Genomic DNA, 125,605 nt, shown 5'->3' with positions numbered 1-125,605 from the left:
AACCATACCAAGGAACCTACAACCAACCACCAGGATTCCAACAACACCAAGGTCCACAGAACCAGTCACAAGAAGCCGAGTTACAAGGTCTTATTCAGCAAATGATTTAGCAACAGGCTACAGCTTCTATGGACATCGCGAAACGATTCGCGGAAATGAGCAACAAGATCGACTCAGGATACAATGACCTCAATGCCAAGTACGAATCACTCAACACAAAAGTTCGATACTTGGAAGGCCACCACAACAACCAACCTGCACCAAAGATAAATCAACTGCCGGGTAAAGCTGTTCAAAACCCCAAAGATTATGCGACTGCTCAAGCCATTTTCGTGGATGATGACTACAAGGACTACCTCACTGGGGACAGTGATGATCAAGATGAGGAGGATGTGGATGACCCAATGAAGAATGAGGCGAAATACTCTATATCCGAGTATGAACCCGAGCCTTCACCCGAAGAGACTGATCGAGTTGATGATCGAGCACTGGTTCGAGAATCACAAACTGAAGAACAACCCGAAGTGGAACCCGATGACCTACACGATGGTGTTGATCGGATGATGCATCGAGTAGATGTTGAGAAAGGAGATCAGCCTCAACCACCTGCACTGGTAGGAGGGGAGTTAGAGGAAAGGTTCAGTGCTGCACTTGACATCTAGTTGGAGGCGCTTGCAGAGCGAATGGCTAAGCGCAAAGCTCCACCACCTAAGCTTTTGCTCCCACATGAGTTTCAGCAGGAAGCTGCAAAGGAAGCAGCTAGATTGGAGGATGAGGTTAAGGAGGCTGTCAAGGAGATCGGATTTGAAATTCTGAGAAGTGGAATTTGTTTGGATCCCGAGGTAAGAATTGAGGAAAAACTTGAAGATCCTGGCTCTTTCACATTGCCATGTTCAATAGGATTTCGGATTTTCAAGAGCTGCTTGTGTGATCTTGGAGCTTCAGTCAGCATTATGCCGCTTTCAGTTGCTAACAAGCTGGGATTCACCGACTTCAAACCAAGTAAGCAGTATCTGGTTCTAGCTGATAGAACGGTAAGACATCCGATAGGCATTTTGGAAAATATGCCCCTAAGGATTGGGAGACTGGAAGTGCCTACCGACTTCATGATCCTGGATATGGATAAGGAACCGGATGATCCACTGATTTTAGGAAGACCATTCTTGGCAACAGTTGGTGCGGTCATCGAAGTGAAACGAGGCAAGATCAGGATAGAACATGGTGAACACCTCAAGATGGAGTTTGAGGTAAAGAAAGGGTTTAAAAGGCCAACCATAAATGGTCAGGTTTTTTCCACCATGACCAAACAAAGAAAAATGCTACATCTTGAAGAGGTCAACACCACATTTGCCATGGAACCTGGACAAAATCTGGGAGATCTTTTGAACCAACCTACTGAAGTGGAGAGGATTCCAGAACCTCTTCCACATGGATCCCATGCTTAAGGAGCATGAAGAGTCAAGCTTAGTGACTTTAAACAAGCTCACTTGGGACGAAGTCCCAAAAGTATCTTTTAATTTTTTAGTCTACTAGCTTTATTTACTTTTATTTCATTTTCCTATTTTGCAATTTAAAAAAAAAAAAAAAAGAAGAAAAAAAAAATATAGAAAATTGGGAAGAGGGAATTGGTAAACCCGAGGGTCAACCCGATACCGTACTCGATGCGCCTGATCGTGTCTTCACTCGGGTAGAGAGTGGAGTCCGAATTTCGCAAGGAAGCCCACTCTCGGTGAAGCCCACCAACCGAAACCCTAGCCTATTTAAGGAGGTCGACCCCTTCTCCCTCTTCATCACCGATAAGTCTCCCTCATTCTCTTAAGCTTTTCAATTCACATAAGCTTCTATTCTTCTCTCTCGATTCCAAGCTCATTCGATTTTCTTTGGAGACTAACCCTATTAATCCCAAGAACTAGCTTTTCTTTTTCTTCTCAAGGAATCGACATGGAGCCAACCGCTAGAACCTACCAAAGGAAGGGAAGAAGATCTACCTCCGCCGCTGCTACAACCGGAGGAGACACCGCCAAAGTTCAACAACCCCAAGGAAGAGGAAACGTTCCACATTCCCGACCGTTAGGTGGGACGTTTAGCCTCCCCAACCCGATGCACAACTCGATCCACCACCCGACCTGATTCTCGAGTAACCGATTGAGTAAGCCCCCGAGTTCGCTCACCGTCCAATGGCGAGTGCTATCCGCCGTTCTCCTCGACGTAGGGACCTGTCTACGTCCGAAAAGACGCTTAGGCGACCCTATGGAGGTCGACTCTGATGCTGGAGGAGAAGAACAAGGTGAGATCCAAACCTCTCGATCAAGGAGTAGAGCCGAAATTGCAAGGGGTAAGAGACCGGCTTCGGAGAAGGCTGAGAAGGTGGTTGAGAGAGCAGTGGTTGAAGAAGATCAACACGCCGAGGAGGAGGAAAGAGAAAGAGAAGAGGAGCAGAGAGAGAGAACCCGCCAAGCCTCGCGGTGGCTGAAGCAAAAGGAAGTAGACACTCCGGCTAGATTATTCAAGGTCTTCCGGAAGATGAGCTTCGTTGGTACCTGATACCCTCACCGTGAGACAATGAAGCAATTGGGCATCGCTAGAAACGTTGAGTTTTTGTTCGATATGTGCCACCTGGGCAATATGATGCGATCCCATCTAGAAGCTTATGAAGAGGAGACGGTCCAATTCCTTTCAACCCTGAAGCTACACTATTTCGAGGATCACCCGACCCTACTACCCGATGGGGGGATCGGGTTCATCACCTTCTCCGTTCGGAATACGGAATACCGGCTGACTTTCAAGGAGATGGAGACGCTGTATGGCTTCAAGGCTGGTAGTGGGGATGGTATGGAGGTCAGCAAGGAATAGATGAGGTCCCTATGGCTGACAATAGGAGACAAGCACCCCTACAAGTCCACCAGCTCCAAATCTGCTCAAATAAGGAGCCCTGTTTTGAGGTATTTTCACAAGTCCCTCGCATGCACTCTTTTTGCTAGAAAAGAGACTGGGAATGTGAACGACCACGAGCTTCAGTTATTGGATGTCGCATTGTGTGGAGTTTTGGATAGTGCTAGGGATGGAACACCGCTAGTAGGAGACATAGCTGATACTAGTATGTTGTTCGTGCTACTCGATCAATTCCTGTACCTGAAATCGTGCGCTGTGAAAAGAAGAGAAGGAGGCAGAGAGATCTCTATTGGGGGACTAGTTACACCAATCTTAGTGGCATGCGATGTGCCCTTAAAAGGAATTGTCCACGAACCAAGGTGGCTGGATGCGGACTACCTCGTGCTGGCGAGATTCTTGGCCTATGAGAGGCCTAATGACATGGCATTGTTCAAGTTTGTCCATCCAACCGCCGGAGCTGCTCAAATGGTTTTACCCAATGTCGTGTACACCAAGGTTCGGTTAGGACACAACATTGACTTTGCACCACCGTTGGAAGAGCTGTACAACCCGGAGGAGGAGTCCGAGGCTGAGAAGAGAGAAGAGACCGGGCAGAGAAAAGGAGATAGCTCGGAGGAGTTTGATTTTGAGGAGTACGCATGCTCGGAGGAGTTTGATTTTGAGTGAGGGAAGCTCACAAGAGAATTGGCTGGCTGAAGAAGATGAACAAGTTCCTGGTGAAAAAGGTGAAGGATCTTGCCGGTTCAGTGAAGGTAATGGGAGGACAGATCAAGGAGTTGCAAGACAAGGCAAGCTGTGCCTCAGCTCCTACCTCGGCACAAGCACCTACATGGATGAGAAGAAGCGGACCACTAGGATGAACTCGAGGACTGCTACCTCCGAAACCTCAAAGAGCATCATCGTACGAGCCCTGAACTGAGAAAGACCTCACCCAACCAGAAGCATCGAGGAAAAGCCACTCTGACGCTTACCTGACACCCAATCCGATGGGGTACACGATGCACTATCCGATGCACCCATCGAGCACCCAATCGGGTGATTATGCTGGAATTTTTCCTCCTCCGTACCAAATGCCATATACGATGCCGTACTCGATGCACCCTGCGAGTGGATACACCGGTGATCATTCTAGGCCTCTTCCGCCATTTCCATCCTACTACCCGATGCCCTACCCGATGAGCTACGCGATCCCACCCTCGATCAACACCTATGCTGGTCCGAGCAAGTCGTCTGTACGCATATCTGAGCTCTCTGACGAGCAAACACCGGCACCTGCTGAAGCCGGAGACGACCCTGGCTATACGTTGGCAAGCATGGAGGCTGCTGCAACCTCCTTCTTCACCAACCCATGAGGTACCAATTTCATCCAACACTTGTATATAACATTGCATTTAGTTTCATCTTATTTTGTGTGCCTCTTGGATTCTTTTCCAACTTTTATTTACACAGGGACTGTGTAATTTAAGTTTGGGGGAGGGTCCTAGAATGTATTTAACATTGTGTTTTATTTTCTTATTTTTGTTATTTCAAATTTTTGCATGTTAGTTTTATTCATTTGAGTCTGCATCTATGTGCATTAAAAACCCCAAAAAATTTGAAAAATTTACAAAAAAAAAAAAAAAGAGTGTTCATGTAGTTGCATTTGCATATTAGGATTGAGTCTAGTGTGCTTCATATAGGATTGTTGCATATGCATCTTAGGGGACAATAATTAAAACCACCTTGTTTAAAATCAAACCTTAGGATTGAAGCTATAGCCCTTAGTCACAGTTCATTGTTGCTAGATCAATCTTTGGAAAAAAATGAAAAATCTTTGCTTAGACCCTTTGTGTCGATTGAATGCTTCCTCCACTTGCTTGAACATTAGAACATCTCTATATTATTGGATTTAATTTGAACTCTAATTGTCTTGCTTATGGAACTTGAATACTTGCTTATGGTAACTCTAAACTCGGGTTAGCACTCCACATTTTTACCAATCTTTTCGTTTAACCCAATTCATTTGTCCTACCCTTGAACCCAAACCTTTCTTTCAAACCTTGTTGTGAATTGTTGAGTGAGGCCTTTTTCATTGTGCTATAGGTTGTGAAACCTTGAGAGTATTGAGAACGACAAAGAACTGCCTCTTGATTTAGCTAAGTTAGATTTGAACTAGCTAATAGATTCGGTTTTGAAAGATAGGTGGTTAGAATGTTTATTTGGGGTTGGGTTGTGGAATAAAAAAAAGAGAAGAAAAGAAAGAAAAAAAAAAAAAGGTCCCTAAGGTTAGAATTAATTAGCTCTAAGTCTTTACGTATAAAAAAAAAGAGAAAAAGTTTTTTGCTATAGTCTCCTAGAAAGAAAGAAAATAATATATGAATATTAGGAGTTAGCAATGAAAAAAAAAAAAAAGAAAAAAGAAAAAAAAAAGAGTAAGAGCTAGAAGTTTAAAGTCTAAAAGTCTAAACCTTAGGGAGTAAAAAAAAAAAGAGTTAAAATCAAGGGTGTGGGTAGTTAAATTCTAGGAGGTTTAAATAAAAAAATATATGATGAATGTATGAGAAAAGGGTAGATCATCAAGAGTTAAGCTTTGTATGCCCAAATTGTTCTCAGTCTTAGATAGTTTTCACGACTGTCTAGCATTCCACTTTTTGAGAGAAAAACCATCTAAAGAATTTGTTTGAAACCACCTTACCAAAAAGCCTTACCCTTGAAACCGATTGAGCTTGATTCACCTTCCATTTGCAAGAATTCGCTAAACACTTAACTGAATGTGAAAGAGATGTTCTTTATCTTTAGTTGGAGGTTGAGCTAGATCGATGCATGGCAATAAGCATAGAAAAATATTTGTAAGTATGTTGATTGATCTTAGCACCATTAAACTATCTTTAAAGACTATAGCTTGCATCCTTCGGTTAGCATCTTAAGGTTATGAGTCTCCACTTTCAAACCGTACCTTCCTACTTACTTGCTAGAGGACTAGCAAGATTTAAGTTTGGGGGTCTGATAACACTCTAATTTACATGTTTTTAGCATCCTTTTTTGTCCATATTTTGCATTGTTCATACCTCTAACTTAGCATTTTTAGACCATTTACTGTAGGAATCAAGTTTTAGAGCATTTAGGGTATTGCATTTCTGCATTTGCATATATTGGATGAAAACAGGTGCTAAAGAGCCAAAAATGGGGAAAAACAAGGACAACTCGAGCATGTACCCGAAGGAGCCATCGAGCTACAAGAACAAGTCCGAACCCCAACACGATCGAAGAGGGTCCAAGAGCGCTCAGAGCAACCCGAAGATCCACCCGAGGAGTTACCCGACTCAAGCCTCGTGTACCCCATCGAGTAGACCATCGGGCAGGTCTGGGAAGCTAGGTCAAATGGGTTTCCATATATAAACCCCCTCTTTCCCTAGCTCGCAAACGAGCACGCCGCAGACCCTCAAACCAGAGAGCGAGAGCTTCTGTGAGAGAACTGAGCGACTCAACATTTTTTCTTGTTTTTGTACTTTTAATTTGTAGTTTTTAATAGATCTTTTATCCCTACTCTTTTCTACTGTACTCTATCTTTTTAATAATGTCATTTTCGTTTATTTCTATGGCTTTATCATTTGTTTCTATGTCCGAGTAGTGTAGCAAAGTTTCTAGGGATGGGATAGATGATTAGGTGTTCTTGATCGGTTAGGATGTTTTAGTTGATTGTTATGATAAATAAATTTCCTTCTAGGTTGATGTTCTTAATGCGGTCAACAGACCGACAGGTTGAGACTAGATCTAGGGCGTTTATAATGCTACAGGCCGAAAGGAGTAGATAAAATGCTTGATTAGGTCAATGCTAGAGTTATAGTTAACTTTGAGTGACAAAATCAGATAAGTCTAAGTATATTGACAAAAATGAATTGTTCTTAATGCCTGCTTGTTCATATTGCTAGTGCGACAGTGTGGTAGTATGTTCAAGGTTGATTGTTACTAGTGCGACAGTGTGGTGACAAGGTTTTAGAGGTTCATTGTCTAGGAAATAATTGCTTGAGGCATGTAAGGCATCCGTATTGGTCTAGAACACTTAGGATTCGATTACCCCCATCCTTAGGAACTTTCGTATTTCATTCTTTGCATTTTCCTTACTTACTCGACCACTTACCCGATCAGGTACACGATAACCTGCATCGAGTAATACCTCAAGCTGTTCATAGTTCATCTGCATACTCGATCACCCCACTCGATCCTGTACTCGATTGCTTGCATCGAGTGCTTAGGTCGTGTGGTTTACTTGTTTATATTCTTTTACTTTGTTTATATTAGGATTGTTAGAACCAAACCCCCTTATTGCTTGGCTTGACTTGCTTGATTCTGATTGTATCCTATCTGTTAGCATAACAACCATTTGGATTGATAATCCTTTGTACTACAACTGCATAGGGAATTGATACCCTAGGTGAAAACCAGTCTATCATAAACCCTGCTTCACTGGACTTAAAACTTCTTTCATTGGAGTAGTCCATCCAGGATCCTTATCATCCCCCTGTGTTGTTCCAAATGTGTCCTCTTCAGCCAAAGTAGCCACTATGGCATCCTTATTTGCTACAATCTCCAAAGTCGCTGGAGAATCAGACTCGAGTCCAACAGTTTCCTTTGTCTGTGTGGTTAGTATTGTTGTTGCAGTTTATGTGGTTCCAACGCTTGGAACGACCAGTGCGTTCTTCGTAATGTAGGCTGTGTGTAGATGACCCCACTTAGAGCAAAGAGTGCATTTCGCTGGTAGCCACGGGTAAACAAATTCCACGATTATGTCACCACCTCTTTCAGATTTAAAAGAAAATTTGCTTGGCAAACTCTTGGTTAAATCCACTTCTACTAGGACCTTTGCTTCATCAAACGATTTGCAGGACTCTGTGTCCAGATGTAACTTTTTTGGAGTACCTAGAGGACTCGTGATAGCACTCAGAACCTCCCAAGAAAAATATTTCGGCGGAACATTTTTAACTATGATCCAGAGAGGAATAGTTTTAAGCTCTTCCTGGTCCATCTCTGCAACAGGACTCCACTTAGATAAAACAACTGGAACACCGCAGAGATTCCACATACCTCTCCGCAAAACGCAAGATCTCGTACGCTCATCCGTGATTTGAAATCGCACCATCGTGTTATCTACCACAAAAACATCAATCTTCATCGCTTTGTCCCCAAGAGTCCAGATATTATTCACTAAAGCATGTATCCCCCCAACAACAGGAGCCTTAGCAAGGAATCTCCCTATAAGAAAATCTTCCCATAAAGGATGTGCCTCTTCAAAAACCTTATTTGCTAGTCGAATTGCCGGCATACCATCAATCTCCTCGATAGCCAGATCAACCTTAGACATTTCCCCAGGACTTTTAACCATGGAAACCCATGAACGCTTCGCCTCAGTGTGTGAAACAGCCTTCTCTATCCCAACTCCCGCTACAACCTCCCCTTCCTCAAGATCATTAACCCTCACCAGTCGATCCTCATTCAAACTACCAACCGCCCCCAGCGGAGAAACCCCCGGCGGAGAAACCCCCGGCGGCATCAGTACTTGCACAAGAAGCAAAAACCCTAAATCACCTTTTTGATCGCCACCAGAGTAAAACGCACTGTTTTAAAAGCCGTGATGTGGTGAGGTCATTCTCTCTACTGTGTGTTTTTTAAATCGGGTGCTGGCCGAAGTAATTGAACATATGCACATATGTTGAGCCAAACAATGTATTAGCTGTGCTGTATCCAGAAATATTTTTACCCGAAGCAAAATATAATGTAAAATTATTATTAAGGATTTTAGTGAGAAGAAAGTAAGGGCATCTCCATCCATGGATCTTGATATAAGTTTCTTAGAAATGAAAATCATAGAACTATTATTATTTAATTTGATGAGTTTCTTAAATAATGTACTAACTCTCTCCAAAATTTCTAAAACCTCTTATTTTTTTTTGGTATGGGAGAGGGGCAAGGCCCCTTTATTTATTCAACTTAAACTTCAAATACAAATTCGACGAGGAGCTGCAACCCCCCGGACATCGACCAAAAGAATTGAATCAACCCCACTTGGTACAGAATCAAACGAATGAAAACCCAACTGCAAAGAAAAGGCATAGTTTGCTAATCCATCAGCAAGACGATTAGCCTCCCTATACGTGTGAAAAACGCGGACAGTCCACTCCCGTGAGAGCAAGCCATGGCACAAGCGTACCAGGAATGACAGGGGATGAGCCTCGCTAATCCCTGTCACAAGAAAATCCACCACCGCTTTAGAATCCACTTCCAACTCCAGCCGTCTGATCTGCCTTGACCATGCAATCCACAAACCATAATACACGCCCCACAACTCCGCTAAGGTAGCTGAGCATATCCCAATGTTCAAAGCAAAACCACAAGTCCACCTACCATCCTCATCCCGCATAACTCCCCCAGCCGCAGCCAGTCCCGGGTTTCCCCGTGATGCACCGTCCGTGTTAAATTTCAACCAACCACCCCGTGGAGCAACCCAAGCAACCATACGTTCCACTCACTCAGTACCAACGCTTTGGTTCCTTGAAGTCGAGTTAGCCTCATCCACTTATTTATCTAGGTCCTTAAGAAATTGAACCCTATCTCGACACTTACCATTTGTACCAAACACATTACCACATCTCCATTTCCACCCCCACCAGACTGCTACTCCAAATAACGTCGACCAGGGCAGACCAAAAACACGAGACTCCCCATGTAAGTTCGCATATAACCACTCAAGCAGTGACTGCGTAAAGAACCTTGCATGATTCCTCGCAGGCACCAACCTACGCCAGACCCCCTCCATTGCCGGGCAATCCCTCAAGATATGGATAATATCCTCCATTCCTCCTTTGCACACCACACACATTGCTGAATCACAAAGATGGCTCCTAAAGCGTTCTACATTAGTCATGACAGCCTGATTACCCACTAACCACAAAAAGGTTCTGATTCTCTGCGGAACTACAACACTCCACACCCGCGACCAGAATGAACCCATGCTAACCCCCTCATACGCAGAACGGACGAGCATGTTATAGGCTGACGTAACAGTAAAACTCCCATCAGTCGTCTCTCCCCACGAGATTCTATCTCGAGCCCCCGTGACACCATCAAGAACCACTGAGCACAGTTTTAGGCACACGTCCTCCGAAACAAAGGGAGCAATACGATCTAGGCGCCATCCTCCACCATAAATCCACAAATCCTTAACACACTCATCTCTTCTTTCTTCCGGAAGCTCAGACACTAAATATTCCATCAGCGGCTTTTGTAGGAGCCACCTATCCCTCCAAAATCAAACTTCTCGCCCATCACCAACCACCCAACTCTGTCCCAACATGACAACCTCCCGCAGGCTTAGTCCCACACTTCTCCAAGTCGAAGACCAAGTACTCTTTGGGGTCAACCAGTTCAATTGTCGAAACCCTCCAACTTTATACTTGCTTCTCAACACTCGGGTCCAGAGATTCATCTCCCGTGTCCGTCGTATAGCAAGACCACCCTCAGACTTTGGTACACAGACACGATCCCAGGCGAGTAGGTGTTGTTTCTTCTTCTCCCGTGTGGTTCCCCAAAGAAACGATCTAGAAACCTTCTCCAACTCATTTAGTAACGACTTAGGCAAGGCAATGACACTCATCGTGTGAATCAGAATAGACGTTAATACTGCTTTCGTAAGTGTCATTCTGCCAGCAAAACTTAGACACTGACTTTTCCACCCAGCCAGCTTAGCGGAAACCCGTGCCAAAACCTCATTAAACGTATCCTTATTCATCCTCTTCTGCAAAATGGGCATTCCCAAGTACTTGCCTAAGTCTGTGGTCGAGCTGATACTACTTGCAGCACTAATGCTTCTACTCATTTGGCGGGATACATTTGCAGAGAAGAAGATTTTTAAGAAACTTTAAGAAACTTTAAGAAACTTTAAAACATATTTAAGAAACTCTAAAACCTCTTATTTAAGAAACTTTAAACATATTTAAGAAACTCAAACAATTTTTTATTAATAAATTTTCTCTTTATACTATAAAAAATTTATGTTAAAAAACCTCAATGGAAATGACCTAAAAGTGTATAAAAGTTTTCTTACTTAATTCATTCATGGGTACAGCCCTTATATACATACACGAGAATAAACCCTAAGTACTTTACATATATTGCACAAGGACATCTACACAATATAGAAATAACATACTAGATCCCTCAATATTTAGAAACAATAAATAAGAACAATTTTGTTTATAAAGAAAACAATAACGTAATTTCAGTATTTACGAGTCAAATACATAAAAGTCTGTAAAATCATGTAAGTAACGTAATGGAGTAATAACATAATGAAATTGAACAAAATTACGAAGTTTAAAAGCTTATAACAACACATGTTTGTAATTTTAGGAGGTCGAAAACAGACTATAACACAAATTTGGAATATTAGGCAGGTGAGCTGACCCCCCTCAGCTCTTACCGGGTCCGCCACAGTATGAGCACACAATAAACATGTGATCACTATTGGAGTCTCTTCTGGTTTTTATTACATAAGATACAAAGTTTGATTAACTCCCCATCCCACAATATAGTCACCAACTGGTTGATTTAAAAGCATTGCATGAAGAACTCATCCATTTTAACTATGAGAAGAAGAAAAAAATACAAATCTTTTTCCATATATTTAAAAAAAATACAAATCTTTTTCCATGTATGTTAAAAAAATACAAATCTTTTTCCATGTATGTTCGGGCCGACCGAAATATCTCAGCTTTCCCTGAATTGTTAAATTTGGTAGAAGTTTATTGTGATTTCTATTATTATCTCGCAGAGGAACTTAAATTATGAAAATATTAACTAAAAAATTCTTTTGTCAACAAGATTAGTTAAATAAATTAATAATATATTCAATTTTAAATTTGCTTTTAAAATAAAAACTATAACAGAATCTATGTTGCATGGAAACTCTTTTTAAGCTCCGTTTCTTGTTTTCGAAACGTTTTAAAAACAGAAGTTTGTGAAAACACGGAAACAAACCAGATAAACACGATTCCTATATCTGTTTGGAAACACGATGAAAATTTTTTTAATTTAGAAACTTAATAAATAAAATAATTTGAAAATATATATTCATAATACATATAAATATATAATATTATTAGTATTTTAATTCAACTTTTAATATTTCTATTTTGTATATGTGTTGTTTCAAATATTCTTTTTGATATAGTTTTGATATAGTTTTATGTTTGATGTTTTAGTATGTATATATATATATATAACGTTTCTAATTCTTAATTTATAAAAAAAATTATTTTCTATTTCCGAAACGTTTCGTTTTCGCTTATCCGTTTCTGTTTCCATGCAACCTAGGGTATAGATAAGGGAGCACACAAAAAGCGGTGCCAGCGAAGTGCATGTAAGCTACTTTAAGCAAGAAATTACAAGGGGTGATTGTGTGTTGGGAGATACGTTCAACATTCGTGGCTGGAATGATGGGTTTAACCATATCAGTCGCGGCTGGAATGATATGGTTATATTGTCTGATATTCTCATTCTACGTCGTCTTCTCCAGCCACTAAGCAACCTTGGTGATGCAAACAAAGTCTTAGACGTCATTAATTAAGTCCTTTAAATCTGCTAGGTGAGTTAATATCAGATATTAATTATTTAACATTAAAATTGAATAAATTTCTAAACTTGTTAACAACTTCAAGTAATTGTTTTTTTTTATGGTGAAAAGCCGTTGAACATATTCCGAAATGCATTTTCTCAAACGCTAATTGCATCAAGTGACGAAACAAAGAAGGCAATACATGATTTTTGGTCATTAGAATTGAGCTAAGCTGAGCTCATTTTGACAGCCATAGATAAACTAATGATACATCCAATTATGAACATCAATGAAATCTTACTGTAGCTGTACCAATAATTGATGAAGTAATTGTGGTCAGGTTTTTATGTTGGATATTCATGCATCTGTCTATAGAAAAAAAAACAAAGATAAGATGCAGCACTTAACGATGAAGACATTTTTCATTGGCCTTCAAATATCCTTGAAGTCGACCTGTGGGGTAATGCTGATAATGACCAATGCCCAGTAAATTAAAAATGTGATTAAGAAGTATGATGACTTTAGGCCATTTCCATTGGAAATTTCTTACCAAAGTTTTGAAAAAAAATAATTAAAAAGTGAAAAAATAGGAGAGATAAGAAATTGTGAGAAACGGTTTCTTAAAGAAGAGACCATGATAGCATGTTTATTGGTGATAGTATGAGTGTCTTAGTCATTTTTTTATAGTTAATTTTATTAATTCCTCTCTTTAATAAAGAATGTCACTTTAGAATTTTATTTTTGTTTCACAAAGAGTATTATTTTACATTTCCAATACATCATTTTATATTTCCAATGCATCTTTTACATTAAATTTCTTAGTTTTACCCTTAATTTATGACTAAATTAATCTATTAAACACTTCTTAAATAAGAACATATATGTATATTTTAGTGTTTTCTTAATTTGTGTGAAATATGTCTAAATGACATTATTTATGAAATAGAGAGAGTATTAGTTTATATGAGTGTCTTATAAAAACTATATGAGTGTTTTAAAACGATATTTGTTTTTCTAAACTTCCAACTCTCCAACAACTCACTAACGGAGGTGATCACAAAATCTCATCAGAGACCACAATGACACATGCATCATATTTTCAATGATCAGCTGAGTTTTTAAAAAATAAACTTTAAAAACATAACTATTAATACTGTCTTTTATTGATTAGATAAACATTCAAGTGATCTTCTTAATTAATTACAATTTTTACATTTTTCTAATACATATTTTTGTAGAGTGTGAACAAAAGATCACATTTTCAATATGTATTGGTTGATTGGTCGATAATGATGAAAACATTAGTGAGAGGTGTCATAGCAGCATCTTTCAAGAACTAAAAGCCCTCGCGATGTCACACCTTGGTGTCGATCGACACCGACCTCGCAGCCACGTTCTCCTTGAAGCTAAAGGTATGATCTCCACCTTCCACCGCATCCAATGCGGCCAAGGCCATCACAATCCATAAGAAGCACGAAATCACGCAAACATGCAAGGGTAATCAATCAAAAAACTCACAGAATCATAGAAACCTAGATCTTAGCTCATTTAACCCATGATCATGCACTCACCTTTGCAAATCAGATAGATTGACGAAACATACGACCAGAACCAACCCCTCAGAAAGCTTTCCACACGTCTCTAGACTTATATCTCCAAATACAGGGACATATATCTCAAGAACAGGCACAAATCCTCACTAGAAGTCACTGGAAAACTTTCTGGAAGTTTCTTCCTCTTTTGCACAAGGGAAAATGGCCAACCAAAACAAAGGAGGTCGAGTTTTATCCTAAAACTCAAGTCTTAGGGTTTCCCAACCCCAAACCACATTAAACCGACATTTTAAACCGAAAACGGTAAAACCAGAAATGTTGGTGTCAACCGACACCCCTATGGTGTCGATCGACATCCATCCAAAAGAACCCAACGGTTCGTGGATTTTACACTTTGGATTTTAAAGTCTTGGTTGAAACTACTACCAAATAAGATGCAATTCTTTTGGAGACCTGCAACTAACATATTTACTATTGAGAAAGCTGTCGGACAGATGATTGCAAGACATGCCTCTAAGTGTGTTCTCTTAGCCAAGAGACTCTAAATACAATACATTGCGCATAAAGTAAAATTCACTATCTAAAACATTAGCCTTATGACTTGGTCTTTAATAAGTACATGATGAATTATCTGACTCATTCTTTTGTGAATCTGTTTTGGTTGGACCTAAGAGGAAATTCTGTGAACAAATGAAAACTCCTTTATTTGTCTACATATAAAGTGATTGTTGCTGAAAGTCGTTGGCACAAGAACAATGTACATTGGTTAGTGAACAAGTATTTATGGATGTTGTGCTTCAACCATATACATTTATTCGGAGGCCTACCATAGATATATATGACATACCTTAAAGACTATTTGATGGATTTTGTATCATGGTTCGCCAATAAAGTTGTTTTTCAAAATTCTAGGGATATGAGTGATCACAAATCTCCTCTTAAGAATCATGCAGCAACTGACAAAGCATCAGGTTCTAAATCCGCAATAGGTATAGAAACAGATTTTGAATCTCCTATTAAGGATGCTATAGGTACAAGCTCTCCTATAAAGGAAACTCTACCATATATATTCACAACCTCCTCTTCAGAAATCTCAGGTATCTTTTTTTTTTTGAATATGTTATGCAGTTTCTTATGGTTAATATTTTGATTGTTGGTGGTGTAGTAATGTGTTTGGGAAGAAACGATTGTGTCGTGACAGGTTATGCTTTATAAAGATGGTGGTACTAGAGGTTGCTAAGGCACACTCAGGTTTGTTAGGAGGGTCGAACACGAGTGCAAGGGTGGAAAGACTTATTATGTGGTGTAAACCGACTGCGGGTTGGGTCACGATTAACATGGACGGAGCATCACACGAGAATCCAGGTGAAGCGACTGCGAGGGAACCATTAAAGATGTTGAGGGTATATGGCTAGTGGGTTTCGCCTTCAATATTGGTTCCTGTACCTCTCTAGTGGCCGAACTCTGGGGTGTTTACTATGTGTTGGTATTAGCTTGCGAAAGATGATGGAAAAGGGTGGTTTTGGGGGTTGATTCAAAGTTGGTTGTGAATTTTTCGAGGTCTGGGATTAATGACACTCATTCACTAGCTTTCCGAATACGATTTTTCTAAGGCTTTATTTCAAAGGACTGGTTAGTTCGGGTTACTCATGTATATAGGAAGTTTAATCGTCTTATAAACAAATTAGCTAACTATGCATTTTTCTTATCAATTGGTTTTCATTTATTAGAGGTATGACTGGATGGTTGTAATTCGGTGATGTTAGACGATGTAAGCGGGACCTCGTGTCCATGGAATGTCTGTATGTAAATTTTCTTAAGTTTTAATAAATAATAGGAGACTTTCTAGTATAAATAAAAAATCCTTTGACTCTTGGTTTATCTTGTAAACATGGCAGCATAACAATCAAACTGTTATCAAAAACAATAAGAGGTGCATGTTGTTGGAGGAGAGATGCTGGTTGTTGCATTAGGGCGATGAGATTCAAACGACCCAGAACAAAAGGTACATGCTACGAAATAGTATGAGCTCTTGCAACCCGGACTCCCTTGCGTGCAGTATGAGCTCTTGCAACCCGGACTCCCTTGAAATAGTATACCCCCTCTCGTTCTTCACCGGCGCCAATCAGGGTCCTCGTAAAACGGTCCTGTAAAACACATAGAGTGTTAGTAAATATGGCAATACAGCCCGTTTGTTTGAGAAGGCGTGCTACCGAGATGAACGTACAGTTGAAATTAGAAACATAGAGAACATTAGATAAAAAATAATCATCATTCAACTGCATTGTGCCAATCTTGGTAGCACGAGAGGCTGTGCCATAAGGAAAGGTCACCGCAGAGGGCATTATATCAAGAACATTCCGCAACAAGGACAAGTCGCTTGTCATATGATGAGAGGCACCAGTGTCTATAATAACATCAGTAAGTTTTGTTTTACTAGAGAGACGTTCAGTAGAAAGTTGACTCTGTTGGTTCTGAAGCAGGTTGATGAGTGCGGTAATCTGATCAGCAGGAACAGAGGGAGCGGAAGTGTTAGCAGAACCCGCATTCACGTTGACACGACCACGCCCACGGCCACCAGAAGAAAAAGTCTGACCACCACGACTCCGAGTGCTCTGCCCTGCAGAACGTTGTTGATCAAAGAACCAATCGGGATAGCCATGTAAGAGAAAGCACTTGGTAGCTTCATGTTCTTTTCGCTTGCAATGAGTAAACATGCGATTAGGATCACGAGTCCGAGCAGCAACAGCAGCAGCAGTGGCAGGAGTAGACATAGTAGAGGGAGAAAAATCGGTTTTGACTGCAAAACCAACAGCATCCTGTTTGGCTTCAGTGGAACGCATGTTGTTGAGATGTTGTTCAGCCCAAATGACACGCGAGTAGACAATATTCAAGTCAGGTAGTGGTTCCTCGTCAATAATCTGGGAACGTATGTGACTGAAGCGAGGCTCATCAAGACCGAAAAGAAATTTGTGAACCCTCCTATCTTCACGCTCTCTCTCAAGGTCAGCCGCAGCAGCACAAGTACATGTAGCAGTAGATCGAAAAGCCTGTAATTCTTCCCAAAGCTTAGAAAGACGGCCGTAGTACTCAAGAACAGATTGACCATTCTGTTTGCAGTTGGTAATTTCATCCACCAGGAGATGTTTGCGAACACCATTCGTGACGGAGAACCTCCGTTTGAGAGACTCCCAAAGCTTGAAGGCGTCCGGAACATGAGTGACGGTAGAACGAACTTGGGGATCGATAGCAGTGCGGATCCATCCCACAATCATAGAGTTAGTAGAAATCCATCGGGCAAGATCGGGATTAGCTTGTGGTTTGGGAATAGAACCATCAATAAATCCAATCTTTTGTTTCGCTTGGAGGGAGTTCCAAAGCTATGTAGCCCACTCTGAGTAGTTATCACCACGTAGCAAAACAGGGGTGATAAGAGAACCAGGGTTATCCGAAGGATGTAGAGTGTACAAAGTCTCCAAAGAGGTGGTCTCCGCCATAGTAGAGGTAGTAGTAGAGGAGGTAGAAGAGGAAGTAGCAGAAAAAGTAGACATAGTGATTTGAAAGAAAAAAACGAAAAATCAAAGCCACGAAAACAAAACAATGCTAGGTCAAAGATCGTTTGTTTAGGCCTGATACCATGCTACGAATAGAAGAATATGTGTGTTTGTATTGATAGAAGTAGAGAAGTATTTATACAGCAGAGATCCTAAATATACGAGATACGAACTAATCGTAAATATATAGATTACAACAATATAGTCTTAGCCTTATCTCTATAGTACACTTTGTTCGATTAGGATCTAATGCAATTAAAGTTTAGATAGACGTAGTGAGATGCATTAGTTTGAAGACCATCTGATAAAATTGAGCGTATGGAAGATGCCATTGATTCAACTATGCTTGGCCAGAAGATAAAGTTATCATGTGCTAAACTGATCAAGAGGTTTAGAATATATTGCGTCTAATTTGTCTGGATTATATATATATATATATATATATATATATATATCAAATTTATGTTAATGTAAGACTTGACACTTATGACTTATCTTATGTATTTTTTGTTTAGACTTGAGACTTGTATGTTGGATTGTGATCATTGATAACGCTATGGTTGAACTATTTATCGTAGCTTTGAGGATGAATAATTAAATAAATATTTCGAAAATAATAAAAACGTTATGACATATTATATTCCAACACAAGAGAACAGTTATAAGAAACTATATAAAAGCATTTATATGTAGTTATGGCAGTAGCACCTAGTGTAGCATTAATACAAAGTTACTAGATTAAGACTTGTACTAGAGCACAATTTGAAATTCATTTATTTATATTGTAATTTTTATATAAAATATAAGTTATGTGATTGCTTTTAAAAGCTTTTTTCGATAAAATATTATGCAATAAAATTATATGCTAAATATGATGGCTTGAAAAAAGACACATATTTTGTAAGATTTATATTGTTAATGATTCTAGATAAATACCCGTGCTATAACAAATCAATTTAGAGTGTTTATAGTTTCTAACTTTTATATCAAGTTTCAATATTTCAAAATAAATTATTTAAAGTTTATTATATTATATAAAATTAATAAATTCAACAAAAAGTATGAAATTGAATTTAAATTTCAAAGTTTGACCTGTTACTCAGTAAAATTTTTAATTCAATAGATATTATTTTTAAAGAATAATATTACTAAAACTTGAATATTTTATAGATTGAACCATTTAGATTTTTTTTAAAACTTTAACTTATGGTATATCCGGAAATAAAACAATTTTTAGTTAGAATAAATAATATAATAATTTATTTGTTTTACGAAATAGACTCATATATAAAAATGGGAGGTGAAATATAATGATAATTAACAAATTAATATGTTAAGTTAGATATCAAAATATTTTATTTGATGAATAATTTAATAAAGGAAGTTAATATGGTAAATTAGATGATATCAAATGATTCTTTATAATATTTTCATTAAGATTTTTGGAAACAACGTGCTCTAGTAACAAAATCATCCAAAAATAAATTAAGGTTGCACCCACTATTTAACTTATAACCTATTTGTAATCAACTTATTAAAATTATATAGTTTACAAAACAATATTGTGTACTTCCGTTTTATTAAATAAGGGATTACATCATTTAAAATAAATAAAAGTCTCAATATTAAAGCGATTTATTATTGGTGCGGTAGAAAACTCTATCATAACATACAAAAACAACGCTATCGTTTGTAGGAAGTTAATATGGTAAATTAGATGATATCAAATGATTCTTTATAATATTTTCATTAAGATTTTTGGAAACAACAAAATCATCCAAAAATAAATTAAGGTTGCACCCACTATTTAACTTATAACCTATTTGTAATCAACTTATTAAAATTATATAGTTTACAAAACAATATTGTGTACTTCCGTTTTATTAAATAAGGGATTACATCATTTAAAATAAAAAAAAGTCTCAATATTAAAGCGATTTATTATTGGTGCGGTAGAAAACTCTATCATAACATACAAAAACAACGCTATCGTTTGTAGGGATTTACTATAATTGGGATTTATATATCGTTTCTCTCGTTTGAATAATGTGGAATAATTGTAGTGGAAGTCGGATTGGACCACTTTGGATGTCGTTATAAAATCAGACCGAATGAACTCTTGGTAAAAGAGAAAAGCATCATCAGTTAATGAAAAATTGATTTGTGTCGCAGATAAATTGGTTGAACACGAAAATCTAAGTACTTTAGATAGTATATAAGAAACCAAATCAGTACGTTACTCCATAATCAAAATTAGTGGCCAGTTTAGCTTAACCCCTTGGCTAACTTAATTCATCATTTAAGAATTAAGAGCGTCAATAAATATTGTCAATAATTTGAGTGGTACCTTTTACTCTCTTGTTCTAAATAAAAATTCATCAACTAGGGTGGATAATATCTTCTGTATCTAACAAAAAATATCGTTCGTTTATGTCGCTTGTAATTAAATGATAACGAAATATGTGGACAACATACAAGATCAATTATATATTTATATTGCTTTCTAAATTACTAAAATAATTTAGCACGTGGTGATAACAAGTCCATTGACTATATCTTTGCACTATATATATGTTACTCATCTTTTCTTATTTTTCTCATGAACCACACACAGAGAACTAACTGATATGGATATGGCTTTTACACACGTTTGTGCATGGACGCTACTTGTCTTCGTGCTGACATGGACCGTATTCTACTTCACGAACAGGAAAAACAAAGGGAAGAAGTTGGTCGAGACGGTGGCGGACGAGCGTAAAGACGGTGCTACTGATGTTATCATCGTTGGGGCTGGAGTTGGCGGCTCGGCTCTCGCATATGCTCTTGCTAAGGTATTTAACTTGAGTATTGTTGTTTTGTATAAATTTGTGCATGGAATGATAAGATAAACGACTATATACAAAATATATGATTGTTATTGTTTTGCATCATATATTTCTATTGCAATATTTTGTGTTGGGACAAACAACAACGCTATGCTAACTAAATTTTGATAATATATAGGACGGACGTCGAGTACATGTGATAGAGAGGGACATGAGAGAACCTGAGAGAATGATGGGTGAGTTTATGCAGCCTGGTGGACGACTCATGCTTTCTAAGCTTGGCCTTCAAGGTCTGTCTCTGTTGCACTATATATAATTATTTATCTAATTGAACTTATTTGTTTTTAAAAGTCATATTTGTATACGTATAGATTGTTTAGAGGGAATAGATGCACAGATTGCTACGGGCATGACACTTTACAAGGATGGAAAACAAGCAGACGCATTTTTCCCGGTGGAAAACAACAACTTTCCTTATGAACCTTCTGGTCGATCATTTCACAATGGCCGATTTTGTCCAACGTCTGCGCCAAAAAGCTTCTTCTCTTCCCAAGTACGTATAACGTATCTTTATTTACTAGTTTTTAGTTACCAAGTATATATGTTATTTTTTACCAAAGAAAAAAAAAAGTATATATGTTATGAATTCTGCATCAAAGAGTGTAAAAGGATTTTATAGAACATCAAAGAGTGTATAAGGCAACTATTAACTTAATTCTATTAAATTTTTGCTGTTAATATATTCAAAAATAATTTTAAATTTTATATCCTATATACCGGAAAAAAATGAAATTTGTTAATGCTAGTTTATATAAAAAAAATTACTCCCTCCGTTTCAAAATATAAGATGTTTTGGAAAAGTTTTTTGTTTCGTAATATAAGATATTTTTAGGTTTCTATGTAACTTTTAGATTAGTTTAGTATTTTATATTATGCAGTATTGTTTCTGACTGGTTGAATTTTTTAAAAGTAAAAACTTCTTAATCTGCGTGCTTTTGTTAAAACATCCTATATTTTGAAACGGAGGGAGTAATATTCTTAGTAGAGCTTGACAGTGGCAATAATGTAATTCACGAAATCACGACGGATTACAATTAATTGATTATATTTTAATGCGTGTTGTAGTGTTTTTCAGTTTTCTAACTTAAATACGTCTATGGTGATTAAAACATTTAACATTATTTGAGTTTTTTAATAAATTTTAATAATAAATTAGTTTATTCAGATTATAAAAAAAAAGTAACTAACTCTACATACTTCAAAAAATAGAGAACATTTCCAGAAAAATAAATAATCTGTCCATTGGGTCATTATATAGTATATATATATTATGGAACAATCATCCGAAGAAAAAAAAAAATCCTTCAATTAACAACTGAAAAACTTTTGAACATTGAACAATAGCAATTAATGGTTAATCTATACACCAAAACATTAATTGGTAGTGTGCGGCTCGAAGAAGGAACGGTGAGGTCTTTGATAGAAGAAAAAGGAGTGATCAAAGGAGTAACATACAGAAATAGCGCAGGCGAAGAAACAACAGCCCTTGCACCTCTCACTGTGGTATGCGACGGTTGCTACTCAAACCTTCGTCGGTCTCTGAGCGACAACAATGTGAGTATGCTCTTTTAAACGTAAAAGTCATCAATCTTGTCCTATATATTCAGTATACACGTAGAAGTGATATTACTCACTTGAATGTAGTCAAATGTTAGTTAATAAGCATCAATGTATTAACTTGATGTAGGCGGAGGTTCTGTCATACCATGTTGGTTACATCTCGAAGAACTGTCAGCTTGAAGAACCCGGAAAGTTAAATTTGATAATGTCTAAACCATCCTTCACCATGTTGTTGCAAATCAGCAGCACCGACGTTCGTTGTGTTTTTGAGATTCTCCCCAACAATATTCCTTCTATTTCAAATGGGGAAATGGCTACCTTCGTGAAGAACACTATTGCTCCTCAGGTACACATTGGGCTGATTAATCTTTGATCAATAAAAAGCAAAACTCAATATATAAACCTATAACCAAGTTTGTGTACATAGATCAGTCATACATACATCAATTCTAACATTTGTAACAAGTCCATGCAGTTATGTATCTAACATCTTTTAACATTTATTTTCCAGGTACCTTCAAAACTCCACAAAATACTTTTTAAAGGAATTGATGAAGGAGCACCCATAAATGTGATGCCAACAAAGAGCATGTCCGCTACTTTGAGCGAGAAGAAAGGAGTGATTGTATTGGGAGATGCATTCAACATGCGTCATCCAGCAATCGCATCTGGAATGATGGTTGTACTGTCTGACATTCTCATTCTACGAGGTCTTCTCCAGCCATTAAGCAACCTCGGCGATGTGCACAAAGTCTCAGAATTTATCAAGTCATTTTATGATATCCGCAAGGTGAGTATATGTCAAATACTAATGTAAAAACTGAACATTTGAACAAAACATACTTACAACCTAAAAAGAAAATCATATTTACAACCTCAAACGTTAATACAAGAATTTTTTTTTATGGTGAAGCCAATGTCAGCGACGGTGAACACACTAGGAAATGCATTTTCTCATGTGCTAATTGGATCGACGGACGAAGCAAAAGAGGCAATGAGACAAGGTTGCTATGATTACCTCTCTAGTGGTGGGTCTCGCACGTCAGGGATGATGTCTCTGCTCGGCGGCATGAATCCTCGTCCGGTCTCTCTCATCTATCATTTTTGTGCTATCACTTTATCTTCTATTGGCCATCTGCTCTCTCCATTTCCCTCTCCCCTTCGCATTTGGCATAGCCTCAGGCTTTTTGGCGTAAGTCATTATATCCCTCTTGATTTCAAATTATTTATATTGATTTTATTTTTGTTTTACTAACACTCTTTCTGGTTTACCATTACTATTTGACATTGATATATATTTTTTGTTTATCTATGTTTTATGTGAATCACTAGTTGACTATGAAAATGTTGGTTCCCCATTTCAAGGCCGAAGGAGTTAGCCAAATGTTGTTTCCAGGAAATGCAGCCGCGTATCGCAAAAAATATATGGCCACAACTGCCCTCTAAACATTGATGCACCAATCTTTTTGATTGTGCAAATTGTTTCAAAAAAGTTAAGTAATAAAAAATGCAGGAGATATATATTTTAATATTTAATGCATGTTATCTCTCTTTCCACCATTATTGTGTTATTATGACATAAAAGAGTACTGTACTAGCTAAATAATCTCTCTACTGTGTGTGTTTTTTTCAATCTAGTGTCGGTCGAAATAATTGAAAATGTGCACATATGTTCAGCCAAACAGTATATTTAGACTAAATGGATGGTTTAGACTAAGAAGTTGAAATAGTTGAATAAACACGTTTTATAATTGTTTACCATTTGAGATAAATAAATCGGAAAAACGATTTAACTCATTCAATTTAAAGGTTAGAAAAATGAACAAATTATACAGGCAATCTGTTCAGCTCATTCATCTCCTATTTTGTAGAGAAATAAGTTGAATGTTATTCAACCTTTTTTTTTCAATTCAATTTGTTCTAATCATTCATTCACGCGCAACCTTATCCAGTTTAATTTCAACATAAGAATTAAGATACAAGTTTGTTCAACTCCCCAGCCCCTCGTATAGTCGTCCATTTTAATTATGAGAGAAAAGGTACAAAATTTGTTTCCATTTTTCCCTCAATATTGTTTTTGAAATAATGTATTTATAAATAGATATGCCATGATGAAATATGTTCGGGCCGACTGAAATATCTCAGATTTCCCTCAATTGTTGAATTCGGTATAATCTCACAGAAGAACTTAACTTATGAAAATATTAACTAAACAAACAAAGATTAGTTAAAAAATTAATAGTATATGGAAACTTAAATTTGTTCTTAGAGAAAAAACCATATCAAAGACGAAACTGAAAGATATGGCTTTGCCGTAAGAAAGCGGCAAACTTAGTGAATGCGGAGGTAAATGAAAGAGACGCGGCGATTCTGACGTCATTATCATCGGAGCTGGTGTTGACGGCTCGGCTTTCGCCTATGCACCTGCTAAATTTTGTTTTCGGACCTATATCTCGATCTGGTTTAGTATCTTTGAAGCATCACATTAATTGGTCCTTCCTAAAGATTCAACTTTCTTACATGGACGATGTTTTACCCCAAAGAAAGATATAAGATAACATGCAAGATGTAAAATATGCATGTTTGCATGGAAGACTATTGGAAGTATAGATAAGTATGTTACTTTATTTCCATTTATGTATGTTCGTGAATCGTGACATCGCGTACACAACACACATGCTATCATATCTCTCTCAACAGGTTAAAGAAACATTATCTGAAACAAAGATTGATTTGTGTCCGCCTATATAAACTGGAAGAAATATTGTGCAAAGTTATCTTAAAATTTATAAACTGTTATTTGTTTAAAAGTATGGACAAATTTTCTACTCTTTTATTTTGTTTAAAAATGATATTCATAAAAACTTACAACTTATTAAAAATTACTACGTTTAAACTTTAAAGGGTTTGTCTTTGGTTTTATATTTTGGTTTAACCACAACTCGAAAATCAAACAACACTACTATGTTTTTTTTTCAGAAAATCATACAACTAAACGCAACTTTGAAAACAACTCAGAATTTCAAAGTGGATTATCTTAAAGATTTCCCGGTCGAATTATATTGGTCTGAACATGGGATTTTTTTCTATTCCCAAAACACTCATCTTATATATGTTAATCAGGTCAATGACTTAATAACTTTTTAATTAAAAATTATATATATCGTACATATAATTCTATATAAACCTATATCATTTCAGTCAATTACCGAAGGCCGGTCCAATGTTTTCAGATTTTCAGCCTCAAATAAAAGATACTTCTTCAGTTTCATAGTACACAAGATGTTTAGAAAAGTATTTTTGTTTCATAATATGATATTTTAAGTTTTTATGCAATTTTTAGATTAATTTTATATTTTATATTATGCAATTTTGTTTATAACTGATTAAAAATTTAAAAATAAACTTTTTTAATATGCATTTTTTTATCTAAAACATTCTATATTTAAAAACAGAGGGAATAGAAGACAATTTCGGCGTGTATAAAAAAAATCTTTTGAAAAAAACTTTCTCAAAGCTCATTGACTTTTTTCGACGAGAGACAACTTTCAGATCCATTCTCTTTGCCTCTCCGGTTGCCCTTTCGGCGCCGGAGAGGGCTTCGTTTTTTTCAAATTTTCTCCTCTTTTGGTTCCCTTTTCTCTGTCATCTCTCGCTCCTCTGTGAAGCTGTCTTTTGCCGTCAGTTTGGGTGTCTCTCGATGGTGGTGGTTCCGGTGCTATTTCAGCGTGTGAAGCGAAGCTTCGTCGGGTGGTGGTTGCTGGTGAAGACTCTGGTGCAGACGTTTGACGATAACGTCGAATCCATGGCCCGATCTGGTGGATCTGGGTTGGCAACTTCGTTTGTCGTTTTTGTCTCCGGAGGGTTTGTTGGCTTCGGTGAGCAGTGAGGGTTCGGAGTTTCTCTTTGAAGAGCTTCAGTGGTCGAGTTTGGGTTTCTTCTTCAGATCTTACCTCTCTCATTCCAGCCACGGTGGTGCTTTGCAGTAAGGTGTGGTGTCGTTTGGTCTTAGTCCGGCTAAGAAGCGCGACAACAAGGCGGAAGCGATGTGGCCAATTTGGATTTGTACCGTGAGATGAAGATATGCTAATTTGTGCTCCAATCTCTTATCTTTAGGAGATTAACATTCTGGTTATTGTGTGGTTAGTTCGGAGAAGCCTCTATTCTTGCTGGTTTTGCTTCGCAATTCTTGGTCGGGTCAGTCGGATGTTTTGTCCGTTTTAGGTTTAGGACCGGAACAATGAAAGCTAGAGAAACCAGCTTTTCTGATGCTGCGCCTCTGGGTGTTGATGCTATTGGGACAAGTTCTACATGCCGATCATGAGGTTCTAATAGTTTGGAATTGCTATGTTCTTAAGTATAGGTTTGATCTTCTCTGAGTTAGTAGTTGTTTTCGTGTCATAGAGTCAATTTAGGTGGTTTAAGAGATGATTTTACACTGAGTCGTGGTGTGTTATCTATCTTGTTATGGTTAAAAAATGTAATATTTCTCGGTTAGATAGCGTTGGATCTGCCTAGTGATTCAGGTAATACTAGATCGGCCCATTGCATTTGGTCCAAGTCTATGGAGGTGAATGTTATATACTTTTGATAGGTTGTATTGTTTTGGATAACGAAAAGTTGATGTTGAGCAATATATATATATCTTTTAAACGATTGCTTTCTTTGCTTCGGTTGTGGACCGACAATATCTATTATCAAAAACATTAACTGCCACGTATAACGTTACTATTTTAATATTAATTCTTCAATTTCAAAAGATGTCAATAATATAGGTGGTTCCTTCAATTCGCTTACTCTACATACTGTACAAAATCATTAATTAGAGTGGTCAGGCCTTATGTTTGTATCTGAAACGTGAATATCTTTTGTTCATGTCGACGTCGACACAGCTCAGAAATAATTAAGAGAGTTACGTGGACAGGCAAAAAATTCAATTTATTGCTTTCGAAAAAAAAAAAAGATTTGATAATCTGCCATTTGTGTGATGCCACGTCCAAACTGACATATCTTTGCATTAGTATAATCTAAACCATATTGAGAACTAGCTCATAGATATGGATATGGCCTTTACGCACGTTTGTTTATGGACGCTACTCGCCTTCGCTCTGACGTGGACGGTGTTCTACGTTACCAACAGGAAGAACAAGGTGACGGAGTTGGCTGATGCGGCAGCAGAGGAGAGAAGAGACGGTGCTGCCGACGTCATTATCGTCGGGGCTGGTGTCGGCGGCTCGGCTCTCGCATATGTTCTTGCTAAGGTATCTCTAAAGTGGCTGTTCGAGTTCTGCGACCAAGTATTAAATTTATATCGCTCTTTTAGTAACTATTTTCATATACTACTGTTTGCGCAGGAATGATAGGATAAAAGTTTAGAACTATACACACTATAAAAGATTGCTTTTATATTTGCATAATAAAATTAAGTTGCACTATTTTTATTTTATTTGCATAATACAATCTTATGCTAATTTTTCCGTTACATAAAGGATGGGCGTCGGGTACATGTGATAGAGAGAGACATGAGAGAACCTGAGAGAATGATGGGTGAGTTTATGCAGCCTGGAGGACGTCTCATGCTTTCTAAGCTTGGGCTTCAAGGTCTGTCTCTATTTTACATTCATAAACACATTCACATATTTCTTTCTTGTTTTTTTTTTTAAATAGAGAATCTAAAACCAAATTCATACTAGTCTTCGAAACTTTTGAGAAACCATATATTATTGTTATTTAAGGTGTCCATGATTTTAATTGTAGTATAACTCGTACTATGGAGAATTCATTAACTACTGGATTTACATAAAGTGGTCTATATTATCGTTTATTAAAGAATATGAATCTAAAAGACATTTTGTATTTTAGTTTCATGACCAAACTTGTGTGCTTGTATATAGATTGTCTAGATGGTATAGATGCCCAAAAAGCCACGGGCCTGGCAGTTTATAAGGATGGAAAAGAAGCAATCGCATCTTTTCCGGTGGACAACAATTTTCCTTATGATCCTTCTGCTCGATCGTTTCACAATGGACGATTCGTCCAAAGACTGCGGCAAAAGGCTTCTTCTCTTCCTAAGTACGTATTTGTATCTCCCTGTTCACCAAATTGTATATATGTTAAAAGTCTTACATGAAAAAATGTTGAGATAATTCATAGAATATATATATAAGAAACATGAACCATAGTATTCCATGGAAAATCAGGACTGATATATACTATATATATAGTATTAGAATCAGGTTGAAATAAGATTTTTTGTGGAAGTGGCCTAATCTACTATACACAAGATATAACCTTCTAATTCATAGCTAATTAATTTGATACTAATGAACTTTTTTGATTACAGATCTTATAAGAATCGAACTGAGTTATAAGCGTTTTTATGTCAAGCGTTTTTATAAGGGGAAAAAACATTATACCTAATTAACGTTTTTATGTCAAGGTGGGTTAGACAAATGAAATGATTGATATATTTATACTGATTTTTAATTATAAATAAATAAATATGGAAAACTAAATATACTAAAAATATATCAACATCACTCTTATTATATATATTAACAAAAAAATAGAAAACGATAACACGAAACGAATTTCATATTAATGCTTATGTGATTTCCTGTCAATAATTAAGGGTAGATCCTCCAAACAGCGGGAACGGTGAGGTGTGATTTTGTTTACACCTACTAAACCTGACAATAGCAATGATTTTGTTTATAATTGGCAGTGTGAGGCTGGAAGAAGGAACGGTGAGGTCTTTAATAGAAGAAAAAGGAGTGATCAAAGGAGTTGCATACAAGAATAAAGCAGGCGAAGAAACAACAGCCTTGGCACCTCTCACTGTCGTATGTGACGGTTGCTATTCAAACCTTCGTCGGTCTCTTAACGATAACAATGTGAGTATATATAACTATATATGGTCATCAAAACTGAAACAACTTCAGTCTTTACGTATAAATGTTAATGACGTTTAACTGATGTTACTCAGGTTGATTTAGTTTAGTTAACAAGTCTCAATGTGTAATAACTTCATATAGGCGGCGGTTCTGTCTTACCAAGTTGGTTACATCTCAAAAATTGCCGGCTTGATGATCCCGAAAACCTTCACTTGATAATGTCTAAACCTTCCTCTACCATGTTGTACCAAATAAGCAGCACTGATGTCCGTTGTGGTTTTGAGCTATTCCCCGACAATTTTCCTTCTATTTCAAAAGGTGAAATGGCTACCTTTGCAAAGAACAATCTTGCTCCTCAGGTACGCATTGGAATGTTTAATAAAAAAAGGAACTAAACATATACTAGTAATTAAGTTGGTCTTACTGGTACACAAATAAGTCATACATATAAATATTCTAACATTTATAAATGGTCCATAGCTGTATGCACAATATATTAGTAACACCCCTATCTACTATATTTGTAAAGGTACCACCAAAACTTCGCAAAATATTTTTGAAAGGTTTAGATGAGGGAGAACATATAAAAGTGGTTCCAGCGAAGTGCATGTCAGCTACTTTAAGCAAGAAAAAAGGAGTGATTGTGTTGGGAGATGCATTCAACATGCGTCATCCATCAGTCGCGGCTGGAATGATGGTTTTATTGTCTGATATTCTCATTCTACGTGGTCTTCTCCAGCCACTAAGCAACCTTGCTGATGTAACCAAAGTCTCAAAAGTCATTAAGTCCTTTTATAGTATTCGCAAGGTGAGCCTACGTCACATACTAATTAATCATCGAAGGCTAAATACGAACGTTCACTTTTATTTTCTTAACAAGTTAACGGCTAGCTTTAAATAATTAAAAAACAAAAAACATGTTTTTGTATGGTGAAGCCAATGTCAGCGACGGTGAACATATTAGGAAATGCATTTTCTCAATCGCTTATTGCATCAACGGACGTAGCAAGAGAGGCAATGAGACAGGGTTGTTATGATTACCTCTGTAGTGGCGGTTTTCGGACGTCAGGCATGATGGCTCTACTTGGCGGCATGAACCCTCGTCCGCTCTCTCTCATCTATCATCTTTGCGCTATCACTCTACATTCCATTGGTCATCTTCTCTCTCCATTTCCTTATCCCCTTCGAATTTGGCATAGCCTCAGGCTTTTTGGTGTAAGTCATTATATCTATACTACGTATAAAATTATTTCAATAGAATTTTTAAACGTTTTTTGTGGTTTACTAATTATAATTTGACATTGATCTTTTTTTAATTGTATGTTTTATGTGAAACATTAGTTGTCTTTGAAAATGTTGGTTCCTCATCTCAAGGCTGAGGGAGTTAGCCCAATCTTATTTCCAGCAAACGCAGCCGCATATCGCAAAAGCTATATGGCAACCACCGCTCTTTAAATCTGATGCTCGAAAGTCTAAACCACAATCCGTAATATATATATGGAGCACGTTTGTGATTGTTAATTTGTTGAAATTTTATTGCAGTGTTTACAATTATTAGTTTTTTTTTTGTTTTTAACATCTAAAACACTTTATTGATATGAATCAGAGTATACAAGATTATCAATGAAATTACAAATACAACCAATGGTTTGTGTAACAAAAATGCGATAAAGAATATACTTAATCGTCATCGTCATTTTTGACAATCTAATGTGACTTTCTTGCTTAGCAATCATCTTTTTTATTTTGATAAAATACCGGTAATGTATTCGAAAATCATAGGTAGTGATCCATCTGTTAGGTTGTATAGCCTTCAGATTGATCGAAACTCTCTTGTACAAAGAGATATCATTGATCTTAGTTGTACTTAAAATCCATTTTTGTTGATATGGTATAAATCCCTGTTCTAAAAATCGGCCGATTTGCCCGATTACACGGCGTGGAATCGCTAGCCTGTGACCACCCACCGCGATTATACCCAAAACGGGAAAAAAAAAGTTTCGATTTTGAATTGATTTTCCAGATGATATTATGTGTAGAGATTTAGTATTTTTATGTCATTTCTAATTAAAATAATGATCAAATTGGTAGAAATTAAGTTAAAAAAACGTTGGCGGCTTAGCGATTAGGGTTTTACAGTGTTTAAGTTGTGTGTGGAGAAGATGACAGTTAAATTATCATTTTACCTTTTGTTAATAAAAATCACAAAAATGCACGAAACACACTAGTAGAGGATCGAGCCCGTAACAACACCACTTCTTAAGGCACCTGAAACCAGCTGAGCTATCATAGATTTTTGTAATATCACGGTAAAATATTTATATATCTATAATTATTTGATATTTTATTATTTGTTATATATATAATAATAATAAAAACCCTTAAACTAGTTCCAGATTAATTTCCGATTTAAATCCGATTTTCCGATTAATCGCTAGGCCTTCCTTCACCGCCCGACTTACGCCTAGTGATTTTTAAAACAGGGGCATAAACCATCTTCTGATTTTTCCTATAGTTGTGGCCTCCAAATCTTCCTTAACATATTGCTTGCATGGTGGTTTCCGCGTCGGTCGACGATTACCTATTTGTTTTAATTTCTCAGTACGCCAACGGTAAATTATATTGATGCCCGAGAACAATCACATAACTAACTTCAAATGTTAGTTTGAACAAATTCATGGCCATGGAGAAATCGTCGGGACATGGAGAAACAGCGGTTGATATGAAACCGCCGATAACCAGATTTGCATTCCAACAATAACAGGAACCAACATAAAAGGAGAGTGGTGGTTGACAACAGTGAAGCCAACGGCACAACATAACCGCATGGGAAGTGGTCTGACAGAGAAGCAGTGAGGGAAATCAATGACAGAGATGGTGGCCTGGGAAACATTGTGATGTAAACCGAATTGCCTCCGTCCTCCGTCTTCAATCTTCGTCTCTCTTGAAACAAAAACGACACAGATTGTGTCTGTCTATTTGGGGTAAAACTGAATAATTATCTAGATTAGTAAGTAGAAGAGTACAACCGACGTTGGAGCCGACGCCGGTCGATCGGAGAAGACACAGAAGAAACGGTTTTATTTGATCGCTAAAACAATCACCTCAGAGAGAAACGGTTTTTTGTGATTATTATTAGTTTATGAATGTCTTCCGGTTGTTTGAAAATAATTGGTATGAGTTAACTCATCTAACCCACACATTTTATGAGTTAGTTTAGTAATTAACCTCTTTATTTGGATCAATCTAGTTTTTTCCCTTTAAATTTTTATCCTATTTTAATTTGCATTTAATTTTTTTCTTGTCATCACAAATTTTATTAATATCCAAGAAATTCACGTATAAGAAACGTAAAAATCCACAAAAGAACAGGAAACCAAGACAAATCAAATTAAACTTTCCTCCCAAACTAGAGTATGAAGCCAAGAAGGCTCTCCAAGTGCTAAGTAGGAGTTAAAGTGTCCATCTCGATTAACACAACTCGCTTAGCTCTTGCAACCTTGTTTGTGGAACTAGGCACCACTTTAACATCATAAGATTCATACTTTCCCAGCAAACTTTAGGGATTAGTTTTTTTAATAAAAAATTAGTTCAATTTTGTGGTATTTTTTTTTAAAAAAAATATATTTTAGTGGTATTTTAAAAAAAGAAAAAAAAACTAAAAGTGGTATTTTTTGAAAAACTCATTTTAGTGATATTTATGAGAATTTTCTTATTCTTTAGATCGAGTAGACAGACCCTATTGTAATTCCAAATTATCTACGTATATATCTCATTGTTTATTTACATTTGTGTTCCCTTCATTTTTACATATAATATATGTTGTCTTAAGATTTTTTTTTTATACTTGAGATTACTTTTTATTTAATGAGATTGTATTTTTTTACTAATTCTATAAAAATAGATTAGCAACGGAAGGTATTGGTGTATGGGCTGACAGTTTATATTGAACTTTGTTTATGTCAGTTATTATAAATCATAATATTGTTGTAAATCCTAAGAGCTGGTGTTATATAAATCATTGTATCATCGATTAAGAAAGACAACACAATATACAATCTTATTCCACAATACTCCTCCTCGCGTTGGAGTGTGAAGATCCTGAGCGCGCAACTTGGATATTAGATAGAAAAACTGATCACGACCGTGAGCCCCTGTAAAAATATATGTGAGCTGCTCTGTCGTCCAAACATGTTGTGTAGAGATAATGCCATCACGAACCGCATAAAAATAATTTTCAATATGCTTAGTCCGCTCACGAAAAATAGGATTAGTGGCAATATAAATAGCAGCTTTACTATCACAATATAAGTGAGCTGGCGCAGCTTGCTCGATGCATAATTCTTGTAACAAATTACAAAGCCATTTGATTTCTTTAAGAGCATAAGACATTTCTCGATACTGAGAAGAGTGAGAAACAGTCTTTTGTTTCTTAATTTTCCATGAAATAGGCAAACCACCAAGCAATACAACGTAGGCACTAAGCAAACGACGAGTAACCGGACAAGAACTCTAGTCCGAATCATAACACACCTCAAGCGTCAACTCCAGAGACAAATTAACAAAATGCCCTGACCTGGCGAGCCTTTTAATTAAAGTACCACACGCAACGCTGCAACCATATGAACTTCCCGTGGAGTGTGCATAAACTGAACCAAAACATTGACCGAGTAACTCAGCTCTAGCCGTGTATGAAGCAAATATAACAAGCGACCAACAAGACGATGGTATGATTTGAGATCCTGAAGAAGAGGACCATCATCGGAAGCAAGATTATGATTTTGATCTGATGGAATGAAGGCAGGTCAAGCTCCAAGATTCCCACTATCAGCAATAAGATCAAAGAATACTTATGTTGCAAGAGAAAAATACCATCTTCGCACCAAGATGATGTTGTGTTTATCTTATGCTTGTAATAAGGACATGTAGTCCTATATTCGAAGCCATCTGTTCGTTTGCATGATTGTGTCCTTTATAATGATAATTACACACTACCGTCGTGACACGCTCTTCCCGACTCTGTCACAGTCATCAACACCGGTCCAAGGTACTTCTCTGTTTCCTTTAACAGATTATGTTTTTGATGAAAATTTTTCTCCTAGTCATCTTGTCTTTCTAGCGGCTATCACTGCTAATGTTGAACCTAAACATTTTAAAGAAGCTGTTAAGATAAAGGAGTGAAATAATGTGATGACTAAGGAGGTTGATGCTTTAGAAATTTATAAAACTGGAGAGTTGGTTGATTTGCCTCCTAATAAAGTGGCCATTTGGTTGCCAATGGATTTATAAGACGAAGTATAATGCTCATGGTATTGTGGAACTTTACAAAGCTCGACTTATTTCTCTTGGTAATAATCAGGTCGAGGGGGAGGATTACAAGGAGACGTTTTCTCCTGTTGTTTGGATGACTATTGTTTGTACGCTGCTTCGTCATGTTCGCTGCTTAGATGGATGTTCATAATGCTTTTGATGAGGGACACTATAACAAGAGAGATGGAGCGGTGTTTGGACGGAGAAGATGCAAGCTGAGCAAAGGTGGAGCGTTGCTCTGTTTTGGTGTGAGAAAAACAGAGTAACACGAGAGAGAAGACGACGGTGAAGATAAGACGCGGAGAAGAAAAGAGATAGAGTTGGGATCTCTTCCAGGAATTGATCTCAACAAGGGTGGTGCAAGTCCTCATTGCAGGGCTCTAAGACAAGCTCTTTTGGGTAATTAAGACTACCTCTTTTTGGTTTTTTTTTCTTTTATCAATATCAAAAGCAAGTTTTCCTACAATAGAGTCCACGATCTCTATTTATAGAGATGTAGATTAACATAAACGAAACCTAAGAGAATATTATTCTTCCATAAAGAAATAGAAAACTAACATAAAGCCTAATTGGAAAATAAGTAAACTCCAAAGCCGACACCACCATAACTTGTTGGGCAAGTAACTCAACACCGAAGCCCAACAAAAGTGTAAAATATGATGCATCAGGTCCCACTGGGTATGAGAATATTCGACTACGAATCTGAAGGCTCATTATCACCATGAAATGGAGAAAGATGTTTGACATTAAAAATGTCTGACGTCCGCATGTCCGGTGGAAGCTTCACCTTATAGGCATTAGCATTAATGCGTTGTAACACTTCAACAGGTCTGATCTTCCTAGACTTCAGCTTGTTATACTCCCGTGTTGGAAAAAGATCCTTAGTGAGGACAATCCAAACTAAATCACCTGGCTGAAACTCCAATGCTTGATGCTTAACATCCGCAGCCGCCTTATACATCAATGACACATGTTCCAAATTTTCTTTAGCTTTAAGGTGAACATCCTACAATTTCATCAACAAAATCAACAGCTTGGCCATGTAGACGAGAGCGATCTGGAAATGTTGTTAAATCCAATGAGCAACAAGGAACAATTCCATAAACCACACGAAATGGTGAATAGCCAAGACTTCTGTTTAATGCATGATTGCGAGCAAACTCAGCTTGGCACAACTTGGCACAACTTGGCATCCAAACTTTTGATATTATTACCCACTAAACAACGTAAAAGATCTCCAAGGGCTTGGTTAGTCACTTCGGTTTGACCGTCAGACTAAGGATGGTAAGCGGTGCTCATGTTTAAACTTGTTCGGAGTAGTTTTCACAAAGAGCGCCAAAAATGGCTCAAGAAACGAGTATCACAATCATAAACAATGGACAAAGGCAACCCGTGAAGGCGATAGATTTCCCAAAATAATAAAGTCGCCACACTAAGTGCATCAGTCTTCTTCTTGCAAGGAATAAAATGAGCCATTTTAGAAAAACGATCCACCACCACAAATATAGAATCGTTACCTTAGTGTGTTCACGGGAACCCCAAAACAAAATCCATACTATGATCAGTCCAAGGCTGTGTTGGAATGGGCAATGGAAGATATAACCCAACATTAGATGATTTACATTTTCCTTGTTGACATACACGACAACGTTCTACAAAACGTTCCACATCCCAACGTAAAGAAGGCCAAAAGTAAGAGGCTAACACTAAATGCAACGTACGATCCCGTCCAAAATGTCCCTCATTGTGTAAGGCTTGGATAATTTGAAGCTGTAAACTACAAACAGGAACACAAAGGCGCAAACCTTTGAAGAGGAACCCATCATGAACTACGTAGTCAGCGTATAGCCCCTGTTCTGTGGTGAGGAAAATCTTAGAAAAAAATGGATCTGTGGAATACAATTCCGCAAACGAAGCAAATCCTGGAACAGAAGTGTGAACAATCATGAGAAGGGAGTGTTGTCGGCTCAATGCGTCTGCTATACGATTTGTCGCACCGGATTGATGTCGAATCGAAAATGTAAATTGTTGGAGCAAAGCAATCCATGAAGCATGACGAGACGACACCATTGCTCTACTTTTTAAGTGGCGCAAGGCATCATGGTCAGTGAAGAGGAAAAAGTCAAGGTGGACTAAGTAATGACGCCAATGCTTGACAGCTTGCACAATGGCATAAAATTCAACATCATAAGTGATATAATGAACACGAACTCCAGATAACTTCTTACTATAATAAGCGATGGGCTTCCCTTGCTGGCTTAAAACTACGCTAATGCCTACTTTCGATGCATCACAATGAAGTTCAAAAGTCAATGAAAAATCCGGAATAACCAAAATCAGAGCAGAGGTGAGTTTAGTCTTGATCAGCTGGAACGCTTCGGTTGCTGCGGGAGTCCAGTCAAACTTGACTTTCTTCATACGATCAGTAATGGGAGCCATGATTGTACTGAAATTATGCACAAAACGTCGATAAAAAAATGCTAACCCGTGAAAGCTACGCACCTCCGTGATAGTGCGTGGAATAGGCCAGGAGCAGACCGCCTCTATTTTAGCCGGATCAACTGCTACCCCATGATTAGAGACCACATATCCCAAAAATAAGACCTCTGAAGTTCCAAACTCACACTTATGTTTAGCAGCAAATAATTTCTACTTGCGTAATACTTGAAGAACCTCACGAAGATGAACCACATGATCAGCAACGGAAGAGCTAAAAATGAGAATGTCGTCAAAGTAGACAACCACAAACTTGCCAATAAAAGGTCGAAGATCCTGATTCATCATACGCATAAATGTGCTTGGAGCCTTCACGTGTTTTAAGTGTCGTCTTCCATTCATCTCCCGGTTGAATACGAATTTTATGATACCCACTCTTCAAATCAATTTTGGTAAAAATCAAAGCTTTCCCAATTTGATCCAACAAACCATCCAAGCGTGGAATAGGAAACCGATACCGTATAGTGATCTTGTTGATAGCTCGACTATCAACACACATTCGCCATGTTCTACCTTTCTTTGGAATAAGTAAGGCGATAACAGCACACGAGCTAAGGCTCTCTCGGATATGACCTTTAGTGAGAAGGTCTTCCACTTGTCTTTGCAGTTCCTCATGTTCTTGTGGACTCATTCTGTAATGAGGTCTATTAGGCAGCTTTGCACCTAGAACAAGATCAATACGGTGCTGAATATCCCGTAACGGTGGCAGTCCAGTGGGGAGTTCACCCGGAAAAACGTCAACAAACTCAGCCAACAACGACTCAAAAATTAGAGAATGCAAAGAAGGCAACGATGCCAATGACGGGTTGGTAACAAATAAAGCCCATGCGGTGCAAAATTCTTCCTCAAAAGTAGCCAAAGAACAAAGTGAGGACTGTCTGTGCTTGATAGAAGTAGAAGACGTCTTACTCGAACTAGAGCAAGAGGGACCACTGGACCAGGTAGCGATGGAGTGAGTAACGGTTCTCAAAAAGGAAGCAATAAAATCTTATAGGCCTCCCAGATGAAGGCATATGTGTTATTAACACCATCATGCGTAATTTTGCGGTCGTATTCCCATGGTCTCCTAAGAATCAAGTGGCTAACATCAATTGGAGCAACATCAAAGTAAAATCGATCCTTATATAAAGGACCAATCGAGAACGGGACCAGTGCTCTTTCTGTTACTCGCATGTCTACGCCGTCTCACATCCATAACAAAGAGTACGGTGTTGGGTGAACCTCTACAGGCAGACAAAGCTTGGTAACTGCATATTCAGAAATAATATTGCGACAACAACCAAAATCAATGATGAAGGTGCAAATACGATCTTTAATCATACATGTAGAACGAAAAATATTCGTCTGTAGCCAATGCTCCTCACGCTGTTGTGGTGTAAGCCAAACATGGCGAGAAACCAATGCCATGCCATGATCGCCATGCGTTCGCTGAAAAAGATTGTCGGACTCCAAGTCGTCTCCGTCCGAAGAGGCATATTCTTCATCATTTTGAGCATCAACATCCTCTATGAGTCCACGTTTCTTCTGGTTGGGACAAGCGGTTTGACGAGGACCTCTTTCACCACAAGCATAGCACCTTAACACATTCAATCTAGGTGGAGGACACTTCAAGGTTGGATCGTCATCAAAATTTTTGCCATCTGAAGTAGCTCTAACGAGGTCAGTTTTTTCATGAGGAGAGGTGCTTATGGACGATGGTGTTGAGTCCATAAAATGGCTTTGCGACGATGTCGAGACAAAAGAAGAGGAACGAAGTTGCTGTTCAAAAGACGCAGCACGCCAATGTGCTTTAGAAACGGTAGTAGGGTCGAACTGAGCTATTGCATTCTTGATTTGAGGACGTAGCCCACCAATAAACCATGAGACAAGTTGGGTTGGAGTGTCGTATATGGACGTAGCCCACCAATAAACCGTGAGACAACTTTGTTGCAACGAGAGGCACTCTGCGGTCCTCAGGAACATCTTTGAACTCTAAGATTTCTTCAACAACAACAATCCAATCTAACAGAAAGTCACCACGAAGGCCACCATGGAATTCTTGGATGTCAACGCGAAAACTACCTTCCCAACGTGTGTCCTGGATTTGTTGGTCTTAACGGCAATAATGAACGAGGTCACCTTGTTGATGGTCTATGTTGACCAAAACATTACAAGCATCGTTGTCACCGGCTTGTTGTTGATGTGGTCGTGGAGTTGTTTGATTTGCTGTCAAAACATCACACAAGTTTTGAATGGAAGTAGCAATTAAAGTCTGGAAATTCTCCTGCATCGTGAGTAAGGCTTTGGATAATTCATCCCAGTTTTGAATCGAAGCTTGGTCCTCTGGTTTTGGAGCCATCGTGAAAGATGAAAAAATAACACCAGGATCGGTATATATCTGATACCAGATGATGAGGGGCGGAAGCTATAACAAGAGAGACAGAGCGGTGTTTTGGCGGAGAAAATGCAAGCTGAGCAAAGGTGGAGCGTTGCTCTGTTTTGGTGTGAGAAAAACAGAGTAACACGAGAGAGAAGACGACGGTGAAGATAAGACGTGGAGAAGAAAAGAGATAGAGTTGGGATCTCTTCCAGGAATTGATCTCAACAAAGGTGGTGCAAGTCCTCCTTGCAGGACTCTAAAACAAGAGCTTTTGGGTAGTTAAGACTACCTCTTTTTGGTTTTTTTTTTTTTATCAATATCAAAAGCAAGTTTTCCTACAATGGAGTCAACGATATCTATTTATAGAGATATAGATTAACATAAACAGAACCTAAAAGAATATTCTTCTCCCATAAAGAAATAGAAAACTAACATAAAGCCTAATTGGAAAATAAGTAAACACCAGAGCCGACACCACCGTAACTTGTTGGGCAAGTAACTCAACACCGAAGCCTAACAAGAGTGTAAAATATGCTGCATCAGCTTTTCTCCATGGTGGTCTTGATGAGGAGGTTTACATGAAGCTTCCTCCCGGGTTTCGTCATTGTCATCCATGCAAGGTTTGGCGTCTTTGCAAGTCATTGTATGGCTTGAAACAGGCTACTCGGTGTTGGTTTAAAAAGTTCTATCATTCTCTTTTTCATTTTGGTTTTTTCCAGTCCTATGATGATTATTCTCTTTTCTCCTATGTCCGGAACAACATTGAGCTGCATGTGTTTATCTCGGTTGATGATCTCATCATTTGTGGTAATGATGGGTATATGCTTAAGAAGTTTAAAGATTATTTAAGTCGATGTTTCTCTATGAGAGATTGGGGAAAGACTCGATTAAGCCCTTCGATGCTTGTTCTCTCTGCTTGAAGCCTTTTATCGATCTGATGTGTTGTCATCAGGATCATGTATTTTGTAGAGATACATCCTTGCTCATAAAAAATATATCCAAAGGAGGGTTGCTCCACATACAAAGCAAGACAAGGATGATGAAGAAGAGGCTAATGTTACAAAAGGCAAGAGAGCTCGACGATTTTGATCAGCAAAAGCATAGTGCAATGCCTCAAAATAGTGAAAAGAATCACAACCAAGACAAGAATGGTTTTCATGGGGCAAACAGTGTGAAGACAACTTTCTTTGAAGAACAAATTTGATATTTATGGTGTGGTTGGATACAGTAGTTTTGGTAGTATTGCTTGGTTTGTAATATTATAGTATATGAAATACCGGGGTTGATTTAATTAACTATTATCAAGTGGATAAAACAACTGAAAGCATTAATTACAGAGTGTACACGTAGGAATTATTATTATTTTGTAATTGGTTTGATGAGTAAACTTCGTATAGATATAACTTCACAAAGATACCGGTATTAAGCTCCTTGGCACTTGTTGTCGTTGCGCTGGTTGTTGTTGTTGACCTTATCCAGTGGCGTTAAGTAAAATAAGTATGAAGTTTATATAAATTAGTAAAATAAGTATGAAGTTTATATAGATATTTCTTTTAATTTTCAAATAATTATATTTATATTCAATAACTTTTATTGATAATATTTTTAAATAAAATTTAATGCAAACAGATATAATAAAGAAATATTATCTTTAACAATATATATATATATATTGTATATCACTTAGTAAACTAAATTTACTGTTTATATGATCTATACTCAAAAGTTGAAATGATTATATTTGAGCTTAACAATTTATATTGATAAAGAAAATTAAAATTAAAATCTTAAGCGTGTGCGGATGCAAATTATAGTGTTCTTATAAACAAAACCGAATATAAACTGTCGGTCTATACATCAATAGAAGGAAAAAAATATTTTACATATGATTTGTTTCTTTACATTGAAAAATTATGTTACAAACAAGTTAATATATATATATATATGTATATTTATATCATCTATATATATATATATATTTATATGTCAAAGTGAAATTTGTCTTTGAAAAAAAATATGTAACCACAAAAAGCAAATGCTGTGTTTGATGTCACATCTTCTTTATTTAATTTTCTTGCCAACCCAACCTAACCCAATCTTTTCTGTCTGATCACCACGTGGTTGTTTCGTGAATTAAGCGCTATAAATTTGACGATATAAATTTCTTCTATCCATATAATTTTTATAATTATATTATATACTTTTAAAAATAAAAAATATGAACAATTTTACTGCAGATACGAATATATTTAATTCGCAACAAAATTTATTGATAGCAATAGTATATAATTTTATTATTTTATTTGATATTGAGCATGTTTGCTAAGTTGCCGAAGCAACCACATCCTGTGACTAAAAAAGTAAAGGTTGCTGGAGTTTAAATTCTTTAAAGAGTCGCTGTTTCTGTTAAAACAAATCGCAACGACAGTTTTAACTATCGTCTGTTTCTTTATGGCGACACATGATACACTGACAATTTCTGTAAAAATAGCCGTATTGGCAGTTTTCACATTTATTTGGCTACATTGACATTTAAATTTTGGCTGCCAGAAGGAGACGCAACAGAAACGTAACGAACATGCTTATTATATAATTTAATTTTTTTGTTAAAATATAATTTATTTTATTTTATTTATTATATTTTCATTTGCATATTTTGTTTTTGTCTTCATTTTCGTTTACATATATATAACTAAATTTGTTGACAATTTTTTTTGGAGGAAACCGAAAATTTATTCAACCAAAACTTATGTATTACATTTTTATGTAAAATACATTTGAATTATAAGAATTGGAAGAAACTATGTTATGCTTTGTTAAACTACTATTATTATATTTTGTTAAAGGGCTTGATTTGTTTAACTTCATGTACCAAACCAGATGGGAAAGCCGTCTTCAAACTTTAACGAACCGGGCAGTTTGAGAGAGGAGATCCTATTACGAACTATATGATTTATAAATGTAATAAGATTTGGTGATTTTTTTCTGTCGAGTAGGACTTGTGTATTCTTATTTTTCTCTCTAAATTTTTGTTTCAAAGTGTATGACCCAAAAGTCATAACCATGTAAACCTTCGCATTTTAATTTGGTTAGCCTTTAACAAAAAAAAGAAAGAAAGAATGCAATAGTAAAACCCCCACGGTTTCCACGACCAAGACTTCCGCGTCCCCCAAATGTCATTTCATGGGCCTTTATTAAAAGTTTATCTAAGGCTATAGGAGCCCTGTTTTCTGTCAGACCTCTATTCAACCCTACTGTGAGCTACTCTTTCGATTTCAGAACTTTCAGTTCGTCACAAAGAAATCTCAGAATTGATGAGAGTCATCATATTCATCATGATAGACTCCAATTCTTAATCAGTGGAGGATGCATCCATTGCCGAGTATTCGAATGCAACAATACAACTATTACCAATACCATTCCAACCAAATTTGCAAATTTCATTAATTTACCAATATATATATATAATATTGTTTTTTTTTTACTGGTCACCTTTAATTGGTTGAATATATTGTGTAAAAGTAATATAAAATCTAAGTAGATTACATCGGTACGTTACTCCATTATCCAAATCAGTGGCCAGCATAGGTTAACGCCTTGACTAACTTATCTCATCATTTAAGAATTAAGAGTGTTAAAAAATGTTCCAGATCTGATTTGGCTTCCACATTCACGAACCGATGTGGACATCAAAACTGAAGATCCTCTACTTCATCAAGAGTCTCTTGAGCATGCTCCTAGCTACACCAACCCACACAAGATCATGCTAAGTCATTCAAGAGACGACTTTCCTTATTTGGACTCAATCGCATTAAAACGGTAACATCTTTTTACCAAACTTGTTGGGCACGAATTTGAGATTCTCTAAACCTTCAAGAGGCTTCCAAGAGTGCACAATTTCATGCCCAAGTTTTCTAGATACAAGGGACCTCCATACTTTCCTCATTTGGCCCTAATCGAGCATTTAAGACCATTTCAATCAAGAATTTGATTGATTTATCATAAGCTTGATTTATTTGTATTTATGTTGATTTAAATTCTTATTTATTTTCTTAGAATAGCTATACACGAGCCTATAAAAGCTCAGTTTATTCCATTGTAAAAATCACCCTTGAATTTGAAAAAAATAAGAAAAACCGAGAAGATTTCTCACATTAAAAGTTTAGGCTTTGTTTGCTTATCTTTTCTATTGTGTGTGATTCCTTTAGAAAACAAGTGGGATCTTTATCTTTGTGTGTGATTCACATAGATATAGATTCATGTTCTTATCACAAAGTAATTCCGCAACTTTGTGTGGCGAACTTCGATCCATTCAAGTTGTAGGCCTTGAAACCATGTGATCAATAAGTTTGGTGTGATTCCAATCTTATATCATTTGGTATCAGAGCTAAAAGCTCCTATCTAAGGTTGTGTTTATCCCACCTATTTCTATTTGTTCAATTCTGTTTTTCTTTTTCTATCATTCAAAAAAAAAAATCATTGTTTCTCTATTCTTCAATTCCTTTTGTTTCATAAAAAAAACAAACAAACCAGAAAACTTTTTGTTTCTTTTTTCTTTCTATTTCTAATTTTTCTGTTTATTACCACAAAAACAAAACCAATCCAAAATCCAAAAAAAAAAAAAAAAAAAAATCATAAAATGGAACCTTGGAGTCTTTTAAAACTAAAAGAATTCTATTTTGCAGGAACATCAGACTATGATGTGTACTACGAGTGGGAAAATAAGATGAACATATTTTTAATATATGCCATTGTCCAGAGTTTGAGAAGGTGTTAATTGCATCAGCCCAACTTATTGAGCAAGCTAATCATTGGTGGAGCCATGAAATGGATGAAGGAAGAAAACATTGTGGTTTTTTCCGATATCCAACTTGGGAGGAGATGAGAAATCTCATGCGGAAGCATTATGTCCCACGAGATCAATATCACGAAGTCCGAAAGCAGTTTCGATCACTTAACCAAGGTGATGGGGCAGTCATGGATTATCACATGCAATTCATGTTTTTTCGCATTCGTCTCAATCCAAGTGTAAAAGATGAGGACATCATGAACCAGTTTATAGATGGATTGAATGAAAAAATCAAGTTCCAGCTACAAAGGTACACATATAATGACTTGGACGAGCTGTTCCGACAAGCCATTCAAATTGAGAAGTTTGTCATATCAAAGAATATTCATGATGACAATAAACATTTGAGGACAAATCTTTTTCAAGAGGGAGAGTATGATGTGGACATCAAAACTGAAAATCCTCTACTTCATCAAGAGTCTCTTGAGCATGCCCCTGGCAACACCAACACACACAAGATCATGCTAAGTCATCCAAGAGACGACTTTCCTTATTTGGACTCAATCGCATTAAAACGGCAACATCTCTTTACCAAACTTGTTGGGCACGAATTTGAGATTCTCTAAACCTTCAAGAGGCTTCCAAGAGTGTACAATTTCATGCCCAAGTTTTCTAGATACAAGGGACCTCCATACTTTCCTCATTTGGCCCTAATCGAGCATTTAAGACCATTTCAATCAAGAATTTGATTGATTTATTATAAGCTTGATTTATTTGTATTTATGTTGATTTAAATTCTTATTTATTTTCTTAGAATAGCTATGCACGAGCCTATAAAAGCTCTGCTTATTCCATTGTAAAAATAACCCTTGAATTTGAAAGAAATAAGAAAAACCGAGAAGATTTCTCACATTAGAAGCTTAGGTTTTGTTTGCTTGTCTTTTCTATTGTGTGTGATTCCTTTAGAAAACAAGTGGGATCTTTATCTTTGTGTGTGATTCACATAGATATTGATTCATGTTCTTATCACAAAGTAATTCTGCAACTTTGTGTGGTGAACTTCGATCCATTCAAGTTGTAGGCCTTGAAACCGTGTGATCAATAAGTTTGGTGTGATTCCAATCTTATATCATTTGGTATCAAAGCTAAAAGCTCCTATCAAAGGTTGTGTTTATCCGACCTATTTCTATTTTTTCAATTCTGTTTTTCTTTTTCTATCATTCAAAAAAAAAAAAATCATTGTTTTTCTATTCTTCAATTCTTTTTGTTTCATTAAAAAAAAAAAAAAACCAGAAAACTTTTTGTTTCTTTTTTCTTTCTATTTCTAATTTTTCTGTTTATTACCACAAAAACAAAACAAAACAAAAATCCAAAAAAAAAAAAAACAATCATAAAATGGAACCTTGGAGTCTTTTAAAACTAAAAGAATTCTATTTTGCAGGAACATTAGACTATGATGTGTACTTCGAGTGGGAAAATAAGATGAATATATTTTTTAATATGTGCCATTGTCCAGAGTTTGAGAAGGTGTTCATTGCATCAGCCCAACTTATTGAGCAAGCTAATCATTGGTGGAGCCATGAAATGGATGAAGGAAGAAAACATTGTGGTTTTTTCCGATATGCAACTTGGGAGGAGATGAGAAATCTCATGCGGAAGCATTATGTCCCACGAGATCAATATCATGAAGTCCGAAAGCAGTTTCGATCACTTAACCAAGGTGATGGGGCAGTCATGGATTATCACATGCAATTCATGTTTCTTCACATTCGTCTCAATCCAAGTGTAAAAGATGAGGACATCATGAACCAGTTTATAGATAGATTGAATGAAAAAATCAAGTTCCAGCTACAAGGTACACATATAATGACTTGGACGAGCTGTTCTAACAAGCCATTCAAATTGAGAAGTTTGTCATATCAATAAGTGTTCATGATGACAATAAATATTTGAGGACAAATCCTTTTCAAGAGGGAGAGTATGATGTGGAAATCAAAACTGAAGATCCTCTACTTCATCAAGAGTCTCTTGAGCATGCCCCTAGCTACACCAACCCACACAAGATCATGCTAAGTCATCCAAGAGACGACTTTCCTTATTTGGACTCAATCGCATTAAAACGGCAACATCTCTTTACCAAACTGGTTGGGCACGAATTTGAGATTCTCTACACCTTCAAGAGGCTTCCAAGAGTGCACAATTTCATGCTCAAGTTGTCTACATACAAGGGACCTCCATACTTTCCTCATTTGGCCCTAATCGAGCATTTAAGACCATTTCAATCAAGAATTTGATTGATTTATCATAAGCTTGATTTATTTGTATTTATGTTGATTTAAATTCTTATTTATTTTCTTAGAATAGCTATGCACGAGCCTATAAAAGTTCAGTTTATTCCATTGTAAAAATCACCCTTGAATTTGAAAGAAATAAGAAAAACCGAGAAGATTTCTCACATTAGAAGCTTAGGCTTTGTTTGCTTATCTTTTCTATTGTGTGTGATTCCTTTAGAAAACAAGTGGGATCTTTATCTTTGTGTGTGATTCACATAGATATTGATTCATGTTCTTATCACAAAGTAATTCCGCAACTTTGTGTGGCGAACTTCGATCCATTCAAGTTGTAGGCCTTGAAATCGTGTGATCAATAAGTTTGGTGTGATTCCAATCTTATATCATTTGGTATCAGAGCTAAAAGCTCCTATCTAAGGTTGTGTTTATCCGACCTATTTCTATTTTTTCAATTCTGTTTTTCTTTTTCTATCATTCAAACTCTATTCTTCAATTCGTTTTGTTTCATAAAAAAAAAACAAACAAACCAGAAAACTTTTTGTTTCTTTTTTCTTTCTATTTCTAATTTTTCTGTTTATTACCACAAAAACAAAACCAATCCAAAATCCAAAAAAAAAAAAAAAAAAAAATCATAAAATGGAACCTTGGAGTCTTTTAAAACTAAAAGAATTCTATTTTGCAGGAACATCAGACTATGATGTGTACTACGAGTGGGAAAATAAGATGAACATATTTTTAATATATGCCATTGTCCAGAGTTTGAGAAGGTGTTAATTGCATCAGCCCAACTTATTGAGCAAGCTAATCATTGGTGGAGCCATGAAATGGATGAAGGAAGAAAACATTGTGGTTTTTTCCGATCTCCAACTTAGGAGGAGATGAGAAATCTCATGCGGAATCATTATGTACCACGAGATCAATATCACGAAGTCCGAAAGCAGTTTCGATCACTTAAAAAAGGTGATGGGGCAGTCATGGATTATCACATGCAATTCATGTTTCTTCGCATTCGTTGCAATCCAAGTGTAAAAGATGAGGACATCATGAGCCAGTTATAGGTGGATTGAATGAAAAAATCAAGTTCCAGCTACAAAGGTACACATATAATGACTTGGACGAGCTGTTCGAACAAGCCATTCAAATTGAGAAGTTTGTCATATCAAAGAGTGTTCATGATGACAATAAAGATTTGAGGACAAATCCTTTTCAAGAGGGAGAGTATGATGTGGACATCAAAACTGAAGATCCTCTACTTCATCAAGAGTCTCTTGAGCATGCCCCTAGCTACACCAACCCACACAAGATCATGCTACGTCATCCAAGAGACGACTTTCCTTATTTGGACTCAATCGCATTAAAACGGCAACATCTCTTTACCAAACTTGTTGGGCACGAATTTGAGATTCTTTACACCTACAAGAGGCTTCCAAGAGTGCACAATTTCATGCCCAAGTTGTCTAGATACAAGGGACCTCCATACTTTCCTCATTTGGCCCTAATCGAGCATTTAAGACCATTTCATCAAGAATTTGATTGATTTATCATAAGCTTGATTTATTTGTATTTATGTTGATTTAAATTCTTATTTAATTTCTTAGAATAGCTATGCACGAGCCTATAAAAGCTCAGCTTATTCCATTGTAAAAATCACCCTTGAATTTGAAAGAAATAAGAAAAACCGAGAAGATTTCTCACATTAGAAGCTTAGGCTTTGTTTTCTTGTCTTTTCTATTGTGTGTGATTCCTTTAGAAAACAAGTGGGGTCTTTATTTTTGTGTGTGATTCACATAGATATTGATTCATGTTCTTATCACAAAGTAATTCCGCAACTTTGTGTGGCGAACTTCGATCCATTCAAGGAGGGTTCGTGATATAAACCGTGTGATTCCAATCTTATATCACGAACCCTCCTTGAATGCTCTTGACTAATCTACCAATGGTCTTTATATGTCCGCCGTGAGTTCCCGAACCAGTATTGGAAGTCCATTATCACCAATCGCCAAGAGAAGCTCGGGTATGTTTTTTTTTTAGTGTCAAACCGACTAAATGCTTTGTGTGGAATTTCTTAACTTTTATTGCCAAGAGTTTCATGTGAGGGAGGATCCACCTGCTCTGTTACGGTTTTACATTCATCTTGTAGGATTCCCGATTATAGCTTGTTCTAGAGTCTTGAGATATGTTTTCGAAAAGATTGAAGAAATTGGTTCCAATGCTTTTGAACCTTCTCATGTTGGCAAAAAACCCAACCTATGTCTCTATCGTGGACACTCTTTCAAAAGCTAGCGTGCATTATTTAATCGAGCCATCTATGACCACCTGTTGGTCGAGGATATCCCCGTCTTTATGATCGTATCCGTTATGGTCTCAAAAGACTTTTCAAATATTGCAAATTTGTTAAAGTGGAGCATCTCTTTAGAAAACTCATGGAACCTTATCCCTATTGTACTATCTTTAGCTTTATGTTGTATGAACCTTGCTCTTTTGAGGGCTTAAATGAACGAAAATCCTTGTTTGTCAAAAAAAAAAAAAAAGTGATAAAACATGTCAATAATTTGAATGGTACCTTTTCTTCTCTTGTTCTAAATAGAAACATATTCACAATAACAAGGGTGGAAAATTTCTTCTGTCTGTATCTAATATAAAATATCGTGTGTTTATGATAACGAAATATGTGGACAACATAAAAGATCAAAATATTGCTTCGTACATTATTATAAATAAATTAACATGTGGGTGATACCATACCACGTCTAAACTAACACATCTTTGCACTACATATATGTGTTCTCTTCTTTTCTCAGTTTTCTCATAACTTACATCGAGAACTAAAAGATATGGATACGGCTTTTGCATACGTTTCTGTATGGACGCTACTCGCCTTCGTGCTAACATGGACAGTATTCTACTTCACAAACATGAAAAGCAAGGCGACGAAGTTGGCCGAGACGGTGGTGGAAGAACGTAAAGACGGTGCTACTGATGTTATCATCGTTGGGGCTGGAGTTGGCGGCTCGGCCCTCGCATATGCTCTTGCTAAGGTTCGTAAACTGGCGTTACAGATCTGCGTCCAAGTATTAACTTGATTGTTGTTGTTTTTGTAAAATTTTTGTTTTACCCCAGAAAAAGAAAGCAAAAAATAATATGTGCATTAATGATAGGGTAACAACCCGTAGACACAAATTCATGCTCCACAAGTTATCTCCAATATGTTGTTTTTGCATAATGATATAGCAATATTTTGGGTTGGGACGAACAACCCTATGCTAACTAAACCTTGATTATATATAATAGGACGGGCGTAGAGTACATGTGATAGAGAGGGACATGAGAGCACCAGAGAGAATGATGGGTGAGTTTATGCAGCCTGGTGGACGTCTCATGCTTTCTAAGCTTGGCCTTGAAGGTCGGTCTCTATTTCACATTCATTTATTTAATTGATTTTTTAAGTTATATTAATTATATTGTGTTTTAGTTTTATGATCAAATTAATTTGTGGGTTTTTATATGTATAGATTGTTTAGAGGGAATAGATGCACAGATTGCTACGGGCATGACAGTTTATAAGGATGGAAAAGAAGCAGACACACTTTTTCCGGTGGAGAACAACAACAACTTTCCTTATGAACCGTTTGGACGAACTTTTCACAATGGCCGATTCGTCCAACGTCTGCGCCAAAAAGGTTCTTCTCTTCCCAAGTACGTTTATCTTTATTTACTAATTTTTAATTACCACGTATATATATGATAAGAAATTTACATCAAAGAGTGTAAAAAGATTTTATATATAGAACATATATAACATGAACCACTCTATATTCATTGTTAACTATTAATTTGTTTGAGATGGGAGCTCGTAAATTTGATATAGGTGGAGATTAGATTCAGATTGCTAACTGATTATACAAAAGATAGTAACTTCTTGCTAATTAACTTCAAACGGAAGATTCAGGATAAAATACACATCTTTAAATAAATTTTTTGAAATTCAACTGAGTTGTTTAGGATTTAAAAAAAGAAATAATTTATCAAATATTTGCAAAGAAACGTCAACATTTGTGTCTAGCCCATCAATATCTTTATACAAAAAAACAAAATAAAATGGGAAATTTATTATTTAAACATATATTTACATCATAATTTTTATATGAAGCAATAATAAGAAGAGTATAAATATCCTTCAATTAACACCTAATAAATTTTTGAACATTGGACAATATATACTACTCCCTCCTTTTTTTATTACTTGTCATTCTAAAGTTTTTCACACAAATTAAGAAAATAGATAAATGTTCTATTATACTCTTTTTCGGTAAAAAAATGTTATATTATACCTTTGTTTGACTATTAGAATTTTAAAGAGTTTAGTTTTTTTTTTTAATAAAGAACAAATGAGATAATTTCTGCTAAAAATGTCCTTGGAAAACGAGAACGACAACTGAACTGAAACAAAAAAATTTAGGTCTATAATAACAACTATTTAAAAACGGAGAAAGTACGTACTAAGCTTTGCAATAACATTTAATGGGTTAATCTATACACCAAATATTAAATTGTAGCGTGCGGCTCGAAGAAGGAACGGTGAGGTCTTTGGTAGAAGAAAAAGGAGTGATCAAAGGAGTAACATACAAAAATAGCGCAGGCGAAGAAACAACAGCCCTTGCACCTCTCACTGTGGTATGCGATGGTTGCTACTCAAACCTTCGTCGGTCTCTTAGCGACAGCAATGTGAGTATGCTCTTTTAAATGGAAAAGTCATCAATCTTTTCCTATACACATAGAAGTGACGTCACTCACTTGGATGTATGTCAATTAGTAAATAAACACCAATGTACTAACTTGATATAGGCGGAGGTTTTATCATACCAAGTAGGTTATATCTCGAAGAACTGTCAGCTTGAAGAACCTGAAAAGTTAAAACTGATAATGGGTAAACCCTCCTATACCATGTTGTATCAAATCAGCAGCACCGACGTTCGTTGTGTTTTTGAGATTTTCCCCAACAATATTCCTTCTATTTCAAACGGGGAAATGGCAAATTTCTTGAAGAACACTATTGCTCCTCAGGTAAACATTAGGCTGATTAATCTTTGATTAATAAAAATAAAAACTCAATATACAAAATATATAACTAAGTTGTGTACATAGATAAGCCACACACATATAGATGTTAAAAAAAAAAGATAAGCCACAAAGACACCCGTTCTAACATTTGTAAGAAGTCCATGCAGATATGCATCTAAAGTCTTTCAACATTTATTTTCTAGGTACCTTTAAAACTCCGCAAAATATTTTTGAAAGGGATCGATGAAGGAGCACACATAAAAACGATGCCAGTGAAGAGCATGTCCGCTTCTTTGAGTGAGAGGAAAGGAGTGATTTTATTGGGAGATGCATTCAACATGCGTCATCCAGCAATCGCATCTGGAATGATGGTTGTACTGTCTGATATCCTCATTCTACGCCGGCTTCTCCAGCCATTAAGCAACCTCGGCGATGCGCACAGAGTCTCAGAAGTTATCAAGTCATTTTATGATATCCGCAAGGTGAGCATATGCCACATATATACTAGTCTAAAACAGGAACATTTGATCAAAACATATATACAACCACAAACGTTTTTTTAAATACATGATTTTTTTTTATGGTGAAGCCAATGTCAGCGACGGTTAACACACTAGGAAATGCATTTTCTCAAGTGCTTATCGCATCCACGGACGAAGCAAAAGAGGCAATGAGACAGGGTTGCTATGATTACCTTTGTAGTGGCGGGTTTCGCACGTCAGGGATGATGGCTCTGCTCGGCGGCATGAATCCTCGTCCGCTCTCTCTCATCTATCATCTTTGTGGTATAACCTTATCCTCCATTGGCCATCTTCTTTCTCCATTTCCTTCTCCCGTTCGCATTTGGCATAGTCTCCGACTTTTTGGTGTAAGTCATTTGTCTACATAACTGTTTTACATGTTTGTTAATCCTGATTTTGGTTTACCACTACTATTAGATTATTATTGACATTAATGTTTTTTTTGTTTATGGTTTTTCATGTGAATCTCTAGTTGTCTATGAAAATGTTGGTTCCCCATCTCAAGACCGAAGGAGTTGGCCAAATGTTGTTTCCTGTTAACGCAGCCGCATATCGCAAAAGCTATATGGCCGCAACCGCTCTCTAAGAGCACATATGTCTTAAACCGCAAAATATGAAGCACAACACTCTTTGTGCTTGTGCATTTATTGTCTTCTTACAATCATTAATATATATACATATGAATGGGAGTCATGCTACGCCAAAAAAAAATTTCCTATATAATAAAACGGAAGTACACAACTTTTTTTTAGACTATACTATATAATTTTTATTAGTTGGTTACAAAATAGATTATAGATTAAATATAGGTTGGTTACAAAAAAATATTATAGATTAATTAGTGAATTTGTGGGCTATATGAATACATTTAAGAATATCTCAAAGAATCCTCTTAAAAAGAATATTCCAATGATTTATACAGTTTCTAAAATAAAATTTTAGTATTCCATGTATGGTTACAAAATATATATTGTTAGGCATAAAAAGAAATAAAATCTTGACAATTTATCATATTTAATCGTGATTTCTGAGATCTTATTTTGCAGTTAAAAATTAAATTTTACATAAACACGGATTATATTAAAACATTTTCACCAAACATGTTCAAAAATTAAAATAAAAACAAACAACAAACATAATCATTTCTCATACATAAAATTACAAAATTAACAATATAAAACTTACAAAATAGGTGTTTTTTTAAGTCATCATATTTTGCATATGATTTTATTGCATAATATTTTATCCAAAAAGCATTTAAAAACAATCATATAAATTATATTTTATTCTAAAATTATCATATAAATAAAAAAAATTCAACTTGTGCTTTAGCACGAATCCTAATCTAGTTATGAAATAAAATTATATGCTAAATATAATGGCATGAAAAAGACACATATTTTGTAAGTTTTATATTGTTAATGATTCTAGATAAGTACCCGTGTTTTAACACTGGGTAAATTTTATTTATACAATTTTGTATATTTTATATTTTAAAATAAAATTTTAATATATTGTATTAGTTTATGTATGTGAATTTATTTCAACAATGTATATTCTACATCATGACTTGAATGTCATTATCTGACATAATTTTGTAAATTTGGTTTTTAAAAAGCGAGTTATTATATTATGAGTAATTTAATATATTTTTATACTATTTTTTTCAATTGGTTTCTTGAAATTGTTTAATATTATAGTGACATATTATTGACATTGCTATAACAAATCAATTTAGAGTGTTTATAGTTTCTAACTTTTATATCAAGTTTCAATATTTTAAAAATATTTCAAAATAAATTATTTAAAGTTTATTATATTATATAAAATTATAAAATTCAACAAAAAATATGAAATTGAATTTAAATATTCAAATTTTGACCCTATTTTTAATTCAATAGATATTATTTTTAAATAATAATATTACTAAAGCTTGAATATTTTATAGATTGAAAAATTTATATTTGTTTTTAAAAATTCATCTTATAGTATATGATAAATAATATGATAATTTATTTGTTGTTTCATAAAATAGATTCATATATAAAAATGAGAAGTGAAAATATGTTAAGTTAGATATAAAAAGATTTTAATATGAATGAATAATTTAATAAAAGAAATTAATATGGTAAGTTAGATGATATCAAATGATTCTTTGGAATATTTTTTATAAGATTTTTGGTAATAAATTAAAGTTGCACCCACTATTTTGTAACCAACTGATCTATCAATTAATCTATAATCTATTTGTAACGAACTTATTAAAATTATATAGTCTACAAAATAATGTTGTGTACTTCTATTTTATTATAATGGGGATAAATATCAAGTAAGACGAGACGACGGATCAAATTTTAACGAGAATTTTGGTTGAAATCAAATAGTGAAATAATCAAATATCAATCATTGGCTTCAAAACATCTTTGAAGTCGACCTTTAACGTTATGCATACTGCATACAAAAACAAATTTACCTTTGCTGGCATCGACGATGTGATTGATAAAGCCATTGTGCCCACGCCTTTAAATTTTAATTATGGCTTAATGCCACAATAGACATGAATAAAAGAAAGTTCCTCACACAAATTATCTCTTTCTCTAGTTTCTTTCTTTTGTTTTCTTTTTCTTCTTTTCTCCAAATCTTTTTTTTTTTTTTTCAATAAAAGATCAACTCAAGCCCAATGTCAATAGACATGAATAAAAGAAAGTTCCTCACACAAATTATCTCTTTCTCTAGTTTCTTTCTTTTGTTTTTTTTTTCTTCTTTTCTCCAAATCTTTTTTTTTTTTTTCAATAAAAGATCAACTCAAACCCAATGTCAAGGAAAATTGTTTACAAACAAAACATGATGTGGAGAGGTATACGCTTGGCGTGCCAAGGAATCCGCACTAACATTAGCTTTTCTTGAAATTAAAGATAAAGAAACAGATGAAAATTCTTCCCTATCAATCTTGATGTCTTCTAGGTACGTTGCGAAGACTGGCCAGTCAGAAGGAGAAGACACCAACTTCACCAAATCGGAGCAGTCCGTATAGAAAGCCACGTCTCGAAAATCATGACCAATCATACACTGCATCGCCCAAAGAAAAGCTTCAGCTTCGACATGTATTGGTGATAGACTTCGAAGAAAATTCCTAGCGCCCATCAGCGATGACACAGCCTGGTGCGAAGTACAACACCATCCAGCACCAGCAAATTGGTCTCCTGCTTTCCAGGAACCATCTATAAAGCAACGATAGCCCGAGAAAACGGATGGGAATGAAATAGTACCCACCAGACCCGATAAAACTACAGGGATAGGGTGAGAGATGTCTACATCATCCTCTAATCTTTTCTCCAAATCTTGAAAACATGATTTCTCGCAAATTTTTCATCAATATGATTTTAATTTTTAATCTAAAAAACAGTTTTGAGAATCTAACTAGATATATTTTGTTATTTTACAAATCTGTATCCTAATAGTTATCCTTTATTATTAATTATAATTAGGGTTGACATATGCGGCTAAGATGTTTGATTCGGTTATGAGGTTATCTCTGACATTTTCCCTTTTTTGCCAGCTAGATAGCCTAGATTTGATCATTTTCCTTATTTTGTACATGCTCATCACGCTTATCACTTATTTAATCAGTTTATGAATTTAAGATCTCAACCATTTTCTGCTTATCACTTAGTATTAATCAGTTTATCTGTTTATGAATTTAGGAACTCAACCATTTTCTGCTATTGATTAATTTAGTCAACGAGAGTAATCCAGATTTAGTTAAGCGTCATACGATAATTACTACTTATATCTTAAATACTACTAGTATTATACACAATCGAACAAACTGAAAACTGATGCAAGCTATTAATAACAACATGTCAGCAGATCTATGTAGTTACAGTTCTGATTGAAAAGCATTACAATACTTAATAGTATTTTGTTTTCAATTATTATATTATTCTTAGATATTTTATATATCTGTTTTATTATAATGGTGATATATCGACATTCCAACTAATTCATCTATATCATGATAAACAGTTTTGAGGAATCACTAGGTGAAGTTCAAACTTCTATTACGGAGGAGATGAATGTTTCTTTGACACGGGCTGTCACTGAAAAAGAGATTAAGGCGGCGCTGTTTATGATGTATCCGGATAAAGCTCCAGAGCTGGATAGCATGAAAGCTTTATTTTTCCAAAATGCATGGGATACTGTAAAAGCGGATTTGGTCCTTTTGGTGAATTCTTTTTTGGAACAGGGTGTTTTTGACAGACGGTTAAACATGAAAAATATCTGTCTTATTCCAAAGGAGGATAAACCGACTAAGATGACAGAATGGAGACCCATTAGCCTATGTAATGCTGGGTATAAAATTATTTCGAAAGTGTTATGTTAGCGATTACGGTCTTTTTTGCCATCCCTGGTATCGGAAATACAATCAGCTTTTGTGGAAGGCCGCTTGATCACCGACAACATCCTGATTGCACAGGAAATATTTCATGGTCTTCGAACCAACCCTTCTTGTAAGGGCAAGTTTATGGCGAGAAAAACGAATATGAGTAAAGCTTATGATCGGGTTGAGTGGTCTTTTGTGGAGCATTTGTTACGGAAATTTGGGTTCTGCGAAAAGTGGATTTCTTGGGTAATGTGGTGCGTGAAGTCAGTCCAATATAGAGTCTTGCTTAATGGTCAACCCCATGGATCCATAGTCCCTTCTAGAGGACTATGACAGGGAGATCCCTTGTCCCCTTATCTTTTTATTCTTTGTACGGAAGTGCTTATTGCAAATCTCCGAAAGGCAGAGCGGTCTAAACTTATTACGGGTAAGGTATCAACTGCGTGTCCTGCGATTTCCCAGTTGCTCTTCGCGGACGATAGTCTTTTTTTCTGTCGCGCCACGAAGGAATAATGTGGAGTTATTTTAGGAATTTTACAGCAGTATGGACGAGTGTCTGGTCAGTAAATTAATTTTCAAAAGTCTTCGGTTCAATTTGGAGATACAGTTAGTGTGGATTTACGGGCGGAATTACAAGGGGTGCTAGGGATCACCAACTTGGGTGGTATGAATTCTTATTTGGGCATACCAGAGAATCTGGGTGGGTCAAAAACAAAGATTTTTCTTACGTTCAGGATAGATTACAAAAACGGGCCATCGGATGGCCAGCGAGGCTGTTATCAAGGGGTGGAAAAGAAGTGATGATTAAGTCGGTGGCTACGGCTGTCCCTACTTTTGTCATGTCTTGCTTTCGACTCCCGAAGACGGTTACACAGAAGCTTCCTAGTGCGATATCTAATTTTTGGTGGAGCACGTCGGGGAATCAAGAGGTTTACATTGGGTCGCCTGGGATAAATTGTGTTCTAGTAAGATGGATGGGAAATTGGGCTTTCGATGTTTGGATGACTGTAATACTGCTTTGCTAGCTAAGCAACTCTGGCGGTTGATTACAGTTCCGGACTCACTTTTTGCTAAGGTTTTAAAAGGTTGTTATTATAAGCATTATGATCCTCTGGATCCAATTAAATCCTATTCACCATCTTACGGATGGTGGAGTATGGTTTTTGCTCGCTCTCTGGTAAACAAAAGACTCATTAAACGGGTAGGATCCGGTGATTTCATCTCGGTATGGTCTGATCCCTGGATTCCTGCTCAACTCCCGAGACCAGCACTACGCCCAGGGTCGGTTTTTGATCCTTCGCTTTGAGTTAATACCCTCATTTACAGGAGTTCAAACTCATGGAATATGGCTTTGCTTTTGGCTACTTTTGTACCGGAGGATGTTGTCATCATTTCGGCTATACCCTTCGGAAGTTATCCCTCACCGGATAGGTTGGGCTGACATCTTACAAAAAATGGAATTTATACGGTCATATCAGGGTATAATACTCTGCGGCAGCATAAGGTCAGTTCCACTGTTACGACAGTTTCAAGCCCCAATATTATTCCATTACAAGCCTTTGTTTGGCAGATTCGGTGTCCACCAAAAAATAGGCATTTTATGTGGCACTAGTTGTGTTGCTACATTAGCGAATCTTCGGAAACGTGGAATGGGTTGTGATATTGAGTGTGCTCTTTGTGGCTGTTCGGAAGAGACAATCAATTATGTTCTGTTTGAGTGTCCTCCGGCGAGACAGGTTTGGGCATTATCCTCGTTTCCGACAGGGCCGGGGTTTTTCCTTCATCGTCGATTTATGCAAATATGGATTTTTTTGTTTTGGAGATTTCAGCAGGTTCCCTCAAATTTATTTCCTTGGCTTTTATGGTATATTTGGAAGGCATGGAATGATAAAGTTTTTAGCAACTTGGACTCTAATCCACTTGCGATTTTGCGGCTAGTAGAGGATGAATTCAAGGTTTGGTCTTTGGTGCAGGCTGAAGTTTCGGGGGAATCCCAATATGGCGATATCCGGTCGAGTCCTGCGAGTGACAATATTTCAGGGGTGGATAGATATGTTACGAGTTATAGATGTTTTTTGGATGGGACCTAGAAAGATTCAGACCAATACGCTGGTCGCAGATGGTATTGTCTATCCCTTATAGGGGAGCCTCCAACTATGGGAGCAGCCAACCTCTGTCATAGTCTTTCACCCCTTCACGCTGAGGTTGAAGCCCTGGTATGGGCGATGAGGTGTATGATTGGCGCAGATAATCAGAATGTCGTCTTCCTAACGGATTGCGCTGACTTGGTGAAGATGATGTCTTCGCCTTCTGAGTGGCCTGCCTTCAAGATTTATCTGGATGAGATTGAAGCTGATAAAGATGAATTCACCACCTTTTCCTTGGTCTTGATCCCTCGTTTGCAGAATGGTAGAGCGGATAAGCTGGCGCGACATGCTCGTTCAATATCGCATTTGCACCTATGTAAACGATTTTCCTTCCAATTGGCTCGTTTGAGCTGATCTTGTACTATGTTGTCAAAAAAAAATATATATATACATTCACTTCTTTCTGCCATTTCTAATTGATAATTTTATGTGGACAAAAACATTAATTTCAAAGTAATATTATTTTTGTTCACTTATTTGTAGTCTTTTCAAATTTTAATATGGGACGAAAATAAAAACAATGATGTTCAGAAAAAAAAATTATGCCTCAAACATATTCGTTTTGACAAAAATATACATTTGGCGTGTTCGTTCTTAGTTGTTCAACTAGCGATAGCGATAAGTAAAATAGAAGGACAAGATACTTATGTACTCCACGTAATACTCAGAAACATGGAAAATATAAACGCAGTGACAGAAAATCTGGGGTTTCACAGTCGCTAAAAAATTCAGTGTCGACTTGATCGATAGTGCACAACATTATTCACCGATACGTTAGATGTTAAATGAGTCGCTGGAACTTTTATTTGTCGTCGTAATTGAAACGAGCCGACCCGTTTTTTTAATATAATAATAATAATAATAATAAAACTAGTGATTCATACTCACTAACCACCTAACCACATTCAAACCAAACAGCGAAAATAACCAAACATTAAACCAATAAATTAAATAACCAAAGAAATGATTTAATAACATCTAACCATCAATATCAATATCATAAACCAACGAACCAGCAATCCTAGACAACATTCTAAGGACTCAACTTTAGCAACTTAACAGAAGTCAGACAACAACCAATTGAACCACTAGAACATCCTCCTCTTCATTGCCTTGATTCCATGATCACACTTTGCCTTTACCTGCACCATAAATACAAATTGAGATGCATGAGTATCGTCATAAACATTCAGTAAGGCAATCCTCCCATCTACTGGGCTATACACACAAGTATTGAGAATCCAATGTCCAACAATCATCAAACTTACACTATCAAACCAGTAAAGCAAGTAACAATCGCCTGCTGAAGGTTGGTATCGACCGACACACACTCAGTGTCGATCGACACTGGCTCCTTTGAAGGTTGGTGTCGACCAACACAATACTAGTGTCGATCAACACTTACCACCTGGTGTCGACCGACACCCTCCTGGTATCGACTGACACCTGTTCGATATTTTCTGAAAACTCTAGTTGTGTCGACCGACACCTCCACATGGTGTCGATCGACACTCCTCAGTGCTGTCAAGCCGTTCTCGCACTGGTGTTGACCGACACACTTCTTGTGTCGATCGACACCGATGTCGAGCATTGTTTTCCTCGAAGCTCCATTACAGATCTCCGCCTCCAAACGTTTCCCAAGCATCCGAGACTCTCCCACCAGCCACATAGGGCCATAGAAACCACGATTTGACCACAAGCAAGAAAGAAATCGTTCACACAACTCAAAGAACACAAAAACATAGAATTCTCAAGCTTAGATCAGCCATGGTCATGCACTCACCTCTTTTGTAGGAAGTTTCTGACCCAAACTGATGAATCCAATACCTTATAAGACTTCTCATTTGTTCCTAGCACAAGATCTCCAACTCCACATCAACAGATCTCCCAAAAAAAGCCAAGAAACTCACAGAAACCTCTAAACTCACAAGCCCTCTCTTTTCTCCCTTTGTTTCTCTCTGAAATCGACAAAAAACGGCCTTCCCAAACCCTCAAGTCGATTTTTGCTTTATATACGTCAGTTAGGGATTTCCAATTGAACCAAACCAAACCAAATCTACAATTTAAATCAACCCGTTCAAACCGGAAAATGGTGGTTTTGACCGACATCCTCCTGAATGTCGATCGACACTCACTCCTAAAACATACATTTCGGTTCACGGATATTACAGTAATAGTGTATTTTTGTGTCGCCGTCGCTAGTCGCACGACTAGGAAAAGAAAACTCACATTATCAAAATCTTTACTCAATAGCCACTGCAAACAAACAAAAAATGTGATATTATTTATAGAAAAGTAAAACAAAACATTCCGAAAATAGAAGTTACAGTTACAAAGTTTGAAAATATACGGTGTATAATATACTTGTTATAAATAAAAAATAAATAAATAAAATTAAAAAATAATATACTTGTCAGTGTTTTCATGAACATAAATAAAACCAAAAAATATTCAAAGTATTGTAATAATTTTGGAAATGAGACAATATAGTTCTCAAACTGATCACCACGTCTGTATTTGAAACATAAAAATTTATAATATTATATTAATAATGAAACATACTATATCATATTATCATAATATAAAAGTTTATTATAGATGCAGACTCTCCAACAAAAAGTTTCCCTTTTTTGGGCTTAGTATACTCTTAGCATAATAGAGTCTTTTATCCATTCTGAAAAAATATCTTGTCGGAAAAACACCCTTATCCTGATCGATTTCCACCTGTTTACACCCTCGTTTGATTTATTCTAGGTTTCTAATTCTCATCCCCTCTGTTTCTCCAAGATCTTCCAAGATTTCTTTTTCTTCTAGATCTTTACTGTTATTAGCCTGTTTCCCCTGAAATCAACCAAAATTCCCAAGGTATGTCTGAATCGATTGATAGCATGATTAAGGCCATGTCACTAGAAGAAGCAGATGAACCCTTCTGTCTACCAGATCTGCCCCAGTTTTCTTCGAAGTCTACAAATTCGATGAGTCTTATGGGTAGAATTCTCAATCATGATTGCTAAAACGTCTCGAATATAGTTTTGGATATGCCAAGGAAGTGGTTAATCTACGACAGGGTTAGAGGAGTGGCTCTTTCAAAAGAAAATTTTCAATTCATCTTTAAGTACGAACATGATTTGGAAAAGATACTCAGCTTGGGCGTGCATACGTATAACTAGTGGACAATAGTCCTTGCTAAATGGGTTGAATCACCTACGCCTACTTACCTCCACTCTATTCCGATATGGGTACAAATTCGCAATATACCAGTTAACCATCACACGCGGGAAGCAATTAAGGTATTTGCAGAATTCGCAGGACCAGTTATTCAACTTGATTACGATCCATCAATTTCACAGAATCAGGATTTCGTTCGAGCGGAGATTATGTTTGATGTTTCAAAATCACTTCGAAGATCCAAAGTGATAATTCTTCCATCTGGGGAAGCTGTTACAATCTTATATGATTATGAAAGGATCCAGAAGAGATGCTATTTCTGTCAACGACTCACACATGAACGAGAGAAGTGCCCTTTGCATCTTCAAAAGCAAAAAGAATTTCAGGGCAAAGAGTTACAGCACTTAGTGCATGATAGAACCACGGTTTTGGATTCTTTTACTTCCCCGGATCCAACTTTTCAATTTGAGCAAGACTTAGCTCCTCCAATCCGGAAGATGAGCAACCCAGCTATACCTATGCTGTATGAAGATTCAACAGAAGCTCAAATTGGCACTCAAGAACAGACTTTGGAACCTAACAAGAACCTCCCTTCAATTTCTCCAAGGGATCCTGCAGACACAGCAAACCTTTATGATGTTCCGTTGAACTCTTCTTATGTTTATGATATTCTCAACTCGGATGCTAGCATTTCTGGGACAGCAAAAATAACTTCTTCACCCAGGAAGAATTCTCTTAAGCCAGCACGAAACAAAAAAGGTATTCCTTTACCCTGTTCTCCAATAAATTATGAATTATCCTTAGGTTCAGGATTAAATTTGCTGGGTAAAAGAAAAGGTTCAGTAGAAGCGAATAAGATTCACAAAGTAGCCAGAAACATAAATCAAAAGATGGTCCCAAAGGAGGGACCGTCTGCAATCTAATGAGCATTATGTGCTGGAATTGTCAAGGATTGGGACGGTTCCAAGACTTGACAATTCCTCGTCTCAAGGAAATAAGAAAAGAACATTTCCCTGAGATTTTGTTTTTGATGGAAACTATGAATAATAGTAATGTTTTGGTAGATATTCAGGAATGGTTAGGCTATGATAGAGTGTTTACTATTAACCCCATAGGAAAGAGAGGAGATTTAGCTTTATTTTGGAAAAACAGTGTGGATATCACCTTCCTTTATGTGGATAAGAATCTACTAGACCTTCATCTTAAGTTTGGTTCCTTAGATTTCTTTGTCTCGTGTGTATATGGGGATCCATCGTTTGCTTACCGACCATTAGTTTGGGATAAACTAATGCGTATTGGTTTAACAAGGAGAGATAGTTGGTGTATACTTGGAGACTTCAACGAAATTTTGAACAATGCTGAGAAAGTAGGAGGACCTAGAAGAAGCAAGGCTTCTTTCTTACCTTTTGCGGACATGCTCAGAACCTGCGAAATGACTGAACTTCCTTCTCATGGTAACAACTTCACTTGGGGAGGTAAAAGAAGTGACTTGTGGATTCAGAGCAAACTAGATAGATGTTTTGGGAATAAAAACTGGTTTAATTTATTTCCAGCCTCTAATCAGCAATTTTTAGACAAACGAGGATCTGATCATCGACCTGTTTTTGTCAAACTTTTATCCTCTAATAATCCTTGCAGAAGGAACTTTAGATTTGACAAACGGTTATTACATAAACCCATGGTTAAAGAAGCTATTTCCCTTGCTTGGTGTAATAATTCTCCTCTCTCCTCAGTCTCGGATAAGATACGAAGATGCAGGAAGGCTTTAAGTAATTGGAAAAAGGAAAATCAATCCAACTCCTTAGATAAAATTAATCACCTTCATAGTGCTTTAGAACAGGAACAATCTTCCTCCTTTCCTTCCTCCTCCCATGTTTATGTTCTTAAGAATCAATTGCTTCTATCCTATAGAGAAAAAGAGACCTATTGGAGTCAACAGAGTAGAGAAAAATGGCTACAGGAAGGAGACTGTAATACAAAAATTTTCCATGCCTCTGTGCAAGCAAATAGATCTAGAAATCGAATTCAAGCCTTAATGGATATCAATGGGAACATTCAAAAATCAGAGGCTTCAAAAGGAGAGGTTGCTATCACTTACTTCAACGACTTATTCCATTCATCTAATCCAAGCAGTTTCGATTGGTTATTCCATGATTTTCATCCTAGAGTTTCTGCCCAGATGAATGAAATTTTAATAAGCAAAGTCACTAGTGGAGAAATCAGAAAAGCGGTTTTTTCAATTAATCCTACTAAAGCCCCAAGAGCAGATGGAATGACAGGCCTGTTCTTTCAACAATACTGGGAAATCATAGGGCCTCAAGTTACAGAGGAAGTGCAGAGATTCTTTAGCACAGGAACCTTTCCATCTGAATGGAACTACTCACAGCTTTGTCTTATCCCTAAGATTAAGAATTCCAATCTAATGTCAGACCTTAGACCAATAAGCTTATGTTCAGTGCTTTATAAGATCATATCCAAGGTTATAGCCTCGAGACTACAACCCCTCTTACCCGAACTAGTGTCCCCAACTCAGTCGGCCTTTGTCTCCAAACGTCTAATATCTGACAATATTTCAATAGCTCATGAAATGGTACATGCGTTGAGAACTCAACCTTCCATTTCTTCAGAATATTTGGCCATAAAATCTGATATGTCCAAAGCCTTTGATCGATTGGAATGGAATTATCTCCGAAGTTTGTTATTGGCCCTAGGGTTTCATCATAAGTGGGTTCAATGGATCATGTTTTGTGTTACCACAGTCACATATTCTATTCTACTAAACGATCAGTCCTTTGGCATGTTCTCCCCCCCAAAGAGGCTTGAGGCAGGGAGATCCTATTTCTCCATTTCTCTTTGTTCTTTGCACTGAAGGTCTTACTCACATGTTGAACAGAGCTGAGACTGATGGGTCAATTCAAGGAATAAAGTTTTCTAATTCAGAGCCTTCTCTTCACCACCTCCTCTTTGCTGATGATAGTCTCTTTAGCTGTAAAGCTTCCCTCTACCAGGTTAACAACCTTCAAAGCATTTTGCGGTCTTATGGTGACATGTCGGGTCAACTGATTAATGTCAACAAATCTTCGATAACTTTTGGCTCAAAAGTAGATCAGCATACACGAAACTCTATAAAGACACTAACTGGATTCACAATGAAGGGGTGCAGGATCTTATTTAGGGCTTCCTGAATGCTTTAGTGGATCCAAAGTAGACATGCTTGATTATGTCTATGATAGACTGAAATCTAGACTCTCAGGTTGGTTTGATCGTACCCTATCATTAGGAGGGAAGGAAACCCTTCTGAAAGCAGTCGCTCTAGCTTTGCCTGTATATGCGATGACATGTTTTAAACTTCCTATCACAACTTGTCAAAAACTTACTTCCGCAATGTCTACTTTTTGGTGGAATTCAATGGAACATAAGAAGAAGATTCATTGGATAAGTTGGGATAAGCTCTGCTTAACGAAAGATCAAGGAGGATTAGATTTTAAGGATCTGCAGGCTTTCAATCAGGCATTATTAGCTAAGCAAGTTTGGAGAATTTTACAAAACCCAGACTGTTTGTACGCTAGGGTTATGAAGAGCAGATACTTTGATAACAATAATATACTAACAGCGGTAATGGGCTACCGACCTTCTTACATTTGGAGAAGTGTTCTTCATGGTTGCGAACTCCTGCTGAAAGGAATCAAAAGAATGATTGGCAATGGTCAAGCTACTTATGTGTGGACTGATCCGTGGCTCTTAGAAGATGAAAGAAAAAGAATTCCTTTAATGAAAAATATTTTCATTAATCTAGATTTGAAGGTGTCTACTTTAATTAACCTGTTCACGAGAACTTGGAATCAGAACTCACTAGAAGAATTATTTTATCCCAGAGATGTGTCTATTATTCTAGCGAATAAGCCAGTAATTTCAAAGTCAGACTTCTGGAGCTGGATACATACTAAGAATGGAGATTATTCAGTCAAAACAAGGTACACTTTAGCAAGCCATTTGAACAAACCGTATCAGATTCTTGAAGCAGAAATGAGACCCTCTCTTAACGATCTAAAGACCCAAGTGTGGTCTATGCATACATCTCCGAAAATTAAAAATTTCATTTGGAGGGCTTTAAGTGGAGCTCTTGCTGTTGCAGAAAGATTAGCAAGTAGAGGATTAAGCATAGATATGAGATGTCAATCTTGTGGACAGGAAAAAGAATCTATAAACCATGTTCTTTTTTCTTGTTCCATTGCCAGACAAGTATGGGCGCTGTCAGAGATTCCTACCCCTGAAGAAGGCTTTAATCAGATCTCTGAATATGATAACATCTCCTATTTGCTCTCTATAGATAAAAATCAGCAAATCCCCAATTATATTAGAAGAAGCATTCCATGGATACTTTGGTATCTATGGAAACACATAAATGCATTCTTCTTTGAAGGAAAAACAGAGGATATTCTAGTTTTGGTTCTAAAAATAAGAGAGGAAGCAACGCTATGGGTTAACGCTCAAGGGTTGGTAACTCGACAGGCCAGTTCCAAAGTTTATGATAGAGGGAAAGGATCAGTGGATTGGATTAGTCCTCCAATATCCTGGCTGAAATGTAATATCGGAATGGCATGGTGCAAAACTTCACAAACAGGGGGCTTCTCTTGGGTTTTAAGAGATTGGAATGGCAAAGTTAAGATGCATAGTCGACGTTCATTCTCTCACATTAACAGTTTGATGGAAGCCAAATTTCAAAGTATCATGTGGGCTATTGATAGTATGGTTAATCACCATATCCACCAGGTGATCTTTTCCTCGGAAGCCTATGAAATGAGAAATGCTATTAATTGTTCTCAAGAATGGCCTTCTTTCCAGTTTTATGCATCGGAAATTAAAAGAAGTTTCAGTTTCATAAAAGAGTGGAAAATGGAGAATGCACAATCACATTCCAACCAAGGAGCTTCTCTTATTGCCCGTAGTGCAATTCAAAAATCCTTCTTCCAATCGTATGTTGCTATGGGTCCTCCAAGTTGGCTTAACAACCTTTTTGATTTAGAAGAAATAAAAAATACATAAGTTCCTCTTGGTTGCTAAGTTTGACTTAGACATAAGACTAAAAAATTTTGAAGAGGTTTGATAGACGTTTTTTTCTCTTCCCAGTTTTTTCTTCTTTTAACGAGTTGACTTTATCTAATATACTTCACTTATCCTTCTTATCTCGCTCCTTTCGATTCTTTTGTTTCTACTGCAGTAGATATTTCCACCCTTGATCCTGCTGTTTGGATAATTTATGTAGTAAAATTATAATTTTATTACCTCTTCCTTTCCCTTCTCAACCCTTCTCTCACTTATATATAGCCTTTATTAGTGTTTTCAAACCTCATCGTTTTCCTTCTTCGAGAGACTAATGGAGAAAAATCTTTGGGATGAGATTCAAAATTTAGCACTAGGGAGAGAAGATCCAGAACTCCTAATCCCAAACTCAGACTATGAAGATGTCCTAGCAAGCAACAGGCTTAGCCTGATAGCCCGACCACTTAATCCGATTGATCAAAATCTGCTTGAAGTGGCGGCCAACCTCCCTACAGCCTGGGGTCTAGCATCTTCGGTTCATGGCAGAGTTCTCGATGACCGTTTCGTCCAGTTTCGATTCCAGTCTGAAAGAGATCTGATATCAGTACTACGAAGGGAACCATGGAGCTTTAATAGATGGTTTGTTGCCTTGCAAAGGTGGGATGACTTACCACGGTTGGATTTCTTAACCTCTTTAGATCTTTGGGTCCAAATTAGGGGTCTTCCTATCTCCTATGTTTCTGCTAAGTCTATCCGCAGGATAGCTAGATCCTTAGGGGAATTAGTGCAGGTGGACTTTGAAGATTCAGTCACCAATCAGATTTCATTCCTCCGAGTAAAAATCAGAGTCTCTATAACTGATCGCTTTAGGTTCTTTAGAAGGGTGAGATTTCAAACAGGTGACAGAGCTATGCTAGGATTTCAGTACGAGAGAATGGAAAAAATCTGTACTAATTGCTGTAGGATTATGCACCCTACCTCTCTATGTCCCTTTGAGCCTACCAATCCAAATCATTACAATAACCAAGAAAACCAAGCTCATCAAAGGAGAAATGATGGAATCAAGGACCCGGATTCAGCCCCTATCTCACAACAATCAAGCCCAGTCGCCCAAGTCCCTGTCTTCGCTCATGAAAACCAGCCTCCTCATCCTAAGAAACGAGCAGGTCCTTACTTTGCCTTAGCCTTTCCGCACTTTGAACTCTCGGGCAAAGACGAGTCTATCGGTTCAAACCTAGAAGGAAGCTCTCCTCCCAAGATACAGTCTAAGTATGAAGTAGAAGAATGCTCAAAACGAAGACTGAATGTTAACCCAAAGAAGGAACTCCCAATGAAGAAGAGAGCAAGTCTGCCGGACCATGATAGAGAAGACGATCACCAAACATCTTACCCTCCTTGATCACTCCTTTCAGTTCTGTCACGTTAACTTTTGATGTGAATATGTTCTCCCGTAAGTTAGGCATGATGGCCTATGGTTTAACGATACTAGTTATGCAGAGTGAAGCGAGATGGCACTTAAAGTTTTAGACTTTTGGATTCGAAGATAAAGTCATCCTAGCTCCTGTAATTTTGATGAAGCTGATTTTAATTGCTGGATATGGTAGTTAACTCGTAGTAGTATGGTTATGTTACTTAGTACTTTGTAATCTCTCTGTTGTACCTTGTAATCTCTCTGTTGTACCATGTAATCTCTCTGTAATACTATGTAATCAGTTTGGCTGTTGTAGACCTGAGAATCTTTGTCTTGGGCTTAATAAAAGTACTTCTTGTGTAAAAAAAAAAAGATGCAGACCCTCCATAACTTGAACAGCCAGCGAGTGTGTGGATTCATATCAATTTAGGGATATTCTAAATCGATAATGTTTGAAATTTTATTAAGAAAAATATACTTCTTATTAATACCGAATCAAAGATATATGTGATGCAAACGTGTAAGGAGTGAGTTCCCCCTTTAGATTGGATTTCGTGTGCTAATTAGATTTCTTGTTCGGTTGCTCAAATGTGTGCCTCTTTCTATAAACTGATGTGAAAAACACTATTTGAATCAAAATATGTCTCACATTGGTTAAGCTAAAAGATCTCTGAACAATATGTAACTGATGTGGCAAGCCTTGACTAATGAACTAGTTTTGGGGATGAGTTTGACCCCATTCCAAAAATGGTATCAAAGTCTATAGTTGATCCAACATACCATTTTTTATAAATATGGTTTTCCACCTATTTAACCTATAAGTGATATATCTTGTTGTGGTAGTTTCTAGATATTGGGTTTAGGCTGCTTTCATTAAACCGTTTTTCATCTATATCTCCAGAGGGATATAAAGTCCAAAAATGTTTCAAGCTGAATGGGATAAAGACTTTTGCACAATATATATATGGGATGTGACAAGCTTGAACTTAGGAGTTAGCTCTCGCAATGAGTTAGACCACATTCTAATAACAATCTCTTAACATTAATACATTTTCATTTTTTCAGGTGCTTTGGTGTCATTCAATTATCATGCGTCGAACTACTATGGATTGATTTTAAAGAACTAAAACCTATCTTCAACATTGTATAATTAATATTTTATTTTCTTCAAATTGAGAATTCATGTTTCAGTCCGTGACGTTCCTAACGGAAATCAAAATCTTATCCGTCATTGGAATGCATTTCCATGTAAAAATGAATTCAAGTACGGCCTGATTTTGTCCGGCCCTAATTATCATGAAAAGGACGGACTCACGGGACAGGACATGAATTTTGTCCGGCCTGATTCGCTGTTTTTTTTTTTTTCCTTTCTAAAGAAATATATATATTTTTTAAGTAACATTATTCGTTGTCAATTCTCTAAACAAAATTTTAGAATCGACAAATAATCATATATATATATATATATATATATATATATGTATTGTCAACGAAGGTAGGACAATTAATGAATTAGTAATTATTTTTTATTAAGACAGGTGGTTTACAAATACCATGTGAATGTGATGTGAATTCATGCCGGCCAATGACTAACTGTATATGAATTTTCCAAGCTGTGGAACTCTAGTTTATCGCAAATTGTTGTTTTTGTTTAAGGGTTTATTACATATTTTTATTTGTTTGACACTTTGGGTTTCTCCTATTTAAGGGTATCACTAATTAGGGACAAAGACAAAGATATCATTACTAAAAGTGGTATATAATGGCGACGACGTATGCGTGGTTATGGACGCTTTTCACTTTTGTTCTGACATGGATGGTTTTTCACCTCATCAAGACGAAGAAGGCGGCAATAGAGGAGGCAGAGGCAGAGGTAGAAGAGAGAAGAGATGGTGCCACTGATGTTATCATTGTTGGGGCGGGTATTGCAGGCGCTTCTCTTGCTTATGCTCTTGCCAAGGTATATATATTTTTGTAAGTGACGGTTTTGCATAAGTTGGTCGGTTTTCTTTTATAACTAAGATGTTTTAGAACCGCCGTGCATGTAATTGTGGCGATCATTATTGCTGCTTCTAGTTGTAAATATAACTCAATATTTTGAACCCCACATAAGCTATTATACTTTATGTTATTATTAGGTATAAGATTAAATATAGTAAATAATTTTCTGAGGGTTCAGTCAGTTTTAGTATATATTAGAAAAATGTCATTAATAATAACTTTTGAAAGATATATATATATATATATATATATATATATATATATAATCAGTCAGATTGTCAATTAATTAAGAAGGTTCTTTATGAAAACTAGTATTAACCCGAAAGCACAAAAATATGAAAATTAATGGACTTAAAGATAGGTATCCATGGTGAAAAGAAGAAAGATATATATACGGATGCAGAAATGTTATTTTGCAATTTCCATCGTAATTGTTGATTAATAATTTATTAATTTATGTTATTTGGTATTTTGTACCTAGTTATTAGCTACTCAGTATGTGTATTTAGTTATTTGAATGCGGACTCAGGATGGACGAAGAGTACATGTGATAGAGAGGGACTTGAAAGAGCCACAAAGATTCATGGGAGAGCTGATGCAAGCGGGAGGCCGCCTCATGTTAGCCCAGCTTGGCCTGGAAGGTCTCTCTAGCTATCTCTTCACTTCATCTTTACATTCATTACTACACATCGCTTGATCTAGTTGCCAAAAACGCATTATATGCATATACACATATGTAATGTGTGTCGTTTAATATGTGATTTTGGGGTTTTATATGTATTAGATTGTTTGGAGGAGATAGACGCTCAAGAAGCCAAGTCTTTGGCAATTTACAAGGATGGAGAACACGCGACATTGCCTTTCCCAAATGACAAGACGTTTCCTCTTGAACCAGTCGGTAGACTTTTACGTAATGGTCGTTTCGTACAACGTCTACGCCAAAAAGCAGCTTCTCTTACCAAGTACGTACTTCCATATTTTGTATCTAGGAGATTTCAAACCGAATCAAGACTACTTTTCATAACTTGTAGTCAATTCACCGCATGGAAATTGATCCCTAGTCTAGCCACCAGGCTTATGACTAGTGAACCACCATCATTTATGTACTAATATCATTTTCATCATACCAACGACTTCATTTATGTACTAGTGAACCACCATCATTTTATTTATTTTTTTGTTTTTTAAAGGAAAAAAAAAACTTCTTATCAGTACGTTACGTACGTAATATTTTGTAGGTCTAGCACATGCATGGCAATATATAGAATATGTTTAATGAAATTTGTTAATTAGCCATGGATGATGCAGACCATTAGTAGGAAAATATGTATATGCAAAAAATGTATAGTAGCAAAAAAAAAAAATGTATATGCTGGTTGTTACCCAGATATATAAAAAAAAAGGTTTCATGAGCTCTCATGTATTTCATTGATTTTTCAACTCAAAATTAATTAAAAATGAGTAAACTAATCTTGCAACTCTTATATATATATACAAGATTTCAGTGTCATCTTTTTAATGAAATGAAATTAATGAACTATGACAGTGTACAATTAGAAGAAGGAACGGTGAAGTCTTTGATAGAAGAAAAAGGAGTAGTAAAAGGAGTGACATACAAGAATAGCGCAGGCGAAGAAACAACGGCCTATGCACCTCTCACTGTGGTATGCGATGGTTGCTACTCAAACCTTCGTCGGTCACTCGTGGATAATACTGTGAGTACATACTTTTTTCAAGTATTGTACACTCTTATTTCCGCAATAAACTACAATGAAAGATTTGTCTCGTCGTTAACTGGAATTTGAGGATCATGATCATATATTTATGTATAGGAGGAAGTGCTCTCGTACATGGTGGGTTATGTCACGAAGAATAGCCGACTTGAAGATCCAAAAAGTCTACATTTGATATTTTCTAAACCTTTGGTCTGTGTTATATATCAAATAACCAGTGATGAAGTTCGCTGTGTTGCCGAAGTTCCCGCTGATAGTATTCCTTCTATTTCGAATGGCGAAATGTCTGCTTACCTCAAGAAAACTATGGCTCCTCAGGTATGAAACAAATTAAAGTATTGATAATAAAAGTAAAATTTTTAGAATATATAGCTAGGGATGTTTTAGTATTTGCAAGGTGTTCGTAAGGAATGTATTTGATTTCATTCAAGTATTGTAATTTAGTTTGTATAATTTATCACTTTCTTGTTGTAGATACCAGAACGTGGAAATCTCCGCGATATATTTTTGAAAGGGATAGAGGAGGGACTACCAGAGATCAAAACAACAGCGACTAAGAGTATGTCATCAAAATTGTGTGATAAGAGAGGAGTGATTGTGTTGGGAGATGCATTCAATATGCGTCATCCTATCATTGCGTCAGGGATGATGGTTGCACTCTCGGACATTTGCATTCTACGCAATCTTCTTAGGCCATTGCCTAACCTCGGCAATACTAAGAAGGTCTCAGATCTTGTCAAGTCCTTCTACATCATCCGTAAGGTGGGTTATGACATCCTTAGTTTTCACTAGAGAAGTACATATAAGTACATAACTTTGGTTTTGGTTTAATTAGTAAAAAGGTCAAAGATTTGTCTTTAAAAACAAATTGACTCGAATATTTCCTATAACAAAGTTGTGTTAGACTAGTGGTATGATACTTTAAGTTTATTTAATTGTGTTGATTTTTGATGGCAAAAGCCCATGTCAGCGACGGTGAACACGCTAGCGAGTATCTTTTCACAAGTGCTTGTTGCTACAACGGACGAAGCAAGAGAGGGAATGCGACAAGGCTGCTACAATTACCTATCTCGTGGTGATTTTAAAACAACCGGACTGATGACTATTCTCGGAGGCATGAACCCTCATCCTCTTACTCTAGTAATTCATCTTGTGGCCATCACCCTCACCTCCATGGGCCACTTGCTCTATCCCTTTCCTTCGCCTCGTCGCTTTTGGCATAGCCTCAGAATTTTGGCCGTATGACTCTCTATTTTCTTGTCTATTTTAACACACATATGTGTCTATACTTTTTATCGGATGTAAACTTTTTTTTTATAATGCGAGTCAACAGTGGGCGTTGCAAATGTTGGGTGCTCATTTGGTGGATGAAGGCTTCAAGGAGATGTTGATTCCAGCAAACGCAGCTGTATATCGAAGAACCTATATCGCCACAGGCCCACAGCCACTGTTTGACCGTTGATTGATTTACTCCCAGAAAAAAAAGAAATAAATACTTTTTAACTTTTTATTATTAAATAAGGGATTTGGTTTCTATCAAGTTTATGAAAATTTGTAACCAAACATGGAATGTTCCATGCTGATTTGTTATATTATATGTATTTGTTTATATCAAGTTTATGAAATCCTGTAACCAAACATGGAAATGTTCCATGCTGATTTGTGATATTTTTATGTATATATCTGTTAATTCTTGATTTATGCTATATATGAATTGTCTAATGCCTAAACTTGCTTCTCGACTGATTTTTAGGCACTGCATGCTTTGAGCAGGGCCTTTTGTTAAACTAATTTCAAACAGGTAACTGAACCAGTTTTCTCTGTTCCAGTTCAATGCATGGTATGTGCCTCTGCATCTCAACCTCTAGATTTAAAAGGCTTCATGTATTGTTAACCCATTTCAATATTCATAAAGGCGGAACCAAAAAAGGAAACTAATCGTAGCATTCGTTGAACGGTAAAATCTGTGGTCTCCGCAGATAAAAACGAATATGGAGTACAAAAACAACATTTAAACATGACTAATATTCCTCAGCTGTGTCGGACGAGAACATCCTTGTATGGTGTCGGAGAAGATGTCACTACGGTCTCAGCAGCTCCGGTTCCCTCTCCGACCTTGGAAATTAAATGGGTCCGTGGTTTAGCTCTATTAGCTTCGTCAGCTTCCATTTTCCTTATTCTTTCTTCTTCAGCAACAAGAGGGAGATATCCTTCTCTCTCTTCAAGAAGCCGGTCTTGTGCTCCGCCTCGTAGTTTCTCGAGGCGAAGGCCAGTGATCTGAACGAAGTTAAAAACCTTAACAACGTTCATCAATCCTCCCACAAAAAAACATATTGCCCCGGAAATCCCAAGCCAGATCCATCTTTCCCCCTGAAAATTTATTAATTACGGTAAGAAGCGGTTTTTCTAAAACCCATTTTAATGCGGTAAATTTTTTTTTTATGTGCTTACAAGAAGCTTCAAGCCACTATGTGATGAGCCGGATAGGTCGAGGCTATTCAGAACTGCGGAAACCAAGAATAGAAGGGATCCAACCAAGAAAGGGATGTGAACAGATTGCTGTAGAATTTGGACATGACTGTCTGCTCTCTCGTAGATCTGGCATGAGTTGTGAAGCGATCCTATCACCCAAAGCAACGGACCCGCTATAAGCATGTTTAACGTATGCTTCTCTTTTCCACTGTATCCAAGTTTTTTCTCAGCCTAAAATACTCCAGAGAAAAACAAATATATCACACGGGAACGTGACTAGTACTACGTGTTTTGTGACATGAACCACACAATGAGCAATTGAGCATAATTGAAAATGTCAGATTAATACGCCACAGGCACTCTTGAATATATACGTTTATGACCTATTCCATGCCTTTTGCAAATAGCAGCTATAATTGGCGCAAATGTGATCACCTATACTGGAATATAACCTATTCAGTTCTCTTCTCCCTAGTACTTCTTAAGATACGGAGGCACTCACGCACATATATGTGTAACTTTTCGTTAATAATCCAAACTTAATGTATCAAACGTAGGGGACAGACACATTAATTGTACACTGATATGATGAACCCTTAATTTTTTTTATGACAATGAAAGTGTTACCTGATGGAAAACGAACAGGATTCCCACGAAGAAGACTACGGAGCCTGCTATATTAACCAGAGGGACTGCAAATTCCACTAGACCCAATTGCAAATCATACTCCATTAACCTTAACCTGTTACGAAAAAAGAATATTGACTCATAACTAAAATGCTGTTCTTAATTCCCCACTATTTGTGAATACAAAAATATATATAAATCACAAATACACATGCATTGCAGCTTACAAATTCTGGTAAAAATTTAAATATTATAGGCGAGTTTATACCAATAATATAACAGTATTTTCCGGAAGCTATAATAGTCAAAAATAGCTAAATTAAGCAAGCTTTCATGCATTCAAATGGCATAAAACATACCGGTAATCAATTCCAGCTAGATGAGCCACAAGATCATGAACATTAACGGCGGCTATAAGAACGAGAGCCAAGAGGATAAGGACGAGGCCGGATCTTGGTTCCCATGAGAATCCTGTCGCCGTGAAACCACCTATGAGAACCACGGTGGCGAACAAGTATAAACCTGCGTTGATGTACTCGGCTCTGCTCCTTCCGAGCCTAGGGCCGTACGTTCTAATCTCACGCGCCGTCGCGAGTTTCACCATCTGGTTGGAGAATTTGCGTCTAGAGAGAGACTTGAGAGATAGAGAGATCTGTGAGAGAGAGAGGGAGGGAGGGAGAGAGAGAGAGAGAGAGAGAGAGCTTTACGTGGCTTTGTGCATGGAGTTCTGTTTCAGTGGAACGTGGCATATTGTGGAGAATGGTTGACTTTTACATGAACGGCGTCGTCCTTCTTCGAGATATACAAGTATAAATTTGGGGTTTTTTATTGGGCCAAGTTCGAAGGTAAACAAAATAAGGATATTATTGGTTTTTTTTTTTTTTTTCTCAATATCAGAATAACCAAATTAACTAAAAAACATTACAACCAAATCAGAAGAACATAAATTTCCCTCTATAGAATTGGATCAAATACAATGAGTCGATCTATTATCATTCTGAATCACTAGGCGGATCCACCGCTACCTAACCGAGAATCATTGCATTTTTTAACCACAACGAGATAGATAACATACCACGACTCGGTATGAAATCATCTCTTAAACCACCTAAATAAACCCTATGACACGAAAACAACTACCAACACAGAAAAAAATCCAAATCCTATACTGAAGAACAGATCATATCCAAGCTATTAGAACCTTATGATCTGCAAGTAGTACTTGTCCCAATAGCAGAAGAACTTGGTTTCTCCGGCTTTCATTGTTCCGGTCCAAAGCTAAAAACGGACAGAACGTCCCACTGACCCGACCAAGAGACGCGAAGCAAAACTAGCATGAACAGAGGCTTATCTGAACTAACCACACAACAACCATAATGCTAAACACCTAAAGATAAGAAATTGGAGCACAGATTAGCATAGCTTCACCTCACGATGCGTTTTCGGATTGACCGCATCGCTTCTGCCTTGTTGCTCCGCTTCTTGGCCGGACTGAAACCAGAAGGTTGAAGAAGCTCTCGAGTACCAACGCACAAGGAAAACTCGCCAACAACCGGTAAAATCTAAACCCCGACTCCACCATTAAACTCCGGTCAGCTAGGTCCTCCGGCAGAAGGTTAGAGAAGCAGGAGGACGCGACGCAAAACACCTAGATCTGACACCTTGAAACTGCAGAGAAGGCCGCTCGGAGCTGCTTCGAACCACCACCATTCTCCCGGAAAGGAAAGCGAGCCGAGATCTCACTCCGAATTGTCAGCCACTGCATCATCACGACGCAGCAGTCAGCAGTTGAACCCTCCTCAGCACGACCAGAGAGGTAGAGATCGAGTTTCCCATTACAAAAACTGGAAAGAAAATAAAAAGAAGAAAAACAGAGCCCTCTCACACTGCCGGCGAAGCCCCGGACGGCAGAGAGGCAAGCGAACCTCAGGCAGCGGCGACAGGCTTGTAGAACTAGGGTTTTGAGAGAAAAGGGAAACCTTTTTGGTATTTAAGGATATTATTGGTTTATGAGTTAAAAAAAAGGTATAACGAATATCACAAATAAAATTAAGAATATAGCATTATATTCAAAATAATTAGGATAATAGGATGATGATAGTGTAAAATTATCATTTTAGTGTGTTACAGTAGAGAAGGGTAGTGGTGGTTGATGGTCGGTGATAATAGCCGGTAGCGGTGGTCGGTGGCCAGAGGAGATGACCGGCGGTGATTGCCGGAAAAGATGACCAGCGGGTAGTAGCCAGAGAAAATGGCCAGCGGTGATGGCGGCAATGGTCGTTGGCCGGAAGAGATAGCCGGAGATGGTTGCCCGAAAAGATGACCGCCGGATAGTGGCCAAAGAATATGGCCGGCGGTGATGACTGGAGGAGATGGCCAGAGAAGATGGCCGGCGGTGATGACTGGCGGTGATGGTAGTAAAGGGGTAGGGTTGGTGATGGAAGGATAAAATGGTATATTGTATTTTATATAGGCTATATTATATTCTAATGGTTAGTGTAGTGAGTTTTTGAATTAATTTTTTTTTGTTGGTTATAAGGTGCAATTTCCCAAAAAAATCTAAACTTTTTTTTTAACATCTTAAAAACTTTATTGATATGAATCACAGTATACAATGTTATATTACAGATACAACCAATGAATTGTGTAACGAAGAAACGTAAAGCAAATTACGCTCCGCATTCCTAGTCAAAAACTTAATCGTATTCGTCTTTTCTGGCAATTTAGTGTGACTTTCTTGCTTGAGATTCATCTTCTTTTTACTGATAAAATACTGATAATGCATTCGAAAATCATATGTAGTGATCCATCTGTTACATCACAAAACCTTCTAATTTGTCGAAACTCTCATGTAAAAAGAGATGTCATTGATCTTGGTTGCACTTGAAACCCATTTTTGTTGATATAGTATAAACCATCTTCTAATGCTCCTTATATTGGCCTCCAACTCCTCTTCAACATATTGCTTCCATGGTGATTTACATGCCGGTCGGTGATTACATATCAAATCCGAAGAGATTTGTGTTAGTCTTTGGTACGCCCAGGGAAGAACATACTGACGCGCGGGAACAATCGTATAACTAACATATTGTGTTAGTATGAACAAACCCATGGCCAACAAGACCAGAAAACTCTCGGCGAAATCGCCGGACATGGAAACACAACGGTTGATTCGAATCCACCGGTGACAGAATATATATTTTGAGGACAGGAACCAATAAAGAAAAAGTGAACAACCGAAAGAAACTATCAGAGATCCACCGGTTAACAGTGAGATACCCCTCATGTTTGATGACAAAAATAATTTCATCATTATCGGTAGACGTTCTAGAATAAAAATCTAATCAACAATATTAGAAAAAAATAACAGGAAAGAAGGAAGAGAACCAACTGACGTCGGAGAGGCCAGCGTCGGCCGGAGATGCAGAACTGCAGGTGATTACTTTAAGAAAACGGTTATTGAGTATCGCCCCTTTTCATGAGAAAGAAAGAGTTTATGATTTTTTTTGGTAAATCTAAATTATTTTATTAGCTATGTGTTAAATAATTTTAAAGTTAGTACTATGCAATTAAGATATAAAATATTTTACAACCGAAGGAAATAAGAAATTTGAAAATTAAATTAAATATTTGGATGTCAAATGTTGACATATTGTTATCTAAAATACTAATGTAATTTAACATTTTTTTCAACAATTCACAAATCTTTGTTACTCCAACTCTTGCCTTACACCAAAAGCCGCAAATACATGATAAATACAAAAAAAAAAAAAAAAAAATTGTAGAAAGAGAATGGTATTGAATTAAACTAAAATTATTCAAACAATTGGAGTTTTTGGCCTAATATTGAATTATCATATTTGACTTTAAAAATTCAAAAAAAAAAATGGTAATCGGTTTATAATAAGCTACGTAAATGCTTCTCGAGCCACCACTTTTTAGTATGGGTCATACTGTTGCTGAGAAGACCATCCACGTGTGTATAACCAGAACCTGATACACAACCACAAAAGTTGACCCTTTAGGAAATATCTTCTACTCCACTATAAATTAGCCACGTCGTCTCTCTCTTGCCATCTCCGCTTGTGCATTCTCGCGACCGTTGGTTTTTTTTTAATTAAGCCTTATTGGCCGTTTGATCTTCCTGACATGCCATACTTTCAGTTTATTGCCATCTTTACTCTCTATCTTCGAGTTATTTGCACATATTGCTACATAGTTGTACATTTACATTTACGGAAACTATTTTAAAAATGAATTAATCCGCAGTTTCAATTGAAACTAACAAAGAGGCCATATTTTACAAAGATCAAACAGGAATATGTGAAACAAACAAAAATTAAATGGTTACAAAGCATTTTTCATCAATAATTATTACAGAAATGTTGATTAATTTTTTTAAAAAAATTACAAAATATTTCAAACATTAGAATTTCGTAAATATCATTCAGTATGATCTTAGATTTTTAGACTGAATGTTAGAACATATTCGATTCTCTATCAGTTAAATTTTTTTTTTATCATTTTAATAAGTTAACAAACAAGTTTTTTTAAAATGAAATATACAAAAAAAATTAAAATGAAATATACAAATAATTATTTTATTTAACTAAGTAATGATAACATATGAGTGGGAAAATTTAAATTTGTGAGCATAAACTCAAAAAAATTATGAATTTAATGACATTTGTAAACAACATTATTGTTTGATTAGGGCGTTGAATCTTTTAGGCTTGAATGATTCGCAAGTTTGCACATCATCGAATTGGCCGGATAAGTAACATTTTATTCGGAAACAAAAAATCTCTATAGCATAAGGGGGTTTAAATTGAATAAATAAACTATTTTGGGGTTTATTAATAAGAATATAGAAATATAAAGTACCATATTTGTCATTAATCTGTGGACACCGTAATTTACGTAGTTCATTTAGACAACACATACATTTTCGTGTTCCTCTCCAATTTTAATTTCTTTCTCCTCTTTTTATATAAAATTCGTGAACCAGAATCGAGAATCTAAAATCGAAACGAAGAATCTCTCGCTCGGCAAAAAAAAGTAGAAAATACAACATTTTTTCTCCGCGATATTGCAAAGGTATGATTAGAGCGATTTGCTTCGTCGATATCGAACACAACTTTTTTTTTTTTTAACAGTCGAAGAAGAGCTATTTTGTTGATCAGTGTTTGTGCCCACGCCAGATTTTGTCTTTTGCGTTTATTGAAAGAAACTGAATTTGGGTTTTTCCCGATCGCTCTTAAATTTTTCAGTTTCATGGTAGAATTTGAGATTTTTCCGAATCCTAGTTCATGGTAGAACAAGTTTTATTACATATCTGCATGTCCCAAATTAGATTCAGATCAGTAGTGTGTCCTGTAATCAAACTCTACGGTAGTTATTGTCAACATTATCTATAACTTATATGAGAGACATGTTTCTTCTGATGCAGAACAAGTGAGCTTTTCAGAAAAAAAAGATTTAAAGATTGTGATGGGAGTTGTGTTTATTTCAAGTTCAGCAGCAAGATCACCACTCGGTTTAAGCACCGATCTGTTGACAACACATCGGTCTTCCCTTAAAAAACCATCTATCGTCGCGTTCAAAGCCGATGATTCGACCAATTCAGCTTTGATCATTCCTCCTCGAGAACAAGTTTTAATCCCCGCTGAAAAGCTTAATGAGAAAAAGAGAGTAGTCACGAAGAGGAAACCCTGTAAAACCCCGAAAAAGCCGAGTTCTTTGGATGATCACAATGCAGCTCCTTCGTGTTCTTTAGGTGTTGATTATTACAACGAAGCTGCTGCTAGACTTGAGAACATATACAAGCTTAGTCCTGCAACAGTCGAGGATGATGTTGTTGATGGCGACTCCAAAGCGAAAGTTCCGCGGAGGAGAAAACGAAAACAGAGTGGTGAGGCAGAGAAGAAAGTAGTAGTGAGGAACAATGTGAAGAAAGATAAGCGTTTGAGTCTTGATAAACGGATCGCTTTGAAGAGAAACTGTGAAGAGAAACCATTTGTTGTTTCTTCTGCTGAGAAGAAAGTAACAAAGAGGCAGCAAGAAGAGGAGAAGATTGAGAGGCTTGTGCGGGACTATTCAGCTTCTAATGATATATTGAGCTTGGACTGGAAAAAAATGAAGATACCTCCTGTTCTTTCTTCTACTGAACATGCTTGGTTGTTTAAGTTGATGCAGCCTATGAAGGTATTCTTCATTTTCTTGAACATAACATGTAGTCTTATACATTGAAAGCTATGCTCAACAGTTTTGGGGGCTTATAACATTGCAGGCTCTACTTGAAGTGAAAGATGAATTGCAAAAGAGCTTGGGAAGAGAGCCGAGGGAAGCTGAAATAGCTAAAGAGATCAAAATGACCACTGGTGAAGTTAAAAAGAAAATTGAAATGGGTAGAGCTGCAAGAAACAAACTTATTAAGGTGAGTGTATTGGATACTAGCCCAAAAGAAGTATGGATATAACTATTTTAGCTTACTGTGTTTTGTTTCTATACATTGCAGCACAATCTCCGACTTGTCTTGTTTGTTATGAACAAATATTTTCAAGATTTCACCAATGGTCCGAAGTTTCAAGACCTTTGTCAAGCTGGTATGAAAGGGCTTATCACAGCAATTGACCGCTTTGAGCCGAAAAGGAAGTTTCGTCTATCGACTTATGGTTTGTTTTGGATAAGACATGCCATCATACGGTCTATGACAACCTCAAACTTTACTCGTGTTCCTTTTGGACTTGAATCGGTATATATGTTACCCTCTTTTTGGCTCTGTCTCAGAAACAGATTGTTCTGCAGGGATCTTTACATATATCCTCTTTGTTGAAACCAATTCAGGTTAGAGTTGAGATCTATAAAGCGAAGATGGAGCTATTGTTTGAGCTGGGGAGACTCCCTACAGAGGAAGAGGTAGTTGAGAAACTCAAGATAACACCTGAGAGATACCGTGAAGTATTGAGAGCCGCAAAACCGGTTTTCTCACTAAATTCAAAACATGCGGTTACTCAAGAAGAGTTCATCAACGGAATCACAGATGTTGATGGTGTTGGATCTGATAACCGGAGACAACCTGCTCTTCTCAGGCTTGCTCTCGATGACGTGGTAAGTTTCACTCTTTCATCTACTTACTTACACAATCATCAAGACTTATGTTAGTTTATTTGGCTCATCTTTCTTGGAAAACTGATTACATTTCGTTTTCAGCTCGATTCATTGAAGCCGAAAGAGAGTCTGGTTATTCGACAAAGGTACGGTCTTGATGGGAAAGGAGACAGGACTCTGGGAGAGATAGCTGGAAATCTCAACATCTCTAGAGAAATGGTGAGGAAACATGAAGTCAAGGCTTTGATGAAGCTCAAGCATCAGGCCCGAGTTGATTACCTTCGTCAATACATTGTCTGAAACCAAGCTGAACCACCCCCGCTCAACCATTTGTGTATACTTGGTATGACTTCCCGAGCTACCTCAAATCAAACCATCTTATCGCCGTTGTATAGTTGTGTATGTAATATCAGAGTTACTTATAGCTGCGTTAAGTGAATCACAATCGTTGTATTATATCATTAGTATACATACCCATACTGGAAAGTTATACATGTAAAGTTTCAAGTTTGAGACATGGTATGCATTATTTTCACAAAACTTAACCGGTTGTTTCCTAAGAAAGCAGAATCAATGGAACCAGTTTTGTATAGTAATTTTACTCAAAAAGTATTGCAGGAACACTGAACCGGTGAGAAATGATACAATTCTACTAGTTTTGACCCCGGTTTGATTGAACTTCGAATAGCTTAAACTTAAAACCGGTTAAGAATGGTGCTAAAGAGTCTTACAAGAGTTGACAATAGTGTTACACCGTTGATTCTCGCCTTCTTGAAGTCTATTTATTACACGGCAACGAACGAACCTTTTGGTCTTTGCTCTTGTCTAGTCATAATATTCCTGCCGTATATATAGACAATTCGAATTACAAAGTTAATTATCCGAGTCATGGTGAATGTGAAGTGAAACTTACATATTAAATGTGAAATTTACCTAAAAAATAAATTTAATATATATGTTTGTCCTTTTAACACGCAATTTTTGATACAAAGAATTTTCAGTAGCTAATTTTTTTTAGCAGAAGAGGGGAGACAATTGCCTCCCACTAATTTATTAAGAATTTTCAGTTGGTGACACTAGAGAATGGTCAAGCCATTATCATCGCAAAATCTTAGTCACACTTCCAATTAGCATTCTAATGATAATGATGTCATTGAATGGCCGTCATAACATGTAAATGTGACATCTATTTTTTAAGGTTAGCGTTTGTATTTTGATCAAAGGGTGTGATTGTGTTTGAAGATACTTTTTAAGTTAGTTTTTAGCTGTTGTGTCTAATGTTTTTGCTTAAAGTTAGCATTTGCATTTAGAGTAGAAACAGTTCAAAGAATAAGCTGTGTTCGGACCCAAGGCAAGGGCCATATATATCTAATTATTTTCATACTAAAAATTTGTATACCTAATTCTTTTTTTTAAAAACTAAGATTTATGTGCTTTTAGGTCTGGTTTATAGTTTGCGTTTGTATTTAGCATTATTTTAAATTTACTCTCTTCTCCCTTTTAAATTAGTTGTCGTTTTAATGTTTCTTCAAGCATATTAATAGAACATTTAATTTTTCTGTTTATCTGTAATTAATATATTGTTTTAGTTGGTATTATCAATTAATAAACTAAAAAAATAGGGATAAAAGTGACAAATTGTATTATACATAGAAAGACAACTAATTTGGAAAACAAAAATTCTTCTAAGACGACAATTAATTGGAAATGGAGGGAGTAGAAGATATGACTTTTCTTATTTATAAATTATTATATTTCATATGTTAGACTATATTTTATCTTATAAATTCTTAAACCATTCAAATTTATCTAGTTTTTTATTATGTGTTCTAGACACTAAGCTATGGATTATCATTCATATATAGTCTAGTGTTTTTTTTTTTTGACAAATAGTCTAGTGTTTTATTCTTCGGAAAATTGGATACAATATTCAATCTGTCCCTTTTTATTAGATTTTCTAGCTAAAAGCACATTGTTTAAGAAATCATAATGTTTTTTTACTTTTACATAAAAAATATTATTAAACATTCGTACAGAAAAATAACCAATAGAAAAAAAATATTGGAGAATACAAATGGTCATAACATACTAAATAAATATAAATGATGTAAAGAAATCGGAAAAAAAGATGTTGTAAAATGAAACAAGATAAAAAAGCTAAAAAAACCTATAATTTGGAACAGATGATTAAATTTAATTATATCATTGCCCTATTATTAATTCAGAAGTACATTTGGTAAAATAACATTTTCGTAAGATTTACATAATTAATCTCTTGCCATTTGAATAAAATATCAAAAATTGAAGTTATTATTTGTAATATTCAAAAACCATATTAAAAAAAATTCTAAAAGAAATTAGTATCAATAATTTAAATATCTACATACTTTTAACTTGCTAAAAAAAGTTTGTACGAATCATGTTATGAAATAGGTTAGAGTTTACATAAATATGTTCTTATAATTTGTATGAATTGGTCTACTAAAATACAAAAAATATTTTAGTCTGATATCAAATGAATTAACGAGAGGTATTACACCAATCCTAACCGGTACCAAACAAAAAAATATTATCCATCTAAAATTATATAATCTAAATTTTAATCGAAACATATGTTTTTCTTAATATTATTAGAAAATTATCTCGCGATTTACTGCAATTAAAATCTAATCTTATCTATATTACTAAGCTCAATCCAATTTAATTTAATAATCCAAGAAAATTAACCAACATATTAAATACGATTCTCATTCTGATTTTTTAAATTTCTAAACTCAATACTAATTTATAGCAAAACGTAAATCTACAATAGAAAACAATAGTATTTCCTAATTATAATGACAGCTATTAACAAAATAATTTTGCAAATATTGAATCTCTATATACTTATTTAACCAATGTTATTAAAATTTAACCCTACTATCATGTGGCATATTACAAAAAATATCATTATAATTTAATTAAATAACTAACAAAATAAAAACTTATATTGGTTTATAAAATAATAAAAAATATTTTCGAAATTATTTAATAAAATTATTTAATAGATTCGGTTTATTATTTCAGAAATTTTAGGAAATAATAACAAACTATTTAGAATAATTACAAAACTTAATTTTATTGATAAAACTAAGATTAAATGTTTAAATATCTAAATCGATTAATAATGACAGATATATTTTTTTTAAAACTAAGATACAACATTGCTTATATTTTTTTTAAAAATCTATATAATTATTTAAGCAATATTGTTAGAACTTTAACCAGATTTGATGTGTCGGTGCACCAAAAAAAAAAAAACCAGATTTGATGTGTCATATTATGAAAAATGCCATTGTATTTTAATTAATCTAATAACTAACAAAATAAAATTTTATATTTGTTTACAAAATAAGAAAACAATATTTTCAAAATTATTATAATAAAATTATTTAACAGATTTTATTTATTGTTTTAAAAATCTTAGGAAACAATAACAAATTATTTAATTGGCTAAAACTTATCTTTTTATACATAATATTCACTATATAAAAAATACTAAGTGTATAATGTTGAAAATATACATATACATAATCTATTTGTAATTTTCACATATAAAGTTAATATATACTAACATGTTATACCAATAATTGCAATCTGTAAATTTGGTATATTACATCAATTTGTAATACCAGATCACATGTTGTCTTGTTGGTTTTTTTTTTACTTGACCGGATGTATAATTAACGAATTTAATATTGTATCCAAACCAAAATAGTACTATCGACTAAGAGTCAAAATCAAAAATGAACTTAAGTAAATTCAAAATATAATTTTATAAAATATAGAATAAATAATTTTTTTGTTATTATTGTAAGAAGCATATCCAAATTTACTTCAATGATTATGAATGATTCCAAATCTTAAAAAAAAAAATCAGATCGTGTAAAACAAATTCCAAAAATATGAAAATTTAAAAACAGAGGATCGAGAAGCCAGGAAACCAGGAACTGGTCAACATGTTGGACTTTCCAAATTCATTGACCAAAGACCGGTCTCACTTCCCTCCACATCAGCTTTCTTCGTTTTTCAGTCAAAAAGTCAAACTCTCGCTCTCACACATAATCCTCTTTATATTCTCTTTCTTTCGCAGTTTCCAGAAGCCATGCAAAAAAAAAAAAAAAACAAAAACATAGTAACAACCAACAATACCTTAAACTACTTTAATAATCCATATTTTTTTTCTGTCTTTTTAGATCGTAATGGAGAAGAAGAGTAGTAATGGAGATTGGGAGAAGATGAAGAAAGAGATCAACGAGCTAATGACAGAAGGAAGAGACTATGCACACCAGTTCGGATCGGCTTCATCTCAAGAAACACGTGAACATTTAGCCAAGAAGATTCTTGAATCTTACCACAAGTCTCTCACCATTATGAACTACTCCGGCGAGCAAGATTCGCCGCATGCTCACGGTAATGGAGGAAGCCCCAAGAGCGATGATTCGGATCAAGAACCACTTGTCATTACCAAGAGGTACACACTGTTCCGTATCTATAAACTGTCACGTGACAACGTTTTTGTTTTTGTTTTGCATATAGACTCATATAATATTTAAAAATGTAAAATATAGTTCGAAGAAATCAATGCCAAAGTGGACTCGGAAAGTCATGATTACCCCTGGAGCTGGTATCGACAGAACACTTGACGATGGTTTTAGTTGGAGAAAGTACGGCCAGAAGGATATCCTCGGAGCCAAATTTCCAAGGTTATTCTCGTAATGTAAATTAATTAGGAAAATTAAATTACAATGTTCTCATTTCAGCCCTTCATTATGTATTTCTACTAAATATGTGTTTATTACTTAGTTTATTTTTATTATTTTGTATCTTAGATAGATTATTATTTTACCAATTTAATTTGCTTAACAAAAGGAAAAAAAATTATATGGAGATTTAATATAGATCTTATATGTAACTTTATATATATATATATATATATATATATATATATATGAAAAGTCATAAAATATACAATAAAAGAAAGTTAAACTAATGTTTTTTTGTTTTGTTGTTGTGTGGTATAGAGGATACTTTAGATGCACTTATAGAAAATCTCAAGGATGTGAAGCTACCAAATATGTCCAAAGATCTGATGAAAATCAGATGCTCTTTGAGATCAGTTACCGAGGAATACATTCTTGCTCTCAAGCTGCAAATGTCGGTTCAACCATCCCGGTGCAAAAGCCCGAACCGAACCAGACTCAAGAACACGAAAATCTTGACATTGTGAAGGACAGTCTAGACAACTATAATCATGAGGCACATTTGCATCACAATCTTCAATATCCTTTGTCCTCTGCTCCAAATTTTGAGAGTAACAACGCGTATATGCTTCAAATGAGAGATCAAAACATGGATTTTTTCGGATCTACGAGTTTCTCTAGTGATCTAGGAACTAATATCAACTACAATTTTCCGGCGTCTGGCTCGGCTTCTCACTCTACATCAAACTCTCCGTCCACCATCCCTTTGGAATCCCCGTTTGAAAGCTATGACCCTAATCATCCATACGGAGGAGGGTTTGGAGGATTCTATTAATTCTTAGTCATCCACTTAAAGGAGGGACTGGAGTTTTCATAATATCTAATCAACTTCCAATACAAATATCCTAATTACTTTTCTATTCACGTTTTTTTGGTTTTGCTTATTCAAGCCTTCTCTTCAGGTCTATGTTGAAATAAATGGATTTGTACTCCATATGATCCTTGTTATTTAGCTTATTTTTTTTACCATATGTTGTTGTAACACATTTTAATATTTTTATAGCAAATTTGAGTCTTCTTTTGGCTATTATATTTATCAGCCTATATTAGACATTGAATTTCAGCAAGTGGTGTTTTAACAGGCGTCGCAAATTTTACACTGGCATTGATAAAATACTTGGAGATATTATAGTTAAAAAAATTTTAACGTGGAAGAATATCATTTGATTAGTAGCATAGTGGTTTGTACTTTGTACTATTGTTATTGATATATCACACTCTGAATTTAAACTTGTACTATAATACATACAGTATGTTATTGATAAAAAAATATCATTTACGGTATTGAATCTTTGAATAAGAAAGATGTAATTAATCGATGAAATATATTTCCAACAATTGAATGCACATCGACTTTATACAAAAGAACTTCTTAACTGTATCCTCAAAAAATTAGAAAACCTCTTTGATGATCTCGACCACACATAAAAACTTTTCTGGTCTCTCTATTTAGTTATAATCAAAATGCAAAAATAAATAAATAATTAAACTAAATAGAGACCAAGATTAAATTGAAAAAGGATCATTAATGGATGAGATATGTGAGGACCAAAGCCACCAACATGAGGAAATATGCTATGCCTTGGTCTATCGTTGTTCCTGCAATATTTTGTTCGAAATTAAAATTAATCATCCGAAAGAAATTTTATAGTCACACATCTAACATTTAAGAAACCTTATTTAAATGTTAGTTTCACATTAGTCATGATCATCATATAAACCTCATTGGTCTGCATTAACATTGATTACGAAAGAATATGTTATAAACTACTCACCGTCGCTTGTTGGAGCCGGAGCAGGAGCCGCGGATTGAGCATGTGTCATTGGTAACAAAATGGTGAAAACTATCCATACGATTGTCGAAACGACGAAGAAAAGCCTAGAGACCGACATTTCAGTTTTTTTTCGTTTCCTCTCTCGATATATATCTTCAGTTCTTAACTTCTTTTGTTAAGGTTCTTCCCTCTCTTTAACTCCCTGATTTGTGGGAGAAGGATTTTAGAGAGGGAAGAACAAGGGAGAGAGGAAAATGCAAGAAAAAAAGAAAAAAACTAGGCAGAGCGATAGAAGAGGTAATGAGAATTATGAGAGTTTCTTTTGGGATTTTATTGAACAATTATTCTTTCCTTTGTCGACGACCCGCATCTCTAGGAACAACTCATGTTTGCCTCACAATTATTGATGCTTTTAGAAACGGGAAATGAAACTTGTGAATGTGATTGAATTCATCTCGTACTCACAAATTGTGGTTGGTCCACAAGAAAGATTAAGCTGTTTTCCAGCTTCTTATGTCCAGCTTGGTCACATGCAATAATATTCTCGCTATAATTGCCGTTAATCTATAATTTGTCGTTTCATATTTGTTTTTGTGGTAGTGTATACTTATTTTATCATTTATTACTGCCATTTAAAGCCGTAATGATATGATTCTGAAGTATGACTACTAAGTATTATATATGGTTGTTTTGATAAATGGATCATCTCAAGTAATTTCTTTTGTCAACACTAATATATAAAGATGAAAATCCAAATTGTAACAAAAAAACATTTTAAAATCCAAACATAACTTCATTATATTATGTTGAAGTTTAAATCTTCAAGATTATGAAAATTATGGAACTAAATTATTGATGGAGCAAGTCCTCCTAAGTTCCATCTAAATGTTAAACACCGTTTTAAATTTAAAATTATCTAAATGTAGAGAAGTGGAGCTAAATTTTTTTATATATCTGCCACTGATGATATATTATTATAAATCATAAATGCCAAAACCCCGTAAAATAAAAAAATTCTACAATTTCCTCTCAATCTCCTCCAAAGTCTCAACCACTTTCACCATCTCCGGTCTCTTTGCCGGAACCCTAGCGGTACAACTTGTCCCTAACTGCAACATCTGAAGCAACTTTGCTTCAACGTTAGGAGTCTTCACAAGCTCTAAATCAAACACTTCACCTGTCCATTGTTTTGCAATAACTTCATTCACCCATACCACCAGGTCTATCCCTTCCTTTACATCATCCATACTTGATCTTCCGGTTAGTGTTTCCAGCATCAAGATTCCAAAACCGTAAACGTCTGATTCAGCCGTCGACCTCCTCGTGTCGGTTGCTTCTGGGGCACGGTACCGTCTGGCTGATGCATTAGCCTTCGTAACCGGGTTGGTTAACACTGCTAAACCGGCTTCTGATATACATCCATATTCTTCCGAATTCATGAAGATGTTAGAAGATTTGATGTTGCCATGTGCGAGCTTGTGTGTGTGTATGTGAGCTAATCCTTTTGCTACTCCAATCATGAATCTTAGTCGTGTTTCCCAGTTCAAGGGAACATGTCCATCCTCGCCGTTCTTGCCTGCCGGAAAAAGAAAAAGAAAAAAAATCGTCCTTCATATGCAAGAAACTAACATTATCAAATAAAGTTTCAATTGTTTGTTTGCGTTCATATGTTATAAAAACTATTGTGTTTACCATTTTGCGTTTGAATATATCATAACAAACCAAATGAAAGTAGAACGTACCATGAAGAAGATGAGAGAGACTGCCTGCAGAGTAATAATCATAGACCATAAGCTTCTCTTCCTTGGAACACACGTAAGCCCTCAAAGGAGCAACGTTCTCATGCCTAATGTTTCCAACGATCTCCATTTGATGTTTGAAATCTTTCCGCGACACCACTACGTCCTTTAATCGCTTAACCGCGATGACCTTAGAGTCTTCTAAAACCGCTTTATACGTCATACCAAAAGTGCCCTTCCCTAGAAACTCTGCGGAAGCTATCAACAAGTCTTCCAAGTTAAAAGCTAGATTGCTTCCTTCAAAGAACACAACTCTGTTGATTTCGCTCTTATCCTCCATGTCTTCAATATTCTTCTCCTTTCCTAATTTAGAAACTTCCTTCTCACTTGGCATCTTCTGCGCTGGTTTCAACTTCTCTGGCGTTGTTTCTGTCTCTTGCCTCCTCTGCCTTTTCACATAGCAAACGATTATCACAACCGCGATTAGGAAGAATATGACGAAGCAAAGGCTTATCGCTATCGCGAGAATCGCAGGTTTCGAGATATAGATCCCCTTTTTCTCTTTCTCTTTCTCTATAGGAGGGATCACCGGAGGAGGAGAAGCATTTTCGTAAACCAAGTTGTTGCCGGAAAAAGCCGAGTTCCCGAATCTTCTCAGAGACTTTGGGATTGATCCAGTGAGATTGTTGTTGGAAAAGTTAAGTCTACGTAGACCGGGGAGATTAAGATCCGGAATCTCACCGGAAAACGAGTTTTGAGCTAAGTTAAGCGAGTCGAGTCCGGTCAGATTAGCAAATCCCGCGGGAACACTACCGTTAAACCGGTTACCGTAAAGATCAAGAACGGTGAGATTCGTCCACGTGGCGTAATCGGACGGTAATGGGCCGGAGAATCTGTTGTTGCTGAGACTAATTGCTTTGAGTTTCGTAAGCTGCAAGAAATCAACTGGGAACGGACCTCGTAGGCCGTTGGATCGGAGACTGAGGATCTGAAGCTCCGATAGACGGCTGATAGTTCCCGGAGGGATCACTCCTAGAAGACTCGCTCCGGGCAAGTGAAGGGCAGTGACACGTGTGCCGTCTTTGTCGCACGTGACGCCTGGCCATGTGGCACATACAGGGGTGCTTGCGTTCCACGTTAGAGACCGTGGGTGAGTGATGTTGTTGAGGAAGTCGAGAAGGGCTTGTCTGTCGCCGGCGAGGTCACCGGTGACCGGAGAAAACAGAGCCGATGATGCAAAGAAGAGCAATAAAACAAAATAGAAGATAGATAATCTTGTATTCATCTTCTTAATAATTTTCCTTAATTATTTGATTCAACCCTTGTGACGAAAATTTTCTCTGGTTTTATCTGCATTAAATAACTTCGAGAAGTTAAAGATGAAAAAATGTTAATTAATTATACTATTTAATGAGAAATGTAGATTTTAAACATTTTGCAAAAGAAACACAGATAAAAACATTTCTTAGTTTTCCCAATATTTTTTTCCCATCATTATGCTTATAACTAATTTCATGGCTAAAATGACATTTGAATAGAAACATTCCAAAAGTTCTACTTATCAAATATATGACCCAAGCAGACTTCAGACGTACGTAAAAAAAAACTTACCGGTCAAATGTGGAATCTCATTGACTAACTGAAACTTCCGGTTGTATTTAGTTTGAATTGAGAAAAGAGAATGTAAAAGATATATATGACTTATGACAATTTAGAAAGCAGAGAAGAGAGTAGAGAAGAAAAAAGAAGTTTGGTCTGCAAAACCATAGGCAATGGAAGCTATTGATTATTGAAGAAAGCCATAAAAGAGAACTATGGTTTAGAAAAGTCAAACTGGTTATCGAGACACAATAATTGGTTAATTACATACCGGGAATACACAAACGCTAATAGACGTTTGCTTTGGGAACATTTCTGGTTCAAGGAGCTTCGGTGTTTCAGATTAAAAGATTCGGAAGTTGGTTTATTGAAAACACAATTAGTTGGGGCGTGATGGTGACAAAATATTGGTAATGATAGAGGATTGTTACAACTTATAAATCATTAAAGGCAATATGAGCTGTTAATTCATTTTTCTGTAATTCACATAAAACCCCTCATATTTTTAAGTTTCTAAAACTTTTTACCCAAATCTAATATGAAGCCTAAACAATATTGTACATTGCGTAATTTGAGTTTCGTATGCATATTGCAATGCTTCACATTGTTTTTATGAAGATTTTAGAAGATAGAATTTTCGATTTGCATATATCATTTTTTTTTGGGGTCAAAATATCAAATTTTCTAAAATTGCAAAAAAAAAAATGAAAAAATGAAAAAAAATTACCGTAACAACATATATTTTGTGAGTTTGAATTCACTGTTCATCTTTTCAACTCAATATCATTTTTTTAATAAACCACTACGCTATGTCTTATTTAGTTTTAACCCTAGAACTGCAATGTTTTCCAAATTAAAATTAAGGGGAAACCAAAGTAGAAAACTTTCTAAGGTAAGGACCATTTCGCTATATGAGCCAATATAGATGAGTGTATTTAAAGTCTATACATGTACATGTACCGTACGCACATGCACCTGCATGAAACATTTGTATATCTAGTGATTAATATAACATATTGATAAATTAAATCATATCTTTAGCAATGTAACTTCACATGATCTGCGAGCATCTTATAATCATTGACGTAAAGTTTTTGCTTGATTAATAGTTGTTGATGTATATATTATTAAGATATGTTGTTTGTTTGTGCTTGTTTGTTGTGCATATATAATTATTAGTTACATGTGCGGCCAAGTAACGATGACGAACCATAATAAATGGAGAATTGTTTTTGCAGCTTTATTATTGTCTCCATTAGGAACTTTATAGTTTTTTTCGGTCCCCAATTGCTTAATACAGTCGTCGCACTATTTAAATAAGCAAAAACTTATCTCAAAATACAACATTAAACGTCGACGAGAAAGTGACAAGAGTTGCTACTAGTGTACGCGATTGAAGACCTATCTTTATTGGTAAGAGGCCACTTTGAACTCTTAATATTATTTTAACTATACATTTTGAAAAATTTGGAGATAAAAAGATTGTCAAGAGTTCTTAATTTTCCCCCCTCCAATGGTGGAATCCCAAATAGGTTCTTAACACAAAATTTGAAAGAAAATTTAGAGTTGCATAAACTTTGATATATCATGGTTTTTATGGTTTTTAACCATGATATAAGTGTGCTTTTTGAGTCTTTTGATTTGTTTTTTAGGATGTTTTTGAGTCTTTACAGGTTTTCTAGGATTTTGGCATGAAAGAAACAAAATTGAGCAATTATAGAGATTTTGGAGCAATTCATCAAGGAAGAGAAGTTGGATTCGATTCAGAGTGATGGTGTCATCGATCGACACCCCTGTTTTTTTACGAGAGAAGTCAGTTTTGGAAGTTTTACAAAAATTGCCCAAATTTTTCCATATTTGCAACACAAGTCCCTAACGTGTTTTAGGACATATAAATAGTATTTTTAGGTTTTGCAAACCATTAAGTTATTTTCTAGCAAGTTTTATTTTCTGCAACCCTGTGAGATTTTGAGACCTTTTGGGAGAGAGATCTGAACTGCTTTGTAGAGAAGAATTTCTAAACTCCCTTCATACTCTTTTAATATCTATTGCTTATTATTCAGAATTATGTCTTGTTCTTTATTGAATATGTCTGAGTAGTTTGCTTGTTAGATTCAGGATTTTTCATAGGGTTTTTATGAATTATTAGATCTGATTATTTAGGATTCAATATCTGTCTAGATCTTCATCTTAGGTTGTTCTTCACATTAATTCTTGATTGATCACCTAGAATTAATAACCTAGGAAAATAAATTTATGTGAGAATATAATTGATTTTCCTGATAGAACCTTTTGATGAGCAAAATTATTTCTTGCAAAGAGATTTGATTTAATAATTTTGTGAACAATCTAAACTTATTTTTAAAGCTGATTTTTAACCTTTAATTTTACAAAGAGATTTGGATTTTCTGGTTTTAAATTTATATATTATTTGCAGTGAGAACTGATTTAATTACAAAAGTGTTTAGAGTTCTAGCTCTGTTCTTAATTGCTTGAATCCTATTTATTTCCTGATTTAATAATTTGTAATTTCCTGAGAAATTCTCTAGGCCTAGCTTTTTGATTTATTGAATTTTTACAGCTTTTATTTAATATTTTGCATTGTTCTTTCAATTCTAATTAATTTGTTTAGCATAATTATAAAACTCTATAATTCATTGTGTAGACTTGAGTCCTTGTGGATATCGACCCCTAAGTACTGCAGTGATCTCTTAATTTGAGAGAGTAGCTCTAGAGATTAATTTGAGCATATCAAACTTCAAACCTCAATTAACGATTAAATGAAAGATTACAAAAACTCAATTTCTCTTAATAAAAACCATGAACTCTTTGATTACAAAAGAAGATGCAGAACAAAATGAAAGTTTAGATCAGGATCTTCATCATATCTTCAGATCCTTCTCTCACCATTAGTCTCAATACTCCCGCCCTCGAAATGAAGCTTGTCCCCAATTTCCATCAATTAAGCTTGGGGTTTGGACTCATGGAATGATCGGACAGCTCGTGATGTGAGCTCTTCATCCTCAAAATGTCTTGAATTTGGTTTATTTGAGTCTACATCACAAAAAGGATTCATGAGTGCGATTTTTATTTAATAGTGCATCTTTATGTTTCTCCTTTTTTCTGGTTCATATTGCCTCACAATCATAACCCAAACTATCGGTTTTTTTCTCATCTCATATATATATATACTAGGTTGGAGGCTGTGCCATCGAGTATGGAAAGCTACTGACTTTTGCAACAGTGAGAGGAGCGGCTCATATGGTGCCTTATGCGCAGCCCTCACGAGCTCTGCATTTGTTCAGTAGCTTTGTGAGTGGCCGGAGATTGCCCAACCAAACACATTCTTCTACAGTTGAATGAAAGACCAGAGATATCTTTTGTAAGACACTGTAGTTTGTATTTAATTCATCTTTCTCAGGCCTTAGATTGAGTAGATATATAGAAAACACACAAGGGCTTCTGTTGTGGTTTGGTTAGATCTTCAAGTGCATTTGTTTTAGTTATCTTAATTTTCATTTGATTATTAGGAACATAACTTAGTCTCTTGATAATGATATATGTGATGATTGATGACATTTCATAATGTATCACCCAAACGAAGAGTAGTAATATCAATAATTTTATCACCATATTATTTGTTTTACAAAATTATGTCAATATGTTTTAGCAGGAGTACTCGCATGTGCACATCCTATAACCAACATAGTCGACACAACCCCCACGTCCATTTTTGTACTTTATTGCGCATAGTCTATCACAGCAACTCAGAGGACAAGTGTCAGTGCACATATCAATCGCGCCGACGCACACTTTGTCTGGTAAAAGTGGCGCACATTCGTAGGTGCACATGCACATCCCATCCCCACCGTTACATTTGCTTACGCTCAATGGCCCGTGTTTGGCCTTGCATCTTTCGTCGCAATTTTTACAAGGGCCAAGGCTGTTGTCGTCGCATGTATGAGCTCTTATTTGATTCAGAACTGAAACATTATATGCTTTAGTAAACTTAACATTAAAAAAAAAGTATGTGTACCATATAGAAAGAACAAGTAAACAAAAACATAATAATGAAAATATATATTTAAATTGTGATGAAAGATGTGATTGTTTTCCGTAACTATGTTATTTTTATATGGACATCTAATTTATTAAATTTAGATTACAGTTTAGGATTTGAAAATTTTGTTTTGATATATAGAGCATCCATTTTGATAAACTAGTTGTACACATAACAAAATAGTTATAGAAAGAAAAAAAATACGCATTTCATTACATGAAAATTGAAATTCGGAAAATTTTAGAAAAAAAAAAAACTCTGAAAGATATATAATACCTGAGGCAAATATGATAAGTAAGCTAACAAGAAATACAAGTGAGGTTGTCCTCTCCATACTTTCACTTTTTCTAGTTTTCTTCTAAACTTTTGTTTCTATGAAAGTTGTATGTTCTTGGGGTAACTAGTTAATTTATATATAAGCAAGCTAAAGACACTCTACTAGATAAAAATAATAATTAAAAGTTGAACATGAGGATAATAAATAATATCTGCCCATTAATAAGTAATTCATGTACATAAAATTTTGCTTAATATATTGTTATGGCCAATAAAGTTCTTTGTGTTAATAATTTTCTTTTTATAACAATGTTCCTCAAAATTGGTTAATTTGTGTCAATCAATTAAAGTTGTTGAACAAAAAAAAAGTTCTTTCAGTTACAAAATCTATATACTATTTGTTACAAAAAAAAGTTATGAAAGAGAACTAGTCACCCATATGCTTATCTTTCCATGAAATCTAAATATCTCAAAATTAATTTTAGAAAAAGATCTCATACTATCTTTAGCAAGATTTTATCCAAGATTAACTAATCTTTTTTCCATTTACTTATTAGATATTGACCAAAAGAATATCTTTAAAGATGTATTTTCTAAATATTTAAAGATATACATTAAAGTCTGTTTTTGTTGATGTGTCACATGCATATTTTTCTTGTCCTTTTTTTCAACCTAAACATTAATTAAAATAGAACTCCTAAATTGGTTGCCCAAACTGGAGGAGAGTTGTTTACAAAAGTTGTTTACGACACTAGCAATCGAGAAGAACGAGCTAAACAATCAGTCTTCACATTTAACGTCCTTGAGATTTTGGAAAGGGTGAAAGGAGGCAATATTTTTCTTGTCCTTTCTTTTGTATTTTCTAAATATTTAAAGATATACATTGCATTTTTTTCTTGGTATTTAATGACACTATATTTTTGTCCGACATCAGTTAAATAACAAAAAAATGGATTCAAGCTCATATATATATACTGTATGCTTAGTCTTGCGCATTCCGTTTATTCAGGTTAAACATTTCGATTATGTTTGGTTTCCAATTTTTGAAAATTCCCAAACCCTACCAAATGAATCAAATAAAAATTTACTTTATAGTACATTTGTTATCCATTTATTTTGCAATATATGTATCCATATCCACATCCATTTTATTCGTAAATATTATTCGTATTCGTATCTAAAAATTCCAGCTATCCGTTAAAAATCTTTCTCTCATATCGTTTCATGTACACAAAATTTCCGGATTACTTACTTTTGCGGAAGGCTGAGATTAATGAGTAAGTAATCTTTGAAAATTTTTGCGGAAGGCTGAGATGAACGATTAACTTCTTTGTAAGCTCGCTGAACAAAAGAGGAACACGCTTACCCTTTATCGAATCTCAAAATTGGAGTTGCTTATCTCATATTTGAAGAACAATGAGCCTAGCTTAGCTGAGACCGTGGCGGAGTGGAGCTTTTCTAAGAGCTGGTACGTGAACTGAAGCCATAATATGTTCCCAATATGTAATTACAAAACCATCAAAAATTTGCGAACAGAAGACAATCCTAAAATTAGTCCTAAAATATATTTTACTTCTTATATCAAGAAACTCATAAATTATTACAGTTTGTATCGATAATTCCATTCGAATAAATCTTAAAAATTGTTTTTAATATATTCCAACATATTATGCAAAATTATATCATTAATAAGAAAAATATGATAGCCAAGAACTAAGTGACACATCTCAAGGTTGGTGTGTATGTATAAAAAAAGTTTCAAATACACCGAATGTAGATAATAAACACAATTACACAAGTACAGATATATAGTTTATAATAGTAAAAACGACAAATATACTACAGTAGTAATCTAAATTAGATATATATATAGTGAGAGTAATACACTAATAGAGAGAGAAGAACAAACCTGTGACTCTCATAATCAAAACACACACACCAAAAAAGAAAAAAAAAAAACAAGAACTTGAGATGGAAAACGGAAGCTCCTCCGGCGACAACAAGTCTTCACCAAAACCGATCCGATGCAAAGGTTAGTGGAGATGAAAGCTTTTCAAAATATGTTTTTAATTCGTTGACCGGTGGATGGTACTCACGACGTTGACTTCATGTTTTCTAATGGCAGCTGCGGTTTGTAGAAAGGCCGGAGAGCCGTTGGTGATGGAAGAGATAATGGTTGCGCCGCCGCAGGCTTACGAAGTTCGGATCCGAATCATCTGCACCGCGCTATGTCACAGTGACGTCACTTTCTGGAAACTCCAAGTAGTGTACTCTTCTCCTCTTCTTCTCTTCATCGCTTTAGGCATTTACAAATTAAACTGGTTTCAATATTTTACGTAAAAATCTATATTTTTCTTGTCGTATATGATATTTATTAGATAGATTCAATATTATTAATTTCTTTATCAAAGACAAAATATTGACTCAATACTAATCTGGGATTACCCAAAAACGTAACTTATGATTAATTGTTTATTTTCTACGTGGATTCAAAATGTTGAAAATATATTTACAATATAGTCCAATGTTCTTGGTAAAAGAAACGAAACAGCCTCCAATGTCCAATATTGCCAGGCATGTTTTGTTGTATTTTTGCCAATACGCTATGTCATATCGGAATTAGATATTTTTTATATTTGTGGTCGTTGATACTGAACACTCAGAGATTTATAAAAAAAGTTTGGTATAAGCATTTACACTTTACAAAACTGGTTTTAATAGCCGACGATTTTAGATAGATCCAACATTATTATATCTTAACGTGACACAACGATTGACCCAATTAGTTCACGGGTTGACCAAGAAAACAACTTAAACGAATGTTAACTTATGACTTGTTCTTTTTTCCTACACAAAGTTCTCGAATTCAAATATTTTATATAGCAAAAATGTATATATCAATGTTTTTAGTAAAAGAAACAAAAGACACCAAAAGGGTAGTGTCCCGTAGAGAGTTCTTTCTTTTGTGGCCAAGATTCAATATCTTCTTCGGTAGGAAAAAAATATCTTTAAAATCACAGTACATAAAATCTGATTTCTAGTATGGTGGAAAAAAAATCCAGTGTCCAATATTAATGCTAGTCATGTTTAGTTTTTTTCTTTTGGTTTTGAATTCTGACTGACATGGTTCAAGAACCAAGATAGATATTTTAGTTATATGACACCTCATTTACATATTTAGTAATTTGTGGTCGTTAATACTAAACGTAACATGTACAGTCAGATTTACAAATTTTTGTCATGTTTCTGCAGGTTCCTCCAGCCTGCTTTCCGAGGATTCTAGGCCATGAGGCAATAGGGTAAGTCTATAGCTACTACGTCTATTCAATTTTTCTCATCCTCTTAACATTTTCTTCTTTATAATTCTATTGAATATTTTGCTTAAATAGATAATGTCTTTAGCGTTAGCCTGACAAATAAACAGATTTTTTTACACAATGAAAAGATAAATTTCCGCTTTGGTGCTAATTTCTCCATTCATTCCAAACCTCAAGTGGAAAGAGCTTTGTTGGACTTTTTTTTAGTGGTCTAACGTTTTGAGACTTTCATAAGATTAAATGTATAGAGACATCCATTATCTTTGGTCAGTCAACGTAAACATTCATGAATTTTTATTGGGATCTTTTTGTTCAATAACTAATTAACTATAGATGTCCATGTAAATGTTATTGAGCAAGAGTAGAATGAATGTTTTTGAAAAGTTAATGAAAAAAAAAACACAAATCTGAAACCGAAACAAAACTACATGTAGGTTTTATACATGGCTTCAGTTTTTATAAAACTGACAAACCAAAACCTAAGAATATCACAACGAAGCAAACCAAAAACTGATGAACCAAAATCTAGCTTAAAAAAATAATTAAATCGAAAATAAACGGTAATACAGAATGTTCACAATTATGTTGTCTTATAATTAGAAGACAAAAGATAGTGGGCGTAAGAAAATGAGGGAAGGAGAGAAAGAAACTATAGTAAGATATGGTTGGATAAAGAGAGTAAATATCACCAAAACAATGTGTGAATTTGTATTTATAAAAAAAAAAAAAATTCACCCACACCCACTAATCCACATGATATCTCACAACTAGAAAATAATTAATCTATGTAATTTTCTTATTGAACATTTTGCATAAACCAATATATCTTGCTAGATTTCTAAATCAAGAAAAATGCATAGGAAACCCAAGAAAAACCCAAAGTTACACACTTCAAAGCGTTTTTTAAACAATTAGAAATATTGATGTAAGTGACTTTTGATTATGCAGAATAGTGGAAAGTGTTGGTGAAAACGTAAAGGAAGTGGTCGAAGGAGACACTGTACTACCAACGTTCATGTCTGACTGTGGTGAATGTGTTGACTGCAAATCTCACAAAAGCAACTTATGCAGCAAATTTCCCTTCAAAGTATCGCCATGGATGCCAAGATACGAAAATTCGAGCAGATTCACTGACCTCAATGGCCAAACTCTCTTTCATTTCTTGAACGTCTCTAGCTTTAGCGAATACACTGTTCTTGATGTTGCTAACGTTGTTAAGATCGATTCTTCGATTCCTCCTAGTCGTGCTTGTCTTCTCAGCTGCGGAATTTCCACTGGTACATCACTTTATTGGAAATATATTATATATATCTAAAATATGGTAGTCTTTGTTTAATTTGATGGAGTTACATTGATTATTCTTTAGGTGTTGGTGCTGCTTGGGAGACTGCCAAAGTTAAACAAGGATCAACAGTTGTGATTTCTGGACTTGGTTCTATCGGACTAGCGGTAAAATTACTATTAAGACTAATGATCATGTAGTTATAAGTCTTTCTTGATTATGAGTTGCTAAAATGGATAAATGTGTGGATTTTTCCAGGTTGCAGAGGGTGCAAGACTTTGTGGTGCCTCTAGAATCATTGGTGTGGATATAAACCCCGCCAAATTCCAAGTTGGTTAGTAATTTTCTTTACTCAATAGTTATATATATTGCTTAATTCTTTTTCCCTTTTTTCTTCTGTTTTTGAACAACTATTGCTGAAATCTCTATGTATTTTAAAATACACCATATCGTAATAGTTTTAACATCATGTTTTTACAGGGAAAAAATTTGGAGTTACCGAGTTTGTAAACTCTTTGACATGTGAAAACAAGCGTGTTAGCGAGGTAATGGCACATAGTATATAGATCAATCATCAATGGACATAAACTGATAAAACATATAACTTAAAATATTTTTGTGTTTAGGTGATCAACGAGATGACTGGTGGGGGAGCGGACTATTGCTTTGAGTGTGTTGGAAGTAGTTCTTTGGTTGAAGAAGCTTACGCTTGCTGTAGAAAGGTATTGTGGCATTGATCTCTACATAAAACCAACGTAGAACTAGATTTAGAATTACATCAAATAAGTCGAAGAAGGTTAGAGGATTTAACTTCTGCGTGGTACAATCAACATTTAGGGATGGGGAAAGACGATAACTCTAGGTGTGGACAAGCCGGGTTCACAGATATGCTTAAACTCGTCTGATGTTCTTCACCAAGGGAAGATTTTGATGGGTTCGTTGTTTGGAGGTTTGAAGGCTAAAACACACATTCCGCTTCTTCTGAAACGCTATTTGAACAATGAACTTGAATTGGATAAGTTTGTGACACATGAGATAAAATTCGAGGACAAGGGAACTTCACATTGGGGCCACACCAACGTGACCAACCAATACTCTTTTATTAATGATAATAAACGCCTTAGCTTGAAACATTTATCACCCACTCAGGTGAATGAAATGCAAGCCAAGTTGTCTAAGGATACCATCACTAAAATGAACTTTTTAATTAATTATAGTAATATTAGGAAGTCTCTTAGTGATTCTGCTTGTCATGTACTACTCATGGTGTTTAAAGATATTTAAAGTATAGGGACCAAGGAGAACTACTTGTTGGACGGAGTCAAGCCTCTTCTTAAGAAGTTTCAAGGCGTCTTCCCGAGGGAACAAACATGAGTATTACCACTTATCCAAGAGCTTAGGGTGGACAAAGAGGAGATCAAAGCCATTGAACGATGGTCGACCCCTACCAGCATCGCACCAGTCCGAAGCTTCCATAATCTAGTGAGTGTATTTCGTTGGTTTGTGAAGACTTGTAGCACCATAGCTGCACCTTTCACCACCATTATCCAGAAGGGTGTTGAGTTCGTCAAGAAGCTTCATGCCAAGATCAACGACAACGCCTACCACATCAAATTACCCGGTGAGTTCCAAACATCTACTTCATTCAACGTTATTGACTTAGCCCCTTTTGATGTAGGTGATGGGCAAGTTTTGTGGACTAAACCTTTACAAGGGGGAGGGGATGATTTAACCCAGATGACCGACCCTGATCTGAGACTAATGGATTAGGCCAAACTCCAAGACTAGTACCAGGAGCCAAGACACGAAGCAACAACACAACCAGGACCCTCCGGAATAAATGTAATCTGCTGGCCCCCAGGATTGTCCAAGAGAATGAGCTGCATGATCAAAGAATTGTCCGAGAGCGTGAGCTTCATGATCAAGAACAATGTCCAACACCAATAGCGTCTGAAGCCACCCAGACGGTCTTCACCATTACCCAATGGTGAAGACACCAAAGTCATTAGAAGGAGTCGTACTCTTTTTCCTACTTCGGATTTTTTTCCAATGCGTTTACCGAAGGGGTTTTAATGAGGCAACAAGCTCTAATACATCACCACGTCCTTCCCAATGATGAGGCGATGCTATCCTTTTTTTTTCCTTTCTTTTGAGCTTTCTAGTGATTGTTAGCTTTGCTTTATCTAAAGGCCATGTGTGTGCCTTAGCTTTGACCACATGTTAGGGTTATGTGTCTCCCTTTATGTAAGCTAGCCTATATAAAAACATAGAATCCTCACATGTAATTGAGACTTTTTTGAATAAACAAAATTTTTTGTTCATCTTGTCTCACTCTTCGTTTCTCTGACAGCGATTAACTAGAAATTTGAAAATTTTCGAAGACTTCGAATCCGGGATTTACTTCTTCTAGCAGCTGTATCACGAGTCCTTCCATAGCTTGTGTATCGCTACATCATTTCATCATTACCCACCAGAGCAGATTACCGAAAAGATCGTCTTTCGTTAAGCTAGCAACCCATCTCTTCTATCACAAGCCAACGAGGTAGATCACCAAGAGGGTTGTCTATCGTTAGCTTGAACCATTATCCACCAAAACAAACCACGACCAAGTCCTTATTTTCCGCATTTCTGCAGTTCGTGACCCGAAGCCATCTGTTCGTCCGTCCGTTCTATCATTTTTCCAACCCAGGGTCACATCAGATTGTCTTGTATGTTATATTGAAAAAGAGTTACTTGATTATGTTGATAAAGAGATTTAAGTCTATGAGTGAGAGTACACACAATATACTTGTAAACTATAGCTATTTTTTTTATGATCTTTATAATTATTAAATAAATATTTGTACCTGGTAAAAATAGTTTCTGGATCCGCTATTGCTACTGTGCTAGAATTTGTACACAATTTGACAAAGTTATAATTAAATAGAGCGTCTGAATTATGGTTTACATGATTCGTTTAATTACTCAAGTAAAAGTCTAAAACTAAATCAAGAGTATCAATATAATGAAACATTTTGTAGCCAGCAATGAATCAAAGCGATTTGAGATTGTGTAGCACACCAGTCCAAATGTTTTGCCTTTACCATCACTAGATTCTTAGTTTGAAAGTTTGAATATATGAGCTAGTGACACATATTTTAGTTTTAGAAAAAATTAAGATTATATTTAATCAACTTTCTAAATGGCTAAAATGTAGGTTTTCAAATGTAAAAATGATTTGAAACTATAAGTAAAAAAATAAAAATAATCTCACAAATTAAGATGTAAGTTTGGATTAAAAGATCATGTTTAGACATTATTTTGAAATGCATAAGATTTCAACTTATAAAATTAAAATAAATATTTCATTTAAAATACGCCTACAATGCGGTGTTTGGATATCCTCATTTACTTAATTGTCCACTGTGATATATAATGATCAGCCTTTACATAATACAAGATTAGAGTGTCTCACCACCGCATACCGTCAAGTTATTTTGGTGGCCAATTATGTAAAATCGAGGCACCCAAACACCGCATGGTAGGAACCTTATGTTCTTCGTTTATACATCCTTAGTTAGACACTTTATCCTACTGTAACACACGCTCCTACTTATTATTCTTTTAGATTTATGGGTTTAGTAGGAAATCAATCATAGATTTGCTAAATGCTTGATAAGATTGAAAGGCAGACTTGTAATCTGGCTCAATATTTCAAATGAAAGTAATAATAGTTCTATTGTAAACGATTTAGTTCAAATGTAAACGATTTAGTTCAAATGTAAAACGAAAAATTAGACAAAGAACAAAGAAAAAAATTATAACTATTTCTATTTTATAAAGTAAACTATTTTCTCTACATCATTGAGCTTTTCCCACAAAATCGAAAAAATAAGAAAACTGAAAGGTCGTCACATTAAGGATTCACCTGAAATTTGTAACAGAGTAAGAGACGTTTGACTCTTCTCTTTTAGAGAAAACAGAAATGAGAAATAAACTCTAATTAACTGGAACTTGTTATTTACATCAACTACAACACTGAGGTATATAGAAAACAATCAAACACTACTACATCATAATGAGTTGTGTCTCTTTGTACTTGTGATTCTTGGATGAAACGACACAAACCAAAACGTCACGACTTAAAAGTGTTTTGACTCTGGAAACTCAATTATCGACCAACAATAAAACTCAAATAGGAGAACCATGAAATTGAAAGCGACAAATTACCTGGAGACTAAAGAATACTTGGAATATCGTAGCTGACGGTAGTATCTCTACGGAATCAAAGGGGAAATCACAACTACGATAGCCGGAGCAATGAAGCAATCACTGGACTGATAAATGCAAAATGAAGTTTTTTAAAAGAAGAAAATAGGGTTTGTTAATTAGGAGGCTCTATATATGAGAGAACGAAGAAGTGTGATGCTTGAACGAAGCAGTTCACAATATATGAGACAGTAAAGGAGTGTGATGGTTGAACGAAGCAGTGTGAACGTGTGGACGCAATCCTTGGCTGCGAAGGGGTGAGAAGAAAAAACTATTTTCAACCGTAAGATCAATTTTCTTTTTATCTAAACCGTTAGATTTAGCAGACCTTTTAAAAATGGGTTTGCTATTATATATAGATATTTAGCTTCTTTGTTCCATCTCTGTAAATATAATATCCAGAATGATCCAGAGATAAAAAAAATTACAGTATCCTGCAGACTACAATGCTTTGATTTGTTAGTGCAAGTGAAACAGAGCTGCAAGCAATCGAATACAACAAAGTCTTTTTGTTTGAATCAAAAGTCAAAGCAGAGAATAAAACAAGAAATCACAAAGTTTAAATTGTTTGTTCAGTTGGAAAAAAAAAAAGAAAACCACAAGCAACTAGTAACAAACACAAAATCGCTCTCTCTCTCTTTAAATAAACAGAACACTCTCTACGTTATGCAAGAAAGTAAACACTTGATTAAAATCTCTAAACTTATGCTTGGGGTTTCCTTCAACGACAACTCTTCTAATCCGGTTGGTTTTGTGATCCAGAAAATAAACAACCAACTCTTCAAACCTGATGGGTGCAAATACAATCTCTCCCATATCAGAAACGCCCAAGATTTCAAGGTGGCGATGGAGATTCCCAGTAACATCTGTATGGAAAGATAGGTGTTCTTTGGACCACTCTTGTTTCTTGGCGTCCTGTAAAACCCACAAATAGAAATGGTAGACGTCTCCATTAATTTGAGTGACAAGAGCTACTTTCCCACGGTAGTTTATCAAATTTGTTTCGTTTGATGATCCAAGGCCCTCAGGAATAAGGGAAGCAACTTCCAAACTTTCAGACCTCAAATCAAACCCCACCAAGAATGGCTCCTCAAATCAAACCCCACCAAGAATGGCTCCTTCATGGTATAACTAGAGGAAGCATTGTAATATAAGATGCCGTCTATGCACACAGAATCATATCCAGGATAGTGAGGAGGAATGCAACAGTACTGGACCATTCTCCAGCTTTGAGCTCCTCCCAATGTGAGGACTTGATGTTCACAAAACCGAGTAACATTGGTCAAGCACAACACTTTGTATTGGGCATCGATTGGATCATATCCTAAAAAAGATCTGACGATCATTTCAATGGATTTGACAGTGGGTAAGGTTATGGACTTGCCTGTGACGGGGTTAGTTACGACTTGTTCTTCACCATATAAAAAACAGATCAACCCATGGACATAACTAGGCTTGTTGTACCGTAGTTTCTTCAAGTGACACACCGTACTTGATAGAAACTCAGGTGGTTCCTCCTCCACAACAACAACTTTATTTATTAGGTCAGCACCACCAGGCGCTTGTCTAAATCTGCCATTCCCGGCAGCCCTACGCAAAACCGGGCTCACGGGCTCACGCTCAACCGAGCACAGTGGAGTAGAAACATGAGTTGATTTGGAGAAGAAGTACCAGTTTTCTTGATAACCCTTTATTTCGTTATTGAAAGCGAAGAGGAGGCGAGGCTGTGGGGAAGTGTGAAGCGAGTAGGATTTGATGAATTCCCGACCGCCGATGATTGTTGCCCAAAACTTTGATACGCAAAGGAACCTAGCTACATATTTCGCAGGCAACCTCAAGAGGATCTCGAACAACACGTCCACGGAAATTGGCTCCCGAGATTGCTCATTCTTCTCCGACATGCCAGCCAACTCCGCTTTGTTTTTTTTTTCCATTAATAATTTTGACGCAAAAAGATTATTTATTAGAAACATCGCAGCGTTTTTTCCCAAAAAAAAAAAAAGGGAAAAGAAACGTCTTATTTCACCAACCAAAAATAAATAAAAGGAAACAAAGAAACCTAGCATGTTTTTAAAATTGGGCTATAGTTGGATTAGTTCAAATTATTATAATTGGCTTTAGCAGGTGACCAACAAAAACAATAAACGGCCAATTCTGCAGGTGAATACAAGGAAAGTCTCAAATTTTTTTATCGATATTAGTGTTTTATATTGAAAAAAGTCTACAGGTGAATAATTAGGCTATTCTGCTGCTGGCGACAAAATATGAGATACTTTTTTACATAAAGTTAATAAAACTCCATTAGTAAATTGGATAACCTGCGTTTACTTATATAAAATTTAAACTAGTAAAAAATATTGAATTTATAAATAAAAAAACCATAAAAACTGAACATAGAAAAAATAATATTTTTTACATAAAAAATTTAAAATTTAATGAATTTTGAAGTAAAAAAAGACTATTTATTAGAAAAAAATTGCAGCATTTTTTCCAAAAAAATAAACAAACAAACAAACAAAGCATGGATATTGGACCATAGTTGGATAAGATTAGGCTCATCGATTAATTCAAAATATTAGAATGGGCTTTTTAGCATGTGGCTGAATATGAAAATGTAATCATCACATTGACAATCATCTAGTTTCAATTGTACAAAATTTGTATCTAAGAATAATAATATTATACATATATTGGTAAGAAAATCGATAGTTGAATATACACAATATGTAGACTGAATAATATACAATATCTCATTCTTTATATAGTTTGTTCTGCTACTTTACATTTGTTATAAATAATAAATTAATTATATTGAGTAGCGCTTTCTTCAAATATTAATATTCAATTTCATATATTATGTTGTTGTTTGTATACACCATCGAGATCTTCTTCTACCGGGAAGATAAGGAAGTTGTCATCATCAGGTTTGTAGTGGACTACTTGCAAACTGTGTTTTCCATAATCTCTGATTGAAAAAATCAGGTTGTCCCCTCCACCTGTGCAACCTTCAAAACGAATCTCAAGAAACCATCTGTGCTTCTTGGTTAAGAACTGGTTAGTGTCGATCATGAGAGGCTTCCATATCATTTCTTTCTGATCAAAGGTCCAAAGAGTGAAGCTACCAACGGATGTTGTGAAACCAGCTGAGATGTTGCCTTTGAAGTCGGTGAGTTTAGACAACTCCCAGACAACATTGAAAGGGTCTTGTGAGACATGTACGGTACATGTCTAAATGCACCGTATAATATAATGCCATTGATGCACACACAATGATTCGACATTTGGTAATGTAGAACATCACATGTTATAGGTTTCCAAGTTTTGTCCTTCTCACCCACAGACCTCAAATAGCAATCAACCTAGTGCCACGAATAGTTACCTCTTTCCTCAACCTAGACACCATAGTTGTAAGACTCCCGTGAAGTCCCCAAAAAGGAGAAACTTTTTGTAACCTTTGGATCAAAGACAGTTTTGGGTTCGAAAGGAAGCAGGCATCCGAATTTTGCGGTTGTTGGGTTGAAGACCATCGAATCATAACAAACAAGGCCCTTGTGGTATGATGATTGCATCATCTTCCTCCTCTGCCCCATCATTACCCTAAAAGCAGAGAGCTTTTTGGGTTTACCCAAACACTCCGTCGACCAAATCTTGAACCCGCATTTGAAGTCAAAACCTTCTTTTTCCGTCCATGAGGAGAAAAGAATCTTATTGGGTTTCCTCGCCTGCTCCGCCAAAAACTCGTTTTGAAAACACTTCGAATCGATAACACGTCGAACATCCGTGGAGATCAATTTAAAGCGACCCACAAATTTAACCGATGATACCTTCATGAACATCTTCCTCAAAACGTCTTCGTGCTCCATCACTCTAATCAATCAAAAACCCTCTGCGTCTCTCGCTCTCTCTACTCAAAACCTACTAATCTCTTTCTCTCTCTCTCCCTCTCTCTCTAGCAAGCGCTTTGGTTTTTTCTTTTTCTTTCTTGGGTCTCACGAATTGTAACTCAAAGGCTATATTATATTATAACCCGATCAACGCAACGGCTATATTATAACCCGATCAACTCAACGGCTATATTTATAACCCTACGACGAGAGACCTATACGTTGTTTTAATTTATTACAATTCGTTAATTTGTTTGAATTCGCGTCTAAGGTTTGTTCCTTCATTAGTTTTTGTCATTTTCATTAAAAATTACAAAAGGAAAAAGGAAAAAAGTGTAGAAACTGAGGTTTCTCACAATGAATTTGTTTGGGAGAGAAACAAATTCAATAACAATCTCTTAAAAAACTTGGATCAAAGTAGACAAGAAAAGGAGAAATGAAATCTTTTGAGAAACAAGTTAGGTTTTGCTCAAGAACTAAGAAGAATTAGGGTTTTTGTATTAAGAATTTGATGATCTTTACAATGAGAGGATTGCCCTCTATTTATAGGTATTCAAAGATCTATGGAATATATTCGAATATATTAAATATATTGACTTTCCTAAAATCAGGCGAACTGATTAGGAAAGTCTTTTCCTTCTTACTAGGTCAGCCGCAGGGCGAATTGAAGTGTCGGTTCGTCACCTCGGCAGTGGGCCTCTCAGCGTCATTGGGCCTTCAGGAATGAAGTCCAAACCCAGGTCGAGCTCCCGGTTTAGATGATCGGTTCTCTTAACGGGTTTAGATTGGTATGTTGGGGGTACTAATTCCCGCACCAACAATTAGTCCCCCCTCAGTTCAGTACATTCAGAAGTTAATTCGAATGACCGGACTTTAAGAGAGAATATCCGATTTAATCTGTAAAGAGATCCGAATCTAATTTCCTTGATTATCGCGCCGCTTCGCCATCCTCTAGTCGGGTGACACGTGTCCGATACGTCGCGTCTATCAATTCGGAAACTGAAGCGTCGCATAGGGTAGATAAGCAATTATGACTCCGCGTAGGGTTGCTGCCCACTCCCTTCTATAAATATTCGATATCCATCGATTGTTTTCACTTTTCACCGTTTCGTCAAAAGGTAATTACTTCGATCTCCTTCTCTCTTCGCCCTTAATTACTTTGTTACTCGTTAATTTTTCTACACTCTTCGGCAATCTGCATTGTTCTTCACCTCGGCCATGGCTTCCTCGTCGGCTACCAGAAGTGAACCATTGATCCGCAAGAACTCCAGTAGGCAACCTCCGACTGCTATCAGATCGGTCCAAGGCGAGATGCCGAGTAGACCAGAGGAGGCCGAATGCTCCTCAAGGCACAGATCCAACGAGATTCCAATCCCCTCTTTGATCGATGAAGATGATCGCGAAGGTCACGGAAATGCTGCGCCAATCTCCGATCTCCCACCTGACAATTCAAATGGTGAAACAGTCCGACTTGCTCCTGACGACGCCATGATTGACTACCTCCTTCCTCTCCGAGATCACCGAGATGAAATTGGGGGCGAGAAGACGACGAGCACTGCTAAGTCGGTTGGCGATGTATTGAATTCATGTGGCCTGTCCAATTCTGGTGTTCATATTATTATCCCCGGAGATCACCAACGTCCATGGACTCCGCCTCTCGGGTACATCTGCTTATATGAGGGATTCTTCTCCCAATGCCGGTTGTTCTTCCCTCTTCCTAATTTGCTCACCCAATACGCCCATCATCGCAAAATTCCTATATGCCAACTTACCCCAGGGAGTATCTGCAACTTCGTCGCCGCCCTCACAATCGCGGCCGAAGCTGAGGTTTTTCTTGAAATAGAGTGCTTTGAGCAGCTGACAAACTTCAAGAATAGCCAGGGTAGCAAATTGTGGATGGTTAACGCGAAACCAGCTCATAACTTCCTTCCGGGGGAAAAAGTCAGTAACTTCAAGAAGTTGAGAGCTCGCTATTTCTTTGTCCGAGTTGACGACCGCTCCTTTGAAAATCCGAAATGCGGACGCCAAAGAGTGTGGAACGATTCGCCGGGTATCGTCTCATTCTTTATTTCGCTAAATCAGACAATCTCGTTCTGACCGGATTTTAAATTTCATGTGTTTTACAGCTCGCCCTTCTTCAACTCGGGGACTACCTTCCAGATTTGAACACGTCAAGGACTCTCTTCTCCGTGTAGCAGACCGTAGCTGGAGTCAAATCTCTCGACGTCGCGTGGAAGCAGCAATGGGCAAGGCAAGAATGCAGTTCGCCAGTTTCGCAAGCTCGTTGGGTCAAACTTCCGAGGTCCCACCGACCATAATAGTTGCCGCCGAGATGCTCCGATCTGTGAACCCACGCGTAGAACAGACTGCCGATCCCGAATTAGAGCAAACGGGAATGAATTCATTGACATTGAAGATGGTGACGAGATTGAAGATGGTGAAGAGCTCCCAGATCCTGCTTTAGAAGATGAAAACGGAGCTCCCAATGACTCATCTCTTCCTCCACCGACTGAGCCGATCATCGCAGTACAGATCGCCGCTGAATCGAGTGGCGGTTCAAAAAAGAAAAAGTCCAAGAAAGACAAAAACAAAGAGAAGGGCAAAGGAAAAGACCCCGCCCAGGAGACAGGTCTGAAACGCTCTGCGGAAGAGGCCGGCCTCGAATCATATGACCGCTTCTGAGTTGGACGTGCTGCTGGTCGAACTGACCAATTCTGCTTCGACTATTTTGGGGAAACGCCTCTTGTGTGAAACAAGGAAGCCGCTGGGGAGTTGTGCAGACAACTTTCGGTGTCTTCGGTCATGCTGCCGCCGCTTGACGAACTGGAATTCAGAGATCAGTACGTCTTAGCCGCTCAGTCCGCCCTCCAGGTTCGAATCGCATCGCCCTCCTTATATATATTCATATTGCACCTTTAGATTCTCACTTCGTTCCGGTTCGAAATGCAGACCGCCGCCTACATGTCTACACTCACTCTTATGTACGATAGGCGCGTCAAATCGATGACCTCGGCAGAAAACGAGTTCGATAAAGTAAAGGAGTGCTTGGAGAATCTCCGAGAGGCGGATAAATTAAAGAGCGAGAGGATCAAGGAGTTGAAAGGTCTTCTTGTGAATAAGGAGCAAGACTGCAAAAACCTGGAAAGGAGGGTTGCCGAGCTGGAATCGCAGGAGAAAGCTCTGGGGGAAGAGAAGGCCGAGCTGACGAGGTAGTTCGAGGATCTTGGGGCAAAGCTCGAGTCAGAGATGAGACGACTTCGCCTAGATCGCCAAGCCAAGGTTGAGGGCACCACGAAGAAAGCGCAGCGCCGACTTGACAAGGTAAAGGATTACCTGCGTGAGCAAGAGATGGTCCGTCCAAAAGAGGATGTTCTCAACCAAGCGTACGGGTTTGAGGAGATCATGGATTATCTTCTGAAGAATGGTGCATCCATTCCGGACAATCTGATTGCCAAGATCAAGGAGAAACAAGAGATCGCTCGGACTGAGGTGGAAGCGATCTCGACATGGCGTTTGGAGAAGGCGATCTCGACATGTCTCCAGACCAACTTGACTTTGGACAGCTTCAATCTGGAACTACGGCTCCTGACACCGTTCGACACCCATACGGCTCCAATGCCGGGCTTTTCCGGGCCGATCTGTCTGACAGCATCCCCTAGGAATGCCTTCTGTTCTCCTTTCTTTTTGTATTTTCCTTTTTAAGACTTTGTGATATTGCTGCCTATTTGGCGACCGACTTCTGTTTTTCTTTTGGAAATTTCCCTTTTGCGCTTATACGGAATATCGCCTTTTTGTCAGAAAATGAAAAGGGCAATTTTCCAATATTGAAATTGGAAATGTTTCGTCTAGGATTAGTATAAATATGGTTACCCCATGCTTGATTTTACCGTAACTTTGACGAAACAATTTCGAGATGCCGAGTTCTGTTGGCAGTACTGCTTCTTCAGTCGAGGTGAGGAGCGACGTCCCGACGTTCTCAAACTCGGAAGCCATTGAGCGAGGGATGCCCTTTTACCCGAACACCCGGGCTCCCTGGATGCTAATGTTTCATGTAAGTCCGGAGAAGAGGCTGGAATTAGAGACCTTCCTTTCTCGTGTCCAAGTACCGCGGGTGATTAGCCGCAATAGAGCAGTCGCAAAGTGAATTGCTTTTCAAACTTAAGCTGCTCGAATCCCATCCAAGGTTCTGGATCGAAAATGGTCTGGACAGGGTGGCGGACATGCCGCAGTGCTTGATCGACTACTGCAATGAGTGCTATCAGTCGGGGAACTCGATTCCCAGCGAACCAAGTTTTTCTTTGAGCGGCGAGTTCATGCCCTCCAAGGTGAAGACGTTTTACACGAGCAGACGTGCCAACAACATTGAAGCTGCTGCTGCTCATGCCTTCGTTCGCCAGGTAACAAACCCTAGTTTTATCTATGCGGATTTATCATAACAAATCTTTATTGATCGACGACCTTGTGCGCAGATCGAATCCGTGCATCGCGAACAATGCCACAAGCTGTATTATCACCGCATGAAGAAGAATGAAATCGATGACCGTCTGGCGGCATTGGACGCCGAGATCACCTCCTTAAGGGCGAAGAGAGGAAAAGCCGTTGCTCGTATGGACGAGGCCGAGCAAAAGGTCAGGGCACTAGAGTCGCATCATGCGGACTGGGAGAAAACGGGATTTCAACTCCTATGGCCCATGCCGAAGCGTCTTAAAGCTGATACCAGGAAGATTGCCGCCGGACTTGACCTGGATGGTTGACATGCTTTGGCGATCTGATCCTTTCGTTATAATTTATTTCCTAATTCTCTGTCGTATTTATCCTGTTCAAACAATTCATCCTTGCAATAAAGTTTCTTTTTTATTTTAATTGGAAATTCAAACGAGGCGAGACGTCTCCCGGCTTACACTGAATAATCCTTATTGAGGGTAATTTAACCCAAGCGTTAATGCGCTTTAGCGAAGGGCGAAGTATAGGACTTCGGCTTACCTTCTTTGCTCCAGTTCGGAAGTCGAAAGGCGAAATTTAAAACTCTGGGTTTGGCTTATATCCATCCGAACTGGAACTTACGAAACAATTCTAAAAGAATTCTCTGGGTTTGGCTTATCTCTCGTCAAGGAGTTATTGAGACAATTCTAGAAGAATTCTCTGGGCTTGATGTGCCTCGCGACGGAGGCTTATGATCGGAACAACTCCGAACGGAGTTCTCTTGGTCCGATTTATCTCCTGATGGAGAGTAGGTCGATCAACTGGCCGAGATGTCGAGTAGATCGGTTCCGAACTGAGTAGGTTTTTTTTTTTTTTTTTTTTTTTGCTCATTCCCGAGGCGTAACCGCTACATTAAATATAGACGCGGTTTCACAATGCAATTTAATTGGTGGAAGAGTCTCGGGACGCAGCGCGTATCTTCCCACGATCTGATTGGTGCGAGATTTTCGGGACGCAGCATTTATCTCCCCCTTTCCTCCTATAAATAGGTGAAGAGGGGGTTTGTTGAGCATCTCTCATCCAAACTTCAGAAAGATTAACTGCAAAGTATGCCTACAACAACACGATCTGCATGGTTGAGGCGAGCTCAAGAGCTGACTGCTGCCGGGGTCAGCGGATTCGACCCGGAAGCGTCGAATATCGCCCTTCCCATAGAAGAGGCGGTTTCGCCCCCATCCCACGAACTCGCCATGGACATTGAGGAGGACCCCGTGCAAAGAGAGATTCGCATCTATCTAGCCCGCTGTCAGCGGATGAGCTTGTATATCAAGGCGTTCCGTTTGAAATATAAATTCATCTACCAGCTCTGCCGCCTGGAAGGAACCATCTTGGTTCTTGACGAGCTCATCGCCAGAGGCTTCTATCTGGCGAGCTGGCGCATGACCCGACTACTTGCCGATCGTGATCGATGTGAGGGGGAGGTCGCCAGGACCTTATTGCCCGACCTGCCGGAAGGTGACTACGAGCCGTTAGGCGAATCGGAGAATCTGCATGTTGCGGAAATCTCGATCTATAGGGGTCGTATAGAGAAGTTACGCCAATACATCCTTCACCTGGAAGCCACGGATCATCATTATCGGGAGAGTCATACCGTGGAGGGTCCATGCGTGTTTTTGGAGGAAATGGCGGACAAGGGGGCAGAAGTGCCAGCAGGTCGGCTAGAAGAGCTGAGGCGGGAGCGTCGACACTGGCGAGCATATCTGGAAGGTATAGCCATCGAGGAGCCGTTGGAGTCTGACCTCTCGAGCTCTACGCCTGTGGATCGCCGAGGAGGTTGAGATCACAGGAGGGGGTTACACTTCGCATCTGCTTCCCGAGACTAGAAGACCTATTACTGCATTAGATCGTCATTTGTTCTTGCTTGTAGCTCTCCCCCTTTTTTTTTTTATGCACCGTCATTCTAGGGCGATATGCCAATGTCGAATACTCTTTGTATGTGGTGAAATGGCAGTCATGAATTGAAATAACAAGTCCTTTCAGGATAAAAGAAATCTTATTGTTTTCCTAGCTGTGCCCTCGAGATCTTGTAAAAGAAATCAAAGGCTGCCTACGTACCCGAAATTCGGGATCAAGCTAGTCGTAGTTCGTAGTATACATACTTTCAAAAACCGAGTTTAATCAAATGGTCTAGTAGTAGTATCGTTTGAGGTGAGCCGCGTTCCAAGAGTTTTTTATCCGCTTGCCTTCCATGGTGAGGAGCTCGTATACTCCAGGGCGAATTATCTTGGAGATGAGATACGGCCCTTCCCAGCGAGCACCGAGTTTCCCAGCGTTGGTCTCCTTTGTATTCTCGTACACCTCGCGCAACACCAGGTCGCCCTCATTAAATCTGCGCTGGCGAACAGCTTTGTTGTAATACTTAGCCGCGGCATTCTGGTAATTCTGGATCCGGACGAGAGCTTGATCGCGCAATTCCTCAGCGAAGTCAATGTTATTGAGCAGCATGCTGTCGTTGAGCTCGGAATCGTCGACCAGCATAGCGCGGCGTAATGTAGGCACTCCAGCTTCGGCTGGGGCCAGAGCCTCGATGCCGTATGCTAACAAAAATGGAGATTGCTCCGTAGCTCGTCGTGGGGTAGTCCGATAGGACCAAAGCACGCCGTCGAGTTGATCTGCCCACGCCCCTTTCTTGAGTCCGAGACGTTTCTTCAACCCGTCTATGATGGTTTTGTTGGTTGCCTTGGCCGTTTCCCAGAGGGTACCAAGGGGTCGAGGTACTCAAACGTATTCCCCACTTGCCTAAGAAGCGTATAGTGATAAGAGAGGTGAACTGTGTTCCATTGTCGGTGACGATCTCGTAAGGGAGCCCATGGCGGCAAATGATGTTCTTCCAGATGAAGTTGGTGACGTCCAGTGACTGTACTTTGTTGAACGAGTCTGCTTCCACCCACTTAGTGAAATAATCAGTCAGGACCAAGAGGAACTTCTTTGACCTTGATGGGGGTAGTGGGCCGACGAGATCCATCGCCCAACGCATGAAGGGATATGGCGCGGTGACGGTGTTTAGCAGCTCGGGAGTTGGCAAGGTTCGTGGCGTTGGCAAGGTTCGCATTTCGCCGAAAATGCCTCGCAATCAGCGACCATGGTAGGCCAGTAATGACCATCCTTCTTGATTTTCAACGCGAGTGCACGCCCTCCGGAATGGTTTCCATCGTCACCCTCATGGACCTCTGTCACTATTCGTTCCGCTTCCTCTCGATCGACGCAGGTGAGAAGGACTCCGGACGAACTGCGTCGGAAGAGGTTGCCGCCCATCATGGCGTAGTGTGCGCATCGGGCCTTCAACCGGCGAGCTTGCCAGCGATCCTCCGGGACGCTGCCGTCCTCGATGTACTTCTTTATTTCGAGCTGCCAATCGTCTGGCGGTTGTATTACTCCCACCGGCTCCTGGACAGGTGGATCGACATCCATTGGGTCTACGGCGTCGCTGATGGTGTACGCCACGTCGGCGTGGTCGATGCTGGGAGCTTCGCTACACTCGATTGGGATCGTTCGCCGCAGACTTGGGTCGGAACAATTTGCCAGGGTGGCGAGAGCGTCTGCTGTCGCGTTTTCGCTCCTCAGGACTTTGATTAGTTCAAACGAGGCGAACTGTGCGGAAAGAATCTGGAGTAACTGGCGATATGCCTCCATGCGCCCGTTCTTAGCGCCATACTCCCCACTAAACTGGCTAACCACTAACTGGGAGTCGCAGAAAACTTGGCTGCTAGTTACCCCAGACCTTGAGCTAACCGTAGTCCGGCTAGGACGGCCTCGTACTCGGTTTCATTGTTTGATGCCTTGAAGCCGAGTTTTATTGCTTGCTCGAGGACTTCGCCCGTTGGAGATCGGAGTATAATTCCAACGCCAGATCCTTGGTTGGAAGAGGAGCCGTCGGTGAACAGCGTCTAGGGTTCCTCCTTAGGTATGGTCTCTTCGAGGTCAGGGGATAGTTCAGTAATGAAATCCGCTAGGACCTGTGACTTTAAGCTCGGGCGAGAACGATATTCAATATCGTACTCGCTTAGCTCGATTGCACATTTCGCAATTTGCCCGGACTGAATGGGGCTGTGAAGGACCGTCCGGAGCGGCTGGTTGGTTAACACGACAATGGAGTGCGACTGGAAGTAAGGTCGTAGCTTCCGGGAGGCGACGATCAAGGCGAGAGCGAGTTTTTCCAAGGTTGGGTAGCGTGTCTCCGCATCGTTGAGAGCCTTGCTTGTGTAGAATATTGGTCGCTGGTCGCTGCGATCATCTCGGACTAGCACCCGGCTTACCGCCGAGCTGGAGACGGAGACGTAGAGGTATAGCGTTTCTCCTTCTTCAGGCTTTACGAGAACCGGCTGATTGGTCAGGTACTGCTTAAGCTGTCCGAAGGCAGCTTCATAGGCGTCGTCCCAATGAAAGTCTTTATTGCCCCGAAGAAGTTGATAAAATTGGAGACACTTGTCCGTCGATCGGGCGATGAAACGGTTTAGCGCGGCAACTCGACCTGTTAAGCGCTGTACCTCTCGTTTGTTGGTTGGCGATGGGAGTCCCAGCACCGCTTAGTTTGCCTCCATTCCGCGTTCTGTGACGATATATCCTAAGAATTCCCCCGAGGTAACCCCGAAAGTGCACTTAGTGGGATTTAACTTCATCCGGAATCAATCTAGGATGTCGAAGCATTCGGCGAGGTGCTGGACGTGTTGTTCTGCTATGAGGGATTTGACCAGCATATCGTCAATGTAGACTTCCATCGTTTTTCCTAACAGGTCGGCGAACATCGTGTTGACCAGGCGTTGGTAGGTCGCCCCTGCGTTTTTCAGGCCGAATGGCATCACCTTGTAGCAGTAGGTTCCTCTATCCGTGATGAACGCGGTTTTCTCGCGATCGGCTGGGCTCATCGCGATCTGATTGTATCCGGAGAACGCATCCATGAACGAGAGGAGTTGGTTACCTGCTGTGGCCTCCACGAGTCGGTCGATATGAGGGAACGGGAAGCAGTCTTTGGGACATGCCTTATTGAGGTCGGTGAAGTCAACGCAGACTCGCCATTTACCGTTCTTTTTCTTGACCACCACCGGATTGGCCAGCCAGTCGGGGTACTGTACTTCCATTATCTGATCGGCTTTCAGGAGTCGCTCGACTTCATCCTGCACCGCCTTTGCTCTCTTGGTACCGAGACGCCGTCGTTTCTGCCGAACTGGTTTGAAAGTGCGATCGATATTGAGTTTATGGCATGTGACTGACGGATCGATGCCTACCATATCTTTAGTGGACCAGGCGAACGTCGAGGATCGCGATCTCAGAAACGCTACCAGCTCGGTCTTGAGTCTTTCGTCGAGTTCGGCCCCAATTCCAACCGTCCGGGAGGGGTCTGTTCCGTCGATGTTAACTTGTATGATTCGGCATCCTGTGGCCTTCAGCCGATCTCGTTCTGGAACAGGTCCTAGACATCTTCTGGTCGCCATACAACGTATAAATTCCCGCAGCCGTTGGGAATTTTAGGCAGAGATGATAGGTGGAAGGAACTGCCTTCATGGAGTAGATCCAGGTGATCCTAAGATGGCGTTGTAGATTGGTGGGGCATCTATGACCACAAACTTGGTCTTGCCTGTTATGCCACCAGTTTTGACTTGCAGTTTTACGTCGCCCATCGAGGTTTTGGCTACGCCATCGCACCCGGTCAGCGTTCTGCCTCCTGGTTTGATTTGCTCCGGCGCGACACCCATTTTCCCCAGTGTTTGCGAGAACAGGACGTTAACCGTGCTACCGGTGTCTACTAAGACACGTTCTACGTCGAACTCGCCCATCCTGACTTCTACCACTAAAGGGTCGTTATGAGGATGATGGATCCTCTTGGCGTCCTCCGCTGTGAATGCGATGGGGTCAGTGCTTAGCGCTTCTTCTTCGGACATCGCCTGAATGTTATAGATCTGACGCGCTCGTTTTTTCAGCGCTCGGACAGAATCCGGGCATTCGTCGGTCTGGCCGATGATCATAGAGATACGACCCCGAGGTGCCGCCTGATCGCTCTGCTGTCCTTTTTTACGCTTGGATGGTGTTTGGAGGTGTCGCGCCGGCGTCTGCTGCTCGGCGAGAGGTGGCTGTTGCGGAGTGTTTGGTGTGCTATTGGGTTGGTTGGCGCCCTTCTGACCTCGGCCCAGGTTGGATCGCCCGAACCTTCCTCCTCGACCTCGTCCTCCGCGGCCGCCACGAGAAGCTTTAGGTTGATACACAGCTTTGATTTTGCCGGATAGGTACTTCTCATATAAGTAATTGGATAGGTGCTTGCACTCGGCTGTTGAGTGGCCGCCGAACATATGAAAATCGCAGTATAGCTCATCTTGTGTATCGGAAGAGGCGGTGTTCTGCCCTTCATCCTCAGATATCGCGTTGACCACTCCGCGCTTGGGGTCCCTCGGGTCGTGGTGCTTCCGAGGTTCCTGATAGGTTTCCCGACTCTTTTCTTTGGCCACGGCTGGGTGAGGAGGAGGGAGCTTATTGGCTCGTTTCTCCTCGTCTTCCTCAACGTAAGCGACACGAGATCCTCGATGAAGGGTTTCGTCCAGGTCAGTGGCTTCCATGATATTGAGATCCACGTGCAATCGGGAGCCGGGAATGAGTCCTTTCTTGAAGGCAGCGATTGCGACGTCCTCAGCGACCGTTATAGTGGCGTACTTTTCCTTGAATCGGGTGAGGTACTTCCGAAGGGGTTCGTCGGGCCCTTGGATTATCTCCCATAGTTCGGCACTGGAAGCGTCGCGTTGTATGAACACCCGATAATTCCGTAGGAAGGCTGTCGACAGTTGTTTGAAACAGTCGATTGTGCCTGGGGGGATATGGGAAAACTATATCAGTGCATTCTCTACCAGGCTGTCGACGAACAGTTGGCACTGGCCCGCATCTTTCTGCTCCTCGGTGAACCTAGCTTTGGAGATGGTTGCCATGAACGAGGTCAGATGCTTCATTGGATCCTTCGTTCCATCGTAAGTTGGGACTCTTATCTTTACGTTCGGAACGTAGGTCTCCAAGATGCGCTGGGTGAAAGGAGACTGCTGCGAGGCCTCAAACATTCTATCGATCTCAGGTGCTGAGCTGACAGCTCGGTGGAGGAGGGATCCCATAGCTTTGATCTTGAGGTGCATTTCTTCCAGCTCAGGGCAGGAAGGTGTGGCCGGATCTCTCTGAGAAGGTTGTCCCAACCGAGGCTGTCCCCCTGATGCGAGTGCTGATGGTACGTGCTGGTTCGGGAACCGGAAAGTTGAGGACGACGGGTCGCTGAACAGGCGGCGGATTAGAGGCTCGTTCCTCCGAACCTCCTGTGATGGTACCTCATTCTGTTGACGTGGTAGGGGTGCGCTGCGCCCCATCGTATCCAGCCGTTGATTCGTTGCAAAGATCGCCTGGAAGAGGTCCTTGGAGATCGTTCCGAACATGTGACGGAGATCGTTCCGAACATTTGACGGAGATCGTCCATGGTGACGAACTGGGTTCGTTGGGCGATTCACGCGGGCGATCCCTGTCTTTCGACAGTTCCGTTGACTGGTGGTACCTCGTCGGTCTCCTGATCCCCGTGATGGGGTATCTCGACCTCCTCCACTTCGTTGGAAGGTGCTGCGGACTCATCTGCAGGGTTAGCCGAAGTGCGGTGAATACTCGTCCGCGCGTAGACACGCGTGATGGGTGCAGCGACAGGTGGATCCGTGGCGACGTCCTGAGGGTTGGTTGCCCGGTTCGTTGGGTCGCCTTGCTGTGGGGCGGTTGCATTGGTGGCACCGTTGTTGGAGATTGACGACATAGTTTTGGCTCTTGCTTCTTTGTGATAAGATCTAGAAGAGAAGTGTTTTTAGAACTTAGGTCCCCCCTCCTTCTAGCGCCAATTGTAGAAACTGAGGTTTCTCTCAATGAATTTGTTTGGGAGAGAAACAAATTCAATAACAATCTCTTAAAGAACTTGGATCAAAGTAGACAAGAAAAGAGAAATGAAATCTCTTGAGAAACAAGTTAGGTTTTGCTCAAGAACTAAGAAGAATTAGGGTTTTTGTATTAAGAATTGGATGATCTTTACAATGAGAGAATTGCCCTCTATTTATAGGTATTCAAAGATCTATGGAATATATTCGAATATATTAAATATATTGACTTTCCTAAAATCAGGCGAACTGATTAGGAAAGTCTTTCCCTTCTTACTAGGTCAGCCGCAGGCGAATTGAAGTGTCGGTTCGTCACCTCGGCAGTGGGCCTCTCAGCGTCATTGGGCCTTCAGGGATGAAGTCCAAATCCAGGTCAAGCTCCCGGTTTAGATGATCGGTTCTCTTAACGGGTTTAGATCGGTATGTTTGAAACAACCCTTCCCGTTTTTTTTTTTTTTTTTTATATCTCATTTACTAGTGGTCCCATACCCACTAACATCCTAACAACAATCAATAACAGCGGATAACCAAATAAAACAATTCCAATAATATTCCAACATAAATAATCCAATAACATCATAATCCAAACAAAGAAATAACCAAAAGCTAACATCCTACAATGTTCCAATGACTTAATCTAGCAACCTAACATCAGCTAGACCACAATCAATCAAGCCTCTAGAACATCCTCCTCCTCATCGCCTTTGATTCCACGATCACACTTTTCCTTTACCTGCACACCACAAACAACAATTGAGATGCGTAAGTATTATCATAAATACTTAGTGAGGCCGTCCTCCCATCTACTGGGTTATACACACAAGCATATGAGACCCTCAAGTCAAGCAAGCAAACAAACACAAGCAATACAGCAAACCAGGAAAACAAGTCTCGGTTGAGACTAGTGTCGACCGATGCCACAAGAAAGTGTCGACCGATGCTGAACCAAAGGTGTCGACCGATGCTAAACAGTGTCGACCGATGCCACTCCAAATGGTGTCGACCGATGCTTCCAAGTGTCGATCGATGCCTCCTCTGCAGACACGATCTGCGCGAAACCGAACATCGAACTCTCCTTCCCAAACATCTCGAATCCGTCCCAATCTCACCCAATTGCCTCAGAAAACACTGGGAATCACAAAAGCAACGAACCCAAGCAACAAAACAACACAAACAGCAAAGAAAACACACAAACAAGAGAGATCTCATGCTTAGATCAACCATGGTCAAGCACTCACCTCAAGAACAAGAAGATTGGATTGAGAAACGTGGAAAACAACACCTCCAGAAGCTCCCCCTTCGTTTCCAGCAACAGACAACCCTCCTACAGCCTCAGATCTCTCCAAAATCTCCAAGAACAAGTCCAGAAAACTCAGAAACGTTTTCTCTCTTTTCTCTCTTTCTCTTTCTCTCAAAAGCGGCGACTACCAACAAAATAACACGACCTAGGGTCGTTTTCCCCCTTTTACACACGATTTTAGGGATTTTAATTGAACCAAACCGAACCAATCGACAATTAAAACGAACCCGACCAAACCGGAACACATTGTGTCGATCGATGCCACCAAGGGTGTCGATCGACACCCACACCAAAATTACAAAAATTGGTTCGCGGATGTTACAATTCTCCCCCACCAATATGGATTCGTCCCCGAATCCCGCAATACCGTCCATCTGCCAAGGACCTCCGTGCCACCGTCAGCACGGCCCGCACGTCCCCAGACCGGACTAAACACCGTCAGCCAAGGTTTCCCGTGCCACTGTCGCAACAGCCCGCACACCTCCGACTGACCCTCGAGGTCTCCCTCTAGCCAATATACTCGCATCATAAACACTATTTGCTCACAACTCAGTGCTTCCCCCGTCCGTGGTCGCAACCAACGAATCATGCCGGCTCGCTATCAGGCCAACCGCCTTAAGCTACGGCATCTAGGAAGTCACTCACACACACACTCCCCCCGCTCTCAGGTCGCAACCTTCGAGTCATACCGGCTCACTGCCAGGCCACAGCCTGCAGCTACGGTATCCAGGGAGTCTCACACACCCACTCCCCCCGCTCTCAGGTCGCAACCCTCGAGACATACCGGCTCACTACCGAGCCGCGGCTCACAGCTACGGTATCCAGGGAGCCTCACATATCCCGCTCTTGGGTCGTCACCCTCAAGCGCGCTCTCGGATCGTCATCCAGAGCAACATACCACTCCCACTCTCTGGCCACAAAGTCCATCGAGCTATCGGTATCACGTGAGTTGGGCCCGCACGGCCTTGAGCAAAAACAAACACTGATGCCAACGAATATCTCCCGGCTAGATCTACCTCAACATTTCCACAAAACTTTCCCTTTTTAGAAACTTTCTATTTATGGAAACCTTCCTTTTGTGGAACTTTTCTATTTATGGAAACTTTCCAAAAATAGAAACCCGAGCTATTTCCCTTTTCCCATGACAACAACAGTCAAACATAAAGAAAAAATACTCATCTTATTAATCTCAAAAAATGTCATAATCGTTACAATCTCAACGAAATTACATCAGAAAAACCAAAAATACAACAACCGGAGCCAACAACCCGCATCCCGAGCACCACCTCATCTTGATACTTAGTCGCACAACCAACCACCCCTAAGCGACCAAATATCAAGAGAGATGGGCTGGAATACTCCGTACCCGCTCCAGCCACGGACTACAACTCGGACCCGGCTAGACAAGCTCAAGTCGCGGTCTGCTTTTCAAACCACTTCTTAAACCTTGCCTTCATCCTCGCCTCGGGCTCCCAAGTCTGCTCCTCTACTCTGTCACAGTCCCACAGGACTCTCATCAAAGGAATCTTCTTCTTCCGAAGTTCCTTGACTCTCCTCTCGAGCACCCTCACTGGTCTCGCCTCTAAAGTCATGTTAGGCTGAAGATCCTCAGGAATCTTAGCCAACAACTGATCACCCTCGTGAAGACACTTCCTCAGCATCGACACATGAAATACCTTGTGGAACGCACGCATAACCTCAGGCAACTCCAACCGGTATGCCACTGGTCCCACCCGCTCAACCACTCTGAACGGACCCATGTACCTCGGACTCAACTTAGTCTCTGTCAATGACCTGTTCGGACCCCGCAACATGGCCATCTTGAGGTACACTCTATCACCAACCTGAAACTCAAGATCCTTTCTCCTCTTATCAGCATAGCTCTTCTGCCGATCCTGAGCCTCCTTCATGTTCAGCCTCAAAACCCAAATCTTCTCCGAGGTCTCCTGAACAAAATCTGCACCAAATATGCTCCTCTCCCCCACCTGAGTCCAACATAAAGGTGTACGACACGGCCTCCCATACAGGGCCTCATAAGGAGCCATCCCAATACTAGCCTGGTAGCTGTTGTTATAAGCAAACTCCACCAAGCTCAAGTGATCTGCCCAATGACCACCCCAATCCAGCACACACATCCTCAATAAATCCTCCAAAATCTGGATCGTCCTCTCTGACTGACCATCAGTCTGAGGATGATAGGCTGTACTCATATGCACCTTCGTGCCCATCTCCGCCTGAAATGCCTTCCAGAACACCGAGGTGAACTTGGAATCTCTATCAGACACAATACTAGCAGGCACACCGTGCAATCTGACTATCTCCCTCACGTACTTCTTGGCCAAAACCGCTGCTCCATCAGTTTTCTTGATAGCCAGAAAATGCGCAGACTTAGTCAAACGGTCCACAATGACCCAAATAGCATCAAACGTCCTCGACACAGGCAAACCTACCACGAAGTCCATCGTGATCAAATCCCACTTCCACTCTGGAATGGGTAAACTCTGTAATAAACCACCAGGAACCTGATGTTCCGCCTTCACCAGCTGGCAAGTATCACACTTTGCCACCCAGTCAGCTACGTCCTTCTTCATCCCGACCCAGTGATAATACCGCTTGAGGTCACGGTACATCTTGGTCGCTCCTGGATGAATAGAGAACTTGCTCGAATGAGCCTCTCTCAGTATTTCCTGCCTCAAATCCTCACCCTTGGGCACACAGATCCGACCGTGCACAAGGATAGTACCATTAGCAGAAACCTGATACTCTGCACCCGCAGCCTTAAAGGCATTCACCAGCCCCTCATCACTCTCCTGAGCTAACCTCACTCTGCTCAACAAATCTGCTCTATCAACTGCCTCCAAACCCAAAGGTTCCTGTGAGATAGCACACAAACTCAATGCACTAATCTCACCTACCAACACCTCCATATCCTGCTCCTGAGCCGAAGCCACCCGCTTCCGACTCAAGGCATCTGCAACCAGATTAGCTTTACCAGGATGGTAAGCTATGTCCAAATCATAATCCGCTATTAACTCCATCCAACGCCTCTGCCTCAAATTCAGCTCAGGCTGAGTAAAAATGTACTTCAGACTCTTGTGATCTGTAAATACCTGTA

At 37.7% G+C, this 125,605-nt stretch overlaps 18 protein-coding genes, 1 long non-coding RNA gene and 2 pseudogenes across 25 annotated transcripts; 11 read left to right on the top strand and 10 right to left on the bottom strand.

Annotated features, from left to right (window-relative positions):
* Nucleotides 1-15,883: 15,883 nt before the first annotated feature.
* On the bottom strand, nucleotides 15,884-17,690 carry LOC147918834 (uncharacterized). The gene has a single exon (XM_087504292.1). The coding sequence runs from the start codon at nucleotides 17,307-17,309 to the stop codon at nucleotides 16,047-16,049; it is 1,263 nt and encodes a 420-aa protein (XP_087360418.1). The 5' UTR covers nucleotides 17,310-17,690; the 3' UTR covers nucleotides 15,884-16,046.
* Nucleotides 17,691-20,195: 2,505 nt separating this feature from the next.
* Nucleotides 20,196-23,717, top strand: LOC104770793 (squalene epoxidase 5-like; annotated as a pseudogene). Its single transcript, XR_015593996.1, has 7 exons — nucleotides 20,196-20,419; nucleotides 20,592-20,703; nucleotides 20,785-20,966; nucleotides 21,859-22,027; nucleotides 22,161-22,379; nucleotides 22,545-23,225; nucleotides 23,366-23,717. The product of XR_015593996.1 is annotated as a squalene epoxidase 5-like (transcript).
* Nucleotides 23,718-26,938: 3,221 nt separating this feature from the next.
* On the top strand, nucleotides 26,939-30,571 carry LOC104770794 (squalene epoxidase 5-like). 2 transcript variants are annotated; one of them, XM_087506567.1, is made up of 8 exons: nucleotides 26,939-27,294; nucleotides 27,523-27,634; nucleotides 27,928-28,105; nucleotides 28,758-28,926; nucleotides 29,068-29,285; nucleotides 29,456-29,734; nucleotides 29,863-30,141; nucleotides 30,268-30,571. In XM_087506567.1, the coding sequence occupies exons 1-5, from the start codon at nucleotides 27,091-27,093 to the stop codon at nucleotides 29,140-29,142; spliced, it is 738 nt and encodes a 245-aa protein (XP_087362693.1). In that variant the 5' UTR covers nucleotides 26,939-27,090; the 3' UTR covers nucleotides 29,143-29,285; nucleotides 29,456-29,734; nucleotides 29,863-30,141; nucleotides 30,268-30,571. The 2 variants fall into 2 exon arrangements, with proteins under 2 accessions (XP_087362693.1, XP_087362694.1); XM_087506568.1 differs by having other exon boundaries at nucleotides 27,091-27,294; nucleotides 29,019-29,285.
* On the top strand, nucleotides 27,091-30,571 carry LOC147918833 (squalene epoxidase 5-like). Its single transcript, XM_087506566.1, has 8 exons — nucleotides 27,091-27,294; nucleotides 27,523-27,634; nucleotides 27,928-28,105; nucleotides 28,758-28,926; nucleotides 29,068-29,285; nucleotides 29,456-29,734; nucleotides 29,863-30,141; nucleotides 30,268-30,571. Exons 5-8 carry the CDS (start codon nucleotides 29,145-29,147, stop codon nucleotides 30,379-30,381), a joined length of 813 nt encoding a protein of 270 aa, XP_087362692.1. The 5' UTR covers nucleotides 27,091-27,294; nucleotides 27,523-27,634; nucleotides 27,928-28,105; nucleotides 28,758-28,926; nucleotides 29,068-29,144; the 3' UTR covers nucleotides 30,382-30,571.
* A 6,314-nt stretch (nucleotides 30,572-36,885) lies between these two features.
* On the bottom strand, nucleotides 36,886-38,694 carry LOC147918832 (uncharacterized). Its single transcript, XM_087503729.1, has 3 exons — nucleotides 37,940-38,694; nucleotides 36,990-37,664; nucleotides 36,886-36,946 (listed from the first exon to the last, which is right to left on the bottom strand). The coding sequence occupies exons 1-3, from the start codon at nucleotides 38,692-38,694 to the stop codon at nucleotides 36,886-36,888; spliced, it is 1,491 nt and encodes a 496-aa protein (XP_087359855.1).
* Nucleotides 38,695-48,768: 10,074 nt separating this feature from the next.
* Nucleotides 48,769-52,764, top strand: LOC104770795 (squalene epoxidase 5). Its single transcript, XM_010495253.3, has 8 exons — nucleotides 48,769-49,209; nucleotides 49,463-49,574; nucleotides 49,684-49,867; nucleotides 50,728-50,896; nucleotides 51,017-51,235; nucleotides 51,436-51,714; nucleotides 51,822-52,100; nucleotides 52,226-52,764. Exons 1-8 carry the CDS (start codon nucleotides 49,006-49,008, stop codon nucleotides 52,337-52,339), a joined length of 1,560 nt encoding a protein of 519 aa, XP_010493555.1. The 5' UTR covers nucleotides 48,769-49,005; the 3' UTR covers nucleotides 52,340-52,764.
* Nucleotides 52,765-55,768: 3,004 nt separating this feature from the next.
* Nucleotides 55,769-58,638, top strand: LOC147918831 (uncharacterized). Its single transcript, XM_087503728.1, has 8 exons — nucleotides 55,769-56,096; nucleotides 56,184-56,383; nucleotides 56,872-57,144; nucleotides 57,237-57,367; nucleotides 57,464-57,568; nucleotides 57,708-57,873; nucleotides 58,015-58,092; nucleotides 58,228-58,638. The coding sequence occupies exons 1-8, from the start codon at nucleotides 55,769-55,771 to the stop codon at nucleotides 58,636-58,638; spliced, it is 1,692 nt and encodes a 563-aa protein (XP_087359854.1).
* An 8,191-nt stretch (nucleotides 58,639-66,829) lies between these two features.
* LOC104772521 (uncharacterized protein At4g02000-like) lies at nucleotides 66,830-67,894 on the top strand. Its single transcript, XM_010497122.2, has one exon. It carries the CDS (start codon nucleotides 66,830-66,832, stop codon nucleotides 67,892-67,894), a length of 1,065 nt encoding a protein of 354 aa, XP_010495424.2.
* A 1,745-nt stretch (nucleotides 67,895-69,639) lies between these two features.
* LOC104772519 (squalene epoxidase 4-like) lies at nucleotides 69,640-73,344 on the top strand. The gene is made up of 8 exons (XM_010497120.2): nucleotides 69,640-69,866; nucleotides 70,437-70,548; nucleotides 70,692-70,869; nucleotides 71,454-71,622; nucleotides 71,740-71,958; nucleotides 72,115-72,402; nucleotides 72,601-72,879; nucleotides 72,974-73,344. Exons 1-8 carry the CDS (start codon nucleotides 69,669-69,671, stop codon nucleotides 73,100-73,102), a joined length of 1,572 nt encoding a protein of 523 aa, XP_010495422.2. The 5' UTR covers nucleotides 69,640-69,668; the 3' UTR covers nucleotides 73,103-73,344.
* A 181-nt stretch (nucleotides 73,345-73,525) lies between these two features.
* LOC104770791 (uncharacterized) lies at nucleotides 73,526-75,535 on the bottom strand. The gene is made up of 4 exons (XM_010495251.3): nucleotides 75,099-75,535; nucleotides 74,740-74,854; nucleotides 74,092-74,343; nucleotides 73,526-74,010 (listed from the first exon to the last, which is right to left on the bottom strand). The coding sequence occupies exons 1-4, from the start codon at nucleotides 75,341-75,343 to the stop codon at nucleotides 73,672-73,674; spliced, it is 951 nt and encodes a 316-aa protein (XP_010493553.1). The 5' UTR covers nucleotides 75,344-75,535; the 3' UTR covers nucleotides 73,526-73,671.
* Nucleotides 75,536-76,387: 852 nt separating this feature from the next.
* LOC104772518 (uncharacterized) lies at nucleotides 76,388-78,025 on the bottom strand. The gene is given in 2 exon segments (XM_010497119.3): nucleotides 76,388-76,583; nucleotides 77,391-78,025. Coding segments are annotated over 2 exon segments (831 nt in total).
* A 1,578-nt stretch (nucleotides 78,026-79,603) lies between these two features.
* Nucleotides 79,604-82,389, top strand: LOC104770788 (RNA polymerase sigma factor sigE, chloroplastic/mitochondrial). Its single transcript, XM_010495247.2, has 6 exons — nucleotides 79,604-79,836; nucleotides 80,189-80,943; nucleotides 81,029-81,175; nucleotides 81,257-81,493; nucleotides 81,586-81,849; nucleotides 81,952-82,389. Exons 2-6 carry the CDS (start codon nucleotides 80,230-80,232, stop codon nucleotides 82,147-82,149), a joined length of 1,560 nt encoding a protein of 519 aa, XP_010493549.2. The 5' UTR covers nucleotides 79,604-79,836; nucleotides 80,189-80,229; the 3' UTR covers nucleotides 82,150-82,389.
* A 3,590-nt stretch (nucleotides 82,390-85,979) lies between these two features.
* LOC104770786 (putative WRKY transcription factor 30) lies at nucleotides 85,980-87,678 on the top strand. The gene is made up of 3 exons (XM_010495246.3): nucleotides 85,980-86,362; nucleotides 86,460-86,594; nucleotides 86,913-87,678. The coding sequence occupies exons 1-3, from the start codon at nucleotides 86,091-86,093 to the stop codon at nucleotides 87,424-87,426; spliced, it is 921 nt and encodes a 306-aa protein (XP_010493548.2). The 5' UTR covers nucleotides 85,980-86,090; the 3' UTR covers nucleotides 87,427-87,678.
* A 264-nt stretch (nucleotides 87,679-87,942) lies between these two features.
* Nucleotides 87,943-88,902, bottom strand: LOC104770785 (arabinogalactan protein 41). The gene is made up of 2 exons (XM_019242375.2): nucleotides 88,427-88,902; nucleotides 87,943-88,250 (listed from the first exon to the last, which is right to left on the bottom strand). Exons 1-2 carry the CDS (start codon nucleotides 88,542-88,544, stop codon nucleotides 88,177-88,179), a joined length of 192 nt encoding a protein of 63 aa, XP_019097920.1. The 5' UTR covers nucleotides 88,545-88,902; the 3' UTR covers nucleotides 87,943-88,176.
* A 455-nt stretch (nucleotides 88,903-89,357) lies between these two features.
* On the bottom strand, nucleotides 89,358-92,179 carry LOC104770784 (inactive leucine-rich repeat receptor-like serine/threonine-protein kinase At5g24100). Of its 4 annotated transcripts, none has more exons than XM_087506564.1 (3): nucleotides 92,036-92,179; nucleotides 90,169-91,528; nucleotides 89,358-90,002 (listed from the first exon to the last, which is right to left on the bottom strand). In XM_087506564.1, the coding sequence occupies exons 2-3, from the start codon at nucleotides 91,448-91,450 to the stop codon at nucleotides 89,443-89,445; spliced, it is 1,842 nt and encodes a 613-aa protein (XP_087362690.1). In that variant the 5' UTR covers nucleotides 91,451-91,528; nucleotides 92,036-92,179; the 3' UTR covers nucleotides 89,358-89,442. The 4 variants fall into 4 exon arrangements, with proteins under 4 accessions (XP_087362690.1, XP_010493544.2, XP_010493545.2 ...); XM_010495242.2 differs by having other exon boundaries at nucleotides 90,169-91,515; nucleotides 91,777-92,176; XM_010495243.2 differs by having other exon boundaries at nucleotides 91,777-92,173.
* Nucleotides 92,180-94,453: 2,274 nt separating this feature from the next.
* LOC147918830 (uncharacterized) lies at nucleotides 94,454-95,270 on the top strand. Its single transcript, XR_015593743.1, has 2 exons — nucleotides 94,454-94,772; nucleotides 94,960-95,270. It is a non-coding gene; the product is annotated as an uncharacterized LOC147918830 (long non-coding RNA).
* A 90-nt stretch (nucleotides 95,271-95,360) lies between these two features.
* Nucleotides 95,361-96,235, bottom strand: LOC104770783 (putative defensin-like protein 179). The gene is made up of 2 exons (XM_010495241.3): nucleotides 96,101-96,235; nucleotides 95,361-95,747 (listed from the first exon to the last, which is right to left on the bottom strand). The coding sequence occupies exons 1-2, from the start codon at nucleotides 96,156-96,158 to the stop codon at nucleotides 95,431-95,433; spliced, it is 375 nt and encodes a 124-aa protein (XP_010493543.1). The 5' UTR covers nucleotides 96,159-96,235; the 3' UTR covers nucleotides 95,361-95,430.
* An 872-nt stretch (nucleotides 96,236-97,107) lies between these two features.
* Nucleotides 97,108-103,020, top strand: LOC104770782 (alcohol dehydrogenase-like 7). Of its 2 annotated transcripts, none has more exons than XM_087505799.1 (9): nucleotides 97,108-98,132; nucleotides 98,226-98,362; nucleotides 99,353-99,399; nucleotides 100,366-100,694; nucleotides 100,784-100,866; nucleotides 100,958-101,033; nucleotides 101,180-101,244; nucleotides 101,326-101,421; nucleotides 101,537-103,020. In XM_087505799.1, exons 1-9 carry the CDS (start codon nucleotides 98,072-98,074, stop codon nucleotides 101,981-101,983), a joined length of 1,341 nt encoding a protein of 446 aa, XP_087361925.1. In that variant the 5' UTR covers nucleotides 97,108-98,071; the 3' UTR covers nucleotides 101,984-103,020. The 2 variants fall into 2 exon arrangements, 1 of the variants encoding a protein (XP_087361925.1); XR_015593399.1 differs by having other exon boundaries at nucleotides 97,988-98,132; nucleotides 100,958-101,029.
* Nucleotides 103,021-105,562: 2,542 nt separating this feature from the next.
* On the bottom strand, nucleotides 105,563-106,872 carry LOC104772517 (F-box protein At1g47810 pseudogene; annotated as a pseudogene).
* Nucleotides 106,873-116,316: 9,444 nt separating this feature from the next.
* LOC147918829 (uncharacterized) lies at nucleotides 116,317-116,946 on the bottom strand. Its single transcript, XM_087503726.1, has one exon. It carries the CDS (start codon nucleotides 116,944-116,946, stop codon nucleotides 116,317-116,319), a length of 630 nt encoding a protein of 209 aa, XP_087359852.1.
* Nucleotides 116,947-118,811: 1,865 nt separating this feature from the next.
* Nucleotides 118,812-120,647, bottom strand: LOC147918828 (uncharacterized). Its single transcript, XM_087503725.1, has 2 exons — nucleotides 120,176-120,647; nucleotides 118,812-120,106 (listed from the first exon to the last, which is right to left on the bottom strand). The coding sequence occupies exons 1-2, from the start codon at nucleotides 120,645-120,647 to the stop codon at nucleotides 118,812-118,814; spliced, it is 1,767 nt and encodes a 588-aa protein (XP_087359851.1).
* Nucleotides 120,648-125,605: the final 4,958 nt, after the last annotated feature.

Source organism: Camelina sativa, chromosome 20, assembly GCF_030686135.1.
Source record: "Camelina sativa cultivar CO46 ecotype springtype chromosome 20, ASM3068613v1".
Classification (NCBI taxonomy): Eukaryota; Viridiplantae; Streptophyta; class Magnoliopsida; order Brassicales; family Brassicaceae; genus Camelina; species Camelina sativa.
The sequence above is the reverse complement of the archived record's forward strand: the minus strand, read 5'-3'. Positions and strand labels throughout refer to the sequence as shown.

Bases quoted from the DNA above. Each gene is read 5' to 3' on its own strand.
- LOC147918834 (XM_087504292.1), bottom strand. From the start codon at position 17,309: ATGATTGTGGGATGGATCCGCACTGCTATCGATCCCCAAGTTCGTTCT.
- LOC104770794 (XM_087506567.1), top strand. From the start codon at position 27,091: ATGGATATGGCCTTTACGCACGTTTGTTTATGGACGCTACTCGCCTTC. The intron at 27,295-27,522 runs GTATCTCTAAAG...CGTTACATAAAG, and splicing joins TCGCATATGTTCTTGCTAAG to GATGGGCGTCGGGTACATGT. The intron at 27,635-27,927 runs GTCTGTCTCTAT...GCTTGTATATAG, and splicing joins TTCTAAGCTTGGGCTTCAAG to ATTGTCTAGATGGTATAGAT.
- LOC147918833 (XM_087506566.1), top strand. From the start codon at position 29,145: ATGTCTAAACCTTCCTCTACCATGTTGTACCAAATAAGCAGCACTGAT. The intron at 29,286-29,455 runs GTACGCATTGGA...ATATTTGTAAAG, and splicing joins AGAACAATCTTGCTCCTCAG to GTACCACCAAAACTTCGCAA. The intron at 30,142-30,267 runs GTAAGTCATTAT...GTGAAACATTAG, and splicing joins ATAGCCTCAGGCTTTTTGGT to TTGTCTTTGAAAATGTTGGT.
- LOC147918832 (XM_087503729.1), bottom strand. From the start codon at position 38,694: ATGTTCCTGAGGACCGCAGAGTGCCTCTCGTTGCAACAAAGTTGTCTC. The intron at 37,665-37,939 runs GTACTCTTTGTT...TACCTGGTCCAG, and splicing joins GTAGAGGTTCACCCAACACC to TGGTCCCTCTTGCTCTAGTT. The intron at 36,947-36,989 runs GCAAGTTTGTGG...TCTCATTTTTAG, and splicing joins GGATCTTCGACCTTTTATTG to CTCTTCCGTTGCTGATCATG.
- LOC104770795 (XM_010495253.3), top strand. From the start codon at position 49,006: ATGGATACGGCTTTTGCATACGTTTCTGTATGGACGCTACTCGCCTTC. The intron at 50,897-51,016 runs GTGAGTATGCTC...AACTTGATATAG, and splicing joins GGTCTCTTAGCGACAGCAAT to GCGGAGGTTTTATCATACCA. The intron at 52,101-52,225 runs GTAAGTCATTTG...GTGAATCTCTAG, and splicing joins ATAGTCTCCGACTTTTTGGT to TTGTCTATGAAAATGTTGGT.
- LOC147918831 (XM_087503728.1), top strand. From the start codon at position 55,769: ATGATAAACAGTTTTGAGGAATCACTAGGTGAAGTTCAAACTTCTATT. The intron at 57,569-57,707 runs GTTGGGCTGACA...TTTGTTTGGCAG, and splicing joins AGTTATCCCTCACCGGATAG to ATTCGGTGTCCACCAAAAAA. The intron at 58,093-58,227 runs GTTTGGTCTTTG...GATGGGACCTAG, and splicing joins TAGTAGAGGATGAATTCAAG to AAAGATTCAGACCAATACGC.
- LOC104772521 (XM_010497122.2), top strand. From the start codon at position 66,830: ATGGAGAAAAATCTTTGGGATGAGATTCAAAATTTAGCACTAGGGAGA.
- LOC104772519 (XM_010497120.2), top strand. From the start codon at position 69,669: ATGGCGACGACGTATGCGTGGTTATGGACGCTTTTCACTTTTGTTCTG. The intron at 70,549-70,691 runs GTCTCTCTAGCT...TATATGTATTAG, and splicing joins AGCCCAGCTTGGCCTGGAAG to ATTGTTTGGAGGAGATAGAC. The intron at 71,623-71,739 runs GTGAGTACATAC...ATTTATGTATAG, and splicing joins GGTCACTCGTGGATAATACT to GAGGAAGTGCTCTCGTACAT.
- LOC104770791 (XM_010495251.3), bottom strand. From the start codon at position 75,343: ATGGTGAAACTCGCGACGGCGCGTGAGATTAGAACGTACGGCCCTAGG. The intron at 74,855-75,098 runs GTATGTTTTATG...TTTTCGTAACAG, and splicing joins CTAGCTGGAATTGATTACCG to GTTAAGGTTAATGGAGTATG. The intron at 74,344-74,739 runs GTAACACTTTCA...GGAGTATTTTAG, and splicing joins TCCTGTTCGTTTTCCATCAG to GCTGAGAAAAAACTTGGATA.
- LOC104770788 (XM_010495247.2), top strand. From the start codon at position 80,230: ATGGGAGTTGTGTTTATTTCAAGTTCAGCAGCAAGATCACCACTCGGT. The intron at 80,944-81,028 runs GTATTCTTCATT...ATAACATTGCAG, and splicing joins AGTTGATGCAGCCTATGAAG to GCTCTACTTGAAGTGAAAGA. The intron at 81,176-81,256 runs GTGAGTGTATTG...TATACATTGCAG, and splicing joins CAAGAAACAAACTTATTAAG to CACAATCTCCGACTTGTCTT.
- LOC104770786 (XM_010495246.3), top strand. From the start codon at position 86,091: ATGGAGAAGAAGAGTAGTAATGGAGATTGGGAGAAGATGAAGAAAGAG. The intron at 86,363-86,459 runs GTACACACTGTT...TGTAAAATATAG, and splicing joins CCACTTGTCATTACCAAGAG to TTCGAAGAAATCAATGCCAA. The intron at 86,595-86,912 runs GTTATTCTCGTA...TGTGTGGTATAG, and splicing joins CTCGGAGCCAAATTTCCAAG to AGGATACTTTAGATGCACTT.
- LOC104770785 (XM_019242375.2), bottom strand. From the start codon at position 88,544: ATGTCGGTCTCTAGGCTTTTCTTCGTCGTTTCGACAATCGTATGGATA. The intron at 88,251-88,426 runs GTGAGTAGTTTA...AAAATATTGCAG, and splicing joins TCCGGCTCCAACAAGCGACG to GAACAACGATAGACCAAGGC.
- LOC104770784 (XM_087506564.1), bottom strand. From the start codon at position 91,450: ATGAATACAAGATTATCTATCTTCTATTTTGTTTTATTGCTCTTCTTT. The intron at 90,003-90,168 runs GTACGTTCTACT...TTTTTCCGGCAG, and splicing joins TCTCTCTCATCTTCTTCATG to GCAAGAACGGCGAGGATGGA.
- LOC104770783 (XM_010495241.3), bottom strand. From the start codon at position 96,158: ATGGAGAGGACAACCTCACTTGTATTTCTTGTTAGCTTACTTATCATA. The intron at 95,748-96,100 runs GTATTATATATC...ATAATGTTTCAG, and splicing joins ACTTATCATATTTGCCTCAG to TTCTGAATCAAATAAGAGCT.
- LOC104770782 (XM_087505799.1), top strand. From the start codon at position 98,072: ATGGAAAACGGAAGCTCCTCCGGCGACAACAAGTCTTCACCAAAACCG. The intron at 99,400-100,365 runs GTAAGTCTATAG...TTGATTATGCAG, and splicing joins CTAGGCCATGAGGCAATAGG to AATAGTGGAAAGTGTTGGTG. The intron at 100,867-100,957 runs GTAAAATTACTA...GGATTTTTCCAG, and splicing joins TTGGTTCTATCGGACTAGCG to GTTGCAGAGGGTGCAAGACT.
- LOC147918829 (XM_087503726.1), bottom strand. From the start codon at position 116,946: ATGGAGGCATATCGCCAGTTACTCCAGATTCTTTCCGCACAGTTCGCC.
- LOC147918828 (XM_087503725.1), bottom strand. From the start codon at position 120,647: ATGGGGCGCAGCGCACCCCTACCACGTCAACAGAATGAGGTACCATCA. The intron at 120,107-120,175 runs GCCAGTGCCAAC...ATATCCCCCCAG, and splicing joins CGAGGAGCAGAAAGATGCGG to GCACAATCGACTGTTTCAAA.